Genomic DNA, 112485 nt, shown 5'->3' on the forward strand with positions numbered 1-112485 from the left:
GGCTGGGTTAAATCCCTCGCACACGTGCCCCGAGCAGGTTCCCTGTGCTCAGCCCCGCGCTCAGGACCCGTGGCTCGGTCCTCAAGGTACGTGGGGGATGCAGGAGATGCAGCGCTGAGGGATGAGGAGGTTCCAGCCTTTTATTTTTTTAATCATTCTGGTTTTGCGGTGGTTTATTTTTCTCCCCCTCCTGCCCCAAGATAAGGACTTGTTAGGATTTCTCGCCGATGCTTTTAGAAGTTGCTGGGTGTTTCTTTACCTGTGTGAGGTTTCTGTTTGCCCAGGGGATTTTCTCTACATGCCCAGCACCTGAGAAGTGACAGGGCGAGTAGCTCTGCATGCCCCTAATTAGCCCTGTCTGGCAGGTAGCTGGGATAACCGAAACAACTGGGGCAGAGTCTGCGCTGCTTTTTTCTTAAAAGAAACACCAAGACAAGCGAGCCAGCTCCCTGCCGCTCCTGGTGAAGTTACCGTGACGAGCGCACAGGAACGGCGGGTGGTCAGCAGGGTGATCCAAGACCGATTTCAGAAAGGACTTTTGTCCTTTTGCAAACCCTTTTCCACCTTCTTTGGGGACAGGGGCTTGCACGGCTGCATGCAGAGGTGCGGGCGGTGTTTTCTCTTGCAGCCTGACCCGGGCTCTGCTCCGCGCTCCGGCTGGCAGGGCTGCGATGCCGCGGCTGCGCTTGCACCTCTGCTTCACCGGCGTGCTCTGCTGGCTGGCGCACGAGGCCGGCTCCTTCGCGCTGCCCAACGCCACCGAGCTCCTGTCCCCGCCCAGCAGCGCGGGGCCGGGGCCGGCTCCTGGCACCGGGGTGCCCCGCGGCCGCCGCCGCCGCTCCCTGGCCCCCCGCGAGGTGAGCGCCATCCTGGACTACCACAACCAGGTGCGGGCGCAGGTGTCCCCCCCGGCCGCCAACATGGAGTACATGGTGAGTGTGCATTGCTTGTGCCGCGGGGCAGGGGGCTGCTGGGGTTTGTGGCTCATCCCGGGGGTGTTTTGCACCCCTGGTGCAGGACGGACCCATGTGCGCCCAGAGCTTTCCTCCAGGAGAGGCAGAGCGGGTGCAGGATGCGACCCGGCACATCCCGTGCCAGGGCAGATGTGGGTCCCTGATTTCCCTGCCCCTGGGGCCATTCCTCCTGCTGCAAGCTGGGTTTTCCTGCAGTCCCAGCACTGCAGGGAGGCTGCCTGGCCCTGCTTGTGTCTGCAGGTGCCCCATGGGGATGCTGCGGGAGGGAATAAAGCTGCTGGCACCACTACAGTGCCCTCAGGCACCTGGCTGGGGATGGACCAGCTCCTTACAGCATGGAGCACCCTGACATCCCCATCCTTCCTCTAGCACTGAGCAGGGAGGGTCTTTCTGGTACCCTGTGAAGCAGAAAGCTCCCACACCTGCAGAGGGGGACGTGCCTCGGGTGTCTCCATCCCACCGGGAGCAGCTGGTGCCATGTGCTGCTCCTGAGCTGGTCCCCGAGGGCTCTGGGGTGGGACAGCAGATCCAGGAGGGAGGTGGGAGCAGACCCGGGATGGAGCTGGGAGCAGCCGGGAGGTCCCTGGATGCTGCTGGAGGAGCAGCAGGCTCAGCACACAGCAGGTCAGATGTGCCTGGGGCATCCTGCGCTGCTTCGTGCTTGGCCTAAATCCCTGCCTTCCAAAATCCCTCTCCTGGGCACGGCTGAGGCTCATCCCCAGAGCAGTTTGCCCCCTTCCCGCAGCTCTTTTCCAGACTGACATGCAGGCCAGGTTTTGGGGGCAGCTGGAGGGGTTCAGATCCCCCTCTCCAAACACAAGGAGTGGGTTTCCCCACCTGCCCACCTCTAGCAGCCCAAATCCCCACCGCTCTTTCTTTTCCCCCTCTCCAGGTGTGGGACGAGCGGCTGGCCAGGGCGGCGGAGGCGTGGGCCGTGCAGTGCGTGTGGGACCACGGCCCCCCCCAGCTGATGAAGTACGTGGGGCAGAACCTCTCCATCCACTCGGGCAGGTAAGGGCCCCCCGGGGAGCCCCCGGGAGCTGGCTCCCAGCACTTGGTGCTCCGGTGGGGGCTGGATCTTCCGAGCCGCTGCCTCTGGCCTGGGGAGCAGTGGTTCCTGCAGCGGGGCGTCCCGCCCACACCGCAGGCTCCCTTTGCAGGTACCGCTCCGTGGTGGACATGGTGCGCTCGTGGCACCACGAGCAGCAGCACTTCTCCTTCCCGCACCCCCGCGAGTGCAACCCCCGCTGCCCCTCCAAGTGCAGCGGCTCCGTCTGCAGCCACTACACCCAGGTGAGAGCCCCCCCGAGCCCCGGCTCACACAGAACGGGGGGGGCTGGATTTGTGCTGGGGGCGATGGAGCCCCTGAAGGTGCTCACAGCGGTCCCTGCACGCGCATTTCTGCATCCTCCTCCTCTGGGACCGGATCCTTGCTTCTGTTTGGTTTGAGTCACAAAGCTCGCTCCAGGAGCTTTTTTCCCCACTTTGCCCTCACTTTCTCCTTATTACCCCCCTAACACCTCGAAGGCTTTGAAAAGCAAAAGAAACCCAACCAGCCCCTTCCCGCTCTGCCCGATCATGAATCACCTCCGTGGCAGAGCGGCTTCTTGGCGCTGCCCGGCCCCGTGAATGCAGCCCCTTCATCCCGCGGCACCTCCGGCCACGCGTTGCCAGCACGAGGTGGAAAACCTCCAAGCCTCCCTCTGCCTCCCCGCCTTGGGGCTGAGCCCCTGCGATGTTTGTGCGGCTGTCTGGGAGCGCAGAGCTGCCTCGGTCCCGGTGTGGTTCCCCGGGGGGGTCTCAGGGGCTGTCTGGGCTACAAATGGGCAAAACACATTTTTAAAGGGAGAAATTCAGCCCTCGGCGGCTTTAGGAGGAGCCTTCTGGTTCTGGTCCCCACGGGAGGAGTTTCACCTCCCTGCAGCCTCCGCTGGCAGTGCTTCAGGGCGAGCTTTGGTGGTTCGGTCGGGTCAATCAGACACCACCAGACCCCGCTGCTCATTTCAGGCAGTGTGTCCTGGTGCTGGGTGGGCACAGAAAAGGGACATCGAGAAGCCACCCTCGGGTGGCCGAGTGGTGCCAGGGTGGGCACAGCACCCCCCTAGGGAATTGGGGCTGTCAGGGCCCGGTCCCTGCCCGTTGGCTGGAGCTGGCAGTGCTGACCACCCGCTCTCTGTCCTGGCACAGATGGTGTGGGCGTCCTCCAACAGGCTGGGCTGCGCCATCCACGCCTGCAGCAACGTGCGGGTTTGGGGCAGCACGTGGCGCCGCGCCGTCCTCCTCGTCTGCAACTACGCCATCAAGTAAGTGCGCGCGGGGAGCCGGCCGCACCGCGCTGTGCCACGCTGCGCTGGGTGCCGTGCAGGGGCGATGCTGCTCTCCTCTCTTCCCAGGGGCAACTGGATCGGGGAGGCGCCCTACAAGGTGGGGAGGCCGTGCTCAGCCTGCCCGCCCTCCTACGGCGGGGTCTGCTCCAACAACATGTGCTTCACGGGACTCAAATCCAACCAAGTGGGCTGGCTGTAGGGCTGCGGCAGCGCTCCATGCCCCCCCTGCCCCATCACCCCCTGGCGACGGGGGAAAAGAGGATTATTTATAACACCACGCTGCTTTTGCCCCTCCGACCCTCCTCCCTGTGCTGCGTTAGGCGTTAGGCAGGATATCAAACCCATTTCAGCCCCAGTGCTCCCACCCTTTTTGGACACCCTCTGGGGGCACTGCCTTTTCCAGCTGCTTCGTGCTGGGGGGCACTGGGGACAGCTCGTGGTGGCCTGGGGCACGTGGGGGGAGTAGGGTTGGCTGTCATGGCCCTGCTGCGTGGGGCTGGGGGCCCTCCCTGGGCTGGGCAGGGGCCGTGCAGTGACCAGCCAGACCGTCCCTTTGGGGTGAGTGACTGGAGCCCTGTGTGCATCGCTCTGTGGGGCCCCCAAGCCACAGCCCCCAGCTCTGAGCACCCCAATAAAGCGGTCTGGAGACCTGAGTGCTCGTGTCTGTCCTTACTCACAGCCTGCTGTCCCCTCCTAACATGGAGTTGTGCAAGTTTGCTCTGTGTTTTGGGGTTTCCCCAAAGCGCCAAAGGGTGCAGGAGCTCTGTGTTGGCCATTGCTCTGGGAGATGCCCGGGCACTTTGCTCCATCGTGTGGGAGAAGCCAGCACTGCCGCGACACCGGGCACAGCGGGGACGCGGCTGCCAAAAATCCCTGAGGTTTTGGCTCAGGACTGTGCCCTGCCTGCGATGCTGGGGCTGGTGGGAGCTGGGGCAGGCAGAGCCCCCCCAGGTGCCCCAGCTCTCCCCATCTGCCAGCTGCTCGGATTTCTTCCAAACCTGCCTTTCCCCCACTGCTGCAAAGGGCTTCAGCCCAGCCTGGAGGCGACAGGGGGCTCAGTCCCAGCCTGGGCTGCCGGGAGGGGGGTGCAGAGCAGTCCCCCAGCACCTGGCAGAGCCGGGTTGGTGTTGCCTCAGGTGTGGGCACGCTGGCAAGATGCCCCTTCCTCCCCCTGCTGCACGCCTCCCGGGAGGAAAGGGGGGAGGCCAAGCAGCGCCCCCCAAATGGAACCCCCTCAAACCTCCCCGCAGGGCCCTGCCCAAGTGTGGGGTCGCATCCACACACCTTGTGACTGTGAGGTCCCAGATGTCCTCCTGGGTGGAGCACGGATGTCCACGGGTCACTCCAGGCCATCGCAGGTCCCCACGAACCCCAGGAAGGCAGCCAGCTCTCCCTGCTGCTCCGTGAGCACAGACAGAGCATCCTGCAAGGAGACCGCCAGAAACAGGGGTGCAGGGAAGGATTTGGGGAGCAGAGGGAGATGAGGAGCGAGCTGCAAACACCACGCACCAGCCCCACGCTGTGGGCACCACCCTGCACCCCACCACTGCATCCCCAGCCCCACCGACCCCCCCGGTTTGGCACCGAGGGCACAAACCCTGAGCTGCAGCCGGGGGATTTCCCCCCTTGGCCGGGCTCTGCTCTGCCCCGGCCCCTCTCTGCCATCCCCAGCCCGGCGCCACGTGGCTCTGCCCTCGCTCGCCTTTGTTCCCCCCACGGCCGGGCGATGCCGTGAGTCCCGCGGCGCCGCGCTGCCGACCTCCCCGCAGCTGGGGGGAGCCCCGGCCTCCGCCACCCTGGCCTTGACACCGGCTGGCAGCAGGAGCCCCAAAAGAGTCCAGTAAAAGCCATGTTTGAGTTTCTAGCTTGGCAGCAGTTACTATAGCTACAGCAACAGCACCTTGCAGATTGGTTTCCATAAGAGCTGGGTTACTATTTAACATCTCCACCCACATTAGCCCTGATTAAGCGAATCAATAAGATAACAGGAGAGGCAGGTTTCCTCGCCCTGCCTCTCCACGCTCCCTCCTGCCTTCACCTAGTTCCTTAGAAAGACACTTCCATTTATTTATTTTATTTTTTTTTAGTTTAATTTTATTTTTTTAATTCCTACACTTCCTCCGCCTTTCGCCCCGAGTCCCCGTAGCGGTAGCCGGCGCGACATGGTCAATGTAAGCACCCAGCTAAGCGCTAAGATGGAGGCTCCGTACGGTGAGTAGCGCGGCCCCGCGGGGAGCGGGGCTGGGACACGGCAGCGGCACCGGCCCCGCCGCGCCGCCCCCGCGGGCTCTGCCACGTGCTGGAGAGAAAGGGTCCCCGGTCCTACCCGTGCCTACTAGAGGTAGATGCAAAGATCCCTGTTCTCGCTTGCCCCGCTCGGCTGGAAGAAGAAGGAAGGTGCTGGAGGGAGCGGAGCGGGGCCGAGCCGCTCGCCGAGGGGCCGCTGCGCCCTGCGTCGGGAGCGGGTGCCCAGCTGCAAGTGGAAGCAGCCTTGAAGCCCCCCGACGTGCCGCCTCGGGACACAGAGCCAGCCCCAAACACCAAGGCTGTGTCTGGTCGGCGCCACGCCCCGGCTGCCCAAGCGGCCAAGGGAAGGGGCCGGGGTGATGCTGAGCAGGGCTCCCAGCGGGGATTTCAGCGCCCATCCCCGTGGTGCGGGGTGCCAGGCAGCACGTCCTGCCCCTGCACCGGCCTGGGGCAGCCCCAGGCGGCTGCTCTCGTGCTGGGCCGGGTGCCAACAGCGCACAGAGGCACGTGGGCGCTGGGGGACAGGTCCCCTCTGCCCAGGCTGTCGTCATCCCGCTGTTACCCTCTGGGCTCAGACGTGCTGCAGCTTCCCCAGGAGGCAAGGGGCTGGGGCTGGTGTGGTCCTGTGGGATCTGGGACATCCAGAGTCCTGGGTATGGCCAGGGGGCAGAGCGGGGATGCAGCAGATGAGGTCTTGCAGTCACGAGGCTCTCCATCACATCCCCATGGCTCTCGTTCACGCCACCTCACTGTTTTCGGCATCCTGCTCCTCTTCTCCTTTGCCACACTCGCCCCAAAGTCACAGCCCCACCAGCCCGTGCCCCATGTGTGTCGCAGCCAGCCCCAGGAGGTTTGCTGGGCTCCCGGGCCACCCACCCATGCTTTGCCTGTAGCCACATTTTGGGTGATGGCTCCTCTGGCTCCAGGCCCACAGCAGAGGACGTCCCTGCCACCTTCAGCCCTAAGCCAGTCCCATGCTGGGAGTCCTTGCCGTGGGGGCCTGTGTTTCCTCACCCCATGTACTTCAGGATTCCCCAGCCTGCTTTGCTCTTGGGCCCCAAATGCTCCCATGCACAGCCCTGCAGTGACACACGGCACATCGGCACATCAGCGGGTGCACGGCCCCTCGCAATAGAAACGTGTAGGGATTGTCTGGGATGTGCAACAGCATCCCCGGGCTGGGCACGGAACAGAGAGCTACAGGGGCGCAGGAGATATGTGACAGTTACAAAACTCTTTGGTTTAGTCTGCTCTCATTTATTTGTACACCCTAAGCGTACAGGAGCCGGGGGTTCTCGCATTAAGCCCAGCTCAAAACCACGCTCAGCTTTTGGTCTGGTCGGAGCAGATGGCGACCGTGCGCGGGGAGATGTGTGATGAGGGCTGTCAGTAAACCAAGCCTTGATTCCTGTGGGAGATCTGGAGGCTCTGCTCCTCGGTACGGTCACTGCCACCGGCCAGCACAGAGGCCTGGGATGCTGATCCTTAACTGGGCAGAAGGGGAGGCACAAGTGATGTGGATGTCACAGCCACGGGATGTGACAGCACAGGGGGAGCGCTGCGAGGTGGCTGGGTCCGGGTGTCCCAAACCCAGGGTGCCTGTGCCCTCCTCTGCCCTGGGACACGAGGCCATCCACTTTTCTTCAGCGAGCATCAGCCCTTGCGGGACAGACGGTACCCGAGGAGCTGGACGAGCAGTTTATTCACTTACGATTAAGTTGTGACGTCCGCTTGCATCTGGCTCTAAGCGAGCGGCTGTTTGCCAGCCCTGGCACATCGGTGACCGTAGGGGAAGGCAGGCGAATAGCTCTGCTGGTAATTCTCCCCGGGGAGCAGCTGAGGGTCAGCGGGCGGGCCTGCTTGGGAAGAATTGCTCCACATCCCACCTGCGCCGCTCGCCCCATCTGGCTCGGAGCACAAACAAAGGCAGCGCAGACACCCGCGGCTTGCGAGGCTGTGCCGGGGCCAGGCTGCTGAGCCTGGGGCCTCGCGAGGGGGAAGAGAGAAAAAAATAATAATAATAAAAGAGAAAAAGGGCCTCCCGGGCTGAAATGAGAGAAAAGTCAGACTGTCGGCAAGAGGAGGGGAGTCCTCCTAAACAAAACGGGTGAAGAAGTTATCCAAACAGGCAGAGGAGACGGAGCCCTGGCAGCCCCTCGCCTCCCCAGGAGCCTGCAGTGCATTTCCTGGGCTGGCAGCGCAGCTGGCTGGGCACGGGGACCGGGACACGGGGACCAGGACACGCTGCGGGGCGGGTGGCAGCGGGGTGGCCAAACCCTGCCCAGAGCCACCGGGGAGTTTGTTCCCTCGTGAGGAAATGCGGGAGCTGCCTGGAGCCGTGGCAGAGCTGAGCCCCAGCCGTGCTGTGAGCTTATTTGCAGGGCTTTCTGTGACCAATGCCAGGCTGGCTTCTGGTCTTTTCACCTCTCTGTCTGTCTCAGGGGCTTCGGCATTACAGCATCCACTGGAAGTCAGGGACAAAGAGCAAGAGCCCAGAGTGGGGCACCCCCAGCATGTTCACAGCAATCCTCCCCGTCCACCCCAGCCCCAAAGCACCTCCTGGGTTCCCACGAAAACACAGGGCCTGTGCTTTGTGTAAAGGAGCTGGAGGATGCCCGGCAGGAGCCGTGGTGAAGGTATCTGATCCCCTGAACCCCGCACGGACGCTCAGCAAGAAGGGAGAGAGGTCACGGGGCTGGGGGGACGTTCAGCCTCCTCCCCAGCCCCTGCTCAGGGCTGGAGGATGGAAACTGTCCCCCCAGCAGTGCCTGCCACGCCGGCACGCTGGTACTAAAACACTGGTGGAGGAGAGGCTGTAAATGTCTGTGAGAGGACATGGGATGGAGAGGGCGATGCCCGGGGCCTCCTTCCTTCCAGGATGGAGAAGAGGAGCCTGTCTCTGCTTTTCTCCTCCCAGTGAGACCAGCACAATCAGGGCAGCTGCCCCTAAGCCCAGCACAGAACCGCTCCTTCCTATTTCAGGAGAGGCTCTCGGTGCCAGGGATGCCTTGGCTGGGTGCTTTCAGCAGGCAGCAGCGCATAATTGGGGCGAGCTCAGTAAAGCAGCTTTGGAAATTAGCTGAAAAATGTGAGAGGTCAGAGCTGCTAAGGCATTTTGGTCAGATGTGGTGAATAGTTTCAGCTGAAGAACATAAAAATAGGCAGAATTCCTGAATATTTGTACTTTTCATTATAAAATTGATTTAATTTGTATTGGCTCCCATTCGATATGACCCAAACTGAGCCTTTTTCCCCTGGAATACTCACGTTAGCTGCTATTTAACACCTCTGTCTCTTCTTTGTCCATTGCACGAGGGCTGTCAAGGACAGGCAGTGTTGGGACACCCACCACAGCCACTTGCTTCCTGCAGCCCCCTTCCCATCCCTGCCAGCTGCTCCCAGGGGCTGTGAGGCCAATGCTGGTGGGGCAGCACCTACAGGGGCAAGAAATGGCTGAGTGGTAATGAGTAGTAAATATTTCCTGTAAATACAGCAATATCTGCAGCAGGAGCAGGGTAGTTCACAGGCAGAGCAGGGCGAGCGTCTGGAAGTGTCGGAGTTAGAGTGTGTCAAATACTGCAAAAAAAACATCCCTGCCTGTTTGTGTTCAGGCTCCTCTGTTTGCTTTCCTCAAATGTTCGAGCAAACAAATTTCCTGGCAGAAATGTTTGTGGAAACAGCAAATGTTGCAGAATTTTCATGGAAAGAGTATTTCGAGGTAGTGGCTGGATCGCGAACCCGGACCCGACAGCTCTGCTCACCAGTGCTGGGCACAGGCACCAAATTTCCACCAGGGTCCCGGAGCTAAGCCAGGTCCCAGAGGCAATTGCTCCCCAAAATAACTCATGTCCAAGCTTCGGCCTGAGCATCAGCAGAAATCATCTAGCAAATCCCTTCAGGAAATGCAAGCCTCAAGAAAATAACATGTCTGAGACAACGCACCAAAGCTCCACGGGAAGCAGCTTCAAGCAGAGCTGTGGCTGCAGAAAGGCACCAGCAGCCGAGGAGCAGATCCTGGCTCAAAAAGCCCCGTCTGTGCGTGGCCGGACCAGATTCCTATCCCAAAATGCTGCAGCCACTAGAGGGACTCTGGTTGCATCCTCTGGGACCAGGAGCCCCAGTGCTGAGGGGCGGATGGGGGCCACCAGCATGGGCCCAGACCCCCGCAGGGAGGTGTCCCCGGGGGCTCAGCGGGTGCTGGCACCTCCCCAGGGGCAGAGGAGTGGAAGTGGGGACGGTGACAAATGGGCCACCATGTGTGCTGCCTCCTCCATGGCAACGTGTTGGGAGCTCCGACACCTTCTCCAGACATCCAAGCTGGTCTGTGCACACTGGTTTTCATTGCAGCCCTACGAGTCTCTCCCCTCACCTTGCTCATCCCACCCCAGGCTGGCCAGGACACAAGCCCCCGGCAGCACCTTCCTTGCTGCTTTGCCCACACACCCCGAAACATCCACCTGGGTGGGTGGCTCAGCTCCTGCCACTGTGCCTGGGCACCCGAACCTACCAGCGAGGGACCCGCGGGTACCTTTCACCTGCCTCCGCATGGGGAAGCTGTCCTGGCCATGGGCGTGTGCAAGATTTTATAGGCGATAGCCCCTGGGAAAGGGGGAAGAGCAGGGAGAGCTGTACACAACTTCCTGGCGTGGCTCTGCACTCTGCTTAAGAGAGCCAATGTCAACAGATAGACCTGGAGGAAGGAGCAAAACCAAATACACGGGCACTTCTCAGAACAAGAGCTGTAAAACCTGCGCAAACCTGAACAAGTGGCACAACACTCGTTTTATATGGTAAGAATCAATAGGCGAGCCCACTCCACATGTTTGCCAACACGTAGCTGACAGCCCCGGGGCTGCGTTTATGGCCCAGCGCCTCCGACACAGCCGGCAGAGCTCAGCTTCCACCGCCACGCTCCGTCACCTCTCGCCCTCTCCGCTCTGATGGGATGCCCCAAATTTTGCCACACGGTCCCCAAAGCCTTGACTCCACATGAGAAGCTTCTGCTCCTCCTTCCACCACACCAGCCCAGGCCACTCGACGTTTCCAGAGGATGCACAAGCCCCAAACCCTGCCCTGTCCATAGGGGAACCAGGGCCCACCCCACTGCCCTGGTGAGACACAGCAGCCTGGGATGAAGATTCATCAGTGATCACCCCAAGGAAATTCAGCCACAGACTGTGAGGCTGGATAGGGTCAGGTTAACAGATAGGGCAACAGTGGGGGACAGCAGGAGGCATAAAAAAAACAACACAAGTGCCCCATGCTGTGGGTCCCCAAAGGGACTGGCTCTGGCAGGGCAAAGGCAGCAGCAGGAAATCAAGGCCTTGGGTGGGGTAGGGAGAAAGAGGAGCAGGGGGGCAAGCAGCAGGGCTTTGGATCCACATCCCTGTCTGCCCCCCCTGCCTTGGAGGGCTGAGGTCACGGAGTAAATGGTGGTGGCTTGGTCCCCACGGGGACATCCTGGTGGAGGCAGAGGCGGGTGCTGCCCACAGCTCCATCCCTGGGTGTGTGCCTGGTGACCGCCAGCGTCTGGGAGCAATCTCTGCGTGCTGGGTGTGTTTCCCTGCTGCAGGAGTTAACGCTCCGGTGTGGAAACAGACGGGTGAAGGGAGGTGTCACGGGGTTAGGCACAGTTCAGAGCCGGCCCTGCCCTCCAGGCAGCGCATGATGCTGCTCCTGGTCCCACGCAGACACGCTGGGCATCTGCACCCATCACCGGCCAGCATGGGGCATGGGCACGGACCTGCCGGGCTGGGGTCCCCTCACCGGCTTCCTCGGAGGGACTCAGGCTGTCCCTCCTGGCCCCACATCTCACATCCATCGCACTTCTTTAAACCTCAAAGCCAAACTGAAACTTGCCTTCCCCTCCGAACAGCATCTTCTGTTTGAACTGAATCGCCATTCCCCACCCGTGGCTCACCAGGAGCCTTCTGGCAGCCCCTGGCAGCTGTGCTACCAAAATTAATTCTGATGAGTCCCAGGAAACCCAGGGTGGAAGCAGAGGCTTGCAGATGTGGGGCAGGGACAATTTAGTCACGATTTTGCCCATCAGAATCGTGCTTTTGAGAGGGCAGCGAGGGGTCTGGCATCTCTGGGAGAGCAGAAACGAGCTCTCCTCTGCACAGTGAGAGGAGGGGCAGGCTCGGCAGGAAAGCTCTCTGAGGAGGAAGAAAAGTGCAGGAAAGTTTGTGTTTTAGAGGGGCTTGGCCATGTCAATAGCTCCCTGAGGTGTGGGGGCTGACAAAGGCCATGCTTGCTCCTGGCCCTGATCAGGGCAGCTGCCAAGCAGCACGCGGATGCATTGCAAAGTTGCCTAGTTCTCTGTCTCAGCATTAAATTCATTGCTCTAAACATCTGAAAACTCAGTGAAGTGCCACTCTAATCCCTCACCTAATTTTACTCCTCCAGCCTAAGCAGGGCCACACAGTGCCAGCACTCCTGGCAGCTTCTGTGCTCCCCGCTGGACCTGGGCCATTGGGTCAACACGAGTGCCGTAGCAGCAATATCTCCAGAAAAAAAAAAATAGAAAACTCAGTGCTGCAATGGCAGAGAGGGTTCTCTTGTCGTTTGGTACCTGGAAAATCCCTGTTCTGCCTGGTGGGCTTGACTTGGCTGGGCCACAGCGAGAGGCACATCCAGGGCCCATGCTAGCCAAAAGCTCAGGCTGCCTGGGGCATGGACACCAACTGCCCAGCGAGAGGAGCTGGGTGAACCAATGTGCATGGTCTATTAAAAAACCTCAGCCCTGAGAGCTTTCCAGCTCCCAGTTTCTTTAGGAGAGGAGGGCTCCGACACAGGGCAGCAGTGCTCGTGCAGAGCTGCCACCGGGGCGGTTTGAATCGCTGGAGCTGCTGCCGGGGGCTCTGCAAGACACAAAGCTGAAGGCTGCCCAAAGGTGGGGAGCACCAGGCACAGCTCCCCGCCTGCTGACCCGCTGTGCCTTCACACCTCCCTTCTCCCCATTTCATAATGGCAGCTGCCTGACATCGATTGCCCATGCGTGGCTGGGAGGTGAAACAAAGGTTGTTTCTCACTGATATCGTGTTATGGGTATTTATATAGAAACATTTTAAAGAGAAAGCTCCCAGCCTCTCCCCAGACAGCCTGACCCGCTCCTGTTGTTAAACGTGCCCAGGCACATTTTGCAGAGCAGCCTCCACAGCTGCACGTGCAGTCGGGCCCCCCTGCCCTGCAGAAATCCAGCAGCAGGCCAGAGACCAGGGCGAGGGCACCTCAGAAAGGTGGCTCAGAAAGCACCGAGCATCGCTACGGGCACCGCCAGCAGGGCACAGACCCCGAGCCACCTTATAATTCCCCTCCAGGCAGTGGCCAGAGCCCTTTAAAACCTGCAGCTCTGCAGCACAAACTCCTGCTCCCCATCAAATCTCATTGTGACCAGCATTAAGGGATTAGCCGAGCCCTGCTGCCACACGGCAGCCAGCTCCCCAGCGCCCGCTTGGGCATGGCTCTCACCCCGCAGCCCACGGGGGGCTCGCGGCCCCACGCGAGGGCGAGACTCCCCTAGCTCTGCCTGCAGGGCCAGGCACCCCTGGAAGATGCATGGCAGCAGATACCACCTGCTCCAGGAAACACCAGGTACCCACACGTGTTCCCAAAGGTTCTCTTAGCAGGATGAGAGCTGGCTCTGTGCGCTGCTCCCCTGCCCCAGCACCCACGGGGAGGTTGGTGCAGAGGAGTGGGGCGAGGGGAGAGGCAGTGAGGAGGTCTCCTGGAGTCAGGGTGCTCGTGGGGAAAGGCTTATCCTAGGGGTCCTCTTGCATGGGCAATTCCCACACGGAGTTTTTGCACTTGCAGAGGCTGCTCCAGCATAATTTGTGTCCCCTGCGTGTCCCCAGCCACCACGGCGCGGGACGGGCCCCCCACACCAGCACCGTGCTGGGAGCTGCTTGGGGAGCCATGAGCTGGGAGCTGCTCCCAGCAAATACCTGCACTCTTTATCAGCTGGTGATTGATTTAGAAAAGTTCATGGCTTTGGCATCCCATGATAAGTTTACTAGAAATGGTTCATTTCCTTAAATGATGTAGTTTATGGTCATAATATATTTTAATTTCTTTATGGCAGAAGAGGCCAATGGCACTGGGTCCTGCAGGAGTATAAAGGGACAAATAATAATGTTATTCTCTCTTGGAGACATAGGTCAGATACTCGAAGGGAATTAGCAGTTTGCCATGTTTGTTAGCTGCGAGCCAGGCGATTGGCGCTGTCCCGGTTGTGTGGTTTTGGGACTGGTGAGATAAGTAATTCCCTCCCTTTGCTGCCACCCCACGCAACAAAACTTGCACGTAGAAAGTTCAGATCTGTCCGTACCTTGCTATCTCCTGCAGGTTTTTATTTCTGTGGCAGCAAACAGGGCAGGAGCGCTATGCAGACGAGTGTCGTGGTGTCCACAGGCTGCAGGTGCTACCAGCAAGCTCCTGGTGGTTGTTTTGCTTCCATCTACTCCTCTGGCACTTGTTTCCTTAGGAGACTGAGGGCATCAGGGCCAGTCCAGGCTATTTGGTCACTCTGCATGCCCCTGTGGAGAAAAAGCATTTTGCACTAACTTGTTTCTGACTCCAGAAACTGGAATCTCTCAAATTTTACCCATCCTCCAAGGACAGAGGTTTAGACCATCCCTCCACCACCCTCCTGATGCTTGCAGTGCTTCAGACCCTGATTAGTTTTGCAGTCGTTTGCCTTAATTTCATCAGCTCCCCCCCTAGCGGGGGCTGATCCCCAGAGTCCCAGCAGTGACTGGAGGTCACTTCCAGCAGGCATGGAGTGCTGATGAAATCCACCTTTGCAAAAAGATAAATTTAAACAAAACAAAAAAAATAAGCAAAATTTGCTTTGTAACCTCTGTTGATTTTGGCTGTTCTCCTCCTCAGCCTATTTCTCCACTGGCTGGATCAATTCTGGGGCTGTTCCATGTGCAGAAGGAACATGCAGAAGGGTATAAAGGCAATGAAACCTAAAAGCGCTGCAAACAGCTGGCAGGGGTGCACGGACAGCCCAGGTTGTCTGCCAGCCCATAGGCTGTGTAGGGATCTTTTTCCCTGGGAAACTATAGGATTACTTCAATTCCAAAGGGATCGCATTCGCCTGTTGAACAAGTTCTCTACAGGTCCAGGCGTGTGCTGCCAAGCTCCCTGTCATGCTAAATGTGTGAGCTGGCAAGGCACGAAGCGATAAGTGCTCCCTGCTGAACACGGCTCTGCAGAAAATCTGACAGCAAACTTTCCTTCCCGTGCCGCTGCTTCCCCACGACTTCTGTTCCCCTACAGATGGGGGCTGAAATGGTTGGATTGGGGCTGAGCAGCTGCCAACAGCCCGCGAATCTGGACCATCACGTGGCAAGGTGGCTCTGGAGCTTTCCTTGATTTCCTCCCGAGCAGGCAGCAGAGTATTTTGCTGGAAAGCTTCCGGGTTTCCGTTCGGTTGTGTCTGGGACCTGACGCAATGGTCACAGACTATAGGGATTTGGGTGGGGCAGCAGGAATCGGAGGTGGCAGCTGTAACTTGGGCCAAGCGGCAGGCTGCGGTGTGATGGGATAAGATCAAGTTAATAGTTCCTCTTCCTCGCTTGGGCTCGCTGCATGATTTTGCACAAAAACTCACCAGCCAGATTTTCAGAGCCAGCAGCACGTACTTGTGGCTACCGACACGTGGGCACCGTTCTCGAGGGCTGCCATGTAGCCCGAGCGATTGCAAACACAAACAAGATAGGCAAATGCGCTGACATTTCTGAGCGCAGCTGCCATGCTGAAAACAGCTCCAACTTTCTTTGTTTCTACTGTCCTTGCAAAACAACAGCTCCTAAGAGTAACAATAATTACTTCCTCAAGAGCTCAGAGCCTTTGTTAGTCAGCACAATAAACCCTTTTCTGATCCCGGGATGAAAGGCAGGCACGGTGTTATCGCTAAAGCAGTATATGCCGAAATGCTCTGTCTGTCCCCGTGTTTGCAGTTCTTTTTCTGCCACTTTCACATAGCAGCTATTTATTCTAGCTCCATTGACTCCAGCTCCAACATCCATCCTGGCTTCGGTTGAAAAGCACATGTTGCTTTTGGAGAGGATTTCAAGCAGAGTTGTCTGCATCCTTTGAAGCGCATGTCCAAAAATCGCCTTGGTTCGCTGTACAGTGATTTTATGTCCTGGGGGCCTGGACTGTTCGGGTTGGTTTGGCTACCTTTCAAAACTTTTGGCACCAGTGAGAAATAACCTGAGGTTGCAGCAAAGCTGTCTGCATCCTCCAGAGCTGTGCTGGGGAGCCCCAGGCACTGCTGCGTGTCCCAGGGCTCAGCAGTGGCAACATGTCCGGCGTCTGCTCGGGAGCTGCTCTGCCTTAGCTACGGCACTGCCCCGTCCAGCATCCCGGCTGACACAGCAGCATCGCCCCAAGGCCTCCGAACAACATCTGTCCCAACCACAGCCACAGGAACTTCAGCACTGGAGAGAATTTGTCATTGAACAAAATGCCCGCATCTTCCCCAGGGCACAAATCTCACTCTGACATGTCACTTCGGTCACCTCCTGATCTTCTTCCCACGTGAGCTGTGCACCACCAAGGGCTCTTCTGTGTGTTTTGCCAGAGCAGGGATGTGCTGCATGGGGCTGGCAAGGGGCAGACAGACCCTAAACAGCTTCTGGTTAATGATCTGTTTTCCTGGAGACTTCTCTCTGCTGCCGTGGACGTTTTGGGGACTGACACCTTTCCGTGTGTCAGCCAGATGATTGCCTGGAGCTTAAATGAAGATCCTCTGCCTCAACTCGGGGCTTGTTTCAGCTGTGCTGACCTGCAGTCCCCCGCAGCCCCTGCAAATTCCTTGGAGCTGCTTATTAACACGCCAGCAGCTCTGCCCCGTAAGTCATGACTCTCTGCAGTAGAAGGCAAAGGGGCTTGACAGTGTGGCCTAAATATCCCTGTTTACAGAAAGTCTGACAAAACACTAGCCCTTGGCTTTATCTTTCCCCTTTGGAAATAGCCACAGAGCAAATATACTTAAGGTATGAAGGGAGGGGGATTTATATTGACTTTAGAAAAAGCCGTTCTTTAAAAACAGGAAAAAAAAACTCATCCTAGAGCTGTGCAGACGGGGTGCTTCACCCAAAAGGCTTGTGTTGAGGCTTAAAGCCTGCCTGCTAATCTGTAGCATTGCTGTGTGAACAAGTCATGCAGTAAACTGCTCTCTGTTAATTTTTTAATGCAGAATAAACAGGTCAAGAAATGATTAGCATGAGAATAAGTTGAGCTTAATCAGGAGAATCAGAAAAGATGAGAGGGAAGAGGCAAATTGGAGTTATCAGTTAACCATATGGAGTGGCTTTGCCTCCAAGAGCTAATGTGCCCTCGTGTTTTCCATCCCTTCTGAAGCTGCCTATTTTTTTCCCCCCTTCCCTAATTTAAATGATGAGCTAAAATTGCTAGTATAAGCACAATGGAAGCCCTTGTTTCACCTTCTCATTTTCTGTGGCTGCCCAAATGAATTGCAGGTGATAAGGCTCCTACCTGGTTATTACAGATGGTCCTTCCCATTCCACGTTCAGAAAGGAAGATACTGAAGATAAGGTTCAAACGTGCAAAATCCACTTTCTGCAAGTATGAGCGCTCTGTTCTGGTGCAAAAGTTTCGGTGAGATCCTGGCAGATCCAGGGACTGAGCGGAGGCATCCGTGGGCAAGGGGAAACACAGCCCTCAGGACTGCTTGGAGTGGAGTTTGGTCAGTGGTCGAAGATCTATATTCTCAGATAGGCAGGACTTTGTCCACAAACTGGAATTTGAAATTTCAAAGGGGAAAAAAAAAAAAGCAGAAGGGACCTTTGCATGTGTGGAGATGACTATGCTGGCGACGTTCCCCTGGGACTTTTGGTCTTAGTCTTGTACCTCAACTTTGTGCTTTCCCACCAGCTTGCTTGGCAAAACTGCGGTGGGCTTTGCCGGTACAGTCCCTGAGCAGTGGCCCTGGGGCTGGCTGCAAAGCCCTGACCTTGTTCAGGGCTTTCCTGGACTGGAGAGATTTCAGATCCAGAGCCCAGCTCTACTTCACTTGCTTGCCAAGGAAAAGCCACTCCAGTTGTGGAGTGACATGGTCGGAGCGATCTGGAGTGGTGGCTGCCAAGCAGCAGCAGAAGCATCGCCAGCACTCTGCGAGGTTTGTCCCGCTGGCTCCAGGCACTGGCACTTCTGCCAGGTATTTCCTGAGAGTGCAGAGCTGGAACAGTGAAAACCAAAGGTTTGCTCTGAGCAGGAGGCTGGATTGGAGATTTCTGAGGTCCCTGTCAGCTTGAATTGTCTCTTGATCCTACAACACTGTTCAAGAAGGGCAGGAGGAGCCCGCTCACCCACTTGACATAAAGAGCTAGCAAGTGTGGAAGCTGATGGTATCCTTCCCATAAATGCTCCATTACAGAGTCTATTCCCCATCCTCCTTTGCTGAAAGGCATAGATCTTATTTTCAGGGAATCCCCTTCTGCTTTGGATTAATTTGCCAAAGATACACAGATAAGGCAGAATTAGTGTCATGAGGTGCTAGAGTGGAAAAAGGCTGAAGGATTTATTGTTCAACCGATAAAAATTAAATAATTACTTAGTGCAGAAGGCTCCATGGCCTGAAGCTGTAAAAGTTTCCTTTGCAGCCATCTTCTGGCATGGGTGGAGGGTACAGAAAAAGGAGAAGGAGATGGCCTGAAAGCTGAAATTCCCCTGAGCACCTGGCTTGGAACAGCCTTTGCTTTACCAGGGCTCTGCTTGGGATGCAGTACGGGGTCCCTCTGTGCCTGTATTGCATTGCTAAAGCCCTTCCAAAATGCCCTTTCCTTCCTATGGGACATACCAGGTCTGGGTACTCTTCCAGCCGTGCTTGTGCCCCTGGAGCACACCCTGCCTTCCCCTGGCTTTACATCCTGGCAGCCCAGCGAGGACAAGCAGGCTGTCCCCCATTGATTGCCAGCTTAGAGTTGTCTCTGCCTCAAACAGAAAAAAACTAAACACCTTCTGTAAGGCAGAAGTGTTCAAATCAGCCTCCAAACCAGCTTCAAGTCAGCACATATCCATTCTAAAACAGCCACAGGCCATCGTGGTCCTAAGCCGCCATGCAGAGATGTGGGACAGAGACAAGGACCCCCCAGGCAGCCTGTCCCCAGGGGACACCAGCCTCGTGCAGCAGACACATTTCCAGCTGGGGGCTCGTCCCCATGCTGTGAGCCCATCTTGGGGGCAAAGGAAGTGCGCCGTGTCCTTGATGGACTGGTCCTTCACCTCTGTGCTAAGACGAGCTTTGTGAGGGTGCACCAGGCAGAGGACACCGGTAATGAGAAAACAACAGTCAACACAAGCCTGGGGACGGAAAGCTCCACGTCCCATTGACAGCTCCCTGCCTCGTGAGCCACCTAATGCTCTCCAAACTTCCCCGCTCCTTATCTGCCTCTCTCACACACACACTGCCTCCCCATCTTCTATTCCCGGCCCTCTTAATCCTTCCTGCCCTAGGAGCAAACGGCCTTTGCAGCCTTATTTTGTCAGCAGGCTACTTAAGCAAAAGGCTTGTTTTGCTGAACAGAGCAAAACAGACCATGCTTTTATGATATTTTACTAGACACTGTGGCAAATCCTGCACATATTTGACCTAGTGTCTGTAGCATTTATCTAATCAAAGGGATCACTGTGGCCTGAGCAGGACTGGGACGGAGGGCCCTGAAATGAGGCCACAGCAGGGCTACACTCTACCTTACCAGATACACCCTGGTGCACATCATTAAATTCATTTTTAGCCCAGGACTATTCCTGCTGAAGGAAAGTACAACCAGCCACGTGAGTGCAGAGAGGGTCCAGCTTGTCTCCTGAGAACACAGAGCAGAGGACTGTTTCCCCTGAAGAAAAGGATCATTTATTGTTAGTCCCAAGTAGGAAATCAGGGGCTTTCCCCTGTTCCCCGCTTTGCTCCTGCAGATCTGTAGCCCAAAGGTAAAGGTGCTATCTGGAAGCGCTACCTACATCCTAATTTAGCCACCACAGCGAGGATGGCCCAGGGAGCCAGGGCTGCATTGGTGCACCCAGAGGCACAAACACAAACATATTTGAAGCCCACGTTGGCAGCGTGGACACAGCCGATTGTGAAATCGGGGATGTTTTCAATGCAGAGCAAGCTGATACTGAATCATCAGTTGCTTGTTCTCCTGAGCAATCCAGCTGACGCCATTCAGTGATCAATTAAATACCCGCTCACTGATCTCACGCTTCTCATGCTTTTAGGTGGTGCACATTACACTGGAACTTGTCAGTCCTGCAGAGGGCTGACATGCCCTGGGTCAGCTCTGGGCCAGAGAGCAAGAGCTTGGCTGCTTGTGTGCCCCTGGGGTCTGCCCCAAGGTGTCGGCCATGCCGCAGGCTGGAGGCCTGTAAGGCAGCACAGGTTGAATCCCCAGAAGGCAACTCCACACTGCAGAGCAAAGCCCTGCTATGCTGTAAAACGCCCAATGAAACTTTTAAGACGTGTCAGTCAAAGCGGGGCTGGGGTGTGTCTGACAGCGGGTGGCTCTAGCACCAGGAGGAAGGGGACAGGAGCAGGCCCGGCCGTACCCCCGGTGCCCGAGCCTGCCCCAGCCTGGCTCAGCCCCTCACTCGCCGCTCTGCTTGCGTGCCTGGCACTCGGCAAACCCTCACCCCAAAGGTTGTTTGGTCACGGCTGCAGAATGGGACCTGTTTATAGGGCACTCAGCCCCTGTAAAACCGGGTTTATAGGGAAGTAAAGCGAGCCCTACGCTGTTACTTTGCATAGCAACGTGTAAATTGCAATGCGGGCGCTGACCTTCCCAGGGAGGAAAGGGAGAAAAAAGGAAGAGCTGTGGGGGGGAGGGAGCCAGAAGGGGAAATCGGGGGGCGAAGGCAATGAACGGTGGAGAGGGGAAGGCGATGACAGAAGTGAAGAGCAGCCTTGTTCTCTAGGCAGGGTTTTTTCCAAGTTTTCCACCCCAGGTACAATTAAGACCAACAGCAGCAGCTCGGCATCAAGGTCAATAGCCCCAGGAAGGTGTTTCCTGGGTGGCGAGCGCCTTCTCCCGCGGTCCCGCGTGTGCCTGGGGCTGAAATGAGCACAGCGCCTTGAGATTCAATAATAAACAGTCAACAAGAATCACTGCTGCTCCACCAAAAAAAAAAAAAAAACACACACACAGCCTAGCAGCCTTCAGCAGTGGGTGATTAAAGATTAACCCCCTGCCTCCTGCCTCCACCCCTCTGGGGAGTATAGGCCTTGAGGCTCAGCAAATCCTTTCAGAGAAATATCTGAAATAAAAGACAACAGATAGGGGACGCAGCGAAGGCAGAGAGAGGCATAAGGGCCAATAGCCTCGGACAAGGGAATCAGTACAATCTGGCCCGTGTTTGCCGATGATAATGCGCCTTTCCAAAGCCCTGATAGACATGGAGATGGCAGATTATAGCGCAGCATTGGACCCGGCGTACACCACTCTGGAGTTTGAGAACATGCAGGTGCTGGCTATGGGCAATGGTAAGTCCCCACGCTGCCGCTTCTCCTGAGGGACGAGGCCCCGAGGTGGTCGCCGAATCGCTCCTGGGGAGGGCTGGGGGCACCACGGGGCTCTGCTGAGTGGCTTGTGGGGGCTTCTTGCTTTACCTGGAGAGAAATGGAGGTGGTGGAGCAGTGCCGGGCATGGGAGGGATGGTGCCCGGACACCCCGGGGATGGGCGCGTACCAAGAGCGCGGTGGGATTAGCGGTCCACACCGGGCATTGAGCCACAGCCCAGGGCCTGAGCTGAGGACAGGTGGGTCTCAGTGCCCACAGCCTCCGAAAGAAAACAAACAAAAACAAACAAAAAAACCCTCCAAAGCTGCAAACTGAAATGCTGCCCAACACTCACCAGAAACTCCACCGAGCCCGTGACTCGAGCGGAAAGCCAGTCCTATCCCAGGAGTGGCTGTAGCTAGGTTTTCCCCAGCCCAGAAAGCTTCTTAGTGCCTGGTAAGGGTGAAATTGCTTTAAAAGGTGATTCAAGCACTGCCTCAGGAGCCACCCTGAGGCCACAGCCCTTCACCTGTGCAGTGCTGGGTGGGAGTGCGGTCCCTGGGGGCTCAGCCTGGTTGGGAGGGGAGCAAGTGGAGCTGGCAGGGGTTGTTGAGAGCTCCCATCCCTTCAGGAGGGTGGAATCACACGTAACCCACCAGGATTTGCAATACTGGCCCACCCATTTGGGGACCAAGGTGTACTGTTAATTAACACTCGGCAATAAGAGGAGACTCCTCTCCAAGTCCCACTAACATCTCTCTAAATACACGTTAATGACTAAACAAGTAACACTGCAGAAAATGACTCCCTGAGCCCCTTCCTCTTGCTCACCGTGTCACCGGGGCTGCTTGGGCACCCCTGTGCTGGCAGGACCATGCCAGCAGCACAGCTCTTTCCCCAGCTGCAGCTCCCTCCCCGCAGATATGGCATCGTGGTGCCAAAATTGGCAACCGCCTCCCCCTGCCCTCTGTGCCCAGGGCTGACCCTAACCACCTAGGGAGCTCAGGGCCAAAAGCAGCCCCCTTGGGCTCTGCCGGCACCCAGTGGGACCCTTGAGGACAAGCCCAGGGTTTGCTCCTGTGCTCCTTTCCCAGACAGCACACAGAGGTTTCTGTGTGGGGAAACCAGAAAAGCTCACCCTGCATGGGGCTGCGAGCGGGGCTCCATGGGACAGAGGGACGCAGGAATTTCATACAACTAGCTCAGGGGCAGCACAAAATGTGCCCTAGAGGCAGATGAGTCAGCTGCGCTACAAGGCACTGACCCCTCTCCTCATGTGCCTAGGTCCTGGTGAGGGGCTGGTCTCACCCCAGGGCAATTGCCCATGGAGTGCCAGAGAGCTCGGCTGGTGCCCTGTGGGGCTCCCCAGCTCCAGCCTGGGGTGGCCACTCAGCTCCGAGAAGTTTGCCACTGTCCCACTGCAAATGCATCCTGTCTTTGGGCTGGCTTGGGGAACCTGAGGGGGTCCTGTCATCCTAACATAGCTGTGAGGTCACAAACTGTGTTGTTGTTTTTTTCTTCCTCCATTTACTTTAACTCCAAACCTATGTCCATTAAACTCCCTTCAACAGCCAGGAGCCCATATTTCTGGCACCATAAAAATAAACTCGATAGGAAACTTACCATTAGCTCACCAAAAACAGAACCAGTTCCTATCAGACAAAGATTTCTCCAATAACAGTGCCAGTTTCTCCTGTTATATATTCCTCTGTTTAGAGCACGATACACCACTAGGAGGGATGTATCTGGGCTTTCACTGATAGACAAGCATTGTGATTATGGATGCATTGGCTCTTTTATCCTCTCGGTTGCAAGCTCCATAGAAAAACATAGAAAGCAAACTGAAAACAAACTGAAAATCTAACTTTCTGGAACAACACTGAGGCAGCTGAGCCCTCAGGGTGCATTCAGAGGAAGGTTTTCGGAGGCAAGGGACACATGGGCCCAGAGGAAGGTGCTCAGGGGTTTGGGAGCAGGGGAAGGAGCTTCCCGAGCAGGCAGGGCAGCACGTCCAGGAACACAGCTCCTCCAGCCCCGAGGTACAGCCGGGTGTGCCAGGCTCAGAGAGGGAGCAAACTGTGACTCAGGAAAGCAACATAGGAGGGACACAAGGAACCAGAAAGCAAGCAGGGAAATGAAAACTGCTGCCAGAGCCAGGGGAGGGCTGGCTCGAGACGCCCTGTGTGAGCCTACTGCCAGGGTCATGGCATCCACTCCAAGCTACTTGTGCCCACCCATCTGAACCAAGGGATGGCATGAGGATGCTGTGCACATCCCCATACTAAATAAAAGCTAATATTAAAGTCCCAGAAGCATTACCTTAGCCTTCCCCCAGCACACAGGCTCCAGCTAGTAAAGGCAGCTGCTCTGGGACCAGCCTTTTTATAGCCCCCAGCTGCCCTGCGGCCCCTTTCTGGTGGGTGCCAAGTGGGAGCCGCTGTGGCTCTCCCTGGGCAGGCATTAACTGTGTCCCTGCCAAATCCAGGAGGAGCATGGTGAGGGAGAAGGCAAGAGGGGGATCAGGAGTGCAGAGCTGTTGCCCACACACCTGGGGAGATCAGGGCTCACCCTCAGCGTCTGACTGTCAGGTCTCCAGAAATGGGGGGTGAACGTCCTCTGGGGAGCCCCATTCGTTGTGCAATGCCCACCTCTGTGCTGTGGGATGCAGGCAGGGACACGAGTGGTGCCTGAGGATGTTCTTTCAGTGCCTCTGGCAGAAACCGCTGCTGTCTTGGTCAGAGCCTCTGTTGGTCCTGCTGATCTCCATGACTGTCATTTGATGGGGGCTGTCGGGATCAATATACTCAGGTATTAAAGTCTCAGCAGGTTTCTGTGGCTTTGTAGATCCAGGGTATCATTTGCAAATGGGATTTCCACTGAGGCAGGGGAATGTGCTCATGCTGATACAAGAAAATGTGCACAGGAGGGGACAATTAGATCAACTGAATTACGAGCTGATCCCTTCAGCCTTGAGATTTGTTTGGCTTGCTGCAGGGGTTTAAGTGTAGGGCTTGTATGGTTTTGAGCCTTTCAGGTGTCCTTTCCTACAGAGACTGCTGCAATTCCCCACCCTCCCAAAAGAGCCCTGCACATGCCAGTCCCCTTACAGCTTTTAAGGACTGTGAGGCCCGTCTGTCCCAGCAGGAGTGTTACCAGACTGGAAGATACCCAGCACACCACCTCCTCTGTGTACAGTGTCACCCTTTCTTGCTGGGTTCGCTTGATCCATGCTTCCTTGCATGGCTAGTATTTGCCCATGAGTTTTCCAGCTGAGCCTGCTGTGCTCTGAAGGCCTCATTCAGCTGCAGACATGCTGTGCAGACTGCAGCTCCATGCCTGGCAGAGGCTCTACAGCACCTCATTTTTGTAACAGCGTCTGCTCAGGGCTGACTTGGGCTCTTTCAGGGCTATAACACAAACACCATGCTCATAACCCAGCAGCTCACCCTGAGCTGTAAGGCCTCAGCTTTAACTCTGCACCAGCTCACCCTCTGGCCATGCCACAGCGGCCCAAAGCATCTGCAAATCCCCCAGGAATTTGGGCTGTGCTCTGTGACAGCTGGGTTTCTGTACAGTCTGAAGGCACTGCTGGAGGCAGGCCTTTGGGAAGAGCTGTCTCACCGTGGCACACCAGCAGCTTGTACACATTCAAGGGGGCTGCAGTGACTTAGGACACTTGAGGCACCTCCACTCCTCACGCACATCTCTGACCGGTTCCTCCAAAAATCAGGCCTCTCGCTGCAGACTGAGCTAGGAGATAGATGTTGGCTGGCTGTCTCACCCTCTTCTCCCTGTGTCCTTCCCCAAGCAGACACATCTCCATCAGAAGCAGCCAACCTCAACACCTCCAACAGCATCGGGGTGAGCGCGCTGTGTGCCATCTGCGGGGACCGTGCCACGGGGAAGCATTACGGGGCTTCCAGCTGTGATGGCTGCAAAGGGTTCTTCAGGAGGAGCGTCAGGAAGAACCACATGTACTCCTGCAGGTAAGGACAGAGGGGGACGAGATGTGTGGCAGAGGCAAAACAGTCCCCAGAAGCAAAGCCCTGTACAGGAAAGCTCTCAGAGCATGGCAGCACGCTCCTTCATCCTCTTCATCCTCCCTGCATCCTCCACCATATTCCCTCACCTCATCCTCTGGCTGGGCAGGGCCAGAGGCACACAACAGCTCTCCCTCTGGCATGGCCCTCATGGGATTACTGAGGGAAGACCCTGCGAGCTCGTACTTTAGGGGCCAAGCACATGTTCTTTGCAAACAGGTGTTGCCAACTACGGATGCGACCAAAAAGCCAGGTGGTGCTGGTGGGGAAGCCCCGTTCCAGGGGCTGAGCACACTGCTGCCCTGCGCTCCGAGTGCAGCACAAACCCCTTTCACTCCCTGGGGGCACTTCAGTGGCCTCCTTCCCCTTCTCCATCACGAGGTGGAGGTGTGTCTGCCATCTCCCTGCTGCGCTCCCTGAGCACCTAAGGAGGCAACAAGCTGGGGAACGTGGCATGCAAGTGGCTGCGCAACCCGTGACGGGACGAGACATGCGTGCTGCTCGTGCACCTCACACACTTCACCCAGTGCTGCTGGCAGGAGGCCCACGGCTCTCCCATGCCACCAGTGGCTGCGACTTGCCTGCTCGCTGCTCTGAGCGACCAAGACCTGGAGTCAGGGAAATCGAGGAACCCTCAGCTCGGTGTCCGACTCCCTCAGGGCCTTTGAGTGATTCACTCCTGATGTCCTGACAGCCACTTGAACAGCGTGAACAGCAACGGGACTCTCAAATCTGGGTGATGGAAAGAAGCCCCAGATTTAGCAGTGCACATGAAACATATTTTCACTTGTACCCAGGGTTATTTAGCCTGGCTGCCCAGGGAGCCCCCTCCACACAGCTCCAGTGAGAAAAGCCCGGGTGTCCCGCTCTTTTGACACTAGACCTTCTACAGAAGTGCTACAAAAATGCTTAAAGGGCTGCTTTCAGTCAACCATTTGAGGAAATCTTAGCCTGGGGCTTCCAGAAGCACAGCAGAAACAAAAGCTACAGAACTCGGCGTGGCTGGGAGCCCTTTCCCAGTTCTGTTTGCCTTTGTCTTTGCTTTGCAAGCTCGATCAATCAGCAGCAAATTAGAGCATATTTGCAAGTGAAATTCCTGCTGCAAATGGCTACCTGGCTTGTGTTGCATACAAGAACCACACATGGGAGATCAGCGTATGCACCCATGTGTGATCAATGTGGTAATACAAGTGTATAGGGCCAGATCTGGTTGCTTGCCACCTCCTCTCTGAAGCAGAGGTGACTGCAGAGCTGTGTGTGGACCAGCAAACTTGTCCGGAGGTCAGGAGCAACCTCCCTGGATCCCACACTGCCTTGGAGAGATGCAGGGACCTAAACTCACTTCTACCCTTTTTCTGAATTTATAATAAACGCATTCTTCCTCCCTTCTAACTGGATCCCAGCGTATAATAAAGGTTACCAAGGTAGCTCTGACCCTCTTGGCTCACACTTTTAACTTCCCTGGGGTGGTTGCTCCATCTCAAGTATCTCTGCCTCGTGGCCAGCATGTACAAGCAGCAGCCTGAGCTCCTATGTGTGACTGTCAGATCTAGCCTGTCCTTGTTACTCAGCCAGGGGTAGAGCAGAGGGCCGAGGTGCTCAGTTCAGATTAAAGCAAGCATGAAAGTAGCATGGATTGGGGCTCCTTTCTCAGGGTGAGCCTCAGGAAATCTGCTCTAAGTGTATCGTGGAGCCTGGGGCTCTGCCTTGTCCTGTCACCTCACTTCTGTAACAGGCTCGGTCTTGCTGCTCCTCACACCTGTTTCTTCCCAGGTTTAACAGGCAGTGCGTGGTAGACAAAGACAAAAGGAACCAGTGCCGATACTGCCGGCTTAAGAAGTGCTTCCGAGCAGGAATGAAGAAAGAAGGTGGGTCACAGCGTGGCTTCCCCGTGCTGCCCTCAGGAGGTTCACTGTCTGTCTGTCTGTCTGTCTGAGGAAGCCCCTGCAGCCAAAGGCCAGTCCCTGCCGGTTCGTGGGCACGCTCGCTCAGCCAGCTTAGTCCCATCTTCCTTCCATAGTCCTCCCCTCTGCACAGATCCAGGCCTCCATCACTGGGGGGCTAGGGCGAGTTTTGGCCCCTCATCATAAGCCCTGCATGTGCCCAGCCTGCCCTGCTGCCATCTGTACTGGGGCTTTGCAAGCAGCTCTCATCCCAACAGGCAATTAAGCTTCCAAGCAAAGCGCAGGGACCCTGTGTGCTCCTAAATTCAATTTCAGGGGCCCTTTTCAGGGGTCAGCAAAGACAGAGCCAGGGCCATGCCTGTGTCCCAGAACTTCCCATGCTTGTACATACAAATTGCACCCGTGGCTCTTTAGTGCACTCTCACACTGACACACACATCACCTCTGCTCCCACATCTGAGCGACCTGGGAACACTTCTTAATATCAGTGAGATGCAGGAACGTCAGAGAAGGCCTGGACAATTCAGAAACACTTTGGGAACATTGCTGTCAGTGCTAGTGCCCACGGTCACCATCAGATCCACAGCAGGACAGGTGCCTCCAGCAAAGGGTCCCACTATCATTTTGCCCTTTTGTTTCCTCATGTGCCTGTAGGTTCTTGTTGGCCCTCAGTAGACAGCTGAGTTTTACCTGATACATCAGCCATGGCAGGAAGGACCCAGAGCAAGGTGGAGCATTTCAACTATGCCTCTACTCGAAATGAGTAAAGACATCCATCCACCTGCCTGCATGGCCCGGGAGCACCCCACAGACCTGCCTGCATCTCTGTCTCTGCAGTCCTTCTGGGTCCCCTGCCCCAGACATGACGGGGCAGGATTCACCCCCTGCTCAGCCCTGCTCGCTTCTCAGAAGCCCTCACAGCAGTGAGGGCACCTGGGGCTGCCGGTGATCGCGCTGGTGACCCTGCTGGTGGAGGCACCAAGGCCCTGCCCCATGAACACGGGGCTGTGGGAAGTTCTCTGAGCAGGAGCATTTCTCCCCCATTAAAGCAGATGAGGTGTTGCAAGGAACCGGGCCTGACTTTTCCTGAAGAACATAGGAATCCTCCTCTCCCCGCAGAGCCCGCTCATCCCGTGCCCAGAGCTCTGCTGCTGTCTGTTAATATTCAATAGAAGTTACATTAGGTGCATGACCAGCTAATACTGAGCAAACATTTGGAAAACATCATGGCGTGACTGAACTCGGGGGCCTGCTACTGATAACAAGCGGCATAACCTTGAGAGCTCCTATTTACAGCCGCTGACTGCAGGGCTTTGCTTCTGGCCCAGCCTCATTATTGCTTTTTATCAGGCGGATTTATACATTGAGAACGTATCAATCCAGGGAGCCAACAGCCTAAGGCAGAGACTGTTCTGTTTCCCCTGCCATCGATCAATACCTTATTTGAGCAGATGGCTTTGGGTGACTGGCTTGGCTGTGGTGAGTTATGGCCAGCCCACGGCCTCGGAGCAGACAGAGAGGCAAAATCTCCTCCTCAGCATTCCTGCTGCTGCTCCGGCTGCTGCTGCCTCTCGGATTTGGAGCTCAGGCCCTGCTCAAGAGCAGACCAAGCAGGGAGGCGTGCCGGGGTGACACCTGTCCTGGGACTCACTTTGTATTAAGGTGTGAGAGCACTCTGTTGCTCTGGATGGAAACACAGGAGCTGGTCTGCATTTTCTTCCTTACCGTAGCTGAGAGAGGTTTGCAAACTGCACCTATGCAGTGCAGGAGCTTCCCAAATGCAGCTCACAGAAGTCGCGTGGACAGACAAAATAGCCCTGCGGGTACTCAGCTGCTCAATGTCACATGTATGGGGGCTCTGTGTGTGAGCAAGGCCACAGTCTCAGAGATTCCCCTAAGACACTGATCCTATATCCTGAAATCAAAAACTTGAGAGCCAGGTCCTCTGAAATGAAACTTTCCCCTTGAACCCCACAGGTTTCGAACCAAGTCCTTGAGCTCTGAAACACCCCAGTCCCAGGAAAGCCTAACAAAGGCAATGTGAACACAGAATGACTAAATGTAGTCAGCTCTCGCAGGCATCATGTCACAAACCAGAGACAGCTGCACCCTGCCCTGCCAGGCAGGGAAGCTGGGAAATTGCAGCTCAGGAAGCGGTCCAAAGCACTGCGAGAGGGAACGCCAAAAGACTGTGATAGTTTTTGCTGTGCATTTCCATGAATAACCTGCAGCTATGCCAAATTGCTCTCTTGCAGCTGTACAAAACGAACGGGACCGAATCAGCACCCGGAGATCAAGTTATGAAGACAGCAGCTTGCCCTCCATCAATGTCCTACTGCAGGCAGAAGTCCTGGCACAGCAGGTACCTCTTCTTTCTTCCCTGGCAAATTCAGAAACATCAGGCACTATCTGACCACTAGGGCCTGGTGAGTATTTAACAGCTGAGTCTTCAGATCCCTGCCTATTTTCTAAGCAACTTATCTGCCAACTCAGTGCCGGTTTTTCAAGACATTGTTACCTGAAACTTTCCCCTTAATGCTCCTTGGTCTGGAGCTGTGCTGTAATAATAGGCAATGTGGGGCACATGGAGGCTGGAGAGCCTGCTGGAAGAAAACGGGAGAGTTATTGCAATCCAAGGAGCTGCAGCAGTCTGTGCCAGCCGAGGGGCTGGCCTCGCACAGGCAGTTTCCCTTTCCCGATGCCCGTTAGGAACTCCTGGTTTCTAGCTTCCTGCACAGTTTCACAAGGAATTGGTTTCATGCTTTTTTATGCAGATATTCTTTCCAGTGCTTGCTTGACGTTCCTCATTGCCACAAACATACTGCCAAAACTGATTTCCTAGAGCATTCACTGAAAAGAGGATTCCAGTTTAAAAGTCTGCACACAGTGTTTGTCAAATGGGCTTTGTGTGGGAGGACACAGGACAGGACAGGAGCTCACAGGCCATGGCTGGAGGCAGGAGCAGCCATCCTTCGTGGGAGCTGAGGAGAGCAGCACTCCTTGTCCTCCTGAAAACAAAGATGGGTTCCAGTTGGTGGTCCGTGTTCTTCCTTGCTCCAAGGCTCACGTTGCCCTCAGAGTGCCCAGGGAGATGCCCCAGGACAGGACACGCCGCACTCTGGGCTCCGTGCTCAGGCTGTAAGGTCCTGCTCCTTAAAGAGGGGATATATCAGAACGGCTAAGGGCCAAGCCTTGACAGCAGCAGTGTACCCATGTCTCACTTTGTCCTGCACAGGTCCTAATGTATTTATCTACCCTCCAAAAATAACATTGGTGCTGCTCCTGGAGAGGTGAGATAATGGGGTCTCAAGTCACCAGACCTAGAAGGGAAGGGCATTTCTGGGTCCTGCAGTGACATGATACGTAAGGCTTGAGTGGGGTCTGCTGATAAAACTACAGCCATTGACAAATCCCAGGGAGCTGTTGCTCTCCCGCAGAGCACAGGCAGACTCATTAAACAAGGCAGGCTCCGGCACACTAATTGGTAACTTTTATGTTCCTAGTAATTAGAACGAGATACTGCTGAGGAGCTGTTTTCTCCAAGATCTTGGGTCACTCACTCAGAGGTCTTTATTTATTTGCTAAGCCTTCCAGGGCATTCTGATTAGGGTAATAGGTGGTGAGATTTTTACAATCTTATTTATTCAATAGTAGCTCGAGAGCTGGAGAGCTTCCAGGTAATGCAACCTGAACAACAAAAAAAAAAACCACGCAGATGGCATTTGAACTCCATTTCCTTAGGGAGGCTGGCAGGGTCCAAGCTGAAAATGCTGGCAGGAACAGGACAGGAAGAGCTGATGTTGTACATGAGCGGACAGGGCAGGCAGAGGGCAGTGATGGGGTTGAGTTAATTGCTTACAGAAGCATGAGGATAAAGTAGTGACTAAGGGCAAGTTTTCAGATGAGCTGGGTGAGCAGCTATGCATGAGAACCAGGCAGGAGGTTGGGTGCCTGGTTTGGGGGAGATGTTCTTTCTCAGGGTGAAGGGACTGGCAGAGTTGTCAGGCCTTTGCATATGAAATAGCTCCATTTGCCTCTGCAATCCCAAATAATTCTCCACGCAGAAAAGGGACCTGCATTGTGGGCATGTTTGCACACGTACAGTTTTGCAAAAAAGGCTTAAATGTGTGTGTGGAGGTTAGAGGGACACCAAGAGGGAAAGGCTGACTGCTACATGAGCCCCTTCATTCCCTCTTGGATCTTGACTGAGCACATTTGTTCAGTTGGAGGAAGATCTTGGCTTTGGGAGCATTCATACTGTAATTCTACTGAATTTGAACTATTCAAGGCCTGACAGTTCACCAAGGTGATCCACAGTCTGAGCTTTGCAACATTTCTTATTCACAGATACCCGATTTGACCTCATTTTGAAATGAACTGGGCTGCATATTCTGGAGGCTGGATGTGCAGCAGATAAAACTCTGCTTGGAGTCTTCATCAGCACACAACCCTGAGCCTCCCAGGCCTGGGATTTTCCTGTCTGCATTCCCTCTGCAGCACTGAAAGCTGAAGGCTCCTTTCTTTCCTTCCAGATATCATCCCCGGTTCCTGTGATGAACGGAGACATCCGAGGGAAGAAGATTGCCAACATCGCTGACGTCTGCGAGTCCATGAAGCAGCAGCTGCTGGTGCTGGTGGAGTGGGCCAAGTACATCCCCGCCTTCTGTGAGCTACCCCTAGATGACCAGGTGAGTGCCTGCGGCCACCCGCCTCGCTCTGCCCCGACCAAGGCAGCTGGGAGCCGAACGAGAGCCGAGACCTTCAAAGAAAATGCGCATTGTTCACTCCCTTATCGGGCTGCTGCAGCTGATGGGGAGCCCGTACACACAATGGCAACGCAGGGTATTTGCATGTGCAACTGATCAGCCCACGAGCACAGGTGTGATAACAGCGAGCTGAAATTAGGCACACAATCAGGCGAGCATTTTGTATGGATCTATCAGTCGATCATGGATTGATTATAGTTTGTGCAGCACTTTGAAAACCTGAAGTGCTGTACAAATGCTCAGGGTAATTGGAATTAGCAGGAATTCTCACCTAAAGCCTGCTCAAGACCAAACAAATCTAGCTGTCTAGCTGTCTGTCTGTGTTTCTGTTTCTTGCCTGGGGATATGCTGGTATTCATTCTCCTAGAGTGAAGTTATTGAAACTAAACACTATTTTGCTCCCAAGGCAATAAGAAAATCTCTCTTCAGAGTTAAAAAGCAGGAATATATTTACATTTAACACAAATAACTAAAAAAATATTTATGGATTTCCTAACCAAGATAGGCACCATGCGTTTGAATTCCTCTGTAAAACTGTACTGCAACATCTCATGCTGCATCAGAGACACAAAGAGCTATCTTCAGCTAAGTCTAAATATCAGACCAGATGTCACAGGACACGATGTGCGTCCTGGCTCAAACAGTATGTGAGGATGGTGGGGAAGCTCCAGTGGGAAGGGACGCTTCTGGCAGCGGCCAGCACAGCTCCTCTTACATGTAGGAAGGCATTTCCAATCCAGCCACTGTTCAGCCACAAAACTAGCCTGGGTCCTCTTCAGCTAGGATTAGTTTCCAGCCCAGTTCCAGGGCGTATCCAGCTGATCAAAACCCCCTAAGTGCTAAAGCTGAGAGCTTCAGTAAAAAATTAGCAGCCCATAGCTCCAGGGAATCTAACAATCTTTCAAAGCACAGTTAATTCCATTATTTTTTAACACTGTGTGAAAGTGTTAAATTGTTTAAAATGATAATCTGCTAAACTCCTAAGGCAAATACAACTGAAAAATTATGAAAAACAAAATGGAGTCCAACAGCAAATGACATTTACACAGCAAACAGGCTGCAGCCCAGGGGAGGCTTGGGGCAGCTCGGCATAACCCCTTCTGCCATTTGGAACAGAGGCAGTAAACCCGGTTAACAACTGCAAACTACAGCAATTTCTACCTGAGCTCATTTTACAATTGTGGGGCTGTCAAACTTTTCAGAAGATGAAAACAAAACCTAAAGAGGAGACTGTCTGAACACTGCCTTCCCAGAGGGGAAAGGCCACGCGCGGAACATGCCACAGAAAGAGCTCTGTTATGACTTCCATGAGCAGCTCCCCCGTGACGAGCAGTTCCCAATCTGTCCCAAAGGGCTTGAAAGGAAAGCCTGTGTTGCATTAAACCTAATCAGTTAATGACATCCGTGCTTTCGAGGGACGGAGTGTGAGAACAGAGACAGCAGATACTCAGGGGAGTGCAGGAAGGAGGACAGACATGCCAAGGAGCAGGAATGAACAAAAATACATGCGAGCCAAATGCCCAAGGGGCATGAGAGCTGGTCAAGACATGTCTGGTGGGAACATGTAATGTTGGGAAACGCTGTGACACTGCCATTAAAATGCTGCCTCAGAATGAATCATCTCAGCCAGCATATTTATAGGAAAGGTCACACCCAACTCATTTTTCCTCTGCACCAAAATGTCAGAGTACTGGGTTTGGTGGGGCAAAGCCATTCCACTTCAAAGTTAAAGTTCTACTTTGCGGTGTTACAACTTTTATATTTATCCTAGTTGACAAGGGAGTGATGTATCTCAGGGTGATCACTGCAAGAACAAAGAACAGTTAAGATGTTTTTGCTTTGCTGAAGTAATTTAGTTTAACTTTAAAGTACATTGTATGGATACAAAAATGGTGTTTCCAACCTGAGCTTTTGAATTTGGATTAGGCAGAAAATTTCCATGAGGGGTTTGTTCCCCATTGGGACTTGCAGTCTTTCCAACCTTCTCAAATTTTCGGCAGATAGGAAAGCTCAGCTTTGTGCAGCTCCACTAATTACGAGCAGCTCAGCTAGTACACCCACCCATGTTTGGATAGCGATAGAGAGAGGCTAGATTTGGGCATACAGATAAAGGTTCCCCAGCATCATGTGTGCATACTCTTTTTGCAAGGACCTCCACTCTGTTTATTTCGCATAACCCTTTTACACCCCCAGGAAGAAAAAAAAAAAAAAAAAAAAAAAAAAACCACCAAAAAACATCTCTCAGACATCAGCATCTTTTTTAACCAGCGCTTTCTTCCACAGGTGACACACTTCCCTGACATTTCTGGTAGGGTAGGACTTTGCTTGGCTTTGTCAGATGCTGAGAGATAACCCACTGGAAAAGGGGACCATTCCCATCAGGACAAACTTTTCAGAATCTCTCCTTTAATGTTTAATGATTGTTTTCTTCAGCAGAGTTTCCTGGCTGGATATTAAGGAGCCTCCATGTCAGGCTGTCCAATTGTTAACTTCTGTTTCTGCCTAAATCTCTGAAATTTTTAACCGAAGGAGGGCAAAAGATTCAGAACATTCTCGGGAGCCAATGGAGGGTGTAAAATGAAACACTTCAATCATTAACGCCAAGGCAGAAAAACATCCCTTTGGCTTCCCTGGCCCAAATGCCCACTGCTATGGAGGGAACAAATGACCAGAGAGCGACCCCCCAGCCAGTGGACGTGAGTCCCTGTGGGCACTGCCCAGAGACACAGCAGCCCTCCTCCTTGGTCCTGTGAGAGACAGCTAAAGCCTCATCTCCCCTCACACAGGCACCTCAGGCTCATTCCTGGGCCTCTGATCCCGGGTCACTGAGTGCAGCAGGGAGCTTTCAGCGAGGGGCACGATGCACGTGGGCTGGGTTACAGGAATCCCCCCGTGCTGCCCTGGTAGGGCCCTGCAGCCCCATCCCACCCCGTGACCAGGCTGCTCTGCAGTCTCTCCCCACTGCCTTCCTCCTCAGTCATCATGGTTTCACCCAGTCTCTTCCTAAGATGGAACCTCACTTTCCTAAGCACTCCCTTGCTTCCCCCTCCCATACATCTAGCCTGAGTGTAACACAGATTCTCAGCTTCCTCTGCTGCTTACATGAAATCACAGCCGTGTGTGTCTGTCTGTGCACCACCCAAGTAACTTGTCCCTACCCTTGCAGGTGGCACTGCTGCGAGCACATGCAGGCGAACATCTGTTACTGGGAGTTGCCAAGAGGTCCATGGTGTTCAAGGATGTCTTGCTGCTAGGTAAAGAGTGCGCTTCTGCTCCCTGCTGCTCTGTTCCTGCTAAGCTTCCCTGCTGGGATAAAGGAGAGCGTGGTTCAGTGTTTGCAGGCACCCTTTTTGCAGGGTGGTGGCTTGAGCTTTTAAGGAACCCTTTGTGTGCAGCCAGGCCTGACACATATTCACATCTGGACCATGACATGTTGGTGTGGCAAAGGTAGTTGACAATAAACATCCCCATCAGGTTTAGTGTAAGCAGGCTGTGGTGTGATTGAGAAGAAGCTCTTGCTCCTCAATCAGCTTCTCCTTGCTTGAGTGACTCCTGAGTGGGGAGGAGCTGCTCTGGCAGAAAAGATCAGCATTTCTGGTGGGCCATATTAGGCAGAAACAGGAACTTTTTAAGGCTTCCATCTCAACATTAGTTGTCTGGGTTTTGAACTCCTTGTCACCCTTATGAATTTTTGGTCAATGACGGGGTGATGGTCTCTGTGCTGCTTGTCCAAAGGAAACGACCATATCATCCCACGGAACTGCCCCGAGCTGGTGGAGGTCAGCCGCGTGGCCATCCGCATCCTGGACGAGCTGGTCCTCCCCTTCCAGGAGCTGCAGATAGATGATAACGAATACGCCTGCTTGAAAGCCATCATCTTCTTTGACCCAGGTATGCTCTGTCTTGCAGCAGGCAAGGCTCATTGTCAAAGGGAACTAGTCGCTGTTATGCCAACTAATATTAGTTGTGAGCTGTGGAAGTGCCGCCTGGTCTCCTCCTGGGGCCAAGCTGTTCATAGAGGGAGGGGTGAAGTCAGACTAAGAAGAAGAAAAATGTCCACTGCCACAGACAGTAGAGAATCAGAGACAGCTCACCTCAGCCTTTGCCCAGAATTCATGTTATTACTGAAGGACAGTTCCTAGGGAAGCAGCCCGGATAGTTTGCTCTGTGGGTTGTTTCAGATGCCAAAGGACTGAGTGACCCCTCCAAGATCAAGCGGATGCGGTACCAGGTGCAGGTCAGCCTGGAGGACTACATCAATGACAGGCAGTACGACTCACGGGGCCGCTTCGGGGAGCTGCTGCTGCTGCTGCCCGTGCTGCAGAGCATCACCTGGCAGATGATAGAGCAGATCCAGTTTGTTAAGCTCTTCGGCATGGCTAAGATCGACAACCTGCTGCAGGAGATGCTGCTGGGAGGTGAGTGTTTGAGGGTCCTGCAAGAGGCCTCCCAGTTCTTCCTGATCCTTTGGGAACCCTCACAGCCACCGTTCCCCATCTGAAAAAGGTGGAGATCCAGCCTGTCTGCAGGTCAGCCCTTGACTCGCATGAAACCATCTCCTCCTGTCATTTGCAGTTATAACAAAGAGTATTTATATTCTAATCACCTAAAGAGATGCTTTACCTCTGCAGCTACTTACAGAGAGGAATCCCCAGCCCTCTGCATGTAGACAAGTGTCACAATGCAACCCCCAGACTCCTACGAGCCAGCTGTTTCACTGATCCTCCTCTGTCAGGAGGGAGTTGTCTAATCTAAAGGGTCTGAAAGACCAGCTTGAAAGTGCATCCCATATTTTCTACTGGAAGCATCCAATGGGAAAAAAAAAAAAAAAAAAAAAAAAAAAAAAAAAAAAAAGAGAGAGAGAGAGGGAGAAGTCACTGTGCTATTTTTCACCATAGAAATGTGTCTCAAGAGAAGAGGGATGTAACCCTACATAAAAGTAAATGCAGGCAGGGTTACTGAGCCCAAGGCATCTGTGGAGAAATATGGGATAGGTACAAGCTGATCGTGCACAACTGGGGAGGCCTGGGCATTTTGGTGCAGTGTTTTTTTGCCCATCTGAGATGTCTCTTTCTGCTGTAGTGGCACCTAATATGATATGCACGTTTGTAGGTTCATCAAGTGAAACGCCGCATGCTCACCACCCCCTGCACCCTCATCTGATCCAGGAGAACCTGGGAACAAACGTCATTGTGGCCAACACAATGCCTCCTCAGATGCACAATGGGCAGATGTGTGAGTATTGCCAGAGGGAGGGGAGCCCCCGGGAAAAACTGAGAGCTTTCCAATGTGTGGAGGTAGTTTCTACCTTGTAAGGACATTTCAGTGCAAGACAGTCTCTGATCAAAGTCTGTGAGAGAATGCAGAAAGGAGGGAAAGACAAACAGAGAAGTGGATTAGATCAGAGCAGGATGGACTGATTCAACAAGATACTCCCTGGCAGACTGTAATTTTTGCATAGCCCTTAAATTTAGAGATGGATGATCCCACCCAGTGCTTACTGAGAGCAGTGGAAAGGCTCCCCTTACCTTGAATGGTCCAAACACACCTCACTTCACCCTGTGCAAAAACAGAAGAATCTGATCCAACACAAAAGGTTACCACATGGGAATTTGGGCTGAAACGATCTCAGCTGACCAAAAACTGTGGCCAGTACAGGCTAAAAGCCCAGTAGCTCCCTTCATCCAGTGTTCATCACTGTGGCTCTCCCAGGGCATCTAACCAGGCCCGCATGTCAGGGCTGCCCTGCAGCCAACACACCAGCCATTAGGGGCTATCTTTTTTCTACAGAGCCTTTGTCTGGCTTACAGCTGAACCTAGCACGGATAGGGGATAGATCCCATTGCCATCAGGTCCATGTGGCCCTCTTCTAATTTTGTGTGTCTCTCTGTAGCAACTCCAGAAACTCCCCAGCCATCTCCACCCGCGGGCTCAGGGCCAGAGCAGTACAAGCTGCTGCCCGGAGCCATTGCAACCGTGGCGAAACAGCCCAGCTCCATCCCACAGCCTGCCATCACAAAACAGGAGGTCATTTAGCAAGCTGCAGACCGGCTGGCCTCGTTGAGAAGACCGTGTGGGAGAAAAACCTGAGCTGCCTCTGTCACTGTGAAAAGAGAAGCCATCCAGAGGTCCTCAGGCACAAACACACGGACTTGCTTATTGGACTAGTCCACCACTACCAAAAGCTGTCTTCCTGCAGCTATGGGCAGCGCATGCCACGGAGAGCCTCGAGTCACAGAACTAAGGTTGAAGCCTTCCTGAAACCCTCATTCCTCATAAGAAGGGCCAGATTTCTGTCTGCCTCCATCGGGAGGTTTGCAGGGACTGGCTGTGGACAGTGCAGCTGGCTGTTCCCCATTGCTGCCTCTCTGCGTCGGTTCAGCATGCACCAGACCCTGTGAACAAGCAATTCTCCAAACCAAGACACTGTGCTGTGCAAAAGGAGGGCCTCCACCCACAGCCATGCCAGCTCCCCAGACAGCCCCCATCCTGCCAGACTTCTCGGAGGTGACAGCTCCCCTAGGAGCATTGCTGCAGGTGAAGCACACTGGGGTTTGCCCAGGCAGCACTGAGAGAATGGTTCCTCAGCCTTAGCTCACCCCAAACCTTACCATGGTCACCTTCCAGCAAACTAAGCTCCCAGCCAGCTCTACCAAACCTTTTCAGCTGATACAGGCACACTTGCCCACTGGAATTTTCCACTATTTGTATCCTGCTGCCTTTTGAGGGGTTTTGCTGTTTCCATGCCATGGCTGCTGTCCCACCACAGGGCTCAGAGAGGCAGCCAGATCATTCCTTTACACTACTGCCTCCTCACCACCCAGCATGGGAAGCCGGGGAATGTGGGATGGGGCCACCCCAGCACAGGCTGTGAGGGTGAGAATTGCCTGAGCCTCACAAACAGACTCCTGAGTGCCAGGAGTGTTGTAACCCAGGAGTTCAGCTCAGACCCTTTGCTTTAAGGCTAAGACATGCCATATGATCTACGTGTCCAGTTCAGTGACACTCCCTCCTTAGAGTGAGTGGCTGATAACAGATTTATAGGGCTTCACAATGTGATAAGAACTCATTATGGCTCCTCCAGACCTCAGCAGGTTTGAGAGCAGAGCCTCAAAACACAGTGCTTCGAGTCCCACAGCGAAGACTGACAGAGGCCAGGGAAGGGCCCTGTCCCACCAGAGCCCCTCGGTCTGCCCCAGCCTGCACAGCCTAGCCCCCGTTTCCCTGTGCCTGCCTATTTCTGTTACTCTCTGAGGCCTGCCAGGGCCGAAACCATGCAGATTTGACCTTTGGTTTACAGCTGAAATCAGGCAAGGAGCCCTCCTGTCGCCTCCGCGGGCACGGCCTCCAGGCCTCTCCTCAGGTTCAGTTTTGGCAGCACCACAGCAGAGGTGCCGAGAAAACCTGGAACAAATGTTTTTTGTGAGAGAAGGCCGACAGCAGATGCACAGCATCTGTGCCCTGGAAAACCCAGCAGGAAGGAGAAAGATCCTGGTTTAGCACTGGGAAACAGCAGCTCTACCGAACCACAGACTGCGTTCCTGCGGGTCCTGGCTATGTGGGGTGATGTGGGCCCTGTGGGGACATGAAGCTGGTGGAATCGCAGCAAAAATGGGGCCTGGGACAGGTCCCCAGCAGGGACGAATCTGAGCCAGCCACACCAGAGGAGCTGCAGCTCTGTGCCGTGATCGCCAATGCAAACATGGAACACCTCGCCTTGCGCCCACGGCGTCAGAAGCGTTGTATTGTCCCTGAGAGCTGGTGGCATTATACTGAGTAATTTATTGCAATGATGAATCCAATCATTTTCTGTAAATTATTTTGTAAATCACATTGATTATTTATAATTGGGAGATTAAATGAAAAAAAAAAAAAAAAAAAAAAAAGATTAACCAGGCTGTCTTTTCCAACTGCAGCAACCATTTTCCCCCGTACGTAGAGATACTCTGTGGGGAATCACTGTGGTCCATTTGCACCGAGCATTCCTCGATACTGTACATTAATTTTTGCTGGTTACTGCCTTCCAATGGAAACAGAGGAATATTTCTTCACTAGAGTTTGTATTCATAAAAAAAAAAAAAAAGAAATAAATGCCAAAATATTTTCTAACTTTTCCCAGACAGATGGATTTCTTTCTTCTGGGAAGACTTATTCTAAATTCAGGAGCTCACCTCCCTGTTGGTCTGAGCACAAAGCATATGTGTATTGAGGAAAAAACTAAAAAACAAGTGTTTGATGCCGCTGCCAGCTGTCACTATTTCATGGGGAGCCTAATGTTAGCTGGTGTCTGTCCTGAAGCCATGTATGCTGGAATCATAAGGTTGAATGACAACCCCAATTTTCATTAAAACAACCACGAAGAATAAATATTTACTTCCATGATTCCAAAGAGCTTAAAAACTTCAATTAACCACACTCTGAGTGCCAAGCAATGGAAGATAAAACGTTATTAGCATTTTGAACCCATTCATTTCTAAGTCCCTCTCATATTTTAAGGGTCATTTTTTAGTATTTGAGGGCAATGATTCTGCTTTGGTTCACACACAGCCAACCTACTGCTGACAGCAGGTGCAGTCAAAGGCAGAGTAAGCTTATAGGGCACAATAAGACAATAAAGTGAAAGTCAGCTTGTCACCAGTTGTAAAGGTGAAGAAATGCCTTGACAATTAGAGAAGACTCTTAATGACCTGCTCTGATCACGCGAGCCTGCTCTCAGCTGCAGCATTCATGGCAAGATAACAGGAAGAGAGGAGAGAGGTCTAGATTGCTATAAAGATTTGGTATCTGGGGAGGAACAACATCTAGCATTTTCAGTGCTGATCCACCTGAGATGCCCTTCATGTCCCCCCATCTCCTGCCCCTAACGTGAAGTGAGGAGGACAGTCCCACCCCAGGCAGAAGGGCTTGAGGGGCAGCCTGGTTTTGCAGCCTGCTACTCACATCACAAGCCTCCTTGTGCATCCAGTGACCTTCCAGTTAGTCATGTTGGTGAAAACATCTCATACCTGTCAACAGGTACAAGATGCAGCTATGCTTGAGGGCTGTGTGGAGACAGAACTTAAAGTTTGCCTTCAGTCAGACACCAAGGGCCCAGAATAGGGCAGGCCTCGAACAAAACACCCCAGCACCTACGCACCCTTCCCCAGCTGATGATCCAGAACCACAATGCCATTGCTAGACGTGTTATATCAGCCCAGACACAGTGACTGAGTGATTAGTCAAGAAAAGGAAAAGGAGTTAGTTCCTTGCCTTTAATGTGGAATAAAACCCAGGACTGCTCTGTCTGCACAGGAACCCCGTGACCCACAGTTGGTTTCACCTGGGTATATGCCCTAATAGCTCTGCATATGCAGTATCAAATCTTTGAAGCAATAAATTCTCCTGGATTCCTTCCCGTGAACTGTTCTATCAAGGTTGCCCTTTACCTGGTTAATCTTAAATCAGTGCAGTCCCTAGAAGATTTTTCTCATTGCTGGATTCAGCTTGCTTGGAAAAAAAACCTACAAACAGCCCCAGAGACAACTTTGTCCTTATGAGGTATCCTCAGTCACAGCCCTCACCTCTTCTGTCATTCCAGCCTGGAATCACACTGAGACACTGGTTTTGCCATGCATGGGCTGTGTTTTATCCTCCTAGGCTCCCTGGAGCCTGCAGGCAATGTCCCATGACACAGGGGGTGGCTTCTGTAAGGACAGAAGTATTGACTTTTGAGACAACTTCCTGACATTGTTTTTGGACAAGAGAGCCTTTTACTGCTCTCTTCTGTGCTTGCTACCTAAACTGAGGACATTATCCCAGAGATTAGTATCTCCAGCTGCAAGATATTTTCATGATGTTCAAACAAAGATCTGCAGAAGCGGTATTTTTAGGTACTCTGGCCACTAAGAAATGCATTCTTTTCATATTCCTTATATAACCGTCACATGAAATCACCAACAGGCTTTGGAGCCTTTTCCACAGCTTTCATATCTCAGTGGAAAGAAACAAACAAACAAAAAAATGGCAAATGAGCTTTATGGCCTGCATATCATCTCTGACAAAAGCAACTATTGCTGCTATTAAACTTGCAAGTGCACACACAGGCACAGATAGTCATGAAAAACAAGAGGCAGCTGGGACAGCTCAGCAACGTGGCACTGCTGAGCCAGGCAATTCTGAGTGCCAGGCTGTCAGGTTCCTTCAAGGCTGAGTGCAAAAAATACCAACCAGTTTGGGAATTCAGGCCGTGCGCTGCACAATCCCCTTCTGCTCTGACAGACCAGAGAGGGAAGGGTAAGGTGTGGGTACGTTTAAAATCCCTCTCCCCATTCCTAATTCAGGTGTGACCCTGACAGCCATAAACACACCTAGCACCTGAAAAATTGCCAGCCAGGCCAATAAAGGTGGCAATATACTGTCAGCTTTGTTACGTGCAGAGTGAGCAGGGGAGCTCGGCACAAACACGACGGCAGTCACTTCCTGCAGCTTGGTGCCCTTGTAGGAAAAAAAAGAGGCTGCTGCGGTCACCAGCGTGCTCCCTGCTAAAGCCCTGGAGGTGGAGAGCTCTTGGTCTGAGCTGCCTTGGGAAGGAAGGTGGTTTGGGAACTGTATTTCCAAGGCTTACTCTAGTTTTGGGCCTGGAGCGATGCCAGGTTGGCTGCTTCATCAGGTTTCAGAGGCCTGGGGCCACCCCTGCTGCAGGTGGTTACTCACAGAAAATACAGGCTACAGAAACTGCTTCACTTCTTCCCACTGAAATAAGGGCTTGTGATGGGTACCAGGTTGAAAATCCCCAGAGCAAAGCACCCAGTCCAACCCAGGGAGCAGCAGTGCTTCCTTCATCCTGCCCCCACCTCTTACAGGCTGGATTTTGGAGGAGCAAAACCGAGTGCTCGTGCTGCTCTAACACAGCCCTCAGCGCTGTGGCATCGCCACGGAGGTGCTGGCAGGGCACACAGCTCCCCGAGCAGCACATCCACAGCACCCAGCAAGGGCTGATCCTGCCAGGGACCCATCCCACCACGGAGCCAGCTGCTTTCCTTCCGCTGTGCAAAGACACCGGGAAGCATGATGGAAGGCTGAGAAAACACAGTCTGTTCAGAATAAATTAAACTACAGAAATCCTGTAATATTTAAAACATTCAGAGGCCCTGCCAAGCACATTCCTCACTGAGCTTTTGCGAAAACATGGTTAGTCTTGAAGCTAGTAAAGCCAAGGAGGAAAGAAATCTTTTCTCAGGCCCTGGGATGGGTACGGCTGTGTCTGTCACACTGTGACCTGGCTGCAAGGCTGACTGCATGTTAGTATGACTTTCACGTGGCTGGGAGGGGGTCTCTGCCTGCATACAGCTGCTTCCCAGGCAGATGTGACAGCTTTGAATGTGTTTGCATATTACTGACTGTTCCCATAGCTTTGCATGTGGCTCTGGCCCGCCACACGTGCAGAGCAGGGGCAGAGCTCTGCAGAGGGATGCTTACTTCTCAGAACCAAAGCTGAGATCCCCTTCTTACCCTGAGACACACAGGGCAAGAGCAGGCATGGACAACTGGCTGGAAGGAGTCTTCCAGGCTTTGAGACCATGAATGTTTATGGTAATTTAGGGCATATTTTCACTTCACCCTCTTTGTGCCTGTAAGCATGGGGGAGTAGCTGTTGGACTGCATCACAGCCAAGCACCCCACGGGCAAGCTACCACATCCAGAGCAGGCTTGCACCAGCCTGGCATGGCCCTGCTCGGTGGATAAATATTGTCTGCCATTCCCCAATGCTCCTTTTCACCCTCCTGCTCTGCTTCAATAGCAGAAACTCAGGCCTGGGACACAACACGGCCCCACACATGGGCAGGCCTCGCCCAGCATCACGGACTGCTGGCTCTCTCTCGTGGTGCTGAGCTGCCCAAAGGGTTTGTGTAATCCACAGGGCACCAAGCTTCCACCTGCACCCCGAGGGCCAGAGCCCCTCTTGGCCTGAACTGTACAGAGATTATCTTTATTACAGGACTGTTATGTTTGCACAGTTTAGCGACTTAATATCAGTTTAAAGCCTTCTCTGCTAGCAGTGCTGTTTGAAGTCATGCTCTCGTCTCAGCCTCAGCTTGCCAAGACTGTAAAATGTTTATTGCTAATGGTGGAAAAGCTTGAAGAAGCCAAGATAACTTTCCCAGGCTGGGTATTAAGACTGTTTGGATAAGTAAATGAGTGAAGAGTATTACATGAACTTCATTAAATATCAACCAACACCAACAGCCATCCATTTATAACACAACGGCAGGGTGCGGGAGCACCCAGGAGCAGCAGAGCTGAGAACGGTATGAACCACAAGTGATAGGAGAGAGGAACATGAGAAAGGCTGGATTCCCCATGGGGTCCAGGTGTGGCTCCAAGGTCAGGCAACACAACTCCTGACTGAAACTCATGCAAAATACAATAGATTTGGGGCTGATGAAATAGTAGAGCACTAGAGCTCATCCCCTCTCAGCTGGGGAGGTTTGCACGCATGTGATGCACTATGTCCTCCTCCCTCCTGCAGCCACGCGTAAGGCAAAACTCTCCAACTAAGGGAGGACTATCGGTGTTTTTTTCCATTTTTTTTGGCTTTACTTCCTTATAGACATGTTTTGCCTTTACTGGTTTCTAGTCACAGGATGCCACACCACTTAAACTACAGAAACTCTTGCTACTGTTCCCATGATTTCACATGCCAGCACTTTAACAGTCCCCCTGTAACGTGGCTCAGAGCTTGAAACCTTCACTTTGATTCACCACCACCCTTGAGTTCCATGTTCTCCACATAAGGAAAACTGGAGCCAGACAGTTACTTCATTTGGAGACCACCCCCAAAATGTACATGTATTTCATCTCTAGTCCTTCTTCACTACACAGCATTCTCATTTCTACTTATTCCTTCCTTATATATCTTTCCTTATACATCCTTCCTTATTCTCCTTTATTAGCCCAAGGCTCCTGCTCTTATTTTAGTACCCTTTAGTATCACCAGTCATCCCTGCTTGGTCCCAACACCCTGTTGCAGCAGCTATAAACAGATCTGGTACTGTCTCCCTGCTAAACCATCCTCACTAGTACAATTCCAACCAAATTCTGCACCTGTAGCACAAATTCCTGATCACAACTCCAGCATTTCCTACCTCTTTGGTGTTCTTAAGCCTTTTCTCAGATCATCTCTACCTCCTGCTAATCTCAAGCAATTAACTGGGATTAAATGCAACTGGGAACCTCCTTCAGCTGTGAGGCCACAGACCTGCCTTCCAAACATGCTCCTTCTCCCTCCTTCCAGAGGGATTTTACCTGCTCAGAGACAGCTCCCTCCAAAATGCATCCACAGCTGTCAGCTTCAGGCTCTCGCCTACGCCCTGGGCCTCCACGTCCTGCCTGGTTGCTTTTCTCCTTGTGCTTCAGGGCTCCAGACCCAGGAGCTGTAAGAATGTAAAGAGGGGCAACGTAAGGCCTCTTGTTCTCCCTTGTGAAGTCTCTTCACAACCTCATTTATCCCCTGATCTACTGAAAAGGGCACAAAATAACATCACAAGCAGGCCTAATTCACAGAGAGCATCCCAGCACAGGGCACCAGCTTGCCCAGCTGCACCCAGCTCTGAGCTGGCTGGACCCAAAGTCGTGCTGGACTGAAACACTGGCAATGGGTCAAACCCTGTATTCCCCTTCTCCTGAAACGTCTCTCTGCAGATAAACACCTGCAGCATATTAAATTTACTGCCACATTGGTGCATCTCTTGCCTGGCACGGTGTCATTGCAATCTTTTCAATTTCAGAAGGGTGAAACCTCCAAGAGGAGTAAATCAGGGCTGAACATCAGATGCTACGGAAAGGCCTGGCTTCCCACTGAGGGCTCCCTGGGCTCCCGCTGTCCAACTGTCCTCGACTCCCTCTCCTGGCTGCAGGCACAGGCTGCAACCAAGCCAGGAGCAGCGCCCACCGCCCCCCAGGTGGGGCACAGAGCCCAGCGGGTGCTGAGCCCCTTGCGCCACCTCCCTCTGTCCATGGATCGGCGGGGTAAACGTGAGCCCTTCTTTCCCTACACCCTCACTAGCCCTCCCTGCTGGACCCTTTTTAAAGCAGCAAGCCCGGGGTGGGGCCATTAGTAGTAGTACTAGTAGTACTAGTAGTAGTAGTACACCACATTTCATGCCCCACAGTCTGCATTCCTGGGTTTTCTGCCCCCTCAAAACACAAAGCCAGCTCTCTATTAGTGCTGTCTCCCTCTACCCTCACTAAAATCCCCCCTGTAGCCCTCTTCCCCATCCCAGGAGTTGACTCCACTTGCCTGGACCCCGCTGTGGGACCCCCCCAACCCCTCATGAGCAGTAGGTGCTGCAGGGGGACACGGACAGCAGGACGGGAGGTGATCCTCCCCTCTGCACAGCTCTGGTGGGGCTGCGCCTGGAACACGGTGTGCAGTGCTGGGCACAGCACAGGAGGGAGGAGAGCTTCTGGAGAGGGCCCAGCGTAGAGCCATGAAGATGTTTAAGGGATTGGGGCATCTGTCTTACGAGGAAAGACTCAATAAACTGGGCACGTTTAGCCTAGAGAAGGGATCTCACCAACCTCTATCTCAACCTGAGGGGACCCTGTAAAGAGGATGGGGCCAAACTTCTCTGTGATACGATGAGGGCTAATTGTTATAAATTGAACCGCAGGAGGTTTCATCACGGTGTGAGGAAGGACTTTCTTGTGAGGGTGACTGAGCACAGGCTGCCCACAGGGGCTGTGGAGCCTCCTCCTCCGGAGATGTTCAAACCCTGACGGGACGCGGCCCTGGCTGTCCCTGCTGGGGCAGGGGCCGGGGCAGACGCCCCTGGCCGCCCCTTCCCACCTCAGCCCTCCCCCGGGAGCCGCCGGGCCCCGCTCCCCTCCCCGCGGCCGCACGGGGGGGCCCGCTCCCGGCTCTGCGGGCTCCGAGCGGGGCCGGGCCGGGCCCGGCGCTTCCTGGCGGCCGCTTTGGTTCCGGGGCGCCGCTGCCTGGAGACGGCGCTGCCCAGCGGGGCCGCTCCGGTACGGCCGGGCAGGGGGGTTTGGGGCCGGGAGGGCCGGGAGGACGAGGGGATGGACGGAGGGGAGGGAGGGAGGGAGGGGAGCGGAGCTGCCGCACGAGCAGCCGGCACGGGCAGCGGGGGCTGGAGGCTGGCGGCCCCACGGCCGGACCCGTGCCGCAGTGCAACAGCAGGGGCAGCTCGGGGGTGGGGGGCACGGCGCGATGCTGTCCCCGCTCGGTGCCCCCGCTCGGTGTCCCCTCCCGGCCCCAGGGGAGGCAGCGGGAGGCCGGCCGGGCTCCTGGCCTTGCTGCTTGGCACGGGAGGCGAGGTGCGGATGAGCAGCGGCCTGCCCCGCTGTCCCCGCAGCGGTTGTGTCCCCCGGACCCGTGCCCCCAGCTGGGTGCTCTTGGGGTGCTGCTCCCACCGTGCCGCTCAGTCGCATGGGGGGGTTGCCCGACCGATGTGGGGTTTGCCAGGCAAGCTCCTGCACAGTCCTGTCTGGGTCTGCCTGGGAGAGCTCCTCAGAGTGCGATTTGACAGGTTTTTGGTACAGAACCCAGCAATCCTGCCTAACCAGGGCGCGTTCGCTTTGCTTTAGTTTCCAGCTGGATGTAGGAAATACACATTAAGGCAAATTACATTCTGTGTTTTGCAATGCAGCCGTGCAGTTCTTGTATTCTTTTTGGATTTGGCTAGGTTGTTTTATACCTGCTATGCAGGATAAAGAGATTAGAGAACCTGCACTTTCTAATCCCAGAAAGAGAATTAGAATGTCTGGGCTGTGCTGGCGGCAGGGCTGGTTCTTGCAAGGATTTCTCTCTTTGGCAGGGAAGTGGAGGGATGCAGGACATAAGTATGTAAATATTCAATACTAGTCTGTGGGATTGTTTGTCACTTTTAAGCTTGTTTTTTGACAGATTCCTGCCACATCATGTCAGGAGACAGCGACTGCACGAGGACAAGTCCATCAGCAGGGTCTCTGTCCGACAATGAATTCTTGCCAGATCGGCCTAAGTATGTTTGCTCGCTGTCTCCTGATCTCATTACCAAAGCCCGCGAAGAGCTCCAAGAGAAACCTGAATGGAGGCTCCGTGACGTGCAGGCGCTCCGAGACATGGTGTGCAAAGACTATCCCTCCCTGGGGACGTGCCTGGACGATGCTTTTTTGCTAAGATTTCTCAGAGCCAGGAAATTCGATTACGATCGAGCTCTTCAGCTTCTGGTGAACTACCACACTTGCCGGAGGAGCTGGCCCGAGGTCTTCAACAATTTGAAGCCGTCTGCAATAAAACCTGTCCTAGAGTCTGGTTTTGTCACTGTGCTGCCTTGTCTGGACCCAGAGGGACGCCACATCGTCTGCATCCGTCCAGGTACTGAAATGCATGAATAGCTTTGTTCTCCATCTTCAAGGTGTTTCTGGGCCAAAAATCTGTTTCCTACTCTCCTGTGAACACTGGTTACTTACACAGAGTGCGTGGGTTCTCTTTGAAACTTGAACAGCTAACTTGCGAAGGGACACCTCTGTCATTAGGCAACGTAGCACCAGTTCCTTTTTCTGTTTCAGCAATAACTGCAGCTGAGTAAAAAACAAAATGCAGTGAGGTGGGCTGATGAAACAGGTGATTCGAGAAAAAATGTGTAGTAACTCAAATTGAAGCAGGGCTGCTGGCTTATTACTTGCTTTTACAGTGAGTGGAGAGAGGAGCCTGTGGCTGTGACTCCAGTACAAATAATCAGAGGCTTCAACGTGCTTTTGGTGCTGCCAGGCTTGCTGTAAATTTGTCTTCATTCATCCTCCTCTTTTCCATTTACCTGCTTTCTTTCTGAGCTGAAGCTGCTTCTAATGAGCTGTGCTGGGTAGAGAATGGGGTTCTTAAAACCATTGCCTTTGCTCCTTGAAGTAAAAACGAGTTGCCATTTATCTCTTGCTTAAGAAAGGCTGCTCTGAACTAGGACTGTGGCTATTAAAGACTAACTTTTAAGAGTCCAGTAACATAGAAAATCAGTTTTTGGAATGTGTATTGTTAGCTTATCTGTACTTTCCGACTTACCATCCATGTCTTGTAACCTCAGACAGATGGACACCCAGTAATTATCCGATTACTGAGAACATTCGTGCCATATACTTAACGTTAGAAAAACTCATTCAGTCCGAAGAGACCCAGGTGAATGGAATTGTAATCCTGGCAGACTACAAAGGAGTCAGCTTATCTAAGGCGTCTCATTTTGGTCCTTTTGTAGCCAAAAAAGTGATTGGAATTCTTCAGGTAAGACCTGAACTGGTGGGAAAATAAGCTTGTGCATTGTAAATGACTGCTTCTGTGTCTAGAGTTCTTGACTATGTCACCAGAAACTTAAGCAACTTGGCTTTTACCAGAAGAGTTGGAACATGTCCCTGTCCAACCAGTTTCTCAGATCCTTGCCAACTTAACTTGCTTCTCCTGTTTTTAACTTGTGCTTCCCTAAAATTAATTTTGCATTAGAAATGCAAACTTTGAGTTGGAACAGAAAAGGCCAGTTCTGCTAGCTCGTGATGAGGAACAGAGCAATGAGTTACAGTTAGGCAGAGGACTTCACTTTGCCTGAATGCTAAGGAATGTCTCTTGTTATTTAAATGGTTCCTTCCTAAACATGTTTCTGTCAGCCCCTGTGGATGGAACGTGTCACTCACTGACCGCTGGGCAAGGGCAAGTGCAAGTCCTGCTGCAAAAATTTTGCAGAGGATTTTTGAATGTGTGTGATTTGGGGAGGATTTCCATCCAGTCCCTGAAAGAAAGGGTTCTTCAGCACAGAGGGCAGCAAGAGACAGCAATGAGAAGGATCTCAGACTACACAGTTGGGAGGAAAGTGACAACAAGCAAGTTAGAGAAAAGGTCTAAGCACAAGTGGAGCTGTAGAGCATAGGAAGGTGAAGGCGTAACCTGGTCAAAGCGGCAGGAAGTTCTCACGAGTTGAGCTGATGTTCTGCCCTGCTATATGAAGGAGTAAGATGAAAATTTCTCTTGAATGGATTTATTTCCTTGTTACTTTCTGGTCTGAGCTGGTTCTATTTTATGCTGTGTCTGTGGAGGGATAACAAAGGATAAGGGGAATAAGGAGTTTGTGGAGACAAGACTAGTGAGTTTATGAATGTCTGCGTAACAAGTCACATAATCCTTAAAATTATAATCTAAATATGTCATTAAACTGTCTGAGCCCAGCAATGGGTGTCTGCTACTGTCAGTGGAAGCTATTAACAAAACAAAGAAGGTAAAGGACAAGGTGTGGGTAACATATAAACATGTTGCATCAACCTTGCTGAACTGCATCTCCTGAAGGAGGAGCCAATTCTCTGACCTTCAGGAGAAAAATACTCCCACAGTGCATGCATCTGCTTTTCAGCCTAAAAACAGACTGCTTTCTTTGTACAGGTTGAGGTGATCATAAGGGAAAGAAACTTCTCTGAGGCACGTGAGATCCTAATGCTGATCATGAGCTTTTGGCTTGGAGAGCTTTATGGAAATTAATTCCTCAGTACACATCTCGTGGCTAACTGTTTTAGACTGTGGGCTGTACAGGAGGCGCTGTGTGCTCGGCTGGCAGCAGATCTGGTTGTCAGCCCTGCCTGACTGCATGGAAGGGCAGGGAAGGAAGAAGCTGTAGTTGCAGAGCCTGTTTGTATTTTGTAGTTAGCATGAAATGTTGAAATGGCAGAAAAATAGGGCTATACGATTTCCTCCTCCTATAAACGCACATTTTAGATGTGCTTGGTACCCAGACGTCATAGCTGGACACACGGAAGCAACCTGTGCTGGGCTCCCAGCATGGTGCACTCCTCAGAAGCTAGGAACACAGAACAGTTTGGGTTGGAAGGGACCTTAAAGACCACCTCATGCCACCCCCCTGCCATGGGCAGGGACACCTCCTGCTAGACCAAGTTGCCCAAAGCCCCATCCAGCCTGGCCTTAAACATTTCCAGGGATGGGACACCCACAGCTGGTGCCAGTGCTCATAGTAAATCACGTAACTCTGCATCCTCATCAGGATTGGGAACACCCAGAGGACAGTGCCTGTGACTAAGCACAGTCACTGGTACCTCACTCAGCATCTTTCTTCAGGGAGACAAACAACATGAGAATGGAGGACTTAGTGGCAGTAGTGTTTCCCAACGTTTCTTGTCTCTCACCTTTATTTTTATGCCCACAGCCCTGGTACTGCTCCCTGTTAGAAGGTGCATTTCTGTTCCATTATCAGCTTATGTTGGTATCTCAGATGAAGTCTGGGAGCCAGTGGGTTGTGCTGGCGGTCAGTCTTGGGAGATTTTAATAAGAGGAAAACGGCAGATGTTTTAAAACTGCATTACAAAAATCTTCTTTACCCTTCAGGATGGATTTCCCATTCGAATAAAAGCTGTTAACATAATAAATGAACCTCGTATATTCAAAGGCATTTTTGCAATCATCAAGCCTTTTCTGAAGGAAAAGATAGCAAACCGGGTAAGGATCTGCATCATTCTAACATTAATGCTGGTGTTTTTAAGTTCCTTGCTTATATCTGTTTAAAAATCTCACAGCTAGAAAAATCTTGGTGCCACTTAGCTGATCTAACTGGTCCTTTCTTCTGCTTTAATCTTTAAAAAAAATCCTGTTAGGAAAATTCTTCAAGAGAAAGAAGCTTCGAGGAGTTTAAATACTGGCATAATATTAACATGGATATTTAATGCATATGCTGTATAATCATGACATTGATTCCACCCCTGGGGTTGGGCTGTCTTGGCAAGTAACACTGTGTGCTTCTAAGGTGGTATCATAGGAGATAGCACTGTCCTTTCCTTGTACCGTAGGACTGGACATCGTTGCAAAGAACGATGCCCTTCTCCACAAGGATAAGTACTTCAAGTGCCACAAATGGGTTTGGGGATAAACTGAATATAGAATTTCTGCGGAGACTAGCAAATCTCAAGTCTTTTTTGCTGGGATTTAAGCTGCTCTAGACTTGGCTCATCTCAAGACTCCTCTCACTAGTGCATCCAACAGCACCTGCCCAATGTTGTATGCTGGCACTTACATGTAATGGCATCAATTCCAGAATTCGCTCTTTAATACAAAATAACCTCTTTAGCTGGCTATACGCTGCGCTGCTTGATACACGCTATTAAAGCTATTTTTGTCTTTCCTCTCTAGTTTTTTCTTCATGGCTGTGATCTGAATTCCCTTCATCAAAACATTCCTCCAGTGATCCTGCCTGAAGAATACGGTGGTACTTCAGGGAAGCTGGATATATCAGCATGGAATGAGCTGCTGCTGGCCTCTGAAGAGGATTTTCTGCATGATTTCTCACAGCTGGTACTCCCATGTGACAGCTCTCCCCAAGACATGCTAGTGAGTGGGGATGCCGATGAAAAACAATGTGATGATTCCCTGCGAGGCATGAAACCTCAGCTCTACTACTGTTATTAGCAAATCGGTGAAGGGAACCTTTCCAGCAGTTAAGACCTCTTCTGTTCTGATAGGTGATGTTGTGAACTCTGCCTTACTCCTAAACCCGCAGTTTAGGAACAGACTGCTGAGGCACTTTACACTATAGAACCAAAGGAAGCTGAAGAGGGCACAATGGGGGCAGGGCAGAATTCACAGAGGAAAAAGGCAAAGAGCACAGAGTTGCCAAGTTACACAGAATACCTAAAGTTCATTAACCTCTGTGGATGATGCAAACCTGCCTGTTGCTTCTTATGATAAAGACAAAAATGCAGGATGGTAAGCTTGATAGTTTCTTCTCCCCACCCACTAAAAGTGACAACAACCATTTGCTAGCTTTGTGACTGTCCATTCCCTTCCCCTTCTAAAAACACCCACTAACCCAAGAAAAACAATTGCTGTTTGCTTTTGAACCCTGTGAAATGTAGTTCAGTCAGCAGAGATTGCTTAAAACAGTAAGAGTCTAACTTGGCCAGTCCCCTATCTCTTGGTTCAGAGTGTAACTTGGCACTTCTGGAATACCCAAATGAATATTCGGCTCAAATTAACGCCAAGGGAGACTTTTTTAATCCATGAAGACCAGTGTGGAAATTCTCTCTGAAGCTTCCTCACATGGGGAAATTAACTATTATAACATCAATATCAAGGCTTACTATAAACAGATGCAATCTTCATTTGCAGAGAACAGTAAGTTCCTCAGATCAGGTAATGAGGCTTTTGAGTGGCTACAACTCCAAATACTGAGGTTTGAGACCAAATGAGAAAAGGCTGTCACCCACCTTCCCGCATTATCAGTTGTTCTTTTTCTTCAGCTGATTGCTATGAGGAATTTGGTAAGTAACTCTCATGTAGAATTTGTAAGGCAGCTTTGTAGCAGCTGGCATGACAGAGAAGGCAATACTTCATGTAAGAAAGCAAGGTGCTTCTTTAGCTTGTTACATTTGACAGATTTTGAACTTGGGTCTTTGTGAAACCAAATGCAGACAGGCTATTTGAAAGCACATTCTTCAATTTCCTGGTATTGTAGCATTTTGTTTCCTGTGCTTGTCTGCTCTTTTGTGAAGTGTTACAACTTCGGTTTCAGCTTTTACCTCTTTTGTCTTTGTTCTTGTATGAAGTTAGACTTTAATGATCTCTGTAATATTTACCCATAGCTTGTATGCCTGTGCTTAGAGGTCTTTGTCTAGAGACACAGCTAAGACTCCAATGTCAAATCAGGGTAAGATATCCTATGTCTAAATAAGCTGTTCCCACTCCACGTTCAAATGTTGAATGACATAGAATTAGAACACAACTGTCACACACTTTTAGCACTTTTTTTGCACTGTAATAGTGCAGAGCTGGGAAACCTCACTAGGACCAAGAAAGCACACCCAATTATTTCAAGGTGAAATACTTCACTTCTTGGTGAAAAAGAAATCCCTTCTACCAGGAGACTTATCTCCAGAGCACTTTCTCTGGCTGAAATCTTTATTTAGTGCCAAGTGTGATATAATTACTGGTTTTGTTTCTGTAAATATAAAAACAACAAAAGTATCTTGAGAATTTCAGACTTTTTTTTTTTCTCGAAGTGCCAAACTCTGTTTTGAATGTCTTTTTCTCCTCTCAGACCCCCTACAGCATGATTGCACTGCTAAAAACCTTCACCACCACAGTAATGAATTCCTGACCTGGCAGCAGACCTCATCCTGGAGCTAAGGGTGGCAAATGCCAGACCTGTCATCCAAGCATTATAGAAGGAGACTAGGTTTTGAAAAGGGGTAAGCCACGAAGCTTTTTCCTGGGCAGCAGTTCAGAATTTCAGTGGGAGGAAGGAACTCATCACTTGACCTGCTTTAGAACAAAGGTGGGAACAAATCAACTTCCCTCACTTAAAGCATCTGATTTTTTCCTACCTTTATAAGGCATCTTATTCTTACTTGACGGTTATACCTTAAGCAGAGGAAGAAAAAAATACCATTTTCTGCTATGTAAAATAAGGTAAAAGAGTAATGCTAGCCACTTTCTCCTCACTTCTGACCAGAACTGGCTGCATGTTTTGCAGAGATTGAATTCTTTGTACCACCTAGCAAGACACATTAATACACAGTACACGACTTAAAGGTAAGTGGCTACCCAACCTGTTTAATTGCCAGAACACAGAGATTGCTCTGGTGTTTGTATTCTTTGAGTGCCTCTTAATTGTAGCCACAATGTACAATTTAAAAAATATATTTTGAAACGTCTACTATAAGAACAGCTACTTTGATCCACTTATACAACTACTAGAGAGGAAAGGTGAATTTTCAAAATTCAATCTTAATATCCCTTAAAAAAAAAAAGTGGTGGCCAACAGAAGGTGGCACTTGAGGAACCTTCAAAGAAACCAAACCCTTTTCCAGGGTCTTAGATTATCTTGCATGGTAGAGAAAACGGATCTTACCCTCCCCTTTTCAATTCTGCTTACAATGGAACTAAATCATTTGTTTTATTTTTAAACATAACAGGTAAGGCTACATTATCCAAGCTGAAAATAGCCTGTGATATGCCTCCAGAACTTTATCCTTGAAGCTGGATGCTCGATGTCAGGATACATGAACTAAGACAGGCTTACCTGTGTCAGTCATTTAACTAATATTCTAGATTTGCTCTTCCTTGGCTTTAGAATTTAGAGTTTACTAAGTTTGCAACTCTATGTCCCTTTTTAGGTTTGTAGCCAGTGCTTAGCTTGTCTTACAGCAAGCACACCTCTGTCTCATACATACCTGACAACAGAGCCAAGGAGTGTTCTTTGAGCTTTAGCACTTACTAGCAAAGAAACAATTTTGGTCTCAGAATTTCTTGTCAGATTAGTGAAATAAACACTTGCTTTAAATATAGTCTCCTTATCTGCAGAATAGATACGAAAAGCTGTTTAGCTTGGTGGTTGTGGTTTTTATCCCCCCCCCCTTCCCACCACTTCACAGCACTAAAACTGATGTGATTCCCCCCCCCCCACAACATGAAATAGCTTTGTTTCCAGAGGTTACATGCCTCTGGAAATCCATCCCTGCTAAATGCAACACATCCTAAGGAAAGGTACTCAAACTGCATTGGGTCGTCATGGCTTTTGGCATTAAGTGGGACAGCAGTTAGCTGCATACTGTACATAAAAATACTTGAATTTATACTCTTGCAAATGGGTGTTACAAACCCTGAGGTATTTTCAGGAAGTGGGTGAAGTTTTTTTTTTTGTTAAATCATTTTGGCATGAGTTAATCAGTGTTACTCAAACTAATAATTTCGCCTTTTTGTTGTATGTGGGCCTAGAGGTGTTGGTTTTGTTGTATGTGGGCCTAGAGGTGTTGGGTGGTTAAGTGTACATTTTATTTTGACAAAATTTATTTTTATATTGCATTTTATAAAATGGAGTGGTCAAAATGTGTAATTTTATGATGCATGACTGGGTGATTAAACACATTATTGTAACAGCTGCTAATGTGGTGTTTTGAATACATTTTCCTTGCGTCATCTTGGAGTATTTATTGTAAAAGCGAATAGCAACGTATACTTAGTTGCAAGTATGTGTTTAGTGTGGAACTAAGTATAATTGCCAAGGAATTACATTAGAAAGGGTGTTGATTTCTACCGCATAACTAAATTTTACTTGAACAGTACCCAAGCAATTTCAAGGAACAGGATTTGACATTCAGAAAAAAAATCACACGAAGGTGCACTTTCAAAATACATCATGACTTACTGTTTGCTGCATGAGAAGACATCCACTCAGATCTAAGTGGTGACTAGCAGCTAATTAGCATTGTAATCTTTAGATGCAATATTTTGCAGTAGAGAATAACTGCCCCAGTCCTCAACACTTCTCAACAGAGCTGGGAAAGTTTCAGTAGTTAGTTTTATTCAAATGAGTTTACAGTGCAAATGCCTTAGTGCCAATAATAATCATCTCGTGTACACTTTTATAAGCATACTAGACAAGTGAAAATTACGTAGCTCTATTTTCCACCATAATCATGAAGTCATTTAAGCTAGTCGTACACTTACTACTCAATATTTGGCAAACATACTAAGAAAGATTATCACAGAAGTTGCCTCTTAGAAAGAGAAAATTTGTTCTTAAAATGAATTCGTTAACAGCTTTTCAACCTCAAAGTTCTGTTGTTTTGGTGAGGAGTAAGGTTTTTTTTGCCACAAAACAGAAAGATAAGTATCACCAACTTCTGCTTTAAACAAAACCTTTGCAGCAGAACGTAGAAGTTAAGCAGTATGGCTTACACTTCCAGGAACTGAAGTGTTAGCATTAGTGCATTATGCTGAACATAACTTGTTCTTTAAAATATATTACTTCATATTTAGCTAAATGTTGCTTCTGTTCAATATTAAGGTTGGGGCTATTGGACAGAACAGATACTTTTTGTGCTTTGACAGCACAGCTGTAGTGAATTTTTAAAACACAGTAAAAAGAGTTAACCATGAGTTAAGGTTAAAATAGAAAGATAAATGATAATTTTGATCCTGCATCAAGCATTGTGCAATACGTAACTGTCCATCCATCTGCATGTTAATATTAACATAAGAAGAGACAGTACTTGCCTTAATAACTAAAGCAATACATAACATTTTGGCTTTAAGCAAAAAATTCCCCACTTTTGTAAGCTCAGACATGTGCAGGTATTTAACTGAAGTCCCTATTGGTGAGGACAAGGGGAGCCACTAGGGTCCAAAGGTAGAGAAGGAGACACAGCCAGCTGGAGGTTATCTTCACCCACACAGCTGGCCACTTACTTGTCATCGTTTTAAAATCCGCATCAGGGCTAAAAAGCAAAGAAATCAATTATTAGATATCTAAGACTCCTTCAACCATTACTTGCTACCTCTCAAATCACATCAAACTCAGACAATTCAAATCATCAAACTCAGATGGGGCACTCCATTACCAGAGCCCTTCTGGGACCACAGTGAGAGAACTAAAGGAGCAGTTTCCCAGGGCTCCATAGTAGGCCTGTTCCTCCCAGCTCCCTGTTTTCAAACCAAACCTGCTTGCATACACTGACATGCTGCTCCTAAAGGAAGTCTCCCAGTGAGCTACAATATCAGACTCCCAATAGTTACCACTCTGTAAACATACTTGCTAATTTACACAATATTGCAGTCCTGGGGAAAGCTATTATAAGCTGCAGAAGCTAAGGATATGTCCGACTCCCAGCAGATGTAGGAAAACATCTCTCTGTTTAAGTGGCACAGCCCTGGCATGGCTTTCCCATGGTGAAGACATTAGGCAGGCCTCTGACAAACTTCCCAGGATGCCCCTTTAAGCCGAACTCGTATCTATCCTTCCTGCTGCTTATGTAATCAGTCTGGTAAGCACACTTTCTGCCCTTGCAGCTGAAACAGACCACTAGGAGTACAGCTACTGATTTAATTTTTTGCCTTTTCTACAAGTATTTTTTTTTTTTTTGTCATGTATTTAATTCAGCAACACAAAATTGAGAAGCTACAGCCGTAATGCAGCTGGCGTAGGGACAGCACATAAACAACTTGGCAGAGTAGCCAGAACAGGAATCCCCTGTCCCCCTAGAAATACCGGCTAGCACATGCCGCCTGTCATTTTCTGCCTTGCTCTTACCTGTACCAGTTCGTGAGTGTCATCATGATATAAAGAGAGGCAAGGAAGAGCATGAAGTGGAAGAAGGTATAGCTGTACTGAACACCATCCTTCTCATTATCCACGACACGGCGCACTTCTCCTTCCTCGGCAGCCCTGCTGCCTGCTCCCCCAGCCTCCTCCAGAATGGCACTGTCGCTCCCAGACAGCATCAGCTTGTTCACTTGGCTGTTACTTGAAGAGCGAATGCTGCAGGGTAACCCAAAGAAAAAGATGGTTAGGAACTCCCTTTTCAGGTATCTATGTTTGCTGATAAAACAAGCAACAGATGAGAATGAATGTGTGGGACTAGCCAATTGCATTTTTTAATCCATCTGGAAACATCGAGGAAGCTCCTTGAAGAGAGCTGTTTCAATCTGAGCTTTCATTAACCAAATCAAACGGCGGTCCTAGGCCAGGTCTTATACCACAGAGTGTTACCAGAATTGGGCTAATAAAGCCTGTATTTATGCACATGCAGTTTCATTAGTTGTATTTGGCTTGGGCCTGGGACCACAGTTTGACATGAGCAAATGCCAACATATTTTTCACTGGAGCCGGAGTCAAATCAAGAAGGCAAAACTCAATTGTTTGTCATTTGATAGCAGCACAGATCCTACCTGGAATACAGGAGGCAGAGAACAAATATAACCAATCCAACAATACTCTGGGCATCCCACCACTGCAGGGACTTGGGTGGAGCTGGAGTAGCAGGTACAACTGTGGTGTTGGCTGGAAAAACTGTGGGTGTAGCTATCTGGGTAATGATGTTCAGCAAACTTGGGTTACAGTTTCGCTCTGAAAGGGATTTTGAGGCAGATTTAGATGAGGTGAGCTTTGCAAGCAAGTAGCTAAGAAAAGATGACAAACTTGCAATTTATCATTCCCTTTAATATCTTCAATTCACCAGGGACAGTAACAGCATGGAATATTTTTCGTTCTTGTGAATTAGGCAAGGGTGTATTATTTAAATAATAAAATTGGAATGCCCTCAACAAATACCCCAGTTTATTCTTGAAAGAGGCAATTTGATGGTTTCACTAAACTTAGCTTTACTTTCTGACTAGATTTTATCTAGACAGAAGATCAGCAATGCCCACACGGTGATCTGTAATAACTGGGTCACACCAATAGTTTCACACCAAGTAATGTCACTCAGGACAATCTGGTACTTACCAGGCTCGTTAGACATGGCTGACCACGTGAGGTACATGGTGTACAGAGTAATGATAGAGGACTGGAGGAGGCCAGAGTGAGGCTGATATTCCTGTTCAAAGACAAGACAAGAGGAAAAGGGTGGCTTTTACCTACAGCTGGATGAAACCCTATGGCCATAGATATAACAACTGTTGGCATTTAAAACTAAAGTTTTCAGAAATGTGTTTGGCTTTGTTCCGTTTAAAAGACAGGAAGAAACTCCTTAGAGCAACACAATGTATGCAGCAATAACGCAAACATGGAAGGAATACGGAAACCAAACCCAGTTCTCCTGTGCTGAAGACTCAGGTGCAAGTTCTAGCCAAGTTAATCCCAAGTTGCTTAACAGTTCTGTAAATACAGACCTAGCATGTGATTTATTTGAGCAATAGTAGTTCAGAATCAAGTAACATGCAAACTTTCTACTGATATTAAACGCTCGTACTCATTGTTTTGAAGCCATAATTTTTTGGATCCCCAAAGCCACACCAGCAGTGACCCCACCTCCACCACCGGAAACAGTGTCCAGAACAATGTGAGCCAAAAAAAGCCTTATCTTCAGGAAATACATCACTATAAGATCAAGGACTTTTTTTTTTTGTTTGTTTGTTTTTACATCTTACTTATTTCTCAAATATCCCTAGCTAGCATAGCTATAACAGACAAACTTACAAGTTCTTTGCCTGGCTGAATGAATGTGACATCCTTCTTACATCCCTGCTTTGCATGTCAGATGAAAATAGTAAAGAAAAAGAGTACCTGAACTTTTGGAAGGATAGAAACGATGGATACAGCAATGCACAGGATCATATTAATGCTTATGAAGAACTTGTTTTCAGCGCAATCCTCAGGCTTTGTGTAGAAAACATAGAAAAGCACAACAAAAACCAGTGACAAGCCATAGAACAAGCTTGTACAAGACAGCAGAGCTGGAGGGGAAAAAATAACCGTTAGAATAAAGCCATAGCTTAACAGTACATCTAAGGTACTTCAGTGGCTAGCTACTGCTGTAAATGGACAGGCCCCTTCCTTACTTCTAAATCTGGTTCAGGAAGCTAGACTAGCAGGATATATTTTCATTAGGTATGGCCAAATGTCTGCTTCAGCTCACTAAGCAGTGCAGCTCAGAAGAAAGTCAACGCTGCCATCGGGGGAATAAGACCTGCCTTCCAGCTGCAGGGTAATTGCTTTTACTGGGTTGTCAAGCCAGTGTCAAAGAGCACTTTTTGCACACTTTAATCTATGATCTACTGTTTACAAGCCCTGAATTTCCTCTTCTATGCTAAAGGCCACCTGTTTTCATTCCCATTCTGCTATGTTCTTTACAAGAAGCTACAAAACGCTGTTGCAGCATTCACAGCTGTAACAAAGAACCACAACTGTTGGTGCCCTGATTTTGGTGGTCAAGTCAGTGGCGCGCACTGTGACACTGTGTTGGAGAGCAGCCACCATCACTGACATAACGGACTTCCTGAGAACATCAGCAGGGGAGACGACAAGGCAAAATCAGAACTAAAAAGATCCAGGCTGCTAGTTCTGCACTCACTCCGCAAACCAGACAAGTTAAGTATTGTTTATTACTACTGTCAGACCTGCTAGTCGCAAGCCTGGAGTATTTTACATTTTATTTAATGAGAAAATGGCAACACTGCAGTTATTAATTCCCAACGCTTACAGTAGTGACTCAGGGAGACTGGAGTGTATAATTCTAGGACATGTTTGCAAACTAGTACATGATATTCTGCAGAGCGCTGGCCAGCCAAAATAAATCCCTGCCGGCTTAAGATTCCTACCTGCATACCAACATTTAGAGTTTCCCTCCTCCATTCTCTCAACCCAGTTCTCATTCCAGGAGTGAGCAAAGTCCACGAGAAGCACCAGCTGGATAAGAATGAAGCAGAAGGCTCCAAAAATACCTACAACAAACCAGGCTAGAAGAAAGTAACAAAAACAAGCTTAACTTTCATAATTTGCATGTTAACCCAGGAAATAGAAAAACACCTATTTCTAATTATACTGCAGACAAGTAACAAAAATAAATCTGAAACTATATTTTGAAGCGTTATTTGCTTTGGCCTCCATCCTGCAGAATCATGTGAGGAACTGCTGCTACTTTACAGCTGTGGCCTACTCTCGTCAAGCTGAGCGTGGAAATGCTTAGCCCTGGGTGTTGTCAGAATGAATTCCAGATCCAAGTCAAGATACCTCTGTGTCAGTAAGCGCCACAGGGCCACATTTCTTTAGGGAACAAGAACCCTCTCGAGTGCCTGTGATGTGGCCAGACAGTGGAGGTACCCTGTGGCGATCTTTTTCAAAGGCTCTGAGGTAGTAATTTGCACTCATTGCAGACAGCACGCTGAGGGCTCTCATCAAAACAGCATCAGGAGGCTCAGCCCAGCAGTTAGTGTCAGAGCCCTGTATTAGTAACAGGCAGCGCCTATGGGCTTGAGAAGAGATCACTTCAGCTGGTCACTACATCACTGGGCAACCAAAATATTAATTCTAAAGAAGGACAGAATCTGCATTTTCTACAAGGTAACTTCACTATCACAACCATAGCCCAGCAAGTCTTGAGAAGTTTTGAGTTTAATAGCAATTAACACGGTAAGAATTTTGTCACTGTACCTCTTGTGAAAGGCCCTTCAGGAATGTAGAACGCCCCGACCATGATGCCCACAATGGCAGCTATTTTGAAGAACCAGAACCTTGAAAAGAAGAAAGTTCACAGTCTTACTCCGCATACAATATTCAGCTTTTCCACAACATACCAACAGCTTGCTGCACACAGATGAACATCTAAGAAACAAACCCAAAAGTTGTGTTCAGTGGAATTACACACAGATATTTACCAAATGGGGGAGGAGCGCAAACGCAAAGTGTTGCACCTGGGACAGAAAAACTCCGTGCAACAGGACAGGCTGGGGCCAAAGGTTTGCTGTACGAGGAGCTCCTGCTCCAAACAGAGCATGGTTCAGCAGCAGGTCCTCGCAGGGGGGAAGGCTGCACTGTTCAGTTTGGAGAAGGGAAGAGGGAGACCCAATAGCTGTGCTCAGCTGCCTAAAGGAAGGTGTGAGGACTTTTGACAGTGTGCAGACTCTTCTTGCAGGTGAAAGGGCAAATAGCAACAGACAAGTTGCAGAAAGATGAGTTACAGTCAGATATCACAAAAATAGAAACATGGGCTGTGCAGAGAGGTCAAAGCAACCCTCAGAGATGTTCAAAAAAATCAGAAAGGTCACAAACACCTGCTCCATATTGGTCCTGCTCTGATAATTCATTCATGTAGCCCAAAACTAACTCAGTGACAGCAGGAAACTGGAAATCAGAGCTCAGTTTCTGCTGGATTAGAGTCAGACTAGTGCCCTGTGGACAAGCCAAGGAATGCCACAGAGAGCACAGGGAAGGGGACATAAACCACCTGGCACCTGACGTCTCTGCTGACACACGGAGGAGTCATCACCTCCCTTCTGCATTAGCAGTGATGTCTGGCTTTCCATTATCAGTGCATCGACACGCTACACAAACAGGAAGCCTCTTAGGAGACCGAAGCATTGCTCTTTATTCTGTTCAAAAGAAACTCCAGGCTATCTACATATGCTTTAGCAATTCTCCACTGTGTTCAGCAGAGAAACCTGAGAGAAGAAAGAAAGGAAGCTAGTTAGGAGACCAGAGAGGTGGCTTACAAACATACCCGTTGTGCACTGCTGCTCTTGGATCGTTACTTGTTTTCACTGCTATCATCATCAGTGATAAGACAAAGAAAAACACTGCCATGGCAAAGCTGATTCGATAGACAGCTCTGTAGCCAACAAACACATCGCAGCTGACAAAGCCGTTCAGATGTGGTATCAGCGTGTGAAGCCCCTCGTCACAAAATCCCGGCACCTGAGCAGAGACACATTTAGTGGTGAATTAACTTCTGTGTTTGCAGTTACAGTCTTTAAGCACTCTAACAGCTACGCTCCTCAGTCAGCTCTCTGCTGGGACATCTGTTAACAAAAGACATTTTGCTCTGCCAGCCCACACAGAGCTCATTGTCATCTGTTGCTTCCCGAGCCATCACTAAAAGCATTCAGGAAGATTGAGATACCAGAGCTGCAGACAGCGCTGCCAATAGCCAGCCATCTCTAGGGTCTGGTCGAGTTTCAGAGACAAGACATTCTGAAAAATGCACACTTAACGAATCGCCTATTTCAGGCGGGAGCCGCTTGGTACATGCGGGTTCTTAACTCGGGGGCGCTGCCACCTCAGGAATCACCTCGGGGACCACCTTTGCGGCTCCGTTGTGCTTCGATCCAAGTACAAACCACCAAGCAGCGCTGTCAGACGCCCCGGCTTTGCTAACAGCCGACACAACCCCCCCCCCCCCCCGTACCTTTTTCAGCTGCTCCTCCATGCCCGGCGCCAGCATGATGCAGGCGACAGCGGTGCTGAGGAGGAGGAGGAAGGCGTAGATGAGGCGGGTGACGGTGGAGTTGCTGCTGCTCGGGCAGCAGCGGCACAGCAGGCAGGAGGCGCCGCCGCACAGGCACGGCACCTGCGGGACACGCACAGCCCGTCAGGCCGCGGCCCCGGGGGGACCCCCGAGGAGACCCCCGGGGGGACCCGGGCTCCGCTTCCTCGCCCCGGTGCCCTCCCGGTGCCCTCCCCCCGCCCCCCCCCGTGCCCTCCCCGCGGCCCCGGCCCTGACCCAGCTGCCCAGCGAGCACAGCCCCAGCACGGCCCCCATCGCGCCGCCGCCACCGAGCCCCCGCCGGCCGCTTCCTGCTTCCGCCCTCAGCGCCCGCTGGCCGCCCCCCAGCGTCGCCGCCGCTCATTGGTCGTCGCCGCCACACCGCCCGCCAATAGGAAAGGGGGAAAGCGTTGCGGGAGGAAAGAGCGCCCTCCCGCCCGCTGTTTGTGTCCTTTGACGAGCGGTGGTCGTGAGGAGGAGAGCGCTGATTGGATGAAGAGAAGGGAGTGGGTGGTTCCACTAGCAGCGTGACCAATGAGCGAGGCTAATTGGCGTCAGGGCTCTGATCGGCAGGTCTTGTAGCCAATCCATACTCGCCTCTCCCTGAAGCCACAAGGGGCGCTGCGGCCGCCCCGCGGTTGCCCTGGCAGCAGGCGCCACGGCGGCGGGGCCCGGGGCTGGGCCGCGGAATGGCGGGCGGCTCCCTGAGGGGCGGCTCCCTGAGGGGCGCTCCCTGAGGGGCGGCTCCCTGAGGGACGCTCCCGCTCCCAGCCCCAAGGGAGCGGCCGTGCCAGGAGCCCCCAGGCTCGGTGGGGCTGAGCCGAGCCCTGAGCGGGCTGCGGCTGGAGCGGGGCTCGGGGGAAGCCCCCAGCCTGCCGGGCAGTTTGTGGAGCCACAAGCACTCAGTCCCTGTTCCCGAGGCGCTCGGCTGTGCGGCCGCAGCTGTGTCCTCTGGAGGATCATTAAAGTTGGAAGAAACCTCCAGGCTCATCTGGTCCAACCACCCCCTGCCACCAATGTCACCCACTAACCCATGTCCCCAAGCGCCACGTCCAGCCTGTAAAACCCTTAACGTGGAGGAAGGGCAGCCTGTGAGAACAATCATGGTTCTGCCCAGGGGCCTCTCCAGCTTCTCGTCACCAGCGTGCTGCCCGATTTGCAGCCTGCAGGAGTTAAACAGCGGTGACCGCGCTCCGTAGCTAAATCCGGAGCAAATTAAAGGGCTGGGAGCTGGCCGTGAGGACGTAACCAACGGCAGCAGGAAGGTGACAAAGGTTTACACAGAAGTTCAGACACAAGCCCTCTGGAGCTATTTAATCGGTGCCAGTGTTGCAAAATACCAGAGGTCACGGTTGGAGCTGACCAGCTAGCGTTAGAGGAGATATTTTGGCTATGGTAGTTCCAGCATCACTTCCTGCTGCGTCAGACCCTTCTTTCCTTCACACAATCCCTCTCAGAAAAAACCTACGTCCATCACAGTGACAAATAATCAGGATGACAGCTTTACTGCCTTCTAAAATTGCCAAGAAATGACAAAAAGCATCCAGTAAGACAGACGCTTATTTTCCACAGCAGCTTTAACACTCGGAGTATATGAACATGATGTTAACAGAAGCATCCCTCCTGCAATCAGCCTCATTCATGAAGACATAGAGCCTTCTTTCAGAAAGAGATTGCACCATAAATCATTCAAACTGTGCTTGCCTCAGATAATACGTGAACCTTTACCTTATTATTAATGTATTTTTCTTGCTCTTTTGGGAGCACCAGCTGGATCTGTAGGCTTTTGTCACACCCCTGCTACCTCACTGTTTGTGCTTATGAATGTATGCAGAAGGCAGAGTCCAAAATTCTGTGTTCCTTCCCCAGTACTCTTGGATAAATCACTTCATAATTATATTACTAAAAGGTATGAAGCTTAGCTAAATCCTCAGTCTAACAACATTTTCTTCACAAGAAACTTATGAGCCTAAATAGTTTTAAGTACTGTGAGATCCTCTACTCAGTTATGTGAAAGAAAGACAAAGTATACAGATATAAGGGTTTTGCCTTCTACTGCCCATGTAAGAAGAGATTTCCTTTCAACATGAAACCCCTCTGATTCTGCATAACATCATCTCAAAGCACACACATTTAACAGGAGATAAGGATGAAGCCAGCCTGGTTACTGTCAGCTGTGGGAACAAGACAGGACATGGCAGGAGGTTATCCTAGTCGTTCAAAAATACTTCGCTCTGGTATATTAATCAGTTCTGAAATCAGAATAAAATGATGTATATGTATGTTATATCACATACATATCTATATATTAGTTGTTTGAAGTGCCTAGATATTTTTTTTTTACCTTGAAATTAGGTGGTATTTAAAGGAAATGTGCCAGATACAGTCATTGGAAAGTAGTTCTCTGCAGTTCTTTTTGCAACAGAGCTAATAAAAAAATGTCACTCAAGCTTGTGCGTTAGTGCTATTCTTGTTAATCTCAAGGGTCTCCCTTTCATGATATCAAAAATGCAGAACTTTCCTGATGTTCCCTGGAGTATTCAAGGGTCTCTGCTCTGCATAGGCTGTATTTTTGTAGGTAACAGATCCAGGTTATAATCAAAAATCCTTTGACTGACCAGAATCTTTCAGGCAGGTGTTTAACTGGGGGAACTGCAAATTAGAATGGCTGGGTTAAATCAACTGTAACAAAAACAAAAACAAAATAAAATAAAATAAAATAAAATCATATATAATCTGTGTTTCTGTATACATGTACAGGACCTGTATACAGGTCTAAACATCTTCTTGTGCTCCTGCCTGCATAAACTTCAGAAGTTTGAAGTATTGGCGTCAGCTTTCTAGTAAAACTCACTGATTTACTGGGCTCCTGTGAAGTGTTTAGCTTAAAGCAGTATTTTTAACTGTGCTTCTTTTGGATCTCCAGAGCATAGTTACAGAGTTTTCATATGGGAGAACTGTTTTTACAGCTGTTTAGTTCAGGCTTTGGGTTGAGCTATATTCCACAGTACTGATATTAAACCATGCTTTCAAAGTAGCCATCGAAGCGGACTGTCTCTGAGGAAGTTAGCAATTAGATAATGGGCAAACCCTGCTACAGCCGAAGCCACTAGTGGGTTGAGTTTGCCTCTCCATGGATAGAGTTAATAGTTTCTACAAAGTCATGATGTTCCAGCCGGGTAGAAAGTCCTCCCAGGTATAAATATCATTAAGTTTATGGAGCTCCCGGACCACTTTTGGTGGGGCATATTCTTATCACACGCCATCAATACAAGTATGCATTCCCCGTGAACACGTCAGGGCCAGCAGGTATCATTTGCTGTGATTCCCCACGAAGCACAGGGACCAGTGCCAGCAGTGTAGGGTTTTTTTGTGGCTTACAGGCTGGCTTTAGGCTCACAGGTCCCTGCAGCTGGAGACCAGTGAAAGTCAACCTAGTCCACACTCGAGTTTTTAAATATGCAAGCTTCTTTTCTTCTCAGTCCTTTGCTCACGATTTTATAATTTTCATCTTCCCTTGACTGCATGCATTGTGACTGCATTAACACCTGCCTCTGCTCTTCTTAGACTATTTTCCTATCATGTCATGGACACATGAGTCATCCTATTTGTGATCTGCTGAGCTGAGTGAGAGTCATAGTAACGTTGTGCGCTTCAAGGCCATTAGTAACGCTGCTAAAACTTGCATAATATATTCTTCTGTGTCTAAATCCCTAAGAGATTGAGTAACTGTTTTCTTTTTCACCCTAAGTGACTATGCAACTGCATGAGTCACTCCTGTTATGATAGAGAAATTGTAATCTTTGTGTCTTTCCAGTTTTGTTTGGCCAGAACTTTATTTTATAGGACACCTTTGTTCATTCTGCTCCAAGTCTGTATATGTCACTGGAGATGTTTTTGCTGACTTTGGTTCGCTTCAAGTCATGTGCTTTGGTCTGGAAACCGCTTTAGTTTTGGTTATTGGTAAAACAGATGGAGAAACATTCATCTTTACCCAATGATATTACTAAACTTTTTCATCTCGTTACTTATGGAAGCATTAGTGAGACTTAAACATATTTAAATAACAAGAACAACAACAACAGCTTAAAATAATAATAATTAGGAAAAAGAAAAAACAACAGGGAAAAATATGCTGGAGGGAATATTTTGTACAAAAGATCTGCAGTGACAGCTGTGAATGAACCATGAAAGGGCCTAGCAACAGATGGCTGGTAAAAAGGAGGAGGGAGTGAAAGGTGTCCTTTTGTACTAGGTGAACATGATATCCCTGCAAACAGCACAGGGCGCTCCCCAAAGGGAGCGGGGTCTTGCACAGAAAGGCCATCACAGCTCTTCCAGGGCTGCTGAAGCAGCCTTAGCCCTGCTCTGACGCTGCCGCTGATGCCAGCAGCTGTCCCAGGAGGAGCCGTGCAGCCAGAGGAGCTGCTGGAGCTTGGCACCTCGCTCTGTCACTGCGAGCAAGACTGCGTTAGTGCAGAGCCAGGTGTCAGCCCCTGCTCCTCAGCAGTGCTGAGCTGGGCTTGGTGTTGCTGCTGGAGCACCTGGGGCTGTGCAGGACATCAGAGGTCCTGCTTTCCAGTAGCCACTTCAACACTGATTAGTCACAAAGCAAATTGATCTCCTACTTGAGCAACGCACAAGTACACTTAAAAAATGTTGCTGAATTTCTTGCTTTAAACGTTTTAATGATTTCATTCTTCTGGCACACATTTTTTATTAAGCCAGGACCTTTTTCCCCTTCTCTCTGTGACCTCATCTCCTCCACAAAGCCTGCACAGACACCCAGCTGGCCAGCCCCGGTGGGTCAGCAGTCACTGTGGCACAACGTACACCGAAACCCCAGGGGAAGGAGAAGTCAGGGGTTTCTGGGTTTGATCCTGCCTCTAGCAGCGACAAGCTGTGCAGCTTCAGATGAGCCACAGGACTAGGTGAGTCAACATGTCAAGTGAGAAGAGGAGCACATCGAGCAGCAGCGTGGCACTTCATCTTTCAGAGAGGGAAATGCAGACCCTGAGCAGCTGCTCCCCAGCCTTGCTGGTGTGAGCGGCTGCAGAGTGGGACTGGGAGCCAGCAGCAGGCAGGAGCCTAAAACCTAACCAGAGCCCACCCCAGCTAGGTCTGAACTGACTTAGCTACTTGAGCATTGCCAGCTTAAAATCAGATGAGTGCTTCACCAATCTTTTCTCACAATAAAAAGCACCGTAGGATCATACCAGCTATGGCCATTTCTTTTAGCTTTTTTTTTTTTTTTTTTTTTTTTTTTTTTTCCCTCTTTTACCACTGCTCCCCATTCCAGTGCTTCTGCTTTCCAAGAAGATATTCTGAAGCTGGTGAGATTTTTATTTTTTTTTTTTCTTTCCCATAAATCTTTTACATCATGTAAATCCCCCCAGTGTACCAGCTGACATTTTAGAGGTTACATTTTTGCACTTGAGCCAGGAAGCATTTAGCATGTTACAGTGGCTTATGTTGTTGTACTATTTTTTTTAAGAAGGGAAAACAGTTCCTTCCTCTTGTGTCTCCAACAGAGACTGTTTCTCCTTGGGGAAGGAGTTCACATGATCGTATAGATGCGTCAGATAAATCCCTTCCCACGTTTGATATTTGCTAAGTTGAATGATTGTTATTCCAAGCCGATAGCTGGAATGGCTGTGTGATTTAATATCCACAACTTTCTTATTTTCTTGTGTTCACAAGCTTTAAAGAAATGAAATATAAAAATGAAACCCTTCAACTTAGACTCACTAACCAAACACTCTTGACCACATTATCTACACAAATATTTCTCCCTGTTTGTTTGTTTAAAGCTGGCGAAGAGTCAGGCCGTGAGTTCCAGAAATACTTTTAAGATAACAGAAATGGGCATCCAGATCGAAAAGGAACTCTGAATTTAGAAACTCTGAAATACTACTGGGGGGTGGCTGTGCTGTTAACTGTTTTCTGGCTGCTCTGCATCTCCATGGCTTTGGAAAGTGAGTCATGACATTCTTCTTTATATAAATGTTTTTCCCATCCTAGATGACTTAAAAAAAAATACCCTAGGGGAGTCTAATAATACAATACCCATCTCTAGTCACATCACTGTTTTCAATAGGGCTGTTGCTTGAGTGAGGCTAAATCAAGCCATTTCCCAGAGGCAGTGTTGGGCAAGAGTTGACAAGGCTCAGCATTCACAGAGCCCACGTGCACCCCGTGCAGAAGCAGCCACAAGCGTAATGCTGGGAGGGAGGGCAGGGCAAGAACTGAGGGCTGAGTGTTGGCTTATCGAGATGTCTTACAAACTTGGCTCGCTGCTGCAAAACACCCTTGGGAACATGCTGGACCTTCGCTAAAAAAATCACACAAATTTTAAAACACCTTGGGTAGGTGTCACAGTATTGCAAAATGTAAAATATTCCCAAGAACACAAAAGCAAGGCACCTCACTGAGCTTGACCTCCACTGGCGTTTCAGAATCAGAATAATTTTCCCTTAATCTAAATATTAGCTCAGTTCCAAATTTACTGTTCCTCAGAGAAAATGGCAGAAGCTTGGTATTTTGGTATTTTTTTATTTTATTTTATTTTATGTTGTTAAACTAAAGACTTGCTTACAGTTTTAAAACATGTGTTAGTATGAGTATATTTGTTACTGTGTTTTTAGGGAGTCATGTGAAATCCAATGCTTTGATAGGCTAGCAATGCACTTCTCCTGGATATTTTCTTTCTACCTCCAGACAGAAGAAGCCACTGCTCCTTAGTCCCAGCTTCTACTTACTGCCATGGGCACTTTGGTGTCTTATCTTTAGATGAATTTTTGTGGTTCTGTAATGTAAGTGTGTTTGTAGCCAGATATTAATTGCAGTGAAGATAATAACGTGCAGAACCTGGCACATCCTGGTCAGCAAGGAATGTGCCGGGCAGCTGTGATCTCTGTGCAGTTATCTGCAGAGGCTGAAATTTGGTTAGTGTTTTATGCCTAGGCACCAGATAGAGCTAAGATATTGCTTAACTGAAGAGCTATTATTTACCGTTAATAAAACTGACACCGTGACACATTCCTTATGGCGTAGACGTGCTATCATATCTTGGCAACGGTAACAGAAGGAATTATTCTGCCTGGCTTGCAGTCTTTTCTTCATTGTAAAAGGAAAAATAATGAGGCTGTAATTACCCAGCCTGGAACTAAATGAACCCAACTGAAAATGCTGAATGATGAGGGATGACTCCTAACAGCTTCCCAAACTTAGCTTGTTTGGATGCCATCACCGATAGTGCCAATGCCAGCCGCAGATCCCTGTTTCCATAGCCAGGAGTCATAGTGCATTTGTTTGGACTCAGCGGTGCCCCAGCTTGAAGCAGTGGAGAATAAATAGTGGTAAGCATGCCATGAGCCCTGCCAAAATGACCCGTTTACATGACAAAGTCAGTATGTTGCAAATTAGGATGAAATTTATAGCACACAATCCACTCCACCCCACATCTTGGGGTAAAGATCTGTAGTGGTTTGCTTCAGATTAGGAATTACTTTGCGTGAAGTTTCGCCATGCAGTGTGGTTACTAGTTAACGTGCTATAAACTTCCTCTGCAGCCCCAGATGAACCATACTCTCTGCGTAGGCAGGTCTTCAGGACAGGCTGTCACCATGCAGCGAGCAGTCATTCCAGGGCAAGCAGGATCACACATTCCTCCGTCCAACCTTTCCATATCAAGTCTGTGAGGCTTCTCTAATTTTGCATCTTAAATTTATCTAATAAACCAGCTGATTCAAAGGCTTTTTTTTTTTTTTTTTTTTTTTTTTTTTTTTTATTTCCTTCCTGCAAATGCAGAAGGGGATCTGTTATTCCATTAATTCTATTTCTCAGTGTCACACAATGTCTTGTTAGCCAGATATGCAACAGCTTGCAGACTTGCTTCCCAGCTTGGTATAGATACTGGAAAGCTGGTGGCCTGCTGCATTTGGTACAGGAGAAGCGTGTTTGGCAGAGCTGCAGGAGAGAGCCGGGATGAACTTCCCATAGTGATGAAGAGGCATAAAGGAATGCTTCTAGGTGCCCAGCTGGCTCCATACTTGTTCAACTCATCCTTTAAGACCACTAAGATTTAATTGTATTAGGAACAATATGTTACAATGCCTAGAAACCTGGCTAAATACCAACTAACGAGGCATCTTAGTGAAAAGAAGTAGGATTTTCCCTCGTGGTTCCTCTGTTTGAACCCTGATTTCTGCAGGAAGGCACACAGCGCTGCTGGGAAGCACACACCTCTTGCCCAAATGCTGCGATCTCGCGCTGGTTGCCATAGCAATGGGGAGAGCTGAGGCCATTTGGGTTGTTGTTCCCAAGGCACACGCCAGTGAGGTGCAACAGCCCCACGCCGAGCCTCAGACACCTTCCAGCAACCACATCCAGCCCGAGAAAGGCAGCTCGCAAAGTGTGGTTGTTTTACAGACACAGAGCTTGTTGTGGAGGTTGCTTCCTTGAAGGAACCTTTGTAGGATGGCCAAAAGTTATCCATATAAAAACAACAGCACGCCTGTCACACCAACAGCTTGCAGCATACGTGGCAGGTCACCAACACCGCAGCCACCTCTGCATGCAGGGAAGAGCTATCGGGCAGCAGAGCGCTTTGAGCAAGGGATAGTTTGGATGGGGACCAACATTTCCTTCTCACTCAGTATTAAAGGGCGAGGAACACTGGAGCAAACCCAGACTTGGGGGTCAAATGTGACTAATGCCTTCGGACACAGGCGGGACTGCCTGGATGGCAGGCTTCTGCTGACCGCCCTTCTGCAGGACCTTCTCACAAGACATCTAACTCAGGACTGTGTGGAGATAAGGTTTTGATGTATGGCTTGAGAAAGCTGATGTCTATTTAAACACCATTGCTAGATTATTATGATGGATAATCTGAATAAAGATACTTGATGCTTTATCAGGACAAGTTCTACAAAGTTGGAAACGATTACTTGAGAGTTGTTATGAAAAGAAGTAACTTCATCCACACAAGTGAGTGGCAGCAGGGAACTGTAGGAGACATTAAACTCTCTAGCCCAAAAGCTGTAGTCTGTTTTGGCTATTTAAAGGGTTAAGCTTTCTGAGGCTGGGACTGTGCCTGAACATCTCCTGCTACAGCAGGGCTGAAGCGTGGATCCAACATGGTTCCAACACCCCCAGGGTCACCGGTGCCAGCACTGAGAACTGACGGCCCTGTTTCCTGGCAGGTCCCTGCATCCTGTCTGCCTCCCTGGAGCCATCATCGTGCCCTGCCCATGATCAGGAAGCAACAACCAGTTTTTGTCAGCGTGCAGTGGCCGTCACACCTCAGCCAGGAGCGGGAGCACACCACAGCACAACCCAGGCCTGGGAGCTGAGGCTTGCATGAGGCGCCTCGGTGAAGGCTCCCAGCTCACCAGACAAACCCTGCTTTTATGTTGTGCGTGCTGTTAGCACAAACAGAATATTTTGTTCCCTGACCAGAACATGGAGCCCTTCCCACAGAGCGCCCTGAACTCCTGATGCTTTCTGAGCAAGTCACAGGGAAGCTTGCTGCACCTCCCCTCTCCTAGGCCCGGGTCTCCAGAGCTGCTGCACCCGCCAGGCCTGAGGGCACGGACACAGGGACAGCTTTACTGAGCTGCTTCGGCACTCGTACTAGTTACCCGTACCCCTTCACCAGGCACAGAAAGCAAGGAACTGTGCCAGGAGGGCAGGCTGAAGTCCCTCCTGACCTTAGGTACGGGGTGAGCGCACACGGTGAAGCCCTTTGCCTCACCAGAGGATTACCCAGCCCGGTCTGATCCCCCCTGCGCAGAGCCCTGGGACAACACCACGTGGAAGCCCGCTGAGCTGGGAGCACGGGTCGGGATCAAAATATTTACAGGGCTTCTGCACATCTGCAGCAGGAATCCTTCTCCGGCTGCCAAAGGCTGCGAAAAACTGTAATGGTTGCCTGGGTGGCTCTGGCACATCTTGTACAGAGCTGACAGATGACTTTTTCTCATTTATTAGTGTGCCCCTTTGCTCTCCAAAAGGGATAATTGCTGTTGCCAGCCTAGCCTGCTGCTTATCTTCCTCTAGCTCTTGCATCTAGCAGAAACAGGGGGATGAAAGGAAGGAACACCTGTGTGCAAGCCTGTGAGGAATGCTTGCTTCCCTTGCAGTAACACCTGAACCTCACACATCCCCCGCTGTACCTTTTCATCCTGACAGTCATTTTCAGCCCTTTCTGGATATCTGATCAATCTGGACAAGCAGAATGAACCCATCTAACTAATACTTGCATATTTCCCCCTCTCTGAATATGTCCCTGAGCTGACACAGATGCTGCTATCCACCCCTGTCACAAACAAGAAAGCTTTGGCCAGCGGGATGATTTTCTGGTGAAGCATGTGCTGGATGCGTGACCTTTGTGGGTTTATACTGAAGAAGCTTCTGGATTCCTTTAGACAAACAAATCCCTTAACAAGCAGGATTTATGCTTGTTCTGTAGTCTTTGTGCTACTAACCAGCTGCCACGCTTTCTCCTACCAACAGCAGGTAAAAAGTGCTTCTTATATAGTGTGCAAGGGAGTTTGTAATGGGCTGTGGGACCCTTAGGGGTAAAACACGGCACGAGACGGTGCTGTCACTGCGTGGTCTTGGCTTGCCAGGAGATGTGATTCTGAGACCTTCTTGTATTTGCTGCAGCTGCAGAGAGTGACTATCAAGTGACTTATTCTGCAAGGGCCTTTGGCTGGAAGGAGTTTTGTAGAAATGAATGATTGGAGGTGCACAGCCAAGATTTGCTTTCCACAAAAGCCTCAAAACAAATTTTGGAGGCTATTTAAAACACGTTCTTACTTTCCAAACGGAATGCCTTCCCTAGGGAAAAGGAAAAAAAAAAAAAAAGCAAGCCTGGGATGAGGTTCCAGTCAGCAATCTAACCAGGGCGAGCCCTTGGAGGTGTCTGGCTCGGCAGACTGAGGAGATAACATCCTGCCGTGGCTGAGAAGGGGGTGGGATGAGTTCCTGGGGTGAAATTGCCCAGGAGCACAGCACAGCCACTCACTTTGCATTGCAAAGCTTTATCATCTCCGCACAGATTACTGGAGCCAAAAATAGCTGCAGCTTAAAGCAAACAGTTTTTTGAGTGCGCTCTGCCCTGCTGGCACGCCAGCCCGCGCCGAGCCTCTGGGCCAGCCCTCGTGGCCCCACACTCCTTGGCACCAGGCTGGGCTCCCAGCCCCTGGGGGTGCTTCACTAATGAGCTCAGCCTCGTTAATGCTTCTCTGAGTTCCACTTGTTGAGGAACCTTTCTGGGTTAACAACTCCTGTAATAGCAAAATTGGTCTGAATGTCAAATAATTCACCGAGACACCCACTCTCGTCCTTAATCTAAGCAACCTGTCCTTCCTGTGGCAGTTTAAAGGGTGGCTCATCGCTAATGCTGCTTCTACCTGCTGGTTTCTCTCCTTCTCATGAATCCGAGTACAAGATGTCATTCGAGGGCTTAAGACATAAGCATTTTCCTGAGGGAGCCCAGAAGACTGTTGAAATATGTTTTGCATTTTTTGATCCAAAGGTTATTTAAAGTATTTGTTTTGGGGAGTGGAAATCTGGAAAAAATCAGTTTACCACATTTTTTCCATGTCTAATTTGTGCCATTCCGCATTTCCTTGCGATCTTGATGATATCAAGTGACACGGAGAGCTCAGCGCCTGGGAAATGCCATGAAAGTTGCTCTTGCATGAGGACATTTGACGATACAAGTGAGGGCTGTGGCAACACGAGCTTCGGAGGGACACGAAGCTCAGGCTGCCAAATGTTCAGGTCAGAAGCAGGTCAGATCCTCCTGCAATGACAGTTTGGCTCCTTTGGCTTCAGAGCTCCTGGACAACCCTTTGTGCCAATGCTTTTTCACGCTGGAACATGCAGAGCATGAGCAGCACTGCAGCACTGCCCTGGGGATTGATTTCTGAATGTTAGCACCCTTTGGGATACTCTCACCTCATTTGGGGATGTGCCCTACAGGACTGCTCCTTGTCCCTCTTCCTCTTGGTCACCCTTCCTTTTGGTCACCCTTCCTTTTGGTCACCCTTCCTTTTGGGCAGCTGCTTGCTCCTCACAACAGAGCAGAGGAGTTGGTACCTGCACAGCGTCACGGTCCCATCCCCTCCTTGTGGTGTTGCTGTCCCCAGTGAAAAGCTGCTAACAGCTTAAATAAAATAAAATAAAAATCACCACAATCCTCTGCAGACCAACTGCACTACCAACACCAGTATAACAGAGCAAAACCAAGCCTCCCGTTGTGCAGGGTGGTGATGGCATCAATGCCATCCCTGGGCCACGCAGGGTGGCACAGCGCAGAGCAGCTGGATGCAAGAGGCAGCAAGAACCTCAGCAAAGAGGAGCAGATTAGTCAGCTGGAGTCAAAGCCATAGGAAAGTAGAGAAAGCCACAAAAGGCTGATTGTGGCTTCGGCTGAATCTGCTCAGCACTGCAGCACAGTCTGCCATTCAGAGCGGGCCATGCCAGGCATCTATAACGTCTGCTCCTATTGTGAGAGGAACTGCGGTTATTCCTTTATTCATAGCCCACAGCTCAGGATGAATGTCCTGGGGTGCCTGTGATGCCAAAGCCTCTGGCATCTTGTACAGAGCGATGGGATAAGAGATGGTGAACCTCAGAAGTAGCCAGAAGTGGGGGTGGATTTCCAGAGAAAAATAACAACTTTCATTTAAAAATAGCAAGAACGAATACATCGAAAGCATTTTTAACCTAATGTGTTAAGATTTCAGACAAACTGAAAACTATTTGGCATCTCATGGCTTGGTTTTTCCTTGTGGAAAAAAAAATGCTCCGTAGAAAACACTTTAATCCCAAAGTACATTTTTCTGCTTAAGAGTTTTGATGGAAAATGTTAGGCCAGTCCTTGCAGGGATGGGCCTGGATGGAGCACCGTCAGGACACGGTGTGGGGAGGGAGGAGAGAGCTCTCCTGATGGGTGCTCCTTGATCCCAGGACCAGGCACAGGATTGGAGGTTTGAATACGTCAAATAGTTAGCAGACACCGTATGCTCATGTGCTGTATTCCTGGATTTCTGAAGTGTTTTGCTACTACCACTCCTATGTGCTGCACAGGTTGCTGCCAAGGCAAGGCCCAGCTGCTGGTGGGGCAGCACTCGTATTTCTGCAAGATCTGGCCTCCAGACCCTGCGGTCTGAGAGTCAGGATAAGCACTACAGCCTCCTGGATCGCTTTCAAATATAAGCTGGAGTAAAAGCAGAAACCTTCAGCTCTTCCAAGGTGGCCGAGCTGCCTCCTGAGGCCGCAGCCACCTTGGCAGGGGGCAGAGCCCTCCTGGGCCCTCTTGCCCGGCAGTGCACCGCAGCCAGCTCCTTGCCATCACCGCCGGGTAAGTAATAATGCATGACCCAAAAGCACTGGGGAGAGATTAGTTTCAGTCAAGTGATACATCTCTGGAAATCAAACTGTCTTCCCAGAGCTGGTTTTGAAATAAAATAGAGGGGAATCGAGAGGTGGAGCTGTAAGAGGTTAGCGTGGCTGCACTGAGCGCAGGGATGTTTTGTTTTATTGAGGTTCTTTCCCCTTCCTCAGCACCTCCTTAGAGCCGTCAGGGTGTTTCCTGCACTGCCAGCTGCTTTTGTTGGTATTTTTATCTCTTCCTGCATGCGATGGCAGGGCGTGGGTATCTGCCATCACCAGCAGCTTGCAGGAACAGGGCTCGTGGCTGGGAGGGGACGGCTGGTGCCTGCTCACCAGGGTGGGCAGAAACACTGCTGTCGGGCCTTGTGCTCTGCAAGGTGGCAGCCTGGGAGCAGAGTCCTCCAGCTCACGCTGCTCACTGGGCTCTCAGCCCGAAGTTAAACCTCCCGTGGCTCCAGCAGGACGGGATCAGGTTCCCAGCAAATGCCCTCCAGCCAAGTCATGCCCTCTAATCTCCCCTTTACAAGGCCGCGGGCAGTAGCATCCTTACAGCAGGGAAAAACACACCCTCCACTCTGCTGGAGGAGCAATCAGCACTAACGAGCCCTGGTTCCAGGCTGGGCTTGGGGCAGGACACCCCACTTGGGTGCCCACAGCTGCCCAGCAGGGCTGTGCCAGAGGAGGACAGGCAGGACAGCACTGCCATCAGCTGTGTGTGACTTCTGTCACCCAGAGCCGCCTCAAGGCGGATGGGATGCAGGGAAGTGACACTACCCAGGGTGACATTCCTGGGCAGGGCTTCCTCTCCTGGAGCAGCCCGAGTTTGCCAAGAGCCCCCTGCTGCCCTCCACAGCGGGGTGGGCGCAGAGGCAGGTGCTTGGCACGCAGCGCTGCCTCGCCATGAAGACCTCCCCCCTTCCATTCGGATGCTGTCACCAGCTCTGCATTTCACCCCCAAATAAGGCTGTCACAGGGGCAGATGAGCCCAAGCACACTTGAATTTCACCAAAGATACCCCTCAGGAGCCCACAGTGCAAAAGGCGCTCCAAAAAGACACGGAGCTATTTCCTTGGGAGGCTCTTCCACCCGGCAAAGCCGCCCAGGCGGTGTCGGGTGCGATGGAGCCCGTGGCTTGGAGGGGACGAAGGGCAGGGGGCAGCTGAGCCGTGCATCCCAGCAATGCGCCCGAGATGCCTCGCGGAGCTGCGGGTGCTGCCGGTGACAGGTGGAGCCCGCAGAGGAAGCACCCAGCAGCATCGAAGGAAGGATGTTCGGGCACATGCAGCTGCCGGGAGATGAGGTTACAATGCACAGCTAAACAAAGATCCCCGCGAGAAGGAAACGGATCCCTCCTGCCGCCTGTAAGGTAGGAGCCGAGCAGCGGCAGCTTGACATCATCGGGCCGAGCATTGGATTACAGCAGGCAGGGACTCACCCGGCGGGGAGCAGAACACGCCCCTCGGCCCCACAAGTGCAACTTCATTTAGAGGCTCCCAGCACAAGGAAGCCGCGAGTCTGGAGCTGGCTGCGGCCAACCTGGCTGGTGGGGCGCGTTTCCAGCCCCGATCCCTCTGGCAGCAGCGGGGCTTTGGGACTCAAGCAGCAGCCGGAGCCGTCGTGCCTGTAAGTGAAACGCGGGGAGCAGGGTGCCAGGGGCAGGATGCTGCCAGGGGCTCGTCCGCGGCTGGGGGCTGCCGATGGGTGGTTGCTTTACAGACTTAACTTCTACCTAACGGACTGTCAGCAGCAGGATTTCGCTTCCCGCAAGCTGTGGGCTGAAAAAGCAAGGCTGCGTGCTGGCGTTGTGCCGTGCCGGTGGCAGGGAGGTGGCTGCGTTTCACTTTGAAAATTGCGTCGTGCCGGGCTTGCTGCGGAGGGGAGAGCAGCCTTAGAGATCACAAAGGACTGGCTCAGTGACCCCCGTGGGGATTTCTGGCCTCCTTTCTGCCGTTTGTCCATTTATTTTGAGAAACTGGCCAGACAGGATCCCTTACGACACAGGGGCCATGCTGTGCCTGTCCAGGAGCAAATGCCAGGCTGCCAGACACCGGGCTCCCTGCCCGTGGTGTGGGTTGGGGCCACCCCAAGCCCTGGCTCACAAATGGGGTGGAAGCAGGCTCAGAGACTCACAGGCATCCAGCTTCCCAAGCAAGTGTTTTAAAAGGCACAGAGTTGGGATAAAAAAAGAACTGCTGCGTGGCGATATTCTCAGGAGGCTTTGAAAATTCTTCCACCTCAGAGCTGCCTGGAGCTCTCCTCTCTCCGGTTTCCCCTAAGCAGCTGGTAGCGAGCAGCAGCGAGCTGGCACACGAGTGCAACACCTCAGTCCTAGAGGAGCATTTGGGAAGCATTTCCCTTGCATTGGAAGAGGTAAATGTGTCCACGGAACAAGAGCCAAGCTCAGCTGTATTCCCAGGAGCAATGCCCCTGGCAGCTGTGACCGTGGGACGAACAAGGAGGACGTGCCAGTGCCGGATGAGCAAGAGGTGGCTGTGGCGGGGTGGCTGCAGCAGTGAGGACAGCTCCAGGGGAAGAGTAGGCTGGTGGCAGCCCTCAGGCTCTGGGCTGTGCTTGCTCATGGCAAGATCAGTGTGCCCCATCCAGCTGGCTGGGGGATGTGCTCTGGCTTTGTGGGCTCTTGGCTGGAAGGGGCCACCTTGGTGAAGTGGGGCCACCCAAGTGAGAAGCCATCACGTGTTTACTGTAATGAGGGACAGTGTCTGGGAAACGAGGATGCATGAAGGGATCCTCTAAGGCTGAATTAATTCATAGCATGGATGTGGATTAAATTGCTGTTTGCAAACACCAAAGCTTCCTGCACCCTGAGCACAGGACAGGGCGCTGGGCTCCATGTCCTCCATGCCATGGACACTTGCCAGAGGGTGAGGACCTGGATGCCCCAAAGAGCTGGAGGCCATTAAAATAAAGTACATAGGCTGCTGATACAAGTAGCATCAGAGTGGAGACGCTAAAACCCAAAGAACCCTGCATCTATCCAACCACTTGTAATTTCTGTGCTCACAGTGGCTGATTCTGATGAGGTGTAAAGGCTAAAATGAGCTAAAGTGCTGTTTCACTTCCCCCCATTCTCTTATACCAAAGAAAAGAGAATTTTGAGCCCACTTGGAAGCCTGCACACAGACATGCAGCTCTGCCCCCCCCCCAAAACACAGCTATGAAAAACATTTCCCAGGTTGCTAATGTTTCCTGGACCTCCCGTGTTTCAGGGCCAGTTATTGCAGCACTGATCCCTCCAACCTGCCTGGCTAACCAAACACCAGCATCATCCCTGTTTTACCAAATCAGGTGCTTTTCCTGGGCTCATACAGGTCTGTAGCAGAACCAGGGGATGAATCTGAAATTCAGTAAGGAACAGCAGAAGCTTCAACACTGCTTTTTATTTGCCTTACTGCACCACCCTGATCTCAATTTTCATATTCAAAGCCTCGATCCAGCTGCTGCTCCACACTGCGGAGGGTTTCCTTCGAGTCACCAGAGCCATACAAATGGAACAATCCAGCAAACAAGTTTTCCAACACAGTACCTGTTCCTTAGAGAGGATGAGAAGGGGAAAAAAAAAAACAACAACAAAAAAAAAAACACACAAACAAACCAAACAACATGCTCCCAGCCAAGCCATAAAGGGAGGTGCTCCCAGAAGCTTACTGGTACCAGCTGGTGCGGTGGGGAGGGTCGGTGGCTGTGTGCACTTTGTCCCCAGCTCCTCCCGACGGCAGTGACAGAGACGCCGAGGTGTTGCTCCAGGGCTCAGCCTGGGACCTGTAGCATGAGCAGGAAGAGCAGTGGTGAACTATGAACCATTTATTCCCCCCGTTTCTAAACTTTCACTTCTTTCAAGCCTGCAGGGCTATGTACTTTGCACCACTCATTTCTGGCTTGCGCTGTAGGTTCCTAAATGCCTTCCTTCCCGGCACAGCCCCAGGAGGCACAGGGCTCTCTGCCTCTCCTCCATGCCTGCACGCTGCTGGCCACAAGCTGCTGCCTCAGGAACTTCCAGGCACAAAAACCCAAATGCCAACGTTTGTTGATATTGACAGTGACGTAATAAGCCAAACATCCCCACCAGAGCGTCATCAACTTCACTGGAATTACTCTTTCCACAAAGTAATCATTCAGTGGTGCTCATTGCCTCTAGATAGCCCTGGCACTCAGTGCAGAAGGTGCTGTGTTGGATGCCAGGTCGCTATGGAGGTAACAAAGCTATCCTGGTTGCAGTTATAAGGATATTGCATTTCAAGGATTATAAAACCTCCTGGTTCATGGCAATTAGTAACTGATGAAAAATATCCCATCACAACTACGAGTCTTCTTGCATCTCTGAGCCAAGGATGCCAGCTGCTGTTGGAGACAGGATACCGAGCTAGACAGCCTTTCAGCCTGCCCTGGGAGAAGCAGTCTCCCATTCTAATCAGTGATGCATTTGGCCTGATGTTTACCCGTGAGTCAAGAGCTACAAGAACGACCTTCTGTTTGCTGCCATCACCTTGGTTGAAACCAAAAAAGGATTTCCTCTCTGGATCAAAAGCAACACCAAGACATCTGCTGTATAGAATAGGGCTGATTTCTGCCAAAAAGCACTCTGGGCTTCTTGGAACATGTACTCATTTTGAAGCAGTGCATTTGTTTTGTGTGTTCCTTCTGGGTAACAACTGAAAAACAGTGAGAGAGTCTGGACCTCAAGCAGTGTGTATGTACCATGCTGATGGCAGTGCCCTTGTAATTCCCTCCTCATTGGGTGTGGATGTTTAGCTATCCCTTGGACATTTCCACAAGGTCCCTAAATAACACAGTACCTTGATGCACTTTGGCACCAGATTAGGAAGAGTAAAATATTATTTTAGAAGTTACTTCAGCCCGTCCCTACCCTACTGCAAGGGCTAGTCCCCATCACCAGCCCCAAGCTCCCAGACCCCCCGTGTGGGATGCTGCCTGCCTGTGCACATGGGGTCTCACAGCTCTGCACCCCTGGGGCTGGGGGAGCCAACAGAGGACAGAGAAGGGCACCCAGCTGCTCTTCTGCAGGACCCCAAGTCCCCAAGGTAGGGCCATGGGGAGAAACATCCAGCTGGAGCCAGTGCCGGAGGGGTGGGAAGCCAAGATCAGTCACTAGTGGATCCCTCTCTCCAAAATCAGCTCTTTTGAGAGAAAACAGGGCTTCCCCGACATCCCCTCAGGACCAGGATTAGTGATGGCTCTTCTAGTTCAGAGCATCCTTGTTCCAATTTGCTTTAAGCATCTCCTGGCACAGGGCCACAGATTTGGAGAAGTTTCGCAATCCATGCGAAGTGCCAGAGGTTTTGACACAGGAGCCGGAGTGAGGCAGGAATGCAAAGAGGGGAAATTGAGGATTGGGAATTTCCAAAGCTGGCTTTCTTCCTTCCTGCTTTTGTCAGCCCAGTTGGTGTCCCCAAAAGGGCGATGTGTATTCCCAGAGCTGTGGGAATGCTGTTTCTTTTCCTGTCTAGCATTTTCAATAAGCACTTCACTGTAAGTGGGGTAAACACTAACAGAAGTGTATTGTTAAACCCTTGCGCCTGTGCTTGGACACTGCCACGATCTTAATTAGTATTTTCCACTTCTGTAAGCCTGTCATCTGCAGATCTCAAAGCTTTACAAATATTTGAAACATCTCATGAGGAAAGAGTATTAATAGCTCCATTTAACAGATGGGCAAACTGACACACAGAAGCAGCAAGTGCCCTGTCCTTGAGGTGGGGCTGGAGCAGGCGAGCAATCCTCAGCTCCAACAACGAGGCAGCTTTAGAAGTGGGTCAAGGAACGAAGAGGAAGTCTGCAGATCTGTCCTGGTTTGGAAAATGACCGCAGTCGGAGTGGCCCAGAGCCCAGGTGGACGAGGCAGAAGAATTGCTGAATGAGCTACTGCTTGCTTCCTTACATGGTTAATCTCTTGCTTTTTGTCTGATAGGATGTGTCCCTGGGACCAAGTAAAAAAAAAAAAAAAAAGCAGTCCATGATATTCCAAAAAGTCTGAAAGCTGAAACAGCTGCTAAAATAAGCAAGTGTCTTGTTGGCTGGGCTCTGCAGGTCAGGAGATTGCAAGTCATCCGCAGATGTTAAGGCCACAGAGGAAATGTCTTTGAGCAGGGCTTAGGGACAAAGGGAGAAGGCACAGCTGTGTGCAGAGAACCAAACAGCACCAGGCAAACCAAGGTGACTGAAGTACCAGACAAACTTCCCCCTTTCTCCCCTCAAAGCAGCTAACATGGAAGTTTCACTTCTTTAAATGGCAGTGGGGCTGCAAACCAATATTTATTTATACTTTTGTCACCATTACCAAACCCCCAGCCGTCCCTGTGGTGCAGGTCAGGGGACCGAGAGGCTTCGGTTCTTCCCAGCATGCTCAAATCAAGTTGTTGAAAGGAGAAGTAAAACCAAAAGGGAACTTCTGCGAGTACAGGCTGCTGGTTGGGCTTTCTTTGCTCTTAGACCCAGCAAAGCAAACCACTTCTAATGCAGAAAAACACATGCTGAGAACATTTCTGATGAACCTTTGTCCTGAGGCCTCTCACTGCTCACCAACCCCACGCTCCCTCCCTGTTACAGGTGGTGGAAAAAGCTGCCAAGCTTTCCACCTCCTGACATGAGCATGGACACTATTTTCTTATATTTATTTTATTTTCCTTCCCCAGAAGCCACTGCCCTGCTGTGTATGAAGCTTGTCTGACGTCATGTCCAGAAGGAAAGTCAACTAACCCAGGTAGGGATTCACGCTGCAGACTGATAAGATTTTTATTCACAGGGAAGTATTATATAAACAGGGAAAAGATTTTTCCTTCCTGTTTTGTAAGAAGTCATTTGACCTCCTCTGTATTCTGTCTTACTAGCTGCTAGGAAGTTGCTAGGAGGAAACCAATATCCACAGTCGTGCTGTAATGACTTCCCCGCTGCATTTTCCATACTTTGCAGCCACACACACCAAGCTGTGTCGTGGTGCCAGCTCCCTGGGCAGCCCTAGCATGAGCTGCATAGCATGGCCCTGCAGTGTGGCTGATAGCTCACTGCTCCCACGCGGCCATGCCAGTTTTGCTCTGTGGATAGGATCAGCCCAGCAAGATGCAGGGAATCGCCAGCTCTGAGCCTTTCTGTGACACTTGTGTGAGTGGTGAGCCTGCTGGCTCAGACGATCCTCCCTGTGCTCTGTGTCTCCTGCTCAGAGCTTCTCAGCCCCATGTCTGGCTGTGCAGGTCACCTTGCTGCTTTCTCTCATCACTTACAGGCAGTTTGCACTGAGCAGGTGTCTGCAGATCTGGCACCAACACATCTCAGGGCTGGCTGGTGCACTGTCCTTCACCCTGCAGGTCTCAGAGCACATCACCTACACCAACACATTTCTGTGCATGCTGGAGACGCCCCATGCCCTTCTGTGCCCAGGCTGCATTTCAGTGGACCATAAAATATTTGGCAACTCATTTAATGTGGCACTTTTCCTTCTGAGACCATAGCTTGCAAGGATCTCTGCAAGTACACGCACAGTGTTTTGGTGCATCTTGAGCACCACTTCAACTCATGTCAAGATCTCACATCCCTGGTGACTCACATGCAGGGACTTACCCTGCCTGCAGCAAGGCTCAGCAGCTGCTACACCTAACACAAATGTACCAGAAGCCTCCCCCCACCACAGCAATGCTGTGAGGTGGGTGCACAGGGCTCCAGCAAGGCAGCACAGCCAAAGGGGCTGCTGCTTTCAGTGGGTCACAGGAGCCACAGGGTCACACAGAAGGACTCAGCTCAGCCAGCTCCTACCAGCTCTTCTTTTACTCCTACACTTCCCATTTCAGCTGTCAGCAAATCTCCAATAGCAGCAGCCCAGCCACTGACCCTTATCACTGCTCCTATGGGGATCTACCCCCATTTCCCAAGCAACCACTACCCCTCTCCTCTGAGTTACATGTGTGATTCTTCCTCTGTGCAGCAGCATGAGTGAACCGGCCAGGAGAGCCCCAGGGAGCAGAGCTAAGCCCATTTCTGCTAATCAGCCTGCCTCATTCCATAGTGACACTTTTAAGAGCTGCCCTGGTTATTTTTAGGGCCCACTGGGAGCTGCCAGGGCTCTGGCCCCTCAGGAGGCTGCAGGGCTTCTCCCACAGCCCCTCACACCACACGGAGTGGGAACACGCTGCTCTGGTGTGGCTGTGACACCCGTGGGGCTGGATGAGCCTGCATGAAGCAGGGCCAAGCAGGTGTGTGCACTACAGCTAGGTGCTCTTCCACACAGCAGCTGAACCCAGCTCTCCAGACCACAGAACAAGGCCACACAGGATTTGTTCTTTGTCCCTCTTAATACAGAAGTAAAAACCCAGGCCTACATACCTCAGTCTTCACAGAAAGGTCTTCCCCCAAACAGAGCCATCCCATCAAGAGCTGCTGGGCCTTCCCCTTCCTTTTATACAAACAAGGGCAGCTGTGCTCGAAAATAGGCCCCAGCTGCATCTCCTCTGGGCTGAGGGAAGTCCTCCTCACCTGGGGAGGCTGCAAGGTGCTGGTGTGCTGGGTGAGCATCCCAGGCAGGGATTGAGGAGGTCACAGTCTCTGAATTCAATGCCCTGAGGTAATCAGAAGAGCTGTGGGACCGTTGGGTAGTTTCCAGCCTTTGTAGGAAATTTGAGGTGAAAGACAGCAGGGACTTTTCTTCCATAGGCCTGGATGGCCTGGGGGAAGGCAGGGGATTCGTGGGGATCTCCACTGCAAAGGAACCCATCAAATGGCTCTGACGTGCTGGGACATCACAAGTGGGGACAATACAAGGGGTCCTCCTAGGACATGACTACAACAGCAGCTGTGAGACTGTTACAGCTGGAGGGCTTATAGTGTCTGGTCTGTGGTTAGTCTGTTTTGCAAATTCAGCCATTAGCAAATCTTCCACAGCCATGGTTTTGCTCATGTGAAAGTGCATTCGCGTACAAAGGCAGCTAAACAAGAAGTAGGGGGAAAAATAAAAATAATGCTGGGTGGAGCCCACCCCTCATGCTCTTTGCTTTGATGGGGTCTCTGTGGGGGACTGAGGGGTGGGGGCTCTTGGGACCAAGGGTGCTTGGATGAAGGGCTTGGACTTGCTACTCCGCACAGCGCATGTGGTGGAGCCGTGTCTGCCTGCACTGGGAGGGGAAAACAGGGGAGAGCAAGGCACCAGCTGGCCACAGCCCAAGGCCAACATGTCCCCCACCATTTGGGTGCTCTCCCTGCATGCTGTGGGGCTGCCCCGGCCCCAGTCCATGGCACTGGGGCTCATCCCGACCGGCCCTGTCTCCCTGAGCCCCGAGGGATGTGTGGCTGCCCCAGGGATGGGGACAGCGGCACCTCAAAGATGTGGGATGCAGAAAACAAGCTCAACCTGGGAACAAAACACAAATACAACCGCTGTCACGGCAACTGGCTCCAGATGCACGGAGAGACCAATTATTTCCATTAATCAACTTGGTGAGAAGCTGCAGAAGAGGCTTAAAATGCAGATGAGGTTTGGATGCTGCGGGAAGGGAGGAGCCCCAGAAAAGCTCAGTTGCCAAGGAAAAATGTGATTTTTCCCCTCACGGAGGGCAATGACTGGCATCTTTGTGCAGCCACCAACATGGGGCTGGAGCCAGAGCCAGGCCAGTGGGGAGATCGGCGCTGAGTAACGCTAACAAAGAGGTGTCATTGTGGGCTGGGGGGCTGAGCAATCTCCTCCGTTCTCCCACAGAGACCCAGAGCAGGGGTCCCCAAGAGCAGGCTGGGGATGTGCTGAAGGGCAGGAGTGAGGGAGAAGCTAAATGCAAGGGGTGTGAAGTCCTAAATCCTACAGGAGTCAGGCTGAGCCACATCTTAAATCAGAGGCTAAGCAGTGAGTTAGCAGCTCTACAGGCCTCCAGTGATCTTCCTGCCACAAAACAAGGCCAAAGCAACAGATGGAATCTGTTTTACACACTGAGCCGCAATCTCCCTGCTGTGCCTGTTCTTCTGCTCTATGAATGATATTTTTCCACCAAGTCCTGGAGAACCCTAAAAGCTCTGTTTTTGCAGAATCCCTGCAGTGGAAGGAGACGCCGTGATGTCGGGGCTGGCTGAATTCACTGCATTTAGTGTCAGAGCCAGAGGGTGCAGAGTTACTACGAGGAATCCCACAGCAAAAGCCTTCCAAAAATACCAATGTGACATGCCCAACCTTGGCATTTCTTCACCACCACAGTGCAGCGAGGCTTTTCCACGCCGCTCAGCACGTGAGATGGACACCCGTGCCTTGGCAGGAGATCAGGCTGCTGCCTGTTTTCTCTCCCAGGCATGAAACTGGGGGTCCCACAGCTTGGAGCCCATCAGTTCGGGTAGGGACAAGGCCACCACCATGTTTTGGAGGATGCAGGCCCAGCAGGAGGGCAGGGGAGCTCTGTGCCTCGTGAAGGCCCTGCTGCCAGCCCTACCAGCACCACCAGGACTGGAGACCCAGCAGGGCTTCTACAGTGTCATCCTGGTTTCTGGGCCTGGATCAAAGCTCCAGGACATGGGGGTCTTGAGCTGTAGCGAGGTCGTAAAGGCACTGGCACAGGTCTAAAAATACTCCCTAGCCCTGATAACCGCATTATGGAGCCTTCATCCTTTGGTGTGCAACCTCTCACGCATGTTCCCAGACAAGAGCCAGTGGAAAATTTGCTGAAATTCCAGCTGGAAGCTGTCAGACAGTTGGTGGAAACCCCCTGACCTCAAGTGCTGGCTATTGCCCTGTGGGATTTTTTCCCTCCTGGCTGGATGAAGCTCTCGCAGCAGGGAACCTCACAGCAGACCGCAGGGAGCACAGAAACCCCGGTGCTGCCGCCTCTGTGCTCTACCAGGCCCCCTCAGCAGCAAACCATCTCACGCTGTAAATATTTTACAAGCCCGGCAGGGCTGTTGAGTGTATTTTGCTGTTGTTATGGATCTGCCCCCAGCAGGAGAGGGCTAATAATAGTCAGGGTACCCGGGAATGAAAGGGCGAGGGGTGCAACGCGGAGCTCTCGATGGCATTGTACGTCTCCATGCCCTCATCCCTGCAGCTTGGTGGTAAAGGGAAGAGAAGCAGGATGCGAAGCCTGAACAGAAAAAAGGGTCCTTATCCCTCTTCCCCTGCAAGGTTCAAACACAGCAAGGTTTAGTTTGGTTTGGGAAAAAAAAGCTTGGCCGGGCCTCCCGAAGTTCGTAGGCCAAGCACAGCAGTTCGATCCCCTGGTGTGACACTGGGAGAGCAGGATCCGGCCCTGTGGGCATGGAGCTGTTGGTCCCAATTGCCGCTCACAACGGGTGGTGGGAGCACTGGGGATGTAAGTGTGGGGGACTCCTGCACCTCAGGGCTCCGTGTCCCCTGCCAGCCCTTGCCGGCTGCCTGCTGGGGTCACTGAGACATTCCTCGTGTGTCCCAGGGGACAGCGTGCCCTTGAGGAACGGAGACATCTCTGTGCGGCCCCAGAACCAACGGCAGGCACAGGCCCTGCCCTGCCCAGTGCCACGCCTGGGAGTGGGGGAAGCAAGATAGGGCCCAATTCCATCCCCCCCCCGTGAAGGGAAGCCGTGGGGGCTCAGGCTCAGCGCTGCAGAGACACCGGCTGCTGTTTAACCTTCGTGCCTCCCCCCTTCTAGCCACCCGCTGGGCTGGGCTGGCTCCCTCAAGGGACAAGGATGTCTACGAAGTGCTCCAGGGTGTCCTGTAGCAGGAGGTGCCACCAGGAGGCGAGCAGGAATTTGTCTGACACAGACAGTTTATGCAGTTACTGCGAAGCCCAGTTGGTAGAGCAAAAGCCTGACAGGACCCTGAAGTAAGAGAGGCAGGCCTGGGGCAAGCTCAGCACGGCCATTCTGCCTGCTGGTAGCGTGCAGTCCAAAAATAGCTCCTCTTAGCCATGAAAATAGCTCTTGCTGGCTTACAGGTTAACCTAGATGAGGGACAGATGCAGTGTCATGCGAAGGGCTTCCTTTGAAACTGGAGTCCAGGGCTGGGTGTGACTGCAAAAATCCACCCGAGCCCTGCAAGCCATGGGACACAGGCCATGGGACATAGGCCATGGGACATATATGTGCGCTGCGGGCGCGGGGCCCTTGGTGTTTAACCCCCCAGGGGTGTTTCCAGGCCGTTGTCCACCTCCCAGTGCTTGCAGTACCTGCGTGCTCGTAGTGACGGGCCTGGGAGCTGCAGAGGAGCAGGCAAGGGGGGAATGGGAATTTGGTGCTGGCTTGTCTGTTGGATAGAGATAGAGAGGTGTGCCCTCCTTTCCGGCTCTCTTGCACACTGAAAGGCAGACGAATCGTTTAACCCTTTAATTTCTTAGCAGCCACACCTTCTGAATGGGTGAAATTCCACCTGGGTGTGAGCAGGGCTCGCTGGTCTGCAGCAGGGAAGTTCAGACCCCGGAGAGCAGAGCCAGCTGCTTCTCCCGCTGCCCACGAGCTCCCCGGGGAAGGACAGCGAGCCCAGCTGGGGTCTGGCACCAAAACCTGCCCCAAACACGACGTCCACAGCAGCAGAGCCGAGACCGTTGCGGCTCAGATCTCCCATTTTGTTCCAGTCCTCACAAGATGCTATGGAAAAATAAGCTTGAGCCAAACAGCAGGCTTGGCAGGGCAAGGTTATTTCAGCAAGGCGAGGAGCTTTAAACTGGGGAGCTACCGCTCCACGACCATCCATCCACAGTGACACGGCTCCAACTCTGCGGGCAGGAGGGAAGCGGTTCTTTCTGATCACTGGCCGATGTTAAGAGATTTTTCACTGGCTAAACCCCACCGAGCTGGTTTGAGCCTGCCAGGAGCTGCAGAAAAATCACATCTCCCCTGAAAAGTGAGGCTGTGGCTCCTGGATGCAGGGGCTTCCCAGCACCCTGCTGGCCATGGGGGCGGGCAGGGACCCCCCTGGCCCGGCCGGGGGGGGCTGCAGAGCGGGACAAGAGCTTGGAGCAAGGGGCCGGGACGAGAGCTTGGAGCAAGGGGCCGGCGCTGCGGGGAGCGGCCGCCCCGGCCCCGGTGGCGCTGCGGGGCTCCGCGGGCTGAGCCGGGCGGCAGAGCTCAGCCGCCACCTCCCGGCGGCTTCTGCCCCAGCATCGTCCCTGCTGCTCCCCACGGAGCTGCCGAGCTCCGAGGAGGACTTGCAAGGGGATGGCTGGACGCTCGCCGTGCCCCAGGATGGGGCGCTTTGCACGCTGAGGTCCGCCAGCCTCGGCGGTGGAAGCTGCGGGTTTGAGGAGCTGGGCTTCCCAGCAGGCTGCCCTGGTAGGGAGATGAGCACTGAGCAGGATTGGTGCAGGAGCTGAACAAGCCTCTCAGTGGCATGTTAGCCCTAAAACACTAAAGCAAGTGAATGCAAGAAACTGCATTTTTTCCATTAGATGCCGACGTTCCTGATTCGTTCACCTCCTCCAGGTGGAGGAGCAGGGCAGAAGGTGTTCTTTCCAGTGGGTGAAATAAGCCAACCGATAGCCTCTAACTTCCATGCAGGAAAAAAACAAAAAACAAAACAAAACAAAACAAAACAAAAAAAAAACAAAAAACAAACAAAAAAAAACGAGTGCCAAACTCTGTGAGCGGGAGAGGGAACCAAGAGCACCGGGTTTCCATTGCCGAGGCAGCATGGGACAGCTAGCTCTGTGCCCGGGCGCCAAGACGCTTGTGATACGTTCCTAAAGCTGCTCAGCTCCCTGCACTGTGTGCAGGACAAACGCTGGCAAGTTAAAGCCTCAGCTAAAATGAAAACCAACAGCTTAAACACCCACCAGGCTGGACCAAGAGCTGGCTGGCAGCTTGTGTTCATTGTGAACCTTTCTCTGCAGTCTGCACTTGGCACAGACAGGAGTGAAGGGATCCAAAAACCTCACAGAAAGGTTGATTTTCACATGGTAAAATGCTTATCAGAAAGCCGTCTCACCAAACTCTCTGTCCGTTACATGAATGTGACAAACACACCAGTACTGATGTGGAGCACTCACCGGCTCCTGGAGCTTTTGGGTGGCTGCCTCCTGGAGCCCCATTTCTGACTACAAATTCAGGTTGGATCAGCCCCCCCAGTGCAGAGAGCCAAATTCAGCCTCCATTCAAAGCTCCTCAAATGGCATTTGGAGGAGGAAGAAGGGCTTGGGCCAGGCTGATGTTGAGCTGAAATGCTGAGCTTTGAATCCAAGACAGCCTCCGTTCCCCATCGTGCTGGGAAGCCAAGCAGCAGGCGCGTGGTGTGCACTGAGAACAAAGCTGGTGGCAGCAGAGCCAGCAGCGGGTTGCTACCTGAGATTTCAGTAGCTGCTCCACCTGGGAGCAGAGTTGTAGGGGCTTTTTTTTTTTTTTTTTTTTTTTTTTTTTTTTTCAGGCTGTAATTTACCTGCCTAAAGTCATCTAACCTGGATGCAGCTGTGCATCCAGGGCCAAGCATCCTTGACCTCAGAGTTGTGTTTTCTCTACAGGATTTTGGATGTGCATAGAAATTCAATGGAGGTAGAGTCCAGCACATACACTGACTTTATTTCCTGCGATCGGGCTGGCCGGAGGAACGCTGTCCACGACATCCAGCGAGATGCAACCACCATCAGCATGCGCAAGCTGACCGAGGACATCAGTGACCTCACCGTTGAAGGGGCAGGTGAGCTGCTGCAGGCACTGGTAACCACAGCTCATAGTGCCCAGCCTAGGAGGACATGTCATGAAACTGCAGCAAAGCCAGGCGCAACGGGGGGATGCTCAGGGGATCCCATCCCTCACTGCAGCCAGCAGGAGGCTCACAGGCCGAGGGCCTCTTGCAACCAGCGGGGTGGTCCGTGGGGTCCTGGTGCAAGAACACTGCAGCCAAGATCCTGGTCCTGTTTTAACAGGATGAGCACCAACCAGCAGCCTTCTCAGGGCAACGTACACATCAAAAAATACCTTAGGCTTCATAAAATTCATGGGGTGGGAGCTATAGTTTGCTTTTTCCATTTCTCTAGTTATCCTTCAAATAGTATTTTAAATAGGAACAGAATTAATTTTAATCACCACCAGCCATCTCCATGCCTCCCCCATAGCCCAGACGTGGCAGGATTGCCCTGCTCAACGCTGCTGCCCAGCTGGCTATGGGATGCACGAATCCTCAGCTCTGAGCCTGAGGCTGGGTTCACTAACAAGCAACCAAACACAAAGCACAGCTGCAGAGAATAAACTCCTTTCCAGCCCTTTCTCCAAGCTGCACTCCATACCCATAAAAATGCTTTAAAATACATTACCCCAGCTGTACCTCTTCAAACATATCCCTAATAGCACGTGTCCATACACCTGTCTGCAATAAGGACAAACTGGAGCTCATCTAGAGAGAACCCGGGTAACTGCCTGGCTGTCTGCTTGGAGCTTGCCTTCGTCAGTTAGGCAAGGAGAGCTTTGAAAGGGACTGTTGGTGTAGGACTGCTGTATTCATGCACCCTGCAGTCATATAAACTCCTTGCACCTGCCTTTGAGACCCGAGGCACCCTCCCAGCAGCATCAGATACTCTTCTTTGAGATGGGTTTGTGCTCTGGGAACGTGATAAGACAAGCCTATACATTTAAGCCAAATATCCGGCCGCAGATAGGTGGCAATAGGGCTTCAGCTAGCGAGCTGCATGAAATCAGCTGTAGCAATGACTGATGCCTTGTGTCCTGAGCACAGCGTAACCATGCTTTCCTCCCACTCCTCCCTCCTGCAGACAGCGAAGCACCTAGCACCTCTTCTGAGAGCGACCCTGAAGCACGACCAAAGGAGCAAGAAAACAAACCCTCTCCATGACAGCGTGCAGGGGGTGGGATGGGGCAGCAGGAGGGATTGCTGTGAATGTTAAACGAGAATTTGCTATTGAATTTGTGGACAAAAGCCAACCTGGACCAGGCAGTTGTCTGTCACACGCCTCTGCAGCAGCCGTTTTGTTTAGAGCACCGCAAGATGCTGCACAAGGACTGGCACCTCCAAAAGACTTATGCTCCCATCCCTAACGATTTAGAGCAACACTGCAGTGTTTGTAGTGGTATGAGCCATTCTCAAGATGCCTTAGCTGCAATTTTCCCCTATGGGAAAAGGCAATTTCAGTAATAATATACACACCAGACTTTCCTGTCCAAGGTACCTTCCCACCATTGCAAATTTAGCCTATTATTTATTCTGTTTCCATAGATTAGAAGTTTAGACAATTGTTTTTTCCACACACTGCCCTCATCCTGCATCTCACAACTGAGCTGGCCTCTGGACCGCCCATGGGGCCGCTCTGCAGGGCAGGCAGCGGGGGGGCCCCGTCGGTCCCACGCATCCATGGCCAGCCCCGTGCAGCCCCGCTGCTGCTGCTCAGCACCAGGAAAGGACCAAAGCACAGCCCCGTGTGGACAAGCTCCACCGACAGGCGCAGCAGCATCAGCCACAGGCATCTTTTCTTTGGGTTTTAGCATTTTAAGGTATTGTTAAGGGGAGGGGAGAAACATTTTGCTGTTTTGACTGTTGAAATTCAGGCTTAACTTTGCAAGCTGTTAGCTGAGATTATCTCCGGTAGGATCTCACACCATTCTCTCTTTTAGGAGACATGTTTTGTGTTAAAGATGGTTTGATAAAACTATATAAGCTGTTGGAATAAATAACACAGCCTTCAAGTACCGAAGGTGTTCTGCCTGGATGGTTGTTCTTCCTCTGTTTCACCTTGTAACAGGTTGGGCTGCAAGGAGGTTACACCAGCCTCTAACAGGGAGATAGAGAACTGTATGACATGAGAGTCCCTTCTGTTTGGGCCTGTGAAACCTCCCCAAACATTTGCAGCTCCCAGTTAGAAGCACATTTAAATATGGGGATGGAGGATGCCAAAAATCTGCCCCAACTTGCCCAGGTTTGCTGCAAGGCCGCGCTTTTCCACGTTTGGTGGAAGTCAAGCAGGGTAAAGCTGGCTTAGGACTTGGCAGAGCAGCCGAGACGCCAGGAGAGGAGATGCTGGTGGGAAGAGGTTTCCTCAGCACAGCACCGAGCTACAAGGACATCCATCACTCACGTTTCACCCACTCAGGACAGATGACCCCAGCAGAGCTCTGGGAGATGGCCCCAGCCCCACAGGCATCAGTCCTGCAATGGACAGGGCAAGGCAGAGCCAGCCTGAGAAAGCCTCCAGCAGTGACACGGGGACAAGGACCTCCTTGACAGCTTCGGGGAGAACTGAACGTTACAACTTTACCCTTCATCAAAGGCAACTTTTTGGTGTAGTATCTTTGGAGCAAGCACCTTTGTAGACGCCTGGGATGCTGAGGCATGCCACACACACTACGCTCCCTCCTCATGTGCATCGAGGAGCTCTATGTCAGTAGGAAAACTGTCACTTCTCTGGCTGCATGGCTCTATTGCATAGTAAGTAAAAATACTGTAATGCACCAAAACGGCTTAGGAATTTTGGTGAATATTTCCTTGCAAGTTCTCCACCAAACTGAAGGTCTGACTCCTAGCCGGTGTTGTGGTTAAGCGAGAAAAGCAATTCAGATGGGACCTGAGTCAATATTTGATATTGGGCCCTAGCTTATTAATCACTGAGTTTAATAGTGCCGTAAGATTATGTCACATCAGGAAAAGAGCAGAATGGTTAAAACAGGCAATTGAGCACAATTTTTCTAAGGTCCTAAACTAGGATGCAGGAAGAGCAAAATGCAGTTTACAGCAATCGTCTAGGATGAGTACAAAACTGGGAAAGTCCCAGAAGGCAGATTTGGGCCCAAAATGGTAAGAATCCGTTCCAACTTCCTATGCATGTGTGAGCACGCTCACGGTCAGCTGTGAGCTCAGCTGCAGCCCACGGGGTGCGCTTCTGCGGCAGCAACGTTGTAAGGCCTGATACACACATCTCCTTAGCTGAGGGAGGATGCCAAAAAAGGCCTTTTTTTTATATTAAAAAAACCAAAACACCTTCAGACCTGTGCACCAGCTTCCAGTTTGTTCTTGTCCTGGGCTTGTTAGCACAAGACTAACCACAGGTAAACACAGCTGCAGCCAAAGCTCCCTACCCGCACGGATGGGGATAAACCCTCACACCTACTCACTCCAGACCTGGCACACCTTTTTCCTAGAACGGTGGAGATTAACCCTGACAGTCAGAGCCAGAGGAGATTATTTCTGCACCACAGGCAAGGGCTAAGGCAGGTCAGCAGGACACAAGAGGTCCTTCTGCTCTCGGTTATGGTACAGAGGGACCAGCCGCGAAGGGAGGTGTTTGGGTCTGCGTGCACAGCAGCAGAGGAAGCTGGATGTCCATTTGGGAGACGGTTCACGGGGGTGACGGGGGGGGTGTGATTGAAGCCTGATTCTGCTTAGCACTGTAAAGGTTTACACAGGATGCCAGGAATGGAGACTGACCCCAGGCACCTTCTGGCGCTCCCACAGCCCAGAGGAGAGTTGAGCACGCACGAAGAAGGGCCGCGGCTCCACGCTGGCTGGCAGGGACGCATCACGATGCGTTGGACACCATCCCGTAGGCTTCATACAGCGTATTGAGAAGTTCCTGCTTTTCTTTCTCGGGTAAGAAGCTGGACTGAGCTGCGTTGATGTTCTGGAAAGGCAGATGGGGAACAGAAGGGAGACGTTAAGGCACATCGGAGATGAAGATGTCGCTGTACACATCCAAACCTCTCTCTGACCATCAGTGAGCCAGGGAAGGTGAAGTTTCCACTCCAAGATACATTTCCACAGCCTCATTTCCCAGGGCAACCATTTTGGCCCACCACTAACAACAACCCCAAAAGGAACAGGGCAAGCACAGGGAGGGGGCCTTTCAATACTCTGGAGTTTGTAGGGTACACACTTTAGAGCTGTTCCTACATACCAGGTGTCCCTTTGTGCCAACACAGCTGGTGCAGGCAGCCTGACGCACACTGCTGTGACAAAGCCCAGCTGCACAAGGGCATCTCCAGGGACCTTCCTTCGTTACACAGAGCCAGGACGGCTTTTGCAAGGGCAGCAAAGGACAGCAGGCAGCCAGGGACCCCAGGCTCAGAGCTGCCCTTGTTCTCCTGCACCTGGGGAGCCAGGTCTGCAGTCGGGGCTCCTTCCCTGGGGGGCTCCAGGCAGGACAGCACACCCTTCAGTGCACCCTGCATTTCCAATTCCAAGCACGTGTCTTTGCAGACATGGAGGTGGCAGTCATGAGCATGACTGAACGCTAACTTGGAAAGCTCCCTGGGTACACGGATAAGCCAAACCCCCAACAGTTATCCTGTCTCTCTGCCTTGGGTGAGTAATTCGGAAAACTAATAGATAAAGCCAGGTTTGGGGATGTATTGAAAACACACAAGTGGCTGCGCACCAAGCCAGCAGTCGCTTTGTTTTCAGTTCAGTTCACAAGCAAGCTCTTTTGTGCATGCTGAACCTTACTGACTTTCAGGCCAGGCCTTGAAATAACCTCCCTGTAATTCCAAATCCATGGAAAAAAAAAGCAACAGGCAGCTTCCTTCCTACAGTTCAGATTTGTTTTGAAGACTTTGCTGGACCGTTTCTACCCTAACCCGTTCTCCCCACAGCCCAAAGCAGCCACACGAGGGCTGCCACCCCCAGTGCCCCCCCTGCACGAAGCCATGCTCAACCCCTCCAACTCTCTGCACCCCCAGCAGGATTTTATTTCCCCTGAAAACTCTTCAGCTTATAAAGAAAACAAGCAGATGTCTCTGGGCTTCACCAGGACCCCTGCAGAGCACCAGCTGAGGCCAGCTTACCACTCTCTTGAAATCCTCCTCGGTGAAGCCCATGTAGTCCTTCGTTATGCTGTAATCCGTGTCGATGGTGGAATTGAAGATGAGGGGGTCATCGGTGTTTATCGAATAGTTAGCCCGATCCTTCCTAAATCTGTAAGGGAATATAAAAATGGTGGGTGAAGCAGTTCATGCACTTCAAAGGGTGAGATGTGGTAAAAGCAAAATCCTCCCAGCAGCAAGGAGCAGAGTGCGGGGCACCTGCTGCATGTGGGTCCGGGCACCCACCCACTCACCCACACCCCAGGGACGTACCACATTGTCCCAGGTGGTTTGCATTTCCCTCACACAGCAATAAAGCAGCTATAAGCCAGGATTTGGGTTAATGACTTTGAGATTAAACATTACGCGCGCGTCTTACTGCACGGCTGGGTGTTTCCTGAAGTCTGGCAGACATGCTCCTGTCAGATAACTGGACCAGGGGCAGACCTGGTTGGGGGAGTTAAAAGAAACATGAAAACAGCATCAGCCACACAGATCTGAACTGCAACTGTGAAGGCAGATAGCGGCGAGCAGGCAAACCAGACGGAGGTTCAGGGCTTTGTTCACAGCCTGGGGAGCTCCCACCCTCCACCCAGCCATGCTCTGGTACCACAGCCTGCTTTGTGGGATAATTCTGCAGGCTTGAGGTCCATAAATCAGCAAATAAGCTGTCCAAAACATATCCTCAGCCAGAACAGGATCCGTTTCCTCTGCCACATACTTGCTGTGAGCCGCTGTGTGCTCTGTGCGGCCCAGAGCCCAGCCAGCAGCCAGGCACCAGCGCCGCTCCTGCCGCGGAGCTCGGGGCACCCGGCTTCCACCGCGGGGCGTCCTCACCTCAAAGTGCATCTTGGTTCTCAGCAGCTCCTTGTAGAGCTCAGGGTCCTCCAGTACGTGGTAGCCATGGCCGATACGCTCGGTCTTCAGGAGATACACCGCCTGGAGAGCACGGGGGAGCAGCTACAGCCTCCGAGCCGCAGCCCAGCTCCCTGCCCACCACCTGAACACCGAAACCCCTCGGGACTTCCCAACCCCAGTGCCCCGAGCTCCTCATACCTCTTTGATCATGGCAGGCGGCCCAGCCTCCCCGGCGTGGACGGTGCGATGAATGCCGCATCGTTCGGCCTCCTGAAAGGCGAGGGAGGAAACGCTTCGGTGTGAGGGCAAGGTGAGCAAAGCTCCGGCACAGCCAGCAGGCTCGGCTCCCGGAGCTCCCAGCCCATGAGGGGTCAGGACAGTAAGGCCAGCAGCAGCACTCAAAAAGCTGGGTCACCTCCCACACAAAACTCCCAGCCTTTCTCCGAGGTTTTTTAATAAGCACTGGGCTGTCCCCTCCCCGGGGGCAGCAAGCCCGGGGCGCTCCTTCCTCCACCCACTGGCCTCTGCCCATGGACTCACTGCAACTCCCATCTGTGGGGCTTCTTCCTACTCCAGCAGCAGCCACGTGGGGGGATTTAAAGCTGCCGGGGCAGGGGGAGGTGATGCTCGGCAGCCTTGGGGCTTTTTGGCTGGATGTGCCTGGCACCGCACACTGAGCTCCAGCTCTCAGGATGTGGTTAGGCAGCGATGTCTGCCTTTAATCACTGAGATATAAGATGGGAGTAGCTTTGCTATTTAACAAAATATTTTTAATTGCTAAAATCAATTTTTAAGCTCTCCCAGCTGCTTTGTGGTCTGGATACAGTGCTGCATGTCGCCTAGCCAGGAATAACTCAGTGTGTGCTTTCTTATCGCTTCTATTAAGAAGCTTATCCGACAAACCTCGTAAGCCTCCTTATGGCCAGAGGTATCCTCCACCTTCAGCGACTCGTCCCCGGCCAGGTCTATGGCCACCACAGAGTTGTTTCGATACTTCTTGCAGAGCTCCACCACCTCCGGAGACCAGCCTGGAAGAGACATCAGCAGGATTCAGGATAAAGCTTTTGTATAGTCACACTTTGAGATTTTTTTTTCTAAATACAGAAAAAAAAACGTGCTTTCACGGTGTGGTGTCATGGAATAGTTGGGGCACCTCCAGAGGCTCCCTGCGCAGCAGTCACCCTGCCCTGCTGCACAGCATCCTCCGCTCCCCCGGACAGGATGAGGGATGCTACTTCTGGTGAAAAGGAGCTGCACAACCTCCTGAAAGGCTGACCTTTAACACACGGTTTTATCTTTTTGGCATCAGTGGGAGAGAGTAACAAATGGCCAACAACCACCCAGGAGTTATCTCTGATCAGGATGCAGTATAATCTCTGACAAAGCAAACCCATCTATTAGCTGATACTTCACCTAGCCTTAGCAAGAAGGCCAAGAAACAGAGATAAACTGCAGAGTTAATAATTAACCAGCACCTGCTGTGCACATACAGTCCTGAAGGCATACGAACACACAAGAAAATGGGTGCAACCACAACTTCTTTTATCACCAGTTTCGAACTCGCCAGGTCAGAGCCATTATTTCATTGATAACTGTGACGTAGCTAGCTCTTGCTGGTATTTCTGCCTCTCCCTCAACACTTCCCAAGTTTTGGGGTGGCTTCCCAGGACGAGTTTGTGCCCAGAGCCACCTCTTCAGGTAGCACATGCACAAAAACGCAGACTCAGCTGTTTGCAGGAGGAACTCAGCCACTGTGCAAGCGCACACTGCACGTGCTGCTGGCTGCCCCCACAGACATGTGGGACAGGGTCACAGCTTCCAGTTTCTACAAAGAAATAAGTTTTCTTCCTAGAAACCAGAAACCCAAGGGTCAGGGTTTCAGATTATTGTTTGGCCTTTTTTTTTTTCCCCCCTATCTCTACCTGGACACCCTCAAATCTTCCAGTTTCCAGGAATATATTTTCTTTGTATTTCTAGGAACAAATTAGCTGTGTGTTTGTTACAAAAACTTTTTGCCCTATTAAACGTGCCTAAAATTTGTCAGGATCTGAAGGCATTTGTAGCAAAGTTTCAGTGTAAGACAACGGTGTAATGCAACTCATTCTGTCCATACTTTTCCTTAGGTGCAAACGTTCACAAAGCTCAGCAGCTCAACAAAATGCTGAGAATTATTTTTTTTTTCTATTCTGTGTCATAGCACCTGACACAGAATGACACGGAAGAATTTCAGAGCTGCTGGTTTTAGGAATAACACTTTATATTTGTGACTTAAACATGTTTTGCTTGTTTTTCCAGCTTAAACCAACAGTGAGTTAGCAGCCAGCAGATTCTCTGGCTAACCCACACTGGAGCTAACTAAGGCGCGTGCTGCTGCAGCGGCATGATGGTGAGCTGGAAGGTTTAATTTCTGCCTCCAGAGCTGTGGGACATCAGCCTGGCCCTCCTCTGGGACCATTTCTTCCAGAGCCATGGGATGGTCATGGCAGATGTGGCCGCTGGCTTTGGCAGCGGTTTCAGCCAGCCCAAGGAGAGCTCCGAGCCCTGGGCAGGGAGCAAGGCAGGAGCAGAAATCCCAGCTCCAACAGGAGAGGCAAAAAGGAGCTCTGTGTCCCTTTAGCAAGGCCTCCAGCTAGCTCTCCTGAGGCTGGCTGCGCCTACAGCCCTGCTTTCACTTCCAGCTTCACTTCACAAAGGGTAAGGGAGCAGAGGACCCTGATCCAGAAAGAGCAGCCCGTTCTCAGCACCATGTGGTCCCATGTCACACACAGGGCCACGGGGCCGGTGCTTTCCCCACATTTCCGCAGGGACCTGAACCCAGGGGACATCCCCCCCCGCCGCGCGTCAGGGAAGGGGAGCAGAGCAGCAGGGGAGCTGCAATACATTACTTGGCATATGGCGCATGCAGCATAGAATAGACCTGGCTTTGATGTGGAAATCCCTTTCTCCATCCTGCAGTCCCTGATTTACGAGGTGAACAACTTCATCCGGAGTGAGGTCTCCCCTGCGGGGCAGAAGAGGTGGTGGTGAGAGGCTGGGCACCGCCTGGGCGGGCGGGCAGGAGCTGTGGGGACCAGTCAGAGACCCCACAAAGCCCAGGTCCCGCTGGTGGCAGCATCTCCTGGAACCCAATAGAACCACCCCAAGCAAACAAGCACCTTTTGCACCCACGCCATGTGGACACGTTCAGGAAGATTTAGAAAAGCCTCAGGGAATTAGGTGCCACTGCTGCTTGGGCACTTCTGCAGCAGTAGGTGCCCAGGGAGCTCTGTGTCCAAAGGGCTCCCCCCATGTGGCTGCCCTGCAGAGTGCCTGGGCCAAGTTTTGGCCAGCGAGCCCTGCAGGGGCAAGTTGAGGCTTTGGTCAGCGTCTGTCCAAGTGAACGCCCCGAGGAGCTGAGCCCAAGAGCCTCTCGTTTGCCAGGAGAGCTCATTAGGCTGCACAGCTCCCTGCGGCGTGGCGAGCACAACACACCCAAAGCCACCACGACACGTCCTGCAAGGCGCCGCCAAGCCCAACACTGATTCAATGAGCACCAGGCAGCAGCGCGGGGGTGACATTTAAACAAGGGAGCAGATTGCCAGCCCCTTGCAACACTGCCCGCTGGCTCAAACTTCTGCTTTGCAGGCAGGCAATCCCGCTCCGAGCCCGGCTTTCCCTCGCAAGGGGAATGGCTTCAGCCAACAGCTCAAGCGCAGCTGCCTCACACATGCTGAATTAAGTGCCTGCAACAAGGCACATCAAAACACGACAGCACGCAGAGGTATTACAAGAGGAAAAACGCTACGGACAGGGCAGGGAGAGAAAAGTGCCAGAGCTGGCTGCACCGGCAGAGCGAGCAGCCCTGGGTACCCAGAGGTGCCGGCTCACCCACACGGGTCCCAGCTCCTGGGTGCTAGCTGAGGAGCTCAGGCAGGAGCACGTACAGGTATGGGGCAATTAAGTTAAAGGCCGTGACGAAACCTTACTAATTAACGCGCTGTGGCAAGTTGTGAGAGGGGAAAAAAAATTATTAGTCTTTACATCTGACTGCGTTGTGACACCTTCCCTGCAGCTTTTCAGAAGAAAGGATGATGGGGTAGCCAAGCAGAGCCGAGCCCATCCATTGGCACGGCCCTGCCCTGCTGCCCCTCTGGGATGGGGTGGGACGGGGTGGAGGGATGGAGGGGGTACTCGGGGGGGTCACTCACTCAGCTTGTCCCCAGGGGATGGGGCTGACGGAGCAGTTGGCCAGGAGGTGAGGGCTGTAGCGGATCTCCACGTAGGTGACACCTTCCTTCGCTTTTGTCTCCACCAGCTCGTACGCAATCCTCCGCACCGCCTCGCGGTCCCCCCTGCAGGGACAGTGATGGGACCCGTCACCCACCGGCACCAGGAGGGGACCCGCAGGGACGCCACCAAGCGCGGACAAGCAGGCAGCGGGCACTTACGCGATGGCGGGCATGTAGTAATTAAATTTCTCTAGAAACTCAGGAAGTGACAGCGGCGTATTGTAGCTGATGTGCTTCAAGAGCTCATCCACAGTGTCACCGGGGAGAGGAATCCCTCTTTTCCTGGAAAACAAGTCGTGATTTACCGACGGGGAAGGCTATCGTGTTTTGAAGAGGTCTCTAAGCGCGGCCTTAGCTGGCAGCATCGGCCTCTGTTTCTTCACAGAAAAGATATGGCACAAGCTGTCCTTCCAAAAGCTCCTCGCAGACGTGGCCCTGGATCTCCGCAGGGAGCACAACGATCCAAGACACCAAACAAACACGAGCACATCGAGATGGAAGCCCAGGGTGACCCAGCGGGAGCGGGGCCAGAGGCCACATTTCAGGCTTAAGATGGAGCTCCTCGGAAGGGGCTCTGCGTTATTTCTTGGCATCTCCCCCTCCTAGAATTGCCAACATTCCTTAGAAAAGTTAATTTCTACTTATGGAGGCTCAAGGGCCTGAGAAACGACAGGGAGGTGCGTGGGCTCGGGACCACCCGGCTTTGCTGCGGGGGAGCCCGGCCCCAGCAGCAGCTCCCACCAGGGGGCTGTGGGTGCCGAAGCCCACCCAAGCTCTTCACCATCCCCACACCACATCACCTGCCCGCGGACGCCAGCCTAAAATTGGGAATAACAACCAGACATTTGGTTCTAATCCCCTTTCCTTCCTTCCCGGCGCTGCCGCGATGAGTTACGGCCGGCTGATGGATGTCCCCCTGCTGACGGAGACCAAACCCCAGCCACAAGTCCAGCAACCTGCTGCCAGCAGCTGTCCCGAGAAGCGATCCGCAGGAAAGCAGCCCAAACGCCGCTGATCCTGGGCTGAGCGAGCGCTGCTCGTTTCCCCATTCGGGCAGAAAGGAAAGCAGCCCCGGGCGCAGCGTTCAAAGGCAATCTGTCGGGATTAAGTTGCTGGCGCTCAGCGGGGGCTGCTCACTGCTGCCAAGGCATCAGCTTTCCCCCCCGCCTTGCCCTTTCCACGGCAGTGACACATTGCCGTGTGCCCCAGGAGCTCTCAGCTCTTCCTCTGCCGAGGGAGACACTAAACACAGAGCCCCGCAGCCAAGCTGCTCTCCTGCTCCCCTCCACACACCCCCAAAGCATCACCAGTGGTGATGGTGCTTTGGGATGACCCCCAGCACGAGGATGCTGGGGCTGGCTCTCTGTCAGAGCAGGGTGGTGGATGTGGCCACCGTGGTTTTGGAGCTGCTGTGGAGCCCAAACCCCCAAGAACTGCAGAGTTCAGGGCTGCCCCTGGGAGTTCGTGCATCCCAGCAGCTTTGTGCTACCTGTACGTGTCCAGCCACCACCTGGTAAATTGATTCCCAGCTCTTTGCCTTTAAAAACAGACCACAAACAGCTTTGTGTGTCCAGGGGGAGGTTGCAAGGCAGTGTCCTGCACTGCCCCTTTGCTTTGGGGTTTGTGTACACACTTGTTTTAGAGCCTGCAAATAGCACAGTCTTGCTCCACCCCAGCTGGGCACCGAGGGCTGGCAGCGCTGGGCTGCTTAAAAATAGGAGGGAGCTCAGCATGCTCCTGGGGAACCAACGTTCCTGCCCTAGGCAAGTGAGGAGCAGGGGATCCTCAGCCAGGTGCTGTCTCCTGGGCCTCCAGGCCCCTGCTGCCCTGCCAGGCACTGCACCAGCAGCAGGGACCCCATTTGTTTGCTCACAGGGACTTTCATCCCCACACCGCAGCCCTGCAGCAGCAACCTGACCCCACAGTGAGCAAGGGGGATGTCTTCAACCTGGCCTCTGTATTCGACTGATGAATCTGTGGCCATTCCCCATAGAAAAAGCAGCTTTAGAAAGAATAGCTCCTCCAGGATCACTTTGCCCAGGACCCACTGGGCTCACAGGATGCCAAAACCACTGCCCACCCTCCCCAGATTGACTTCTTCCCCGAATTACCAGAGCTGTGCTTAACAGCTGTTTTCTGCAGTCTCTAGGCTTGACACATCCTTGATCGGCACGTATCTGCTTTTTCAGTACCTTTGCTTTTTCAGAAATCTCACTGGAGGAAATCCTAAGTTTATTCTGCCTCCAGCTACGGAGCCGGGTCCTCGCCCCGGTTACTCAGCCAAAGCTAACCAGCTACCCACAGCTAACCCATTACTCACAGCTTTCTTCCCCCAGATACTCACTTGCCAAAGTATAGGATTGTTTCTGGTCTAATGGCTCCATCCAGGTGGATGTGAAGTTCTACCTGCAGTAAAATAAAGAGAAATCAGTGTTGTACTCCTAGAGCTGCAGCAGAAGCTTACAGGTAGGTGGGTGGTGCTAACGCAGGCATAAATGCAGCTAACACAGGGCAAAGTCATGAAAAGGAAGTGCAAAACCATTTAAAAATGATTATTTTTGAATATCTAAGTATCGTCCAATTATTTTCTTATTCCTACTGCAGGTCACAGATTTAAGAGATCTTTCAAATTTCTTGTGTCTTCAGTAATCTGCACACTGCTTCAGGAACTGCCCTACCCATACTTAGCTTGCATGGCTTGGAGTTTGGGAAGATCTGAAAACAAGAACAGCAATACCGACCCTCAAACAAGCATCAATTAACTTGATAGGAGCGTCATTACACAAGAAGTCAGGCTTCACTTCCACGAATCTGCTCTGGGTTTATTGGTAATTACCAGGCATTATCACAGCCTGCAGGATTTCTAACGCTACACAGAGTCCCAAGATACAAGGTGCTGTAAGCAAAAGGACAAGAGCTGTCCCATAGTGCTCACAAGCTTCTTTCAAAATAAAATGGTTAAGTTAAAATGGGACAGTAAATGAATTCAATCCTGTTTCCTTATTATTGCTTACACAATGCATTTTGGAAGAGGCACCATAGAAAAGAGCCAGCTTTCTCCATTAGTCAGCTGTGACTTCGGAGGGACATGACAAATACATGACAAATGTAATTTGGAAGTTGAGCTGGGAAGGAAAATCTTAGCTGTAAAATGTTACAGCTAGATCTTATTTCCAGAACTGTCTGTTTTTAAGCAACAGAATAGCCTACCATACATACATGTATATTATATACATTAAAGGAAGGAGAATGAAGCACAAAGCAGTTACTGGGAAGGAATGGCTGCAGGACCAGCTTTGCTCATTCCAGGTCTTTCAGATGTCAGTGAATTCAGGCATCTGAGAACTAAGCTACCCAGAGAGAGACTGCCACACTGTACAAGATACAACTGGGGCCATTACCACCTAGGAAATAGGTTTGTAAGAGGTGACTCAGGGACATTTTCTCTAGTCCCGTAACGCCCCGTACAAGCCAGGCGTGCTTCGTGCCCAGCTCATGGTTGGGGTTCTCAGCAACCAGGACTGCTACAGAAGTCCATGGCTGCTGGGGTGCAGCAGCACTCAGGTTTGGAAGATGTGTGGGATGGTCGTAAAGCTACTGCTGAGATAGTGCCTGCAACAGTGCAGCAAATGCTGAGATGCAAAGTGTGGGTACCAGGCTTGGGGCAGTGCGAGCCACCAACCCTGTGCTGCTGCAGCCAGCCCAAGGGCCAGGAATATGCCCACAGACACGGCAGGCTGTAAAAGGATATTGCTGTCACTTCTCCTACCCTTAGGACATGATCTGAACCTACAGAGATGAAGATTTTTAAAGGGCAAAGCTTGATCTTTCCCCCTGCCCGGAGTTGTGCAATTCTGCTTACGAGGACTAAATGTCCTGAGAAGCAGCAGATAAAGTAACAGGCTGTGGACACGATCCGCGCTGCCAGATGTGGACGCCTGGCATGTTTTCCACTCTTGAGCTCCGATTCCAATTTCTAAACCACGCGAGCTCCATTCCTTGAGGTTTTCAACAGCCCTTGTGACCTTCTGGTGGAGTTACAGGCTTGAGACTCACTCGCACTGATAGGAAAACCCAGCGAGCCAAACCCAGCGGGGTCTGCATACCCCAAACATCTCTCGAACGATCCCTACAAGAACATCCCAACGTGACACTTCCAACAATGGGACAACAAATTTAGTGGTGTCCTTCACCACGCGAGCCACCTCCTGCTGCAGGTGAGATGCTTGCAAAGCAGCAAGGCTGCTCTCTGACACCAGCAGGCTCGTCCTCTACGAACTTGCATTTCTTGGGGCCTGGAGGTACGCAAGCAAACTGCTAAGAGCCTTGGACTCAAGCCAAAACTTTGTGGGGTTGATCCCAGGGGTCATTTCCTGCAGCTGGCAGCTAACCTGGGCTATTTAGATTCTTGGGACATTTAGGCAAAGAATTAAAAGCAAGCCCATGAGGGCGAACATGAGGCTCAGCTCCCCAGCCGTCTCCTGCGCGAGCTCTGCCAGCCCTGGGTCCGCAGGAGGCTGCAGAGCTCCACTGCAGCTCCCAGCTCCCTTCTTCTGTGTTTGCTCTGGGCAAACAAAGCTTAAGACTTTTGCAGATGGAAGTGGGCGACACGACCTTGCTTTAAGCCCAGTGCCCAGATAAAGATGAAACAGTTTTCACTGAGCTGTGGCTCCAGGAGATGCAGCCTGAGCAGAGGCCAGGCAGAGCTGGCAGACCCAAACACGCGGATCTCACCCCGAGCCCTCCGATTGATCTGAGGCATGTGCATTAATGGGGATCTCCACACTAGGTCCAGGACCCAAGCAAGTCAATAAAATCCCCCAGTTTTGCTAGAGAGAGGTCCAAAGCCCAAGTGATGAGTTCAAAGGACACGAAATGCCCAAACGTATGTGCTCTGAACACACAGGACTCCTAGTAAGGCTGTGAGAGCAAACAGTGCTTGCTGTTTCTATGCAAAAATAAGCAGTTTTAGATCAGGCCCAGTGCCTGGCACACTAGGGCAGTTATCAGCAAGATGTTGTGGCTTTAAGCAAAACAAAGTGAAGCTTTAAGGGTTCTGGCTTGACCTCTCTCTTCTGAAAACATTGTCATGTTTTATTTCCAGCCTAATAACCTTCAAAATAAACTCAAACCCAGAATACAGTACTGCAAACAAACACGTTCCAAGTCGGATTATTTTCAATTTAGTAAAATGAGGAGGAAAAAAAATAAGTAAACATTCAAAGCATTTCCAACTACAGCCAACCCAGCAGTTCTCTCTTACTCTATGGTTTGCTCAGCGGACCGCGACAGAGCAGTTCGCTGCTCAGCCTGCCTATGTGGCGAGGAAAGCACCATCCAGCCCGGGGCACTCAAGGGGTTTGTGTACCAGGTGTTTGTTCTTTTACTTTAATTTTGTTTTGATACAATGACCACAGTCAGCTGGTTGGGTCACAAGCTGAAGAGCCCTAAAGCTGGGGTAAAACCTTCGCCTTTTTATTTTGACCATTTCTAGCAGATGTTAATTGATAAGCCAGGCAGCACCTGAGGTTTCATCACTTTAAAATCCTAGCAAGTGACTTTGGTAAGGATTATTTATCAGCACATTAAGAGGTGATAATCTGAGGTTTGCTTTATTGATTTCAATAACGGAGTGATTACAGCTCTAACTGGTCAAGATGCAAGGGAGAACAACAGTAATCAAAATTCCACAAGAGATAAGATGAATGCTAACCCCTGCAAAAAGAATGAACTGTGTTCCTGAAATATAGATTTTTTTCCCCCAAATATAGATTATTTTTTTTTCCTGGGAGATACACTCCCAGGAGCTAAGCTGTGAACTTCATAACCTTGCCATAAACCCCTATTTTGGAAGCAACAGGTGAAGCTGGACCAGGAGGGATGTAAAGGCAGCAGAGACACGGTATTCCCAAGCCCAATGAAACCCCTAAATGCCTACTGGTGGACAAACCTGGGGGTTTGAGTCTTTAAAAGAGAAAGGGGTTGGACTGCAAGACCCAGGCGACCTGCTGCTCCATGCAAGAGGTGTTTGTGCTTTCTAGGGAAGCATTCACACAATGTGTTGTGGCTTTGGTGGCTGGCCAGGAGGATGCTGAGTGGTGTTTGGTGCCTCCCCTTGTGGCATGAGCCACTCAGTCTCCCTGCATGGAGCTCCTGGTGCTGCTGAGCCACGGGATGCTGATAAGAGAAGGGGGCTCTGAGTCACCTCCCAGGGACAGCAGTGCCCTGTCCCTGCCTGAGCCATGTGGGGCTGGAAGGAGGCAAGCTGTCAGAGCAATAAAACCAAAATCCTTGCCCTTCGAGCGGCACCAACCAGCCTCAATTAATGCCATCAGTGATGGGGTTATCAGGGAATGTGCCTGCGCTGCGTACCGGAGCACGAGCATGCACAGCACTGCTCAAAGCACAGCAGAGCCCAATGCAGCCGAGGGTCTCCAGGATGCTGCCAGCACCACAGCTCAGCCCCTACTGAGCTGGCTGTGCCAAAATAAATGTCGTCCTCCTTGGGGCAACCAGCTGAGACCTTGTGCACTTGCACAAAGCAGTGTGAAGGCAAGGGGTGCCCAGCCAGGGAGTGCTGGAAGACCGATCCTATCTCCCTGCAATTACCAGCAAGTTATTATTATTATTTTAAGCTTTGCACCCAAGGCAAAATACCTGCACTATCTGCTCAGCACAGCCAGGCTGCTCTGTCTTATGCAGCTGGAGGACAGGACCCTATGGCAGAGCTGGCACCTTAAGTGACTCCTGGGTCAGGTCACCTGGGGCTCTGCTGGCCATTGATGGGGACACCGACAGCTACAGCAAGAGGCTTTTAGGGCTGGGATTTCAGCTGTGTCAGGCTCCCCGTTTTGGTGGCAAGCCACAGGAAAAGCCCCCAGGTGACCCACAGAAGTGGTGCAGGGTGACCTGCAGGATGAGCACCACGTGTCCCCAGCCCCCTGCGCGGACACGGGCTCTGCTTGGGGTTCAGAGAGCCCGGCCTCAGAGGAAAGAGGCTGATGGTTGGTGTCCTCAGTCTCTTCTGCTTTTTTATGGCCTACAATAAGCAGGGGTCAAAGTCACCCCACAGCAGCCCCAGCAGCTCCCTGCCTGCCTGCCGCAGTGGCTGGGAGTCAGCGCGTTCCCAAAAAGCAGGCGGCAGCCCCGGCCCCTCGCCTGGCTACCAGAAACGTCCCTAATGCACAAAACTGGCTGTTCCCAATGGCAGGGGGTCCCGGGGGATGAATAGGGGTGATCAGGGCTCATTAACTGACTTCAGATCTCGTTTTTTCTTCCCAGTCCTGACTTAGCAGGTTCGCAGGGCTGAAAGGGACTGCCTGACTCATGAAATCCGGGCTCGTAACCGTCGACAAGCAGACAGCACAAGTTTGACCTTAGCGCACAAACATGGTGTGGTTTCCCCAGGTCTCTCTCTTCTGCATCCTACTGCCCCACACAGAAAAATCAGGAAGAAACATGACTGAAAGAAGAACTTAACTTGCTTCTTTTGGACCAAAATGTAAAACCGCTGGGGTAAACCAACAGCTTTTGTTCTCAGCGGAGCTGATGAAACGCCAACGTCTCCTAAAACTGAAGCAGCCTGAGAAGAGCTTTAACCACTCACAGATATCAGTGCCCCCTGGATTTCGGTATCAAGGTTTGCCTGCTGGTGGATGGGTCTCCTCCCCTGGGAGGGAAACCTCAGGCAGCAACCGACTGCGGCGTGTGTCGGACGTGTGCACGGAGGCTTTTCCAAGTACGCCGTGCTGCTCTGGTGCAAGCTCAAACAGAGTGATAAACGATTTAGGGGTGGTGGGGGATGCAAACAGTAGGAAAAAAAATAATTAAAAACAAACAAACAAACACACACACACTCAAAACCACGCTCTGAGGTTTTCAAAGGCAGTCTTCTTCCCCAGGAAACCACACATGCTTGCTGCCTCTCATGTTCTCCCAGAGCTGCTGGGAGACCCCACGCTGCTTTCTGTCTCCTCTGCCCCTGCCCACAGCCACGGAGCCCAAAGACACCCAAAGAAAAAAACCCTTCCCCATGTGCCAGCTTACCCGAGACCTCAACCCAAGAGCAGAGGTTTCCCAAGGAAAAGGCAGTGCTCTGCCACCAGATGGGTGGCTCTTGCTGAACACACCTGCTTCATCTTCTCTCACCTCTCTTATAACCCGATTAAGAAACATGTTACTGGATGATCCTATCTGGGGGATATTTATACAGCAAATAGTGAGACTGGAACAGCGGAGCACCCTCAGATAGCAACCACCGGGGTGGTATCTTAAGAATAACAGAACTGAGCGCTTAAGAGATTGAAAGAGAAAGAAGAAGAAAACAAAACAAAACAAAAAAGCGGTGGGGCTGCCGGACCCCTCAGCGACTTGCCACTCCCTAGACCATGCCCAGCGGGGATCCCAGCGCCTCGCCTGCCCCGGGACGCACAGACCCCGGCCGGCACAGGCGGGTGGCACGGCACGGCACGGCACTGCACGGCACGGCACGGCACGGCACGGCGCTCGCCCCGGCTCCCAGCGCGGTGCACAGTGCAAGGACCTGGGGCACGGGGCACAGACCCGGGCACGGAGCCGGTGCACAGCCCCGGAGCACGGCGCCCAGCCGTGTGCCCGGTGCCGGTGCGCGGTGCACGGCTCCGGAGCAGGGCGCGCAGCCGGCTCCCAGCCCGACAGCACCGCAGCCGCCTCACCTTGGGCCCGTCGAAGACCCGCAGCCCCTGCTCCATGCTGCCTCCTCAGCCTCCTCAGCCTCCGCTGCCTCCCCCGGCCGTGCCCCGCCCCGCTCCGCCCCGCGCAGCGCCGAGCACCGGAGGGAGAAACCCGGGGGGGCCCCGGGGACTCCCCGCCCCGCTGCGCCCCGGCCCCGCGCCCCTCGGGCGGGGCTGCACCGGGGGCAGAAAGCGAGAACAGGCAGCCTGCCCTGGCTGCGGTGCTCAGCCGGTGCGGGGATGCGGGTTTGTGGGGGTTTAGCCCCAAAAGAACTGCCTTGTTCTTCGGTTTTAAAGTGCTCAGCCCTCACTCCTCTTCTTCTGCTTACAAAGACGCCGCTCGGCTGCTCCCTCGTTTTGGTTGATGGCTTTTCAGGATTTTTTTGGCCCATTTTACAACTCCTGCTCAGAGTTTAATTCCTTATTTTTAGTCACCCGGCCACATTTCCTGCTTTGCCCCCCTCCTTGCTCTTCCCCAAGTGATGCCCGTGGCAGCCAACATCACCGAGGGACAGTGGGGAAGAAAACCCCGCTCCTCCCGGGAGCCGAGCTGCACTCGAGGAGCACCCGAGGGTGCAGGAGCAAGAAAGCTGCTGCACGCCTGGAGCACCCACGAAGCAGCACCCATTCGGCACACACCAAGCTGCAAGGCAGTGGTCCTCCCTGGTCCTCTGGGAAATGTCCCCTAGGTCCTGAGCTGCCCGGAGGGCGCTGAGCAGGCAGGCAATGTCCCCAAAATCACTGCTGAGCCAAGGACCGTGGTTTGGTCCTGCCCCACTGGAGTTCACCTGCTCAGTGAGGCTGTCCCCAGCCCTCGGGGCTGGTCTGCGGGGAGCTTTGGGCACAAAAGTCACTATATCAGCGTAAAACATGATTATTACTTTTGTGGTATGTCAGCACACAGAGCACTTGGAGCCATAAGCGTGAGCGCTACCACAAATGGACAGAAAATAAAGTTCCCCCTTCTCCTTGCCCAGCTGTGTTTACAGCAGAGGGACAGTGTTTGGGAGAGCCTCTGTGGGGGATTAGCAGTGCAGCAGCCCTGCACAGGGGACGAGGAGGGCTGCGTGCTCCCAGCACCACAGCAGGACACGTTGCACAGACCTCGCTCCACAGGGAAACATCACGGGTGATCCCCAGTCCCTCTTCCCTGGCTTTGATGGGATTTCTGCCCCAAAGCCATGTAGACACTGGGAAAGGCCATTTTTCAGCTCCAGTCCCAAGCTAATTCAGGTAAGCGCACTGCAGCAGAGCCTGTGGGAAGAGGATGGAGCCAGGCACCAGGCTCGGCTGGGGAGGAAAGCTCAACAAAACGTTCTTTGTCATCAGCAGCACCTAGCAGAGGTGCCCTGACCGCCTGCCACATCAGTATGGCCCAGATAAAAGCCAAAATTAAATGGCAAAAAGGATCCTCAGAGACTCAGCAGCTGGCATGGAAGGTGACCACCAGCTGCAGGGCATGGGGACAGTGGCGCTCGGGGATTTCAGGAGCCTGCAAGATGCAGCCACGCTGCACCGGGCCCTGGGAAACCTGGGGAAAGAGCAGTGGGTATGTTCTGTGCTAAAACTTGTGATTTCAGGAGCCACCAAGAGGTGGCATTTTCCAGGCTCCCAAAGCTCTACAAGTGTTGAATTCAGGTAAAACTACTGCGTGTGCCCAGAGGCTCTGGGCAGAAATTAAATGGTTGAATGTGAAAATTAGGGGGGTGAAATCAAACTGCCCCTTAGAGCTCCAGCTCCCATGGCCTGCTTCATCTCTGGGTCACGGGCTTTTCAGCATCCACTTGGAAACATCTGCTTTGACTGGAGAGCATCGCACAGCACCGCACGCGTGGAGCTCAGGCTTCTGCAGCAAAGCAGCCGCAGCACAAATGGGCCCAGGGTGAACCCACGGGGCTCTGCTGGTCCCCTGCACGCACAGCCATGCTGTCTGCGCCACCTGTGCCGGGAGGACAGAGGTCACTTACAGCCCTTATTTGATGTTAAAGGAAATGACAAGGAAAAAGAGCATGGAGGTAATTTTCTGATGGGAGAAACAT

The 112485-nt window shown here is 51.7% G+C and overlaps 6 protein-coding genes across 8 annotated transcripts; 4 read left to right on the plus strand and 2 right to left on the minus strand.

Moving 5' to 3' along the window:
* Positions 1 to 671: 671 nt before the first annotated feature.
* R3HDML (R3H domain containing like) lies at positions 672 to 3500 on the plus strand. Its single transcript, XM_032198655.1, has 5 exons — positions 672 to 932; positions 1867 to 1985; positions 2135 to 2267; positions 3162 to 3277; positions 3368 to 3500. Exons 1-5 carry the CDS (start codon positions 672 to 674, stop codon positions 3498 to 3500), a joined length of 762 nt encoding a protein of 253 aa, XP_032054546.1.
* A 17438-nt stretch (positions 3501 to 20938) lies between these two features.
* Positions 20939 to 37821, plus strand: HNF4A (hepatocyte nuclear factor 4 alpha). Of its 3 annotated transcripts, none has more exons than XM_032198442.1 (10): positions 20939 to 21059; positions 24884 to 25061; positions 26889 to 26983; positions 29275 to 29381; positions 31552 to 31707; positions 34952 to 35039; positions 35521 to 35676; positions 35967 to 36203; positions 36898 to 37020; positions 37679 to 37821. In XM_032198442.1, exons 1-10 carry the CDS (start codon positions 20939 to 20941, stop codon positions 37819 to 37821), a joined length of 1404 nt encoding a protein of 467 aa, XP_032054333.1. The 3 variants fall into 3 exon arrangements, with proteins under 3 accessions (XP_032054333.1, XP_032054332.1, XP_032054334.1); XM_032198441.1 differs by having other exon boundaries at positions 20945 to 21059; positions 24887 to 25061; positions 36898 to 37024; positions 37638 to 37821; XM_032198443.1 differs by having other exon boundaries at positions 20945 to 21059; positions 24887 to 25061.
* Positions 37822 to 46746: 8925 nt separating this feature from the next.
* On the plus strand, positions 46747 to 55685 carry TTPAL (alpha tocopherol transfer protein like). Its single transcript, XM_032198160.1, has 6 exons — positions 46747 to 46791; positions 47690 to 48142; positions 48846 to 49039; positions 51137 to 51247; positions 51935 to 55518; positions 55549 to 55685. The coding sequence occupies exons 2-5, from the start codon at positions 47704 to 47706 to the stop codon at positions 52208 to 52210; spliced, it is 1020 nt and encodes a 339-aa protein (XP_032054051.1). The 5' UTR covers positions 46747 to 46791; positions 47690 to 47703; the 3' UTR covers positions 52211 to 55518; positions 55549 to 55685.
* A 395-nt stretch (positions 55686 to 56080) lies between these two features.
* On the minus strand, positions 56081 to 63808 carry SERINC3 (serine incorporator 3). Its single transcript, XM_032198158.1, has 10 exons — positions 63736 to 63808; positions 63421 to 63582; positions 62737 to 62930; positions 61671 to 61750; positions 60839 to 60976; positions 59805 to 59974; positions 59025 to 59115; positions 58469 to 58646; positions 57831 to 58058; positions 56081 to 57018 (listed from the first exon to the last, which is right to left on the minus strand). Exons 1-10 carry the CDS (start codon positions 63772 to 63774, stop codon positions 56880 to 56882), a joined length of 1419 nt encoding a protein of 472 aa, XP_032054049.1. The 5' UTR covers positions 63775 to 63808; the 3' UTR covers positions 56081 to 56879.
* A 14599-nt stretch (positions 63809 to 78407) lies between these two features.
* PKIG (cAMP-dependent protein kinase inhibitor gamma) lies at positions 78408 to 93468 on the plus strand. The gene is made up of 4 exons (XM_032198357.1): positions 78408 to 78528; positions 83577 to 83644; positions 91329 to 91504; positions 92577 to 93468. The coding sequence occupies exons 3-4, from the start codon at positions 91354 to 91356 to the stop codon at positions 92654 to 92656; spliced, it is 231 nt and encodes a 76-aa protein (XP_032054248.1). The 5' UTR covers positions 78408 to 78528; positions 83577 to 83644; positions 91329 to 91353; the 3' UTR covers positions 92657 to 93468.
* Positions 93469 to 95318: 1850 nt separating this feature from the next.
* On the minus strand, positions 95319 to 110484 carry ADA (adenosine deaminase). The gene is made up of 11 exons (XM_032198465.1): positions 110429 to 110484; positions 104080 to 104141; positions 101895 to 102017; positions 101655 to 101798; positions 100353 to 100468; positions 98371 to 98495; positions 97666 to 97737; positions 97447 to 97548; positions 96989 to 97056; positions 96592 to 96721; positions 95319 to 95432 (listed from the first exon to the last, which is right to left on the minus strand). The coding sequence occupies exons 1-11, from the start codon at positions 110462 to 110464 to the stop codon at positions 95331 to 95333; spliced, it is 1080 nt and encodes a 359-aa protein (XP_032054356.1). The 5' UTR covers positions 110465 to 110484; the 3' UTR covers positions 95319 to 95330.
* Between the last annotated feature and the right edge of the window lie 2001 nt (positions 110485 to 112485).

The sequence above is a fragment of the Aythya fuligula genome, chromosome 16, assembly GCF_009819795.1.
Source record: "Aythya fuligula isolate bAytFul2 chromosome 16, bAytFul2.pri, whole genome shotgun sequence".
Lineage (NCBI taxonomy): Eukaryota > Metazoa > Chordata > Aves > Anseriformes > Anatidae > Aythya > Aythya fuligula.

Bases quoted from the DNA above. Each gene is read 5' to 3' on its own strand.
- R3HDML (XM_032198655.1), top strand. From the start codon at position 672: ATGCCGCGGCTGCGCTTGCACCTCTGCTTCACCGGCGTGCTCTGCTGG. The intron at 933-1,866 runs GTGAGTGTGCAT...CCCCCTCTCCAG, and splicing joins CCGCCAACATGGAGTACATG to GTGTGGGACGAGCGGCTGGC. The intron at 2,268-3,161 runs GTGAGAGCCCCC...GTCCTGGCACAG, and splicing joins TCTGCAGCCACTACACCCAG to ATGGTGTGGGCGTCCTCCAA.
- HNF4A (XM_032198441.1), top strand. From the start codon at position 20,945: ATGCGCCTTTCCAAAGCCCTGATAGACATGGAGATGGCAGATTATAGC. The intron at 25,062-26,888 runs GTAAGGACAGAG...GTTTCTTCCCAG, and splicing joins AACCACATGTACTCCTGCAG to GTTTAACAGGCAGTGCGTGG. The intron at 35,677-35,966 runs GTATGCTCTGTC...GGGTTGTTTCAG, and splicing joins CATCATCTTCTTTGACCCAG to ATGCCAAAGGACTGAGTGAC.
- TTPAL (XM_032198160.1), top strand. From the start codon at position 47,704: ATGTCAGGAGACAGCGACTGCACGAGGACAAGTCCATCAGCAGGGTCT. The intron at 49,040-51,136 runs GTAAGACCTGAA...TTTACCCTTCAG, and splicing joins AAGTGATTGGAATTCTTCAG to GATGGATTTCCCATTCGAAT. The intron at 51,248-51,934 runs GTAAGGATCTGC...TTTCCTCTCTAG, and splicing joins AGGAAAAGATAGCAAACCGG to TTTTTTCTTCATGGCTGTGA.
- SERINC3 (XM_032198158.1), bottom strand. From the start codon at position 63,774: ATGGGGGCCGTGCTGGGGCTGTGCTCGCTGGGCAGCTGG. The intron at 59,116-59,804 runs GTACTCTTTTTC...GTCTTTGAACAG, and splicing joins CTATCCTTCCAAAAGTTCAG to GAATATCAGCCTCACTCTGG. The intron at 58,059-58,468 runs GTAGGATCTGTG...GTTACCCTGCAG, and splicing joins CTCTGCCTCCTGTATTCCAG to CATTCGCTCTTCAAGTAACA.
- PKIG (XM_032198357.1), top strand. From the start codon at position 91,354: ATGGAGGTAGAGTCCAGCACATACACTGACTTTATTTCCTGCGATCGG. The intron at 91,505-92,576 runs GTGAGCTGCTGC...TCCCTCCTGCAG, and splicing joins CCTCACCGTTGAAGGGGCAG to ACAGCGAAGCACCTAGCACC.
- ADA (XM_032198465.1), bottom strand. From the start codon at position 110,464: ATGGAGCAGGGGCTGCGGGTCTTCGACGGGCCCAAG. The intron at 104,142-110,428 runs GTGAGGCGGCTG...ATTTTACTGCAG, and splicing joins GGGTCTTCGACGGGCCCAAG to GTAGAACTTCACATCCACCT. The intron at 95,433-96,591 runs GTAAGCTGGCCT...CTGCCTTTCCAG, and splicing joins AGGAGGATTTCAAGAGAGTG to AACATCAACGCAGCTCAGTC.